This window comes from Perca flavescens, chromosome 10 (assembly GCF_004354835.1).
Source record: "Perca flavescens isolate YP-PL-M2 chromosome 10, PFLA_1.0, whole genome shotgun sequence".
Lineage (NCBI taxonomy): Eukaryota > Metazoa > Chordata > Actinopteri > Perciformes > Percidae > Perca > Perca flavescens.
Genome location: NC_041340.1, coordinates 35,505,088 through 35,649,266, shown reverse-complemented (window position 1 = coordinate 35,649,266; position 144,179 = coordinate 35,505,088). Strand labels below are relative to the sequence as shown.

At 41.7% G+C, this 144,179-nt stretch overlaps 7 protein-coding genes and 1 long non-coding RNA gene across 11 annotated transcripts; 2 read left to right on the top strand and 6 right to left on the bottom strand.

The window, feature by feature from the left end:
* Positions 1–38,221: 38,221 nt before the first annotated feature.
* LOC114563024 (transmembrane protein 182) lies at positions 38,222–43,949 on the bottom strand. The gene is made up of 5 exons (XM_028589782.1): positions 43,623–43,949; positions 41,467–41,590; positions 40,865–40,963; positions 39,413–39,550; positions 38,222–38,850 (listed from the first exon to the last, which is right to left on the bottom strand). Exons 1-5 carry the CDS (start codon positions 43,788–43,790, stop codon positions 38,630–38,632), a joined length of 750 nt encoding a protein of 249 aa, XP_028445583.1. The 5' UTR covers positions 43,791–43,949; the 3' UTR covers positions 38,222–38,629.
* Positions 43,950–44,382: 433 nt separating this feature from the next.
* LOC114562766 (sodium/hydrogen exchanger 2) lies at positions 44,383–55,059 on the bottom strand. Of its 3 annotated transcripts, XM_028589359.1 has the most exons (15): positions 54,807–55,059; positions 54,169–54,391; positions 53,154–53,394; positions 52,442–52,692; positions 51,458–51,675; positions 49,441–49,637; positions 49,256–49,345; positions 48,285–48,355; positions 47,916–48,050; positions 47,054–47,150; positions 46,847–46,967; positions 46,555–46,566; positions 46,096–46,158; positions 44,832–44,849; positions 44,383–44,698 (listed from the first exon to the last, which is right to left on the bottom strand). In XM_028589359.1, the coding sequence occupies exons 1-15, from the start codon at positions 55,057–55,059 to the stop codon at positions 44,505–44,507; spliced, it is 2,184 nt and encodes a 727-aa protein (XP_028445160.1). In that variant the 3' UTR covers positions 44,383–44,504. The 3 variants fall into 3 exon arrangements, with proteins under 3 accessions (XP_028445160.1, XP_028445161.1, XP_028445162.1); XM_028589360.1 differs by lacking the exons at positions 46,555–46,566; positions 54,169–54,391; positions 54,807–55,059 and having other exon boundaries at positions 46,096–46,159; positions 46,854–46,967; positions 53,154–53,402; XM_028589361.1 differs by lacking the exons at positions 46,555–46,566; positions 54,169–54,391; positions 54,807–55,059 and having other exon boundaries at positions 46,096–46,159; positions 46,854–46,964; positions 53,154–53,402.
* Positions 55,060–60,465: 5,406 nt separating this feature from the next.
* LOC114563401 (uncharacterized) lies at positions 60,466–61,551 on the bottom strand. The gene is made up of 2 exons (XR_003693607.1): positions 61,024–61,551; positions 60,466–60,943 (listed from the first exon to the last, which is right to left on the bottom strand). It is a non-coding gene; the product is annotated as an uncharacterized LOC114563401 (long non-coding RNA).
* An 8,614-nt stretch (positions 61,552–70,165) lies between these two features.
* si:dkey-237j10.2 (uncharacterized) lies at positions 70,166–72,118 on the bottom strand. Its single transcript, XM_028589916.1, has 2 exons — positions 71,841–72,118; positions 70,166–71,602 (listed from the first exon to the last, which is right to left on the bottom strand). Exons 1-2 carry the CDS (start codon positions 72,007–72,009, stop codon positions 70,923–70,925), a joined length of 849 nt encoding a protein of 282 aa, XP_028445717.1. The 5' UTR covers positions 72,010–72,118; the 3' UTR covers positions 70,166–70,922.
* A 2,314-nt stretch (positions 72,119–74,432) lies between these two features.
* sh3bgrl (SH3 domain binding glutamate-rich protein like) lies at positions 74,433–87,989 on the bottom strand. Its single transcript, XM_028588936.1, has 4 exons — positions 87,719–87,989; positions 80,307–80,492; positions 75,727–75,807; positions 74,433–75,333 (listed from the first exon to the last, which is right to left on the bottom strand). Exons 1-4 carry the CDS (start codon positions 87,761–87,763, stop codon positions 75,298–75,300), a joined length of 348 nt encoding a protein of 115 aa, XP_028444737.1. The 5' UTR covers positions 87,764–87,989; the 3' UTR covers positions 74,433–75,297.
* Positions 87,990–88,668: 679 nt separating this feature from the next.
* On the top strand, positions 88,669–92,353 carry LOC114562522 (non-histone chromosomal protein HMG-14A). Its single transcript, XM_028588938.1, has 6 exons — positions 88,669–89,026; positions 89,986–90,021; positions 90,194–90,223; positions 91,063–91,110; positions 91,253–91,372; positions 91,465–92,353. The coding sequence occupies exons 1-6, from the start codon at positions 89,012–89,014 to the stop codon at positions 91,510–91,512; spliced, it is 297 nt and encodes a 98-aa protein (XP_028444739.1). The 5' UTR covers positions 88,669–89,011; the 3' UTR covers positions 91,513–92,353.
* A 20,851-nt stretch (positions 92,354–113,204) lies between these two features.
* tent5d (terminal nucleotidyltransferase 5D) lies at positions 113,205–122,209 on the bottom strand. Of its 2 annotated transcripts, none has more exons than XM_028589843.1 (3): positions 122,150–122,209; positions 117,818–118,132; positions 113,205–117,425 (listed from the first exon to the last, which is right to left on the bottom strand). In XM_028589843.1, the coding sequence occupies exons 2-3, from the start codon at positions 118,121–118,123 to the stop codon at positions 114,087–114,089; spliced, it is 3,645 nt and encodes a 1,214-aa protein (XP_028445644.1). In that variant the 5' UTR covers positions 118,124–118,132; positions 122,150–122,209; the 3' UTR covers positions 113,205–114,086. The 2 variants fall into 2 exon arrangements, with proteins under 2 accessions (XP_028445644.1, XP_028445643.1); XM_028589842.1 differs by lacking the exon at positions 122,150–122,209 and adding an exon at positions 120,733–121,095.
* A 5,073-nt stretch (positions 122,210–127,282) lies between these two features.
* On the top strand, positions 127,283–132,887 carry LOC114562644 (charged multivesicular body protein 1b). The gene is made up of 8 exons (XM_028589192.1): positions 127,283–127,482; positions 127,821–127,918; positions 128,381–128,527; positions 129,765–129,833; positions 129,923–130,030; positions 130,131–130,174; positions 131,149–131,221; positions 132,135–132,887. Exons 1-8 carry the CDS (start codon positions 127,467–127,469, stop codon positions 132,180–132,182), a joined length of 603 nt encoding a protein of 200 aa, XP_028444993.1. The 5' UTR covers positions 127,283–127,466; the 3' UTR covers positions 132,183–132,887.
* Positions 132,888–144,179: the final 11,292 nt, after the last annotated feature.

Sequence of the window (144,179 nt, the reverse complement as noted above, 5' to 3'; positions counted from 1 at the left end):
TCCTCATATGTAGACTGGCGTGAAATAATCTTCAAAAATCTGAAAAGCATAGTGATAACATATAACATTGACGGGTTAGTTAGGTGAGTCACTTTTACATAAAAGTCATGAATGCGATTTTACTAGGTTGGATCTAGTAAACTAATAATCTATTTCTTGCTCCATGCCTCTTGATAAATGTATTACCTACCATCTGATATACACTGATGTATTGCACAAGCTGTGGGGCTCTTGCCATGATGATCCTTTTATGTCTGAATAAAGCCAAAACGAACATTTACGTAATGGACACCTACGTCTAAATGACTTTAATAGATACATAAAGCCAGCAATGTTACATATTCCATGTGTTTAAGCTCTGTCTGATGTCTGACTGCTTCTGTTTGTTTGTCCTGTCACACTTCTTTTTAGTGATGTCACAACATCCCCAGCTCTCAGAAATGACTTTGTTGATTACAAGATTTTCAGAAGTGATGTAAATGATGGTCGAAACTACAGAAGCAAGAGCCGAGCTATTGTGATTTTCCCTTTACAAACAGAACGCTGCACATTCATGGTAACTTGGTGAGTACAATGTTATCATTATACCAGACAGGAATGATACATGAAACCAGCAATTCCTATTAAAAATCCAGACACACGCACACGCACGCACACACATGCACACGCACACGCACGCACGCACACACACACAAAGAAGTGACACTACTACTACCTCAACTACTACTACTACTATCACCAGTTCAGTTTGCCAAAAGTACTAAATCTTGCTCTCTTTCTCGCTCCTCTCTCTCTCTCCCTCTCTCTCTCCTCTCTCTCTCTCTCTCTCTCTCTCTCCCTCTCTCTCATCTCTCTTTCTCTTTCCCTCTGAAAGAAGGTCTTATTGTGGCAATGTCAGCTGTCTCAAGGGCATCCAGAACAAAGAAGCTTTTCACCCTTCTGCATATCCTCCTCTCATCCTTCACTCTCTCACCTCTCACTCTCATTTCTCCCATTCCGACTTCCTTATTATGCAAACCTCTCATTTGTTTGGACCCTTTTTTTTCTCCCTTCCTTTTCTCACTTTTGTTTTGACATTCACATGTGAGTGGGATAGTTGCTGGTGAGCACACTTTGCAGGTTGAAGTAAATGAGATGAAGATGGTGACACTACTGGTGGATAAAAAGATAAAAAAGATGAATTCCTTGGCAAGTTCCTTGATTTAGACACAGCATATTTGAGATTACTTTGCTGCTGCTGGTGTGTGTGTGTGTGTGTGTGTGTGTGTGTGTGTGTGATAAATGTCCTGTATGTATCTGTGCCTGGCAGAGTATGGAGGCAGGAGGAGAGGGATGTATGAAGGCAGCAGCAGCTGGTGGAGATATACACAATGTCAAGAGAGCTCAGAGAGACAGAGAGAGAGGACAACAGAGGATGCCTCCTCGGCCGACTGTGTGGAAGGGGGACAGTGGAGCATAACAAACAGGATCCACCTTTCTGCTTGGCTAATTTTCCCCATTAAAACAGCCCAGCAGGAGCCTCAGTAGTCCACCAGCTGGAACAGAGGTTATTTTAGTGCCTGTCTTTCAGCAGCAGGGTGTGTTTGTATGTGTGTGTGTGTGTGTGTGTGTGTGTGTGTGTGTGTGTGTGTGTGTGTGTGTGTGTGTGTGTGTGTGTGTGTGTGTGGTGTGTGCGCGTGTGTGGTGTGTGCGTTGTGTGTGTGTGTCGCTTGCATCTATTTTGGTGTCGTGTGTGAGTCTGAGGTTTGGGGAGGCATAAAGATCTTCCATAGGAGCGGATTCAATTCACTGATATTAATTTCCTTCTCTCCAGTCATGCATAAACAAAGAAAATCTCCATGGCTGTCTACGGTATGTGTTTCGCCCTGCTGCGCGGCGCTATAATGTGCTCGGAGCTGATATTGATGTATGTGCCCATATTTGCCCAGTCATCTCTTTATGTGGCAAGCCCTCCTCTCCTCTGTCTCAGTCAGATCCTAAACTAATCCCCAACCCTGCTACTCTGACAAGAAAATCCCCTATTTTAATGCATGCACACACACAGTCCGTCTTCCTCCCTCACCCCGGGCCACACACCCCCAATCTCACACACATACACACACACACACACACACACACACACACACACACATTTTTTTTTATCCCTCTGTGTACCTGTACACAGCATCTCCCTAGTCGTTTTACCTTTTAGAAAAGCATGCCTTGTGTTCAATTTACTTCTTTGTGATATTTGTTGTGGTAATATCTTCACAGTGTGGTGGCGTTTCTGGAAATATATACTGTAATGAAATTTCTTTTTTGTTCACACAAGGCAGAGTTTGGCAGTGCAGTGTCATTATGCCAGACGCTGTCAGGAAATGTTAACCCAAATCTGCTACAGTCCATTTACTGTAAGAAAACATAATCAGACATTTGTGATTTAAAAAATGGGAAGACATGTTGTGTTATTGAAACATAGCATCAATAATGCACACTTGGGCATAATGGCCATAGATGATAGCTCATTCACATTGTAGTCTCGGAGTTGGAACACATTTTGTAACAGTGAAATAGATTTTGGAGGCAAACTACTCCAATAAAATGAACTGAATAACTAACGAGGATCTTCAAGCTAACGAGGTTTGTGATTAATTATGTTTGTATGTCACATTAAGTTGTAGGAAAGTTTAAAGACGTTGGGGCGAACTACATGACAGATAAAGATCGTTCACTTTAATTCTCTTTTTATGTTGCCATATTTTTGCCGTATTTTGCCCCAAAATAATTCCTATAGTACATAATACCTAAACAGAGGCAAATATGGCATTCTGCATATGTATGGGGATCAGTAGGCTTAGGCTATACCAAAATGTGTTCTTTCAACTTTAATCATCGTAAGGAGTTTGCAACTTTAGGATTCATAGGAAATAAATAATATTTGTTTTCAATGTGTTATTATTGATATCAAATCAAGTAAATACATTGATTTATAATTTCGTAGATTTAAATGTATCTCAGTCACACAACATATTGAATGAATTCCACTAAAGTCAAAGCTGACATGACAGTTAGGCTACTGCTACTTTGCTAAGCGACATACCTTTAGCAGGACATTAGCTCAAAGCAGGACATTATTTTATTTTTTTATCTGGATCATGATTGGATTCAGCTCCTGCACCATTCATTAGCTAGCCTGGATGCCAGCCGAACTTAGCCCCGCCCACAACTTTAGAGGTCAGGAAGTTTGGTCTGGACTTGAGCCGTTGTGGAGCAACTATGCTCGAATCAGAGCTGTTTGGACCAATCAAATTGTCAGGACGGGCTTTATACGATGATGGACAGATGATCAACAGTAACGTAATCAACCACGTCACCAAAGAGCCCTTGGGTTGAATTCATTTATAACAAAGATGGCCGCCGGCGGAGAATTGAGATGTGTAGATTCCGCCATCACGTCTGTTATAGAAGATCTCGACATCCATTTTAAAAGAGAAACAGAGAACCGCGATCACATCGCCACACCCGACCGCACAACACGGAAACTGCCGCCTCTGCCTTTGCTCTGTCGAAGCCTGCCTTTGACTTGCAGCTTCTGGGACGTCTGTCTCCGTTGATGTGATTGGTTGTAGGTCTATCCAATGAGTGCAGAGGCATTTTCTTTCTTGGTTCAGTTGAAACACGCCCCATAATCAGAGCCCCAATGGAGCAGTATCAGACTCCTATTCTGACTAGAATCTGAGTATGACGACGTCAGGCTATTCATTAGCTAACGTGGAATAACAATATGAAAGGATAGGTTCTTCAAAATTTATATTTTTCATTTATAGGTAAGGGAAAAAAAATAAATGAGAAAATTGAGTTTTAGCTTTTGCTAGTCCAGTCACTATGGTTTGGCTTTTAGCTCTGATTGTAGTTACTGCAAATGTCCATAATGTTTTGGTGGAAATTATATATTTCTATAGCGTAACAATTATTTAGAATGTAAAACAGATGCAAAAAAGTTAGATTCAGTTCTTAACTAAAAAACAGTGTGACCATGAACTGAATCTAATACAACTGGGTGCGGCCATGGAACAGTTTATGTGGTGTGGCCTAGAAGAGGGTATTCTCAACCCGCTGAGTTTTTCCTCAAAAAATAAATATGTACAGAGGCGGAAAAAGCTGGACTGACGGTTTAATTCATGCCCTTGTTGGCCTGTCAGGAGGTTTGCCAACTCCAGCCCATTTGTAAGCTATTTCACACTGTTGTTTAAAGGCTATAAACATTTTATTTGTAATTTCTGTGTTTTATAGCATATTAACACTGACGATAAAACAATACTATTAAGCTGTAACCCTACTATATACCACACCAGATTATTTATGTTTGGTTAGAGTAAAGTCAGTCCGTCCAGATGACCAATTAGTGCGTAGTACACATGTAGAAATGTGACTATTACGGCTTGTAGATGAGACAAATATATACCACACAAATATAACTTTCCGCACGCATCCTGTGAGCGAAACAAATGACAAAGGATGGATTTCATCTGCTTTACATTCAGCATCTGAAAGGACTCTCTGCATTTACCAGCCAGGAGAGATGAGGTGCGGTTGACCTTGGCATGTGTGCGAACACATGCACACAAACGCAACACATACACACACACCATGGAGGGGGGGGGCGGGACTGACAAATGGCAGTGCAGCAGCTCAGTTAGATGGTAAATGTGTGTTTAAACAACGCAGAGTGACGCTTACACACGCAACACTTAGTGGCCAGTCTGTGATAAAAGATTGATTTGGTTCACTCTCTCACTCTCACTCTTTGAAACACACACACACACACACACACACACACACACACACACACACACACACACACACACACAGTGGAATATGAGTGATGTGATTCAGGACACCTCTCGGCAGCCACTCTGCTTTCCATCCTAACGCCTGAGCAGAATACTAATCACTGGATCACATTACAGAGAGAGAGAGAGAGAGAGAGAGAGAGAGAGAGAGAGAGAGAGAGAGAGAGAGAGAGAGAGAAAGATGGTTGTAGCTATAGAAGGAGAAGAAGCAGCATGGAATAGCATGGATTATATCAGATAATAATAATAAAGGTGGGCTTCGCCAGCCATGGTGTTTTTACTTCTTCCTGTGAGCAGCATGCAAATACTGTGGGTTAGTGATAAAAAATTAATGTCCCAGGCAGGTGAGAGTCAAACTAAACAGAGTTGGAGACAGATGGGATCAGAGAGAAGAAAAGAAGTTATGTCCATCTGTATGAAGGTCATCTACAAGCTGCTATAGAAAATGTTACTCCTAATAGCTGCAGTTAAAATATATAATCAATAACTTCACTGTCTTTATTTTCATTTACTTAACAACCTTTTAGAGATAAATATTGTACACCTTAGTCCACTGCATTTATTTAGCACCAATAGATACTAGTTACTTAAAAGATTAATATTTTACAAAACATATAAACGACCTATAACATGCAATGTTATAGATTGAAATAAATATGTAAAATAATTTCAAATTACCTACACCTACACCAGCTACAATGCATCAGTAATATTAATCCAAAATCACAATAGATGGTAATATAATACTGACATGCCATTCTGCTGCATAACAGGAGCTTTTACTTTACCATGTGTAATGGGAAGAGGGTCACTTGTGTTGATGAACCCACAGAGAATTATCACCCAAATCTGCAGTCTCCTACAGTTTCAGTCTCTTTCAGCTCAATGGTTTCCATTTTCGGCCCATAACTTTTCTGTTTTGGTTCACTCTCATGGCTCTCACCAGCAGCCACAGGCAGCAATATCAACTTTAGGAAAATGTTGTTTTTAGAGCTTATTGCCATGCCCCCAAGTGGCCTTAAAATTTGAATTAATGCTTCTTTAAATACATTTCGCTGATTAGAATGATGTACTTTTGCTTAAGTAACATTTTGTATGCAGGACTATTGTTAATGGTGTATTTTTGCCCTGTGGTATTGTTACTTTTACTCAAGAAAAGGATCTAAATATTTTTTTCCTCCACAAAAAAGCGAAGAAAAAACCTCTATCCACCTGTATGCTGTAGGACTCACCCTCAAGAGGCAGCCAGTAATAGAGACAGTTAGTCCCATCAACTGAAGTTATTGGAAATAATTGTTGGAGTCATTCTTCATGAGCAATGACTCATAATATATATAATAATAATTTTAGACTAATCTGGATCATCAAATGCCAGTTTAGGCAGTGCTGTGTCCGATGTTCTCAGTGCTGCACTCGCCTGCATGGCACAACATGCCTGATATAAACGCTCACCCATTCTCCTTCTCCTCACCCTCCCTCCTCCCCTCCCCTCCCTTTCCCCAACCCCATGCTGAAGCAATTATGTCCAGTGTGTGAGTCTTCTACAGGCAGTGTGAGGGTGATTGATGATGCTGTCAGCACAGGGAACATGTTTTAACGTCAGAATAATCTCCCTGCTAATATATTACATCCACTGGATAGGGTTCAATCATTACTAATAGCGCTGCTAAGTTGGTGAGAGGGGAGCTAGTGTTGAGAGCACGTGCCTTTGTGTGTGTGTGTGTATATGTGTATCTCATTAATCAGTGCACAAGTAGAGGCAGGGAAATCTAGTAAGTCCAACCAATAAACAAGTGTGCCAGTGCAAGGTGGAATAAGCAGCCAGCAAGAAGTGTTTACTTCTTACATAATTACTCACACATATCCTATAGTCAATGAATCGACTGAGACGCTGTTATTGTGAATGTGAGAGTCTTACCAACACTTGATATAATATCAAAAAGAATGGAGCACAATGCATCCAACGCTTCAAAAAGAGGCAGCCTTGTGGTGTCTAATCCACGCTGTCTAATCTCTCAAATTGCTGTGACGTTTGATGAAGGGGATCGAGCTGGTGTGAGGAGAGAAACGGGCCTGTCAGAGAGGTGTGTGTGTGTGTGTGTGTGTGTGTGTGTGTGTGTGTGTGTGTTTTTTGCTGATGTGTACAGTACAGATCCAGCTGTGCCCTCCGCGTCAGAACAAATCCTTCTTTAAATACAAGCTGGGTTGTTTACAGCAGTTCTCTGCCTCCAGACACCATCCTCTCGCTGCCTACACTGCCTCTGTTCATTTGACACTGCCTCCTCTCTTATCTGCTTTACATACCGCTGATCAGATGCACCATCCCCCCACTTTCTATAGCTGGGGTAGAATATGCATGTTGTCACATGTTGCATGCACACATGTACACATGCATACAGGCTATACATCTGGAAACATGGGAGAAAGAAGAAGAAAGACTGTGTGTGTGCAGGAGAGAGTCTGTTGGGATTGGTGTTATATTCTGCTGGTGTCAGCTGGCTCGTGGCCTACAGATTAATGTGTGCGTATGTATGTGTGCACACGCATATGTGCGTGGTGCAAACAAAGGCACCCTCACAAACACCCGTAAACAGATTAGCTCGTCTGCTGAGAAACAAAGGGTTAAGAGAGAATGCAGATTTCACAGGGAAGGGGAGGGAGCCGAGGCTGTGCGTCTAGTTTTGGGGTGTGTGTGTGTGTTGCATGTGTGTGGGGTGAGCGGGGCCAGCGCGGCGGTGGAGCGTCGTGATCCCTCTCCCTAATACTGTGTGGAGAATCTCCTCGCTGGGCTCAGCTGCCAATTCTCTCCACTGTAACAGTTCCATTCTCCTCCTCAGCCGGTGAAACAATACTGCCATGCCTTTCTGTGCATCTCCACACAAAGAGCCCAGCGCTGAGACAGACGCTCAGAGTGAACTGAGACACAGCACGGGGACAATAGACTGAGGATGGTTTTGTTCGGCATTGTTTTGTGTGTTTGTGGAGACAAACAATAAAGAAAAGTTCCAAGGGACGAGCAACTTTTTCCTCATTGTTGAGACTTTAAGAGGATGCACAGTTTACAGAAGTGGGGATTTGCTTCTTTGGGGAATCTGTCGGTGAAATTCATGTGTCTCAGCCTTAGCTCAAAGGACATTTAGATAACTCCACTAAAAGTCAGACAAGGAGAGAAACTTTTTTCCCAGCACCTTTTTGCATGAAATATAACCCTGGTCTGATCTAATGACAGCAGGGCCTGCATCATCTGCTGTTAAAAAGCAACAAAAAAAGGTGCATGCATGTGTACACACACACACACACACACACACACACACACAGACACACACATCTCTCACTATTCTAGACACACACACACACACACACACACACACACACACACACACAAACACACTGTGGACAGTACACTGGCATACAGGAAGTTCCCCCTCTACTGGTGGCGGCGATGCTGAGACGTATTGCCCCAGAGGACCACCTCCCTGGGACCTTGAGCCGATCACGACAGCCGAAACAAGCTCTTTATCTACAGGGGCTTATTAAGCTAATTGAATTAGCATGTTGTGGTTTCTGAACCCAAATACGATTAGCCTGTTATTACTGTGTTATCAGGGTCCCTTGTTACTGTAACAGCAGGTTGCTTTTGGCTGCTTCATTGGCTGTTTTTCCCTCTCTGTCTCTCTCTGCCTGCATAACACTGGCCCTTTTCACGTATTCACATATCAGCACCTTATCTGTTAGCTACCTGGCACAATTACCAATTACTAGCAACTAGGTGAGCACATAGTGGAGCATTTAGCAGCTAAAGAGCCAGATGTTTCCTTCAGGAGATGGTTGAGACCAAAAACAGAGCTAAAAGGAAAGTGAACATTGGACTTACATTCATCAGGTGGACAGAAACACAACTCCAAATGAATGCTGCTAATGTCGCTCTGTGTTGGCTGGATGTGTAAAAAGCAACAGTTTGCTAAAAGGCTCGCCATGACAACTTCATAATTTGTTAATATGTTGTTTACAGTTTGTTGTGCTGCCTCCAAGTGGGTAAAAATCAATTAATGCAGGTTTCAGGGAAAAGTGAACAGATAAAAACATTTTTTAAAATGTCAGCTTAAACTAAAGGCGTGTTGTAGATGAATTTGATGATTTCTTTCTCTTCTTTTTACTTCCTAATCTAGCAGTTTGTTTCAATATCAGTTTCTATAATGGTGGATATCTAGTTTTGGAATTACAATATTTCATCATTATGTAACATTAATGTCAAAGGTGTTTATCATTGTATTGCATTTCCATTTGGATGATTTGATAACAATATAACTTCAAACAGAAAATGGCCTCATTGGGCACCCGGATGGCTCGGTTGTTGGAGCAGGCGGCCATGTGTAGGGGTTTGCTCCTCGACGCGGCGGGCCCAAGTTTGGCTCCGACCTGCGGCCCTTTGCTGCATGTCATTCCCCCCCTCTCTCTCCCCCCCCTGTCTTTGGCTGTCCTCTCAAAAATAAAGGCTGAAAATGCCCAAAAAATAATCTTTAAAAAAGAAAAGAAAATGGCCTTATTGAGATTTAAGTGTCCTGGCCAACAAAACAAACATAACATATAACAATGATAATAAAAAATTAAGAACTGAAATATATAAAATCGATAAATAAAAGCCTTGTATGTTGTAGTGTAGCAAAGCAACGATTTTGAAAAAAAAAAAAGAAAACCTCCAGTGTTTAGTCTCAATGAACCTGTGTGAACACAGCGCTCCTTGTGCACCGAAGCTCCTATTGCCAGCTGGGCAGAGAGTCATAGAGGCCGGCTTCAGTGAGGGAGTGGGAGGTGGGCTGACTGGGTGGAAGGAGGTGCAGGGGTGAGGGGGCTGAGAGACCAGGTTGGGGAGTCAGCTGGTGTCTCAGAGCCTGTGATTAATACACTGGGGCTGCTCTGCACCACCTCCACACCACACTGTCCTCACCTCCAATTACCATGCTAATGAACCTGCACATGTGTGACTGTGTGTGTGTGTGGGACACACCTGAGGGCACTGTCTCACTGTGCAGCATAAACAGAAACAGGCTGGCATTCAGAGGAATGGCTGCTGCTCTCTGCTAATTGAGACTGTGTGTGTGTGTGTGTGTGTGTGTGTGTGTGTGTGTGTGTGTGTGTGTGTGTGTGTGTGTGTGTTATGGGCTGACCCCAGTCTTACTCACTGATGTTATGGTAACCGGTTGAATAGGAATGTTTTCTCTGTCTAGTTATACCTGTCATGGTGACCTTTGTTCTCTGTGATTGCTGCGAGGTGGACATGAGCAGTCACAGCTCGTTCTCCATGGGTAACGTGATTTACAGGTCCACCGTGAAACAGGAGGCACATGCAAACATTTGGAGGCTGCATAGACACATACGCATGAACACTATATCAAAATGTTGAGTAATGAGGAGAATTCTTACCACATCTTACTACGACTATATAAAATAAAAATAAAAAAATCTAGTAACTTTCTGGAGTCTCTACTGTGATATACAGTCCGGCACAACACTGCAATGTGTCATTTTTAAATTAGCATGGGTAAATGTTGTGTAATGGTGTAATTTTTACACTTTCTTTACACAGTGGCGAATGAGGCAGGCAGACGGACTGGGGTGCACTAGCTGGCTAACTTAGCATTAGATTAGTCAACCCATCCAGCTAACGTTACGTGACAAATTTAATTGTAGGTTAGCCTAGCGCTGTTAACCGTGGTCAAAACAATCATTAAAAATACATTTATGGGTGTGTTGAACTTTATTGTAACCTCATAATGTTACCGTACGGTTTAGCTACCAAGCATTAGCATGAGCCACTTCAACGTAGCACATTGTAGTAAGCTGGATCGATATTAAAATATCATATCAATAAATTAGGTCTCTGCAGTATTACTGTGTTGAAAAGTGGCATGTAATTAATAAATAAATGATGCTGTGTTGCAGAAATAATCATGTAATACTGTTACTGAGTATAATTCTGTGACATTTTATGATTTAAAATAACTGACGTATCATCTGGTGTTTCTAGGCGTTTCGCACTAGACGGGTCAAAGGTCATATGATGCCATTGACAGATGACCAAATGGCACGCCTCATGTCATTAATTAAAATTACAGATTTCTCAGGGTTTAAACATTGTTGTAAACACTTGGGAAAATGTACAAAACTAAAATATATATTAACATAGGTCGTTTTTAGACATAAAAACATTACTATTCAAAATAGTACATAATATCTTTAAGTGATTAACTGTTCATGACAAATTACATGACATGAAAAAATTATACCATTGCTGAGAACACAGAGCTTTTTCTCTCTTTTTTCAAAAAAAAGTTGGGTAGAAATAATCTTCAACATGTAATCGTCATACTTAACTAGGTTCTCCAGTCAGTGCCCTTGATCTAGGCACTGGCTCAGATCTGGAGTTGGTCCCCGGGCGCTGTCATTGGCTGCCCACTGCTCCCTTGAGGGATGGGTTAAATGCAGAGAATGAATTTCGCTACATGTACGTGTATGTGACAAATAAAGTACCTTTACCTTTACCTTTACCTTAAAGTGAAAAGAAAACAAATAGAATGGGGGAGGCAGGACATGCAGAAGCATAACTTTTTCCTCTTTGTTTTGTTTTTTACCGGTAACAAAGGGCTTTATGAGAAATGTGGTCTCTTTATTTAGGCAAACACAAGTGCTTGTGTTGGACAAAAACTGTGTGATGTGACTTTCTTGTGCTTTTGTTAGTGGTGCTGAACCAAAACCATAATTTCACAGTCCAGCATCCAAAATGCAAAAGGTAGCAACCACACATTTCATCAGCTCAAAATACATACGTCTCCATGTCACCAGTGTATTCTGGCGGTGCTAAAAAACAACACACAACAACCAATCCTTCGTCCTTTTGGACACTGGAATAAGAATCAGTTCACATGCTTTATGGTCAGTGACCCTTCAGTGTGTCTGACATGACCTTGCTTACAAAAAATGTACATCAAATAGAGCCATTTACATACATCAAAATTCCTCATGAACAACAATATATTTCTATTTCAGCCTTCTGGGTGCACATGTACATGTACAGTGCCTTGCGAAAGTATTCGGCCCCCTTGAACTTTTGCCACATTTCAGGCTTCAAACAAAGATATAAAACTGTAATTTTTTGTGAAGAATCAACAAGTGGGACACAATCATGAAGTGGAACGAAATTTATTGGATATTTTAAAACCTTTTTAACAAATAAAAAACTGAAAAATTGGGCGTGCTAAATTATTCAGCCCCCTTAAGTTAATATTTATTAGCGCCACCTTTTGCTGCGATTACAGCTGTAAGTCGCTTGGGGTATGTCTCTATCAGTTTTGCACATCGAGAGACATTTTTGCCCATTCCTCCTCGCAAAACAGCTCAAGCTCAGTGAGGTTGGATGGAGAGCGTTTGTGAACAGCAGTTTTCAGTTCTTTCCACAGATTCTCGATTGGATTCAGGTCTGGACTTTGACTTGGCCATTCTAACACCTGGATATGTTTATTTGTGAACCATTCCATTGTAGATTTTGCTTTATGTTTTGGATCATTGTCTTGTTGGAAGACAAATCTCCGTCCCAGTCTCAGGTCTTTTGCAGACTCCATCAGGTTTTCTTCCAGAATGGTCCTGTATTTGGCTCTATCCATCTTCCCATCAATTTTAACCATCTTCCCTGTCCCTGCTGAAGAAAAGCAGGCCCAAACCATGATGCTGCCACCACCATGTTTGACAGTGGGGATGGTGTGTTCAGGGTGATGAGCTGTGTTGCTTTTACGCCAAACATAACGTTTTGCATTGTTGCCAAAAAGTTTGATTTTGGTTTCATGTGACCAGAGCACTTTCTTCCACGTTTGGTGTCTCTCCCAGGTGGCTTGTGGCAAACTTTAAACAACACTTTTTATGGATATCTTTAAGAAATGGCTTTCTTCTTGCCACTCTTCCATGAAGGCCAGATTTGTGCAGTATATGACTGATTGTTGTCCTATGGACAGAGTCTCCCACCTCAACTGTAGATCTCTGCAGTTCATCCAGAGTGATCATGGGCATCTTGGCTGCATCTCTGATCAGTCTTCTCCTTGTATGAGCTGAAAGTTTAGAGGGACGGCCAGGTTTTTGTAGATTTGCAGTGGTCTGATACTCCTTTCATTTCAAGATTATCGCTTGCACAGTGCTCCTTGGGATGTATAAAGCTTGGGAAATCTTTTTGTATCCAAATCCGGCTTTAAACTTCTCCGCAACAGTATCTCGGACCTGCCTGGTGTGTTCCTTGTTCTTCATGATGCTCTCTGCGCCTTAAACGGACATCTGAGACTATCACAGAGCAGGTGCATTTATACGGAGACTTGATTACACACAGGTGGATTCTATTTATCATCATTAGTCATTTAGGGCAACATTGGGTCATTCAGAGATCCTCACTGAACTTATGGAGAGAGTTTGCTGCACTGAAAGTAAAGGGGCTGAATAATGTCGCACAGCCAATTTTTCAGTTGTTTGTTAAAAAAGTTTGAAATATCCAATAGATTTTGTTCCACTTCCTAATTGTGTCCCACTTGTAGTTGATTCTTCACAAAAAAATTACAGTTTTATATCTTTATGTTTGAGGCCTGAAATGTGGCAAAAGGTCGAAAAGTTCAAGGGGGCCGAATACTTTCGCAAGGCACTGTATGTACAGGAATGTGCATTTAAGTGCCTGAGTGTGTTTGCCCCTGTGTGTGTACAGACAGGCAGGGAAACAGTGAGCAGCAGTGCTACAATAACCTTTGCAATAATCAGTTCTGTGTGCTGGGCCTCTTTAATTAACCTTGTAGGAAATTAATCCCAGTGTTAAATGGACAAGAAAAAGATGTTTGATTACCACCGTGAGCCTACTGGGACTTCTCCCTCTGTCTAATTACCCAGGAAGAGAGAACAAGAGAAAAAAGTCACAAGAATGAGAAAGGGAGAAACAGATAGGGAGAGAGAGGCGAGAGGGGAGAGCGAAGCGCCTCGAATCCTGTGGTGTCATTAACGTTTGTGTGAATGTCACTTAGTCCCTGGAGCACTGATAAGGCTTCACCAAGAAGAGAGAAGAGAGAGAAAAAGAGGACAGGGAAGGGAAGGACACTGAGAAAAAAAAAGAAGGGACCATTTTGTTACACTGAGTGGGACAAAATACCTTACATCATTTCTGAGTAGTTACTGGGGATTAAGTAAGAAACTAGGCGAGGCAGGAGCAAAGTAGTTCCTGAATAAAGGCCTCAGTATGCTTCAAACTCACTGGGAACTGTTGCCCACAATCAGACGTGGGGTGAAACGCTTAGCCATCATGGCGTCCTCCTGGCTGGAAGAATTCAGTATCTTCTGTGTTTTATTTGTAGCACAATGATCTTACACAAAGAAATAACGCACCCTTTTCTCTCCTCCAAGGCATTCATTGCGTCAGTTGTAGCCTACACATGAAAAGTGTTAAAAATTACAATAATAAGACGTTTATTTGATATAACACCTTTTACAGACAAAGTCACAAAATGCTTCACATGATAAAAAGTGTGTGTGATAAATGAAAAGAGAAGCTTGAGAGAGAGGACGTTCAAATTCTATCAATTGCCACACCTCTGCAATCACTGGGCAAACTGTCAGAAAATCTGTTTTCTAAAGTTACAATAAAAGGCAGAAGCTGACGCGGACTTTGTAGCAGCAACTCTGAGTCAAGGACTATGTATTATAAGTCACTTGAGAAAAAAAACAAACAGCAGTAATAATAACAGTTAGTGCATGAAAACATACTCTGGTGTAAGTTAGTTCCTTTGTGGCAACCCTGTCTATTAAAAAAAAAAAAAAAAAAAGTTCCCATACAACAAAACTGCATTCTCAGTTACGTTTTGAGGGAAACTTATTCACCAGAGACCGGAGCACGTTGTGAAACTGTCACAGTAACGTTGTGATTTGAAACAAAGCTACTTAGTAAGGTTTAGGAAAAGATCATGGTTTGGGTTCAAATAAGGATGCTTATTAGTAAATTAAGTTACAAAAAAAGTTAGTTAAAAAAAAGTAAATGTTGACTTTTGATTTTACACGGCACACACACAAACGTCTACTGGGTGAAAGTCCCATGTTGCAAAAAAACCTATTGATAGCTAAAAAACAAATGTAATTTCCTTAACTTAGAGCAGTTTAGATGTGTTGGAACGTGGTTTTTAGGAGACGGGGCTCTTTGTGGAGCTTCAGAGCTATGAAGATGTGATAGTGTGAGACACAGAAGTCATGTTTTGGAGAATACAGATCTACAGCATCAGAAGTGGAGCATCCTCCGTAGGTGGTTTGATTAGTTCTTACGTGTAATACATTTTGACATGTTTTGCAGTGACTTTGGGTTGCCGTTGCAAATCATTGTAACTGCAGTGAATCCAAGTAACACTAACTGTTGTCCTACAATGTACACAATTCTCAGAGCCACCTTTCAAGGTTATAGTGGTGAATATTTGACACCAAATAGAGATACAGTACGATGGAACTTTTAAAAAAAAAAATGTCCACTCAGTTATTTACTCTTGACAACTCATTGTGATACCGTGATCATTATTTTATCCCTTGTGTTGTCTTTGGGTCAAATTTGACCCGTTTTCTATATGTCTATATCAGAAATATGGGTTTCTTTTTAACTGCCTAATTTCAATTACCCAAAAATAACATGGATTGTTCCATACAATGCGCTTCGCAAGTACAACAAAAATCTATACTTTCATTGAATTTTGTTAAATTTTTTTAGCATTTTAATTTTTCGAAACAGTATCTCGACTGAACTTTGCCAGTCTGATTATCTTCCTTTAATATTAGTTGAAATAATTCATAATTTCTGCTTTTTTTAACTGAAAAATAAGGTATACTTTCCTATAAATGAGATTTATTGACCATGAATTCCAAAAATAAGTGTAAATCTAGTAAGTTTGTGTTAGTGGTGTTTATACAGTACATGGGAGTGAAAAGAGTTACGTCAAAAAAGTGCTAAAAACATTGAAAAAAAGTGCCAAAAGAGACAAAAACATTACAAAAAGTGATTGAGGAGGACAATGCATGATCAAATGGAAGACAACACAAGGGTTAAGTGGTTACCAAAAAAATGCATTAAAAAGGAGGGTGGGGTGAATGAAAGTGATTGATACACTTGTCATTTTATCCAGATAAGAGCCAGATAAGATTTCAGTGATTTTCTTATATGCTTCTTGGATAAATTTACATGTAACGTTTTAGATCTGCCCAAAACCTATACAGTGACTACCTGTAAATGGCATCTAATACACAGAGGTCTAACCGCTGTTCCACTGATGATCGCACATGCAATATAAAGCAAGTTTTATGACAAAAGTTTTTAATCTCACATACACCCTTCTACTAATCTACATCCATCCATCTACTTTCCTTACCGCTACTTCATCTACCCCTCTTTGTTTCCAAAGGCCTGTTGGAGCAGGTGCTTCCCTTCTCTCCTCCCTAATGTCTCCAGATCTTTGCACTGACCTCAGCTATCCATGACTCATCCCGCAGCGTGTTGGCTCCATGTGTCAGTGTATGTGTGTGTGTTGGCTGTGCTCATCGGTGTGTGTCGACTTCCCGGATCCCTGCAGGTGTCTGTATCAATAATCCCGAGGGCAGAGTGAAGAGAACCAGCGCAGGCTATGTTCGCTGTTTCCAGCCTTGGCTGTTTAGTCTGTCCACTGATATAGGTCTGTCTGAATGTTATGTCACAGTTTGGCAAAGTGGTCTCTCTCTCTCCTTTCATATAGAGACACATTGTGATGAGTTCTAGAAAAAACTAATCATTGGCCATATGTTCCTTCTCCATTTATTAGTTACAAATAAATGCATTGAAATAGAAAACTTCAATTACTCATCAGTTTTTTTCTGAAAAAGTAATTGCATTACTTTACTAATAGAGAGCCAAAGTCACACCCTTATACTTCCGGTCCATGGAACCTATCGTTTGAAAAAATATGAACGGGGAAAGACAATTTTTTTTTGACCCCGGTGAATTGAGCCATGAATTACGCATATGATGTTCATCAGTTTAATAGATAATTTCACAAGTCAAGAAAGTCTCAGTTTATTGTTAAACTGTTGAAGTATAAGATGAAGATGAAAATACATAACAGACTTCACACTTCAAAGTCGAATGGATGACATCTTACTCAAATGAGCAGAGGATCTTGCTTGTTCTTTTGCTTCTCTGCTGAAAACACTTCACTGGATAAAACACATCAGTTAAGATAACGTTACATGTGTTGTGGAACAGAGCTAAGCTAGCTAGCTAGCAAGCAAGTTGAGCATCAAGCTAGGTGAGGTAGATTGTGAGAGACTGGAGATGTAGTCCACTGAGCGGTTTCACACTAAACTAAGTGGCACTAACAAACCTACGGCTAACTGAGACTTTCTTCGCTTAAAATTCATATTTATTCCGAATTAAGGTCCCACGAGGTCCACCGGAAGGGGAGGGAGTTTTTTCTCTATAATCACCCATAATTGCTCACATTACTGATATTACTTAGCCTAGCTAAATTAAAGGTGTCTTCCAGCAGCACCGAAGCCTACCCACCCATTGTTGAGTCTTCAGTATTTAACCCATGCAGCAATAGAAAAACAAGACACTGTGGTTTAACAAGCAGCCGGACTACTTTTTGGAGGTATTTACCGGTCTTCAGCAGCTAACGTTAGCAAAGCTCTGGTGACTACATGTCACGTTCCAGGAGTCCCGTTCTCACACCCTCTAACTCTGAACAAAGCCAGGTGGTTCCCAATGCAGCCTCAGGGGTTAGCTAGCCAGCTAGGAAGCCAGAACATGTAGAAAGATCACTTTTGAGTTACCAGAAAACATATGTCTCGCCTTTTGGGCAGAGATTAGCCACCACACTCTACACCAGTTGTGGAATGTAACTAAGTGCATTTACTCAAGTACTGTACCCAAGTCTTTTCATGCCACTTTCTACTGCTGCTATTTCAGAGAGAAATATTGTACTTTTTACTCCACTACATTCATCTGTTACAGCTTTAGTTACTAGTTACTTTACTTTTTTACTTGCACACAAAACCTGTAGTTTATAAAATATGTTTTATTATAAATTAGACTACCCAACAATATAATGGCCTACAAGTCCAGCTGAAATGATTAGACGTAGTTTAGACCTTAGTTGACTGACAGAACTGTTTGGATCGTTTCCAGTCTCTAAAATGTGAGGATTTTTCTGCATTAAGTATTTTTACTTTTAATACATGAGTACATTTTCCTGATGATACCAGTTAAAGTGTGGTATTAGTATTTTTACTTGAGTAAAGGATCTGAATACTTCTTCCACCACTGCTCTACACATTGCACCAAGCTAACGTCCTGGATCAGTCCACGGACAGAGACAAAGTTTATATTCAAATCCATCTACATCCTGGTAAGACAGCAAAGTGTGGTGTTATAAGACTTCAAATTACTGAATTTTCAACTTTGCATCCCATAACACTTAGAACTGGTAAAAGTAATCACAATAATACTTTAGAGGAGGTACACCGTAGTTGACATGCATTCCTTTGAAATGCACAGTAACTACACATCGAGGCTAACCATAGGCTAACGCTGCTGTGAAGCTACCACATGGGGAACGTTGCTGTTTGTAGTTTACCCTACAAGTTTCTAATTATCTAATTTAAAAAGGTGTATGTCATCTCTCTCAAGTCTTGGTAAACTAAGTCTGTGAGTAAAAATATAAAAATAAAAAATAAAAAAAAGTGTATTTAAAATCAAATGAAAACACAGACCATGAGATGATCTGATTTTTGACAGCCGGTCTGTTTTTCAGATCTGCATTTCTATGAGACTATATGAATATTGTTATTGTCAGTGGAGCGTCCACTCACTTCATTGTCTACAGCTCACCTTGGCTTCTCCTCTTAACGATCTCGTTAGTGTTACCTCATCAGCGGGGTCAAACACTGGAAACACACATTACAACACAGCCAAAAGATCATGTTACACTATTTGAATAAATACAAGGCAATTTGTCACTGTCATGTCAGAGTTGCCCCTTTCTCTGTCTCTGGCTCTCTCATGCCTCCCTACCCCCTCTCCTCCTCCACGCCCTGCCTCCTCTGCCCCACCACAGCAGCAGGAAGCAGTAATGGTGATTGTATTAACCCCTCGTAGAGAGCGCGGACCTTCGCTTCTGTTCAGCTGGAGGTAATAGTCCAGGAACACACACACACACAAAAAGAATCAGGCAAAGTTGAAGATTTTGGAAGACTTTCGGGGCTTGTGCAATTAAAAGATGAAAGGGGATGGAGAAGCATTTCATAAGGTGGTTTTCTCCCCAGAGCCAAGGCAAGCCAGAACTCCCTCATCATTCAAACTAACTACTATTGCCATTTTCATGCCATTGCTCCTCAGGGTTACAACATGCACTAAATGTCACACACTTCAAGGCTGTGTTTCACTGTTAAATGGTAAGAGACAATCATGCCACTTAAACTGAGTGGTCAGGACTCTGGGAAAAAGTCTGGCCTGCCAATAATACCATTTGAAGAAGTTAGCAACATCACTCAAAAAAACAGGGAAAGTAAGCTAATGTTGTGTAACTAACATTACTTACAGGGCTTTTACCAGACAATATGCTGTATACAAGTTGTGGAATTTCAAGGAGTCCTCCAAATTAAACGACAAAGTATGTAATTTGTTGCTCCTACTTGCAGGGCGACATCATTTGTCAGCGTCTTCTGAAGGTGTTACAAATCATGTTTCAAAAGTATAACTAGTTTGGTTAGGTTGAGTCAAACAAAGGTTAGAAAAAGAGCATAGTTTGGGTTAAAATTAGGTTAGGGGGCCTTTGCGGTCATAGTTACAGTAATAACCACGTGCTTTTGGTTGGCGAATAACCATGGTCATGATGAAAAGAAACCGTCTAACAGGTCAAGTTGTATTAACACAGAGCGGTAAGTTGATGCAGTAGACAAATCAAGTTTACATTAGTTGTCATTACTATAAATCATTAGTAAACATAAATTACTACATAAATGTTGTCTAAAATAAACATTAAGTTAAAGCTTTAGTGCGTAACCTTTTTTTATATTAATGAGCGTCTGTTACATTCAAGCTGTTGCCAAATGAGTTGCTACAAAGACTATCAGCTCCACACAACTGTGTCTTTCAGTATGGCCATGTTCAGAGGATTGTGTCGTCCGGCAACTTTCGCGCACCCGGGTCTCGGTCATGGTGCAACAATAAATGTAGATAAACACGACACTAAATCAACCATACAAAACTAAAACCCAGATAACATACAGTAAATGCACACCCAAAATATCAACAGAACATTATTAAGGGGCTCATATTATGCTCATTTTTCTAATTGTATTTAGAGGTTATATCAGGTTTACATAGTTTAATTTTCAAAAAACACCATATTTTTGTTGTAGCTCCTCTTTTCACCCTGTGTGATCTCATCTTTGTTGGGAGTCGCACATGCTCAGTACCTAGGTAAGGACTACTAGCCAGTCAGAATCAGAGTATGAGGGCGTGCCCTGAAATTAGCTAGGTAAGGACTACTAGCCAGTCAGAAGCAGAGTATGAGGGCGTGCTATATGCTAGCAGCTAGGCGAGCATTATAACGTGTGTTCCAAAGTGACCACGTTTGTCTCTGAAGTAAAGGCTGGACTACAACAGAGCTGTTTGGAGCAGTTAGTGAACAGTGTTTTCTGTTGGAGATGGTAAGTCCCTTTGGGGGAGACTTTGGGCTTTTTCCCTTTGTAAACCTATAACGTGCACAAAAAAAGAATAACATAAAAAGGTAAGGGATATATATATATATATATATATATATATATATATATATATATACACACACACACACACACACACATGAGCCTTTGCATCACTTCAGCGCAGAACAGTTCAAATGACCCACCCGGGCCCCTCCCCTCCAGAAACTTAACATCCTTAGTTATCTCTGCTTACTGTAATATGACCTGTGCACTGCATAATTAAGCTGATTACAAACAGCTAATGTAATTTAGTAATGAATATGGTTTTTAACAAAACATGAATGAATAAGTAATGACCACTAAAAAGGTTAATTATAAATCTGGGTTTACAGTGTGACGCGGTCGTTTTCTTTAGAGGGCACTATCTCTCATGGATGTCAACCACTTCACCTCCATGAAGAAGAGGAAGAAGATCTTCTGGTTTGTTACAATTATTACACCCATGTTTTGTGTATAAGCTCCTCTGTATAATACGTAATTGGCTTTAATAATTAGCTAGATAAGGAATACCGTGGGCTTATGTAGGCTGTTTTTGTATGACACAGATAAGAGCGTTGTGTAAGTCATGTAATGATACATTGATGCTGAACTCAACATTTAATTATTATCTGTAAATAAATATTGAGAGTGGTTAGTTCACTCCACTACTGATCTGTACTTTGTATATGATTATAGGCATTGCAGTACAAAATTATTTCCCATAGAAACTAGAAGTGTTCTCTACATGGACACTACATGGACAAAACTATTTGTAACAAATGACAATCATGTTGTAACTGACCGAATCCAGTGCTCAAAGTGGGCCGGTACACAGCACTTGTGCATTTTACTCTTAAACGTACCTGCACTTTTTCTTGCGTGCCGCTACTTCTACTACGTGAATTACCTCCGCTCTTGACAAATCACGTAAAGGCAAGCAGTCGGCCCATGCTATCAGAAGTTCGCTTCTCCACGGACGCTAGTTCGAAAAAGCGGTCTGATGCCTGAGGCCTGACTGTAACAGATTTTTCACTGCTGAAAACCTAGAAACCAATAAGTAGTATGTCGAGTTTGTAAGTCGTTATGTTAGCCTAGCTTTAGAAAGGTCCTAAAAGAAGGCGTGTGCCAGAGCTAGACACATCAACAGAGGGCCAAGTCCAACCAGAAACATCAGGTACGATTCATGAGCTTCAAACTAACGTTGGCATTGATGTGAGAGGAACAGCTAGTGTTAATGAGGAGCCTGCAGCTACCAACCTTAACGTTACCTTAGTCAATAACACCGATGCCAACAGTAACGTGAGTAATGAAACACATGGATGGCCTAACGGTTGGTCAAGGGACCAAATGATGTATTTTTGCTCCACGAGCAGCTGGCTCGTTTTTAAAAGATAAACTGGGCTGCAAAACATGTATGCAAACAGCATCCCGTCACTTCTGGCCAGACAATAAGTTTACGTTGTTAATAAATAACAATAAATTGTTGTACCAGCAATATCTCCAAGTTTTGTTTTTCACTGTAGAAATCTCAAACATAATGATTTGCCAATGCAAGAGAGTAACGGCACCTTTTTTTCCTAAAACAGTCTGCTCTGATTGGCCAGCATCTCTGGGTCTTACGTGTTACGTGTAGCAGGGAGGAGTAGGCAATGGCGGACCCAAAGTGCAGAGAGAGCAGGCAGGCAAGCAGGCAGGCAAACGTTGAAGTGGAGGATTTAATGAAAACAAAAAGCGGCAGTACAAAGACTGGAAAACTCACAAAAAATAAACTGACGGGAAAAACATAGGCAGGAGCATACTGACGCAGGCACAAACACAAGGCACAGGGAGGAAACACAAGGGCATGGCTACAAAACGATCTGACACAAGACAAGGGGAACACAGAGGCTAAATACATGAGGTGATGGGTAAATCAGAAACAGGTGAGACAACAGGTGAAGCACATCAGGGCGGGGCAGGACAATCAACAAAGGCGGGAAACAGAAAGCAAAGCTAGACATGACAAGACAGAAGACCAGACTATCAAAATAAAACAGGAAGCAGGACAAACAGACAAAACATGACGTAACCTAAATACAGACACTTGACACAACACTAGGCAACACCAGGGATAACAGAGACGACAGGAACACAATGCAGAATAACAAAAACGGGAAACAAACACACAAAATACAACACGGTCAAAACAGGGTAAACAGAAATATACAAAACAGGATAAAGACATACAAGGGAAAAAATATACAAACAGGCAACAGAAATGTCCATAACCACAACATTACGCATCTGCGTTCTATGCATCTCTGCACCGTCATTGCAGCCGGGTAATGACTGGAACAGCACTTTTACCTACATATAGTATAGTTCTGACATCATAACCCTATGGAAGTCCTGAGGGCTCGTTTAAAGGCACAGTTTATGAATTGTGACTGTGCATTTTTCTTTTGTGCATTTTGATATTTTCACAGTATTTGTATAACACCTCAACATTCTTTATAATAAAAAAAAATACTAACTAACTTTCTACAATATGGGACCTTTAAAGAAACACAAACTAGCCAGAGCGTTATTTTGCCAAATCCTGAAATAGATAGGCGGTGTAGCCAGCCCATACTCCATCACTGACACAGCGCTGTGGAGATAGGTCTGGCAATGCGTTACTAGCTCAACTGTGATACACAGTATGTTATTGCCTGGTTAAAAGCTTACATTATACAGCAAAAGGTTTAATCAATTGCAAATAGTTGGCTGCTGATCCGTTAACCTTATAAACCTTCTTGCAAAGTTTCATACTGAACTAAACGTAACAGCTTTAACCAGCAGAATCAGCGCTGAAGATCACAACAGTATAAACTACTTACTGGTGTACCTATTGAAGTGCATTTGAGCAGTGATGTGACCGCTTAGCTAGCTAACAGTCATTGTCTATGAATCTTTGAATTGAATTGAAAGAAATGCTTTGAATCAGCACAGAGATTCAGAATGTACACCTAGAATCAGTGTTCTAAAATCACCAGTATTCATTTTACAACACCAACATGTCCCACTCCCCCGCAATGTTTTCTTACAGGACTGAACACTGTACACTACACCACTGTCGAAAAGTGTCAGAGGTAATATGACTGGCCCCTCTTTTTTCATTGCCATGTTGACAGAAGATTAGTGTATCACCAGTGACTCCATGTCCACGCCATATCTTGCCAACACATCACCAACATTAAGCCCGACACCTTCACACAGAGACCTATAGTCCGGAAAAATGAAAAAGAAAATGGGCAACATATAAACATTAAAAACGTTACAGTACAATAGAAGACATATCCTGTTGAAACAGTGTAAATCACTTGAGTTTCTGTCTGGAACAAACCCTCTTAAAGGAAATACTTTAATGAAAGAATTTCTCGGAAGATGTGTGTGGGGCGGAAGTTACGCGGGGCACCTCCGAGTGTACGGGGGTTAGCACAACAACTCAGGCCTCCTGCACTCTTTCATCTGGCTGTTTCAACATCCCTTCATCCCCTCCACCCTTTCCCCTCCACTCTCTTAAACAAATCCTCTTCTTTATGATAACCTAATACACACACACACACACACACACACACACGTTTGTGCCACTATCTTTGTGGGGACCCGTCATTGACATAATGCATTCCCTAGCCCCTTACCCTAACCTTAACCATCACAACTAAATGCCTATCCTTAACCCTTACCCTCACCCTAACCATAACCTAATTCTATCCCTAATCCTAAAACCAAGTCTTAACCCTCAAACATCCCTTTAAACTTGTGGAGTCCAGCATTTTGGCCCCATAAAGCTGTTGGGACCCCACAAGTATACTGGACTCCCGGTTTTTGGACCCCACGAATATACAAGAACACACACACACACACACACACACACACACACACACACACAGCCCCGGGCAGAGCTGTGACCTATCCAGACTTTGACCCTGTGTGGGTGAAACAGTCAAAGTCCTCGTGGACCCAGATGTCCTCTTGGCTTTTAAAAGCGCACAGTCTCTCCTTTACTTTCTTTTCTCCTCTTCCCTTCCTCACTCGCTCTCCCTTCCCTGCAGCCCCTCTGGAGACTCAGTGATAACCAGGGTAGACGGGAGGAGGAAGGGAGCGGAGGAAAGCGGGACGGAGGGAGGGGGTGGTGTCGAGAGGGAGTTGTGATGTCCCGACTCAGGGATATTTAATCCTCTCTGTGAGGGGCGAGCGTCTCTCTCCCTCTGTTTGGCTTTGGGAGATCAAAGAGGCAGTTCAGATCCTGGCGAGATCGCTCGCTCTCTCCTTCTGAGTGGACCAGAGACACACACTCACCCACACTCACCCCCACACACACACACACACACACACACACACACACACACACACACACACACACACACACACACACACACACACACACACACACACACACACGCTTAAGTACTTGGGGTGACTGGCGAGGACATCGGAGGTGGTGGTGGTGGTGGTGGTAATGAGGCAGTGATTGATGGGACTTTATGCTTCTTTACTTCACTGTCTTAAACCACAAGTATATGAGTACGCTCCAAGTAAAATCAAATCTGTGTGCAGAAGAAAAATGGCTGGTTAAGACAGAGAAGAAGACCCACATTTGACTTCTATCAGCAATATCATGTGATTTCCTTTTGGGTTGAATTTTAGCTTCATCTCCATAGAGTTAAACTAATTTAAAGTTTATGCTCCCACTGTGACTCACTCTTTTGACATGGACACAATCAAACAAACACCCTTGGAGCTGCAAGAAGTATCGTGCCATTTGCATCCATCTGCAGTATAAGAACAGACCAAATGCAATTTGTTTCGGAGTATACTGTTGGCTTCAGGCCATGACCGTAACGCTAATGTGGATACATTTGAAAAAGCATCCTTTTTTTCTGCTCTGGCACTCCACACTGAGTTGATATTTCATCCAGCGGAAGCAAATAGTTTTTATTGCTCTCCAAAATTAAAACATTAAAACATTCTGGTCTCACATTGGAAAAGTTGAGTTGTTTTATTGACTGTTGTCATGTGGTTTACACCGGCTGCATAAATTCACTTTGTGTCACGTTACTTGCGCGAGTTTGATTACTCGAGTTGATATATTTGAACTCAAATTCACACTTTACAATAAGGTTCCTTTATGACCGTTTGTTAGTAACTCATTAGTAAATGGTGATGTTTTACACTTTAGCTTTTTGCAGTTATCAGTGTTTGTTACTCAAAAATAAATGGTCATAAAAAATGAGATGCTAAGAAACATCAAGCTGAATCAACAGAACCGATACCAAGGATGCTGGCTGATGGAGAAGACAAAGTAAGCTAAGTAACCAATCTGAAACTTAGCAGTACAGATATATGTGGGCTTACTATTTGGCAAGCAACAGGTGACTGTTGCCCTTTTTAATCTAATGAGTTATAACATCTTATTAATGACTTATAAAGGGTTCACAACCTAATCAATAAACTAATTACAAACCCTTACTAAAGCCTACCTTTATAAGGTAGCCTTATTGTAAAGTGGTCCAGAGAGTTTTTTAACCACTCAGAGCCACCGTACATGCAAAATTCATCATCCAAAATAGCATCTGATGAGCTGATTCCCTTTGTCTCTCAGACACAAAAAACTTTACGACAAACAAAGTAAAGAATACAGAAATAGGAATTTTAAGTTAGACTGTGGCAGGTCATTACAGAACAGCTTGGAATTGGGGCTGGTACTGATCGCAAAATGAAGGATGTACGAAATATTAGTGCTCTATAGGCAGCTAAACGATAGCTTCTTGCTATTGTCATTCATTCAATAGCCATGCTTGGGACTAGCACTATCCACTGCACCCACGTAATTAACTCAAGAAGTGAAAGGACCAAAAAATAGTCCTCACTGCTCGACGACTCAGTTCTTTCTCATGTTGCAAATTTTCGCAACAAATTGAACAATAAAAACCATTGGACTCAGACGAAAAATATGGACTTGGTGTGGCCTTTCAAAGGCCTTTAGTCTTGTTGAAACATGAAAGCGTGGTCAAGGCAGAACTTCTTCAGTTGACCTGGTTGTAAATGGTCTGAGGGTTCCCTGTAATGTAACATTCATCTTACATGAAATAGGGTAGAACATTGTTTTTTTTATTAATTCTAATGTCAGAAAGAATTACACTCCCATGGGAGGACAACCAAGGTATGGTTAGGTTAATGCAACTAAAACACTTGGTTATGCTTAGCAATTCCATATGGATGAAGGGATGCAAATCTGATCAGTTTAATCTGTAAGGTATATGTGGTGGTCCATAACATCAGGTGTTATCCCTGGTAAATCCTACAGATTGAGAATTAAACATGTAAAACAACTCTGTAAATGTACTCATCAGAGGCGGAGCGCTTTATTGTTGGATGCAGTAATGTGGTTTTCTCATCCAATGCCTAAAATGAGTTTCACACCCATTGCAGTCTTGCCAAGTGTTAATACTTAAAAGACATTCTCTGAGTCATGAAGTGAGTACATTTCAGCGCTTTCTGTTTCATCACCCTGGAGGAGTTTGTTAACAGTGGGAGCTATAAACCGTATAGCGGGTGATAACAAAAGTGATGATTCCAATGTTTCTTTTTCTATTTGTATTTTAATTTTATACCAATCTCCTGAAACACACAAACACACACACACACACACACACACACACACACACACACACACACACACACACACACACACACACACACACACACACACACACACACACACACATACACACACACAAACCCACGGCTCCCCCGCCACTCGGCTTCTGAGGTTTGCAGGTCTCTGATAGGAAGCCTCTGAAATGGAAAAGAGATAAGAGTAAATAAACAAACAAATACAATAAAACCGAATTTGTGCTGGTTCAGTGCACACAGAGGGAGAGGGGGGGGAGGGGAATGGAGGGAGCTCGCTCTGCAAGGCCCGACGACGAACCCCGCAAAGATGCATTCTCAATAAAGCAAAGCAAGGTAAATACCTAAGTGAATTCATGCAACTTCCATTTATTCAGTGGAATCTGTTGAGACTGTTCACTGATAGAGAGAAACGGCATTTGGCTGTCGAACAATGGAGCTATCAGTTACTGCCTCAGTGTTCCCTCGATATCATCTCCGTCCATTTTACACAACTGAATTGCTCCCAAAAAAAGCATTTGATTTCCATCACAATAATGTTATATGGTGGTGTCAGCTAATTCTCAATGGCATAACAAGCTTTCTTTCTCTCCTTGTCAATACCTTAGCAGAGGAGCCGTGCTAAACCAAATATTCTGCACAGCCAGCCTGCTTTTAAAGCAGTGCCACGAGCTTTGATGTGCGCCCACACCAACACGCCACTCCAACAGCCTTTCTTCTCAGATGTTGCTTAATTACACTATCATAGTCTGTTAATTACCTTATCAGTGCTGCATAATCCCATGGTCAGTGTCTGAACGCCATGTATCAAAGCAGAGCAAATCTCTTTCATCTGTTTTTTTTGGTCCTGATTAGTGAATTCAGTGGCTCCAAACTGAAATGTAAAGAACGACAAGTTGCGGCAGTTTTAGGCAGCGTTTCATGTCGAAGCTATTTCTTCATGAGCAACTTCCCGCTGTGTACTTAAGTGCATCATCTTTGACTACAGCGCAGGTTGCACAGTCTTTGGTTTTGGTCTCCACTGTAAAAAACCTGGCGACCTCACGGTGAAACACAAGACTGAGCTGTGTGCAGTCACTGCAAAAAATAAGTTACCTTACCATAACAGCACGAATGGTCGTTTACATTTTTTTGTGCGTATGGTTTAAACAAAGATACAAGGTGCTAATTACTGAGCTTTAGCCCCGTTGGTACATAAAAAAAAAAAAATGTTTTATTTAAGGCAACTACAGGATGGAGGCTTAGCAATAAGGTAACTTGTTTTTGAGGCTATGTACAAATCGTAACTATAATATAACAATGGTGAAACAAAGAAAACTTTTGTTGTAGCCACCAATGTAAATTCATTTAGAAAACCGCTTCTCGCAATGGATTTCATAAATATAGACATATAGACATATTGGCAGGGATGCACTGAATCCAGGATTCGGCTTCTGATTCGGCTGAATATGGGGCTTTTTGATGGAGTTCGGTTTCTGCCGAACCTTAGAATTTTTTTCCACCGAATCGAAATTTACGCTTGCACTACGCGCGCTACGCTGGTCGAGGTAATGACGGCGCCGTTGATTACGGGAAGTTGTTTACGTAGGTGGATCGTTCAATGCAGTAGGCTGTGAGAAAGTGGAAATGGAACTCGTGAGCAGAAAAAGTGTTCTTTGGCAGTACTTTCAGTCAAAAAAAGGCCATTCAAGTCCAGCTACATGTTCAATCTGCAATGCCGATTTGTCTGGTGGTGGCGAGAACCCTAAACTATACACAACATGGCTGCTGTTACAACATTTGGTATGAAACATCCGAAAGAATACGAGTTGAGCATGAAGGAATCTACAGACAGCAGCCAAAATGCAGCAACTCACTGTCAAGTCACTGTTTACTTCACTCATGTGTTTACTGTGGTAATGGACTGAGGATGGGAGGAGGATTCGGTATTCAGTTTCGGATTCGGCAGAATCTTAACCAGTGGATTCGTTATTCGGCTGAATCCCTGGTTCGGTGCAACCCCTGATTCGGTGCATCCCTACATATTGTGTACCTGTCTAGGAGGAAGATGACCAGTTCAGGATCACTTTTAAATCCTTTCAAATCCAATTCTCTCCATCTGTTGAATGACTGTTGGTTGACTCGTGTTTTCACCGGTGTTCTATCACTGTCCCTTTTAGCTTTGTTTTGTTCTACAGTCAATTCTTTTCTTTTTCTCTTTGCTGATCCTGTCCCAGTATCAGCCATAATCACAAAATGTAACACCAAAATAAATTTCTCTAAAAAGAAATCTCCACGTCCTTTCAACTAGCTTACGTGTTACTTACTAAGAAACTTTGTCTGGAAAAATGTAAACATAGGCTCTTGTGGTGCCGTAAATCATTTTATCTGAATTGGACCAGAGAGGCAGAATAGTTCTTGTTTGCATAAATGTAGATCATATTGAGGCATCAGTATTAAATTGAGACTGTTTAATAACCAGTTAAAAACTCTGTGTAGCTGCTTTAACTTGGCTCTGCTTCTAGCTTTTATGCTAACATGGCTAACTCTTCCTTACTCTAGCTCTTTTCTTGACACACAGATATGAGACTTATCAATCTTTGCATCTTGAAAAGAAAACATATTTCCCAAAATATGTAACTTAAACTGTCACAGACATGCTGCTTGTTTCCCTGTGGATTAGTGAAGTAGCAAAACTAAACAGTGTGACTGTGATATTTGGGAGCAAAAGACAAAGAGCAGACCAGAATGTATTTTTTCTTCTTACAAAATCATAATCTCTTATATGTCAGTTTGGAATCATGTGGTGACAGTAAACACGTCCTGACTGGCATCTGCATGTTTACCTTGAGTGCATCTGATGTGTTTCATACATGTCGATTTTATCTCCACACAACTTTGTTCGGATGCTGAGGCGATAATTAAGAAATAATTGGAGGGGCTAGAGAAATGTTTCTCAAGCGTGGAAGATGCATGCCTAAATTTTAATTCCACTCAGAATATGTAAACGTATGCACAGATGTTAATGTAGACTCCACGTTGGGCTCATGTGTTGTGCACCTCAGTGCTTTCCCAGCGTGCATGTGTTCTTCCCCTCAGCTCTGCCAGCAGCCTACTAGATCCTTCAACTTGGAGAAATTCTCCATTTTGCAGCTAACTCTGCAGCTTTTTGATGGATGCGTCTTGCCGACTTTTATCTCTTGGTGCGTCTGCAAACTAATTAATATTTTTTTTCTTTCTCTCACTCTCTCTTTCTCTCTCCCCTTCAGGCAAATATTTGTTTCCTCAGAAGTGAGCGTGGGCAAACCTTCCTCACAGCTCCATATGCTGCCAGCTGCCAATCAAGTGGGCTGGAACCCTGAAACTAATCGCAACCCCCTCCTCTCTCTCCTCTGTCTCCTCTTCCTCTCCTTCAGCAGAAATGAAAGAAGTTGGGGGGAGGATTGGTGTGTATGTGTGTGTATGTGTGTGTATAGGGGGATGTTAAAGGAAAATAAAGACATACAGTAGAGAAGAAAAAAGGGACGGTTGAGACACAAGCCCAAAGCAATGTCTCCTCTGTTGTGTCTGTCCATAGAGCTCCTCCTGCCTGTCTCCATAGTTAAGCTCTTTGTTTTGATTTTACTTGATTGTATTTCTTAATTTGTTGTCTAAATGAATTGTACTGTACTGTATCTGTACTGGATTTGGTTTGTTTGCCAGACAGCTCCAAGAGTAAACAGGGTGTGTAAACAGTGATTTGTGTGTGTGTGTGTGTGTGTGTGTGTGTGTGTGTGTGTGTGTGTGTGTGTGTGTGTGTGTTTGTGTGTGTGTGTGTGTGTGTGTGTGTGTGTGCAGGTAAATTAACAAAAATGATGCATGTTGTGTTGATGTTATGCCAGTCACACTGCTGTATTACTGGAAACAGCTCTTTCACGGCAGCTGACCTCTGAACCCCAACACACACACACCCACACCCACACACACACACACACACACACACACACACACACACACACACACACACACACACACACACAGATGCACTCTGTGATGGTTTGGATGCTGACCCTAACTTAGCTGATCAAGGCTAGCTTTACATAATGTCTGCAATGTGCCAGATTTCGACTGGGCTGAAACATTAAATTGTCAAGTGGTGGCCCTACACTGCACTCTGTTGCATGATAGTTGGTGTGAATATATAACACTAGGGTGGACAAATAGTTGCAGAAATAGTTGGGGACAATATGCTACTACAGTAACACCCGGACTCGAACCACACTCAGCGTCTTGCCCTCAGGTTCATCAAGACCACCCAACAAAACACCTTTGAGAGTTTTCCATCAGTAGCATGTAACTTGTAAGGTTTACTGCTTGTTCATATTTGTCTTATAGATTTGTCCTCACAAACGGCAACAGAGATAGGTGTGACATGACATGACATAGTCAACCAGTGAGAGTATCTCTGTGGTCCACATCACATGGAGCCAGGCTGATACTCCTTTTTTATTTATTATTTATTTTACCAGGAAAAGACTCATTGAGATAAAGAAATCTATTTTTCAAGAGTGCCCTGGCCAAGACAACCACACATACTTACAAACGCAAAATACACAAAAACACTAAAAACATAAAACAGCTGAATCAGTAAATCCCTCATAGTCAACCACAATCCTCATCACATCAGGCAAAACATCTACAGCCAGATGTGGCTGTCTCCAAGTCAATCAACACCCTCTTAAAGGGGCGCTAGGCAGTTTGGGCCATTTCTTCGTTGTGTTCTCTCTTTTTGCTGGCAGGTTTCTCTATAAAGCTCCCCCTACAGGTTTCTCTATAGAGCCCCCCCTACAAGTTTCTCTATAGAGCCCCCCCTACAGGTTTCTCTATAGAGCTCCCCCTACATGTTTCTCTATAAAGCTCCCCCTACATGTTTCTCTATAAAGCTCCCCCTACAGGTTTCTCTATAGAGCCCCCCCTACAGGTTTCTCTATAGAGCCCCCCCTACAAGTTTCTCTATAGAGCCCCCCCTACAGGTTTCTCTATAGAGCCCCCCCTACATGTTTCTCTATAAAGCTCCCCCTACAGGTTTCTCTATAGAGCCCCCCCTACAGGTTTCTCTATAGAGCCCCCCTTACAGGTTTCTCTATAGAGCTCCCCCCCATGTGTTTCTCTATAGAGCTCCCCCCCTACATGTTTCTCTATAGAGCTCCCCCTACAGGTTTCTCTATAGAGCTCCCCCTACATGTTTCTCTATAGAGCTCCCCCTACAGGTTTCTCTATAGAGCCCCCCCTACATGTTTCTCTATAGAGCTCCCCCTACAGGTTTCTCTATAGAGCCCCCCCTACAGGTTTCTCTATAGAGCTCCCCCTACAGGTTTCTCTATAGAGCCCCCCTACAGCTTCAGAATAGATATTTGGCAGCTCCTCCCTCGGTCAGTCTGCCGTTTCTTCTTCCTCTGTTCCTGCAACAATGCTTTCCTAGCTTTCTGCTTCTTTTTCGCCGGCTCAGCCATGGTGATAGTGTGAAAAACTCCATCGCTACCTTGTTAGCCGGTTCCTGAATGGGCGGATGTGTGCAGTGCCATGAAGCAATTCGTTACATGGCGAGACCTGATATCACGCAAAACTTCCTGACGCTGAGGCCGGCGGCTCACCGGCCGAAAGTTGCAAGGGTTTTTTTTTCCGCTCACAGGCTCTAGGGGGGAGCGAGACGACCACCATTCAACCCGAAAAAAGTCATATAACCATTCCAACGACTCCGAAGCTGTTCAGTTAGGGTAAATTAAGCGAAAAAAAGACTTGCATAGTTCCCCTTTTAAAAGCGACCAATGAGACCAGCTCATTAAGTTTCATGGATTTCTGTAACTTGTTCCAGGTAGAGGGAGCAGCATACTTACAGTAAACACCTCTTTCCCCAGTTCAACAGACAGAAGGAAAAGATCCTGGGAACAAAGATTGTAAGTCCCGATACTATTTTCACTGATATAGTTCAGAAGGAGGATGGAAGTAGACCTAAATTAACCTTGTAAATGAAGATATGCCAGTGTTGAAGTCTCTGTGTTGATAGAGAAGACCATCCAACACGTTCACACAGTTCACACTGGTGAGTACCATTACTCCTAAAGGGGTCCGTTCGCTTCCAACAAACTAGACCATACAATGTGTCTTCCAATACTGTCCAAAGGCAAACGTGTTTTGAAGTGTTTCTTGTGTAAGTGTATAAGTGTTTGGAATGGCCACACTGGAGCAAACGGTGAGAAGCCTTCATAGCCTCACTGGGGCTACATCCCAGCTCTCTGATCTCTCGCCAATAACTGTCTTTTAGATGCAACATGATGATTCGTACACATGGGGATAATGGCGCACACTTTCTGACAGTCTCGGATCGTTGTACTTGTTGGTACACGCCAGAAAGCGTAAACCAGAAAGTATAAACAAAGGTAAAAGCAAAACTATGCTGTTTTGTATTACTCTGGTTTTAAACAAATAGCAGCAGTGCTTCCTCTCAGTGTGGGGAGTGCCAATAAATTCAAAAAAAGAGCAGCACTTCGCCAGCCCTCATCTTTACCTCCAGTATTTTTCTTTCCTGAAGACTATACAAAACAGTACGTTCTACCTTTACTGTTTTTAGTAGCAGAAACAACATCTGGTGAATGTGCTTATATTCAGTAGTCTGAACAAAGTGGGCGACACACAGGGATGTTTGTACCTTCTCTCAGAAGACAGAGTGTATATGACATAATGTCCTTCACTAATAAGAGACTTTTGTATCATGCCTTGCTATGCAGTAGAGCCTGCCTGTTGTATACATAGCAGCCATTGAGACACACACACACACACACACACACACACACACACACACACACACACACAAACAAACACACACACACACACACACACACACACACACACACCTCGTTACTGTTTCCCTCCTGCTATCATCAGACGTGTGTGTAAGTGATCCTGTCTTTGTGAGGTTAATTGAAGGCAGGAGCTCTGACTGTCTGAGACATAATCTGTCTGTGTGTGTGTGTGTGTGTGTGTGTGTGTGTGTGTGTGTGTGTGTGTGTGTGTGTGTGTGTGTGTGTGTGTGTGTATGTTTGGGGTGTTTGAAGGGAGGGATATCTTTAACAATATTAAGACTACACTAGTTATTGATACAAAAATGTAAAAAAGAAACACACATAAACTCTTCTTTCTCTCTCCACCTGCTCCTTCTCTACCTAAACCACCCCCCCAGTAGAGATTAGCAGTGGGTATGTGTGTGTGTGTGTGTGTGTGTGTGTGTGTGTGTGTGTGTGTGTGTGTGTGTGTGTGTGTGTGTGTGTGTGTGTTCGGGGGGTTGTGGGGCTGTTTCTGGGGATTTGGGGTGTACAAAAGAAACAAAAAAAGTAAGGGTGACGCCATAAGGCTTGCTATTCTCTCATATCAGCTCTTATTATCAGTCATTTTTTTGACAGGAGAAAAACCTTTATCTGGGAGAAACTGTCCGTCTGGCCGTCTCATGAGCACACACACACACACACACACACACACACAATGCTCAGGGCCTAGAAGACTGGGGCTCACACAAACACACACACACACACACACACACACTGTACACACACACAGAGCAGGTAATCGGCTCACTAGTAGAGTTAGGGGGTTAGAGAAAGGAAGGAAAGAGCTCTCACCAAGTGTATCCCCCTCTTTGACTGGATTAGAGTCCACCAGTATTCAGTCCAGGTGCTCTGAAGGACAGAGGGGTGAGGGGTCCACGCAGGGTTAATTTCCCCTACCTAGTGTGAGACCACATCCTGCTGTTTGCTGTCTGACACCATCACATACATGGGACCTTTAGCAAATACTGAAAATTAGCAGCGAATAATGCTGCCATGCCTGGAAATACAGATCTATGCATTATACATCCACACACACACAGAGCACACACTCATTAGGCCTAATCAACAAAACGTATGCTCTTTGGGTTCCTTGGGTCTGTTGGGGTTAATTTGCAAACCATTTATGACTTTATTATCATGTCATGTCTTTAGTCACGTGATGCTCACTATGCCATATGCATAATATTATAACGCCATGATTGCTTACACTTCAAGTGCAAGATTATTTCTTCCTTAAATTAAGTGATAGTGTGTTTCCATTGTTGTGTATGACAGGGGAGGAGACATAAGAGCTAATTAACTATGATTAGGAAGAGCTACAGTCACTGAAAAAGCCAGGAGTTCTCGCTCAATACTCGGCTCAGTAATTGCTTCCTTTCCTTTCCTTTCCTTCACTTTCTTTCCCTTTTCTACTCACTGCTCACATTTTCCCCCTTCTGTCCAACCATGCATGGGAGATGTTCCTTTTGAAGAGGAGAGCTAGAGAGCCCTCTGCTGGCTGATTGTGGTAATTCTGCCACAGGTATGAATGATAAGTAAAGTGGACCAGTTACAGTAACAACTGTCCATCAGATGAATGTTTGAGAAGTACAATTTGCATGGATTAAAAGCCATAAAAAAGTAATTTGTCATCATCAACCCATATTCCACATTTTAGGGGGTTGTGGTTTGACTGAGCAAAGTTACCCCTAATGTAGTCCTTATCTTTGACGTTCCACTTCCGGGATTGTCCTGGTGCCACAGGAAACGCCGATTTTCGTTTCCTTCCACTTTCTTTGTGTTGACATTTGTTATCACTATGGTTAACTGCTCCTCAGATCTCTGCAGGGTAAATCTTCTCTTGGACGACGATTTTACAGCGGCTCCGTGCGGAGTTTAGCGGCGCCAATGAACATTGTGATTGGTTTAAAGAAATGCCAATAAACCAGAGCAGGTTTTTCTCCCATCCCGGAATGCTGTGTGGACTAGCGAGACCCTCCTTCGCAGCGCTGTGGAGGACGGTCTGGCAAAGCGAGACTACCCATAATGCAATAAGGCATGCCTTTTGGGACAGACTGGGGCCGGGACTGTGACCTCCTAATGGCCACATTCAAAATAAGACCGTTAGAAACAGATACACTCTCTTCAATCTTTGTGATTAAAATGAGAATCAAACCTATATTTAGAACATTGTTAGACTTTGAATATGCTCTGCAGCCACAGTAACAGTCCACAGCAGACAGAGGTGAACCTGACGCTTTATGACTTCTCAACAATGAGAGGATGAATGTTCAAAGCTGTCTGTTTTTGGTCCAAAGAAAGATATATCAACAACTGTTTTCCAGATTTCTGATTAATGAGCAGTGAATAGTCAAGGATTAAGGTTACTCCTGACCTTTCCACCCACAGTTCAATATTTTCAGGTAAAAAAAAAAAATGTTGTTGTGTTATTTGTGTTATGATATTTGTTAAAGGTCCCTTTCTCTGCTCATTTTTAGATTCATACTTGTCTTTTGTGTTTCTGCTAATGTTTATAAAACACATTACTTTGCTCATTCTGTTTGTCTGAATATACCTGTACTCACCCTCTGTCTGAAACGCTCCGTTTTAGCGCCTGTCTCTAAGCCCCCTCCCTAAAAAGCCTAGTCTGCCGGGGAATGACTGCAACGGCACTGTAGTGGCACTTTCTACCTATATATATATATATATATATATATATATATATATATATATATATATATATATATATATATGACAGCTGGTTTAAAGGCACAGTTTCTGAATACGGGCTGTCTACATTTCTTGTTTTAATACGCTCACAGTATTTTTAAAGCACCTTTTTCAAAATCAAAAAAGACTCCCTGTTGACTGAAAAAAATTGTTATTTCAGAATTGCGAGCTTGGTGCTTTATTGTGTGTAGAGATGGCCCGATACCACTTTTTTGCTTCCCGATACCGATTCCAATACCTGAACTTGCGTATCGGCCGATACCGAGTTCCGATCCGATATCAGTGTGTCATAAATTTTATTATGTTTTAACAACTGTATACTACTATCCCTGTATGGATGTGATATGATTTCTATCTCTGTTGTCTGTCTGGCTCAGGTGAAACTCTTTGTGAAACATGAACACACACAAACAATGAATGCCCCAGAACTTTCTTTTATTCTCCAGTTTGACAGTCAGTTATAACGGAAAAAGAACATAAATAAACTACTTTAATGTAGATTTTCTTTAGGGCTTTATTACGAGGTATCGGATCAGTGCATAAACTCCAGTACTTCCCGATACCGATACCAGCGTTTTAGGCAGTATTGGATATCGGTATCGGAACATCTCTAATTGTGTGTGTTTGTGTGTGTGTGTGTGTGTGTGTGTGTGTAAACGTGTGTTTTTATGTGTATGATCAGTGAGGTCTTTGAAGCAAACATGCCACCCTCCGCCACTCCTGCTCCTCAGTAGGGCAGATAGAAGATGATATGTGTGATTGAGAGTCCACCCGCTGCCCATTCTGACCAATGAAAAAGCAGGATGATCTAATAGCAGTTATGATACAATCACAAGTATGTGCTTCCCATTTGGATAACACTGAGGAAAATAAGGAATGGCCATAAGGGTGTGAGTCATTCTGTCTGTATGTGTGATGGATGTGTGTCAGTGGATGGGCAGGGGTTTCTGAATTTCTGAATTGAAAGTTTCTGCATGTAGGATAGGACAGAGACACATAACAGTATGAGGCAGAACAGAGAAAGCGTAAGGATTTCAGTGAGGGAGTGAAATATGATTGGGGTGAAGGAGGCAGGTGGCTGGCCTGCTGTACACCAACCAAACCCACAAACAGCTGTTCATTTCTTAAAGCTCCCTTGTGCCCCCCTACAAGCATCAATTCTCTCTTTATCCCCCCCCCTATATGCATCCATCTCCTGCTCCACCCCCACCCTCTATCCAAATCCAGCCATTCTCCCTCCCACCTCACTCCGTTCCAGCTAACCTACTTTGATCGTGTGCCTAAATCAGGACAGGGGACACAGCTACTTCACCCGTACATTTCTCACATTCTGCTCTATGGACTCATCATTTTCAGCATTAATAAAATAAAAAGAACATCAATCAGTAGAATGACAGTAGGATGCAACTCAGATGAAGAAACTATTTTTCTGTAGTGATTTTTATTGGTTAGAGCAAAGAAAGTCATAGAAAACTGAAAATCATTACATACATACATTGTACAGGTTTTTATACACCATATGGTTTTTATTTGTTGTGTTTTAAAAACCTGATGCTTTTATGACTGGTCTGTTCTATTTTGCTGTTTTGTGAAGCACTTTGTAACGTGGATTTGGAAAAAGAGCTCTATGATTAAAGCTTATTATTTATTATTATAAAATCAGTGTTTCTGACTGCACGCTTCGTGACATCCAAAGAGTGGTGCTGTAATATTGATCATGTCTTTTAGCCAGTATTTACATCCCACAAGTGTGCTGCTGCTTCCCAGTGCAGGACATAAAAAGGCCAGTCCTTTCTCCTCCTTACAGGCCAGATGGCGAGCTCACTTGCTGGCCCGCAGGGCACGGCCCACCAGCATGAAGACCATCCCTGAGATCAGCTCCAGAGGCACGCCGGCAGCCGCCACCATGAACGACAGGCCGTAGAGCACAGAAACCTGCGCGTGGGGACACGCCTCTCCTCTCTCCTGCAGGACGTAGCGCTTCACCTCCGTCACCTCCATCCACAGTACATAGAGCAGCAGCGTGAACAGGAACAAGCAGGCTGGGGAGAGGGAGAAAGAGTATGAGGGAGACACAGGTACAGAGGCTATCAGCCGTGGTGGAATGTAACTAGGTACTGTACTTAAGTAGACATTTGAGGTACTTGTACTTTACGTGAGTCTTACTTTACTTTTGATGCTACTTTCTGCTTTTACTACACTACATTACTCTGACAGCTTTGGTTTCTTTGAATGTGAGGATTTTTTTGCATTGAACTTTTACTTTTAATACTTTAAGTACATTTTCCTGATGATACTTACATACTTACATACTTAAGTAACATCTGAGTAAGCATAACAACAGAGTCAATTTTACAGTGTGGTATTAGTACTTTTACTCTAAGTAAAGGATCTGAATACTTCCTCCACAGTCAGTGCTGTGAGTAACGCCAGAGGAATGCAGCTCCATCTCATCTCTACTGTTACCACGGTTGCAGTGTTTGACCCTGCTGTTGTTATAGCGACAGTACTTCAGAGGGACATCTGCTGCTCTGTGTGTTGCTGGGTGTGTGACAGGTATGAACAGCTGACATGAGCTCCACACGTGCACAGACGATATTTTACCAGCAGCGATGAGGAAAGCCCCGCCCAGCTTGTAGAGTTTGTGGCTGATGAAGGGGACGCCGCAGACCAGGAGGAGTCCTCCGGTTAGAGCTGCGACCAGGCCAAGGATTATCAACACGGTCCAGAAACCCCGAAACACTGCAGGAAATACACCCAGGCCGCCATCAGAACAGCTACTTATCCACGTATATAGCATGGCGAGTGAGTGTTAGTGTTAGTTTATGCAAATGTGGGCAACTTGAGGGGAGTGACCTTCTGCAATTAAAAAAATTGTTTGACATTGTGTAATATGCTTAAGAGTTAGATAGGAAGATTGATTTACTACCTCTATGATAAAACTAGAGTCAGTGGTAAACAGCAAGTGTGGCTCTTAAAGTAAAGAGAACCCATCAGAGGATCTTAAGCTTGCTAATTAACTCATTATGTCTAATTTGTTTAATACATACAAAAATAAAGGTGTAAAAGCAAAAATTTGTGGTTTCCAGGGAGTTATATGCCAGACTATTTCTTGGCTGGGTGCAGTGACTTACAAATTAAATAAACAAGATGTTAATGACTGAGCTTTAGAGGTGCTGATAGGCAGGTTTTTGTAACCTTTGGACTGAGCAAGGCTAGCGGTTTCCCCTCGCTTGCAGTCTTTATGCTAAGCTAAGCTAACCACCTCCTGGCTAACAGACAAACATTAGAGTCAATCTTGACATCTAACTTTCAACAAGAAAAGTGAATAGGTGTATTTTCCTAAATGTCTAACTATTCTTATAAGGAATACACTTTGCAGGTGTTTTATGGGTAGATTTGAGTATTTTTTGAATAATTTGAAGAAGAAATATGAACACCATCTCTACACTTATTGTATTGTTTTTCTCCAATCATTTATATGCTCCTTCAGTTGAAGCCATGACCCTTCAGCTTCTCAATGTTGGTGATTTGGGATTTTTAATTTTACTGTTATTCTCAATGTAAATGTCCAAATGTAAATTGTGAATTTGTGTTTATGTGTCACTGTGTGAGGAACTAATTGTAAAATAATACATGCATGTGTGCCTTTTGGTGTGTGTGTGTGTGTGTGTGTGTGTGTGTGTGTGTGTGTATATATATATATATATATATATATATATATATATATATATATATATATATATATATATATATATACAGATCAGAACAGCTTTAATCTTTACAAAAAGATATGACCTCATTTGGTATTTTATGATTGTGGTAGAGGTAGCGCTGTCAAACAAGTTAGTCCCAACAGAGTGTTTAATTGGATTGAGATGAGGTGACCAGAGGGATGCCATAGTATCACAGTATCACTCATACTCATCAAACCTTTCAGTGAGCCCTCTTGTGTCCTGTATGGAAGAATCTGCATCTTCACTTTCCTTTAGTTGCACAGTCTTCCTTTTTTGTTAGATAGTCACCTGTCTGTAAGTATGTGAGTGGGTGCGTTACCTGCTGTAGCATCATAACTTGGATGTGGCACCGGTCCAAGTGCAACAGGCAGAGGGAAGAGGTAACCATGGATACAGACCTTGTATTCTGGCTGGTTTGCTAGATGAAAACAAAAAAGTAAAAATAATTTTAAGGCTAAAAAAAACAACTACAGAGTATAAATTAAAAACTATATAATATATAATGATGTGGTTCTAAAAAAAACACACACACCCAAAAACACCTCCATCTCTGAAATAAATGCAAATGTAAACACATTCTTCTTGCTCTCCTCCTGTATATTTTCTGTCAAATATCGAAATTATAGACATTTTTTCTTTCCTGCACTTGTTAGCATGTCAAGCAAATCACACTGCTTAGCAAGAGACATGCAACCACACTGGACAAACCCCAACAAAAACTTTGTTTCGGGGGGCCTGGGTAGCTCAGTTGGTAGAGCGGGTGCCCATATACATATGTAGAGGTTTTCTCCTCAACGCAGTGGGCACTGGTTCAAATCTGACCTGTGGCCCTTTGCTGCATGTTGTTAGCCCTCTCTCTCCCCTTTAATTTTTTCAGCTGTCCTGTCAATAAAGGCCTAAAAATGCCACAAGTGTACATACTGAAGAGAGTGGCCAGGACTGCATGTGCTGTGGGCTCCACCTGAAACACACATCGCCAGAAGAAGCCCTCGTGGTGTAAAGTGAGAGATGGAGGAGAAGCAGTGACAGCTTCCACTAACTGGATCTAAATGATAAAAAAAGAGACACACTGACATCAGCACACCAACAGAGAGATGGACACTGAAATGTCTGGAGATGGATGAAGCGTAATGCCTGTCAGCGTTGTCAACACGTCTCTGTTAGCCGCTCTGCGTGATTCTGTACTTCAATGGTGCCGCGGCATCAAACGTGGTTCTGATTATGGCCTGCCAGTGTGAGGTTTTCAAGGGGAACTTATGAAACACGCATGACTGGTACTCTCCATTTGCTTGTCAGAAACATGATTGATGGTGCCGAATAACACACAGCGACTAATCATCCTCTTTTATTGAAAATGAAAGACTTTGTTGTGATGTGGCGTTTTGGGAGGAGTTCACCGGAGGGATTAGCTTTCATAAATATATCCCTTACTTTGCATTTTGTGAACTTTCTTACGAATGTAGAATGTAAGAATAAACTGGGAAATTAAAGGGGCACTCCACTGAGTTTACACAAAGATCAGATGTGGAGCACTACGCTTGATGCTTAAAGACACAAATCATCGTACACTGTCATGGTATGACAATACAGTTTTTCATACAAAAACAAGACGCATGCAACAAAAAACAAAGAGGAAAACTGTTCAGGATCTCCAGAATGTGTAGAGGAGACACAGAAGCCGATCATTTTTTTGGGGTTATTTTTAATTTTATAAAGTGATTTAAGGAGCAAATCTATTTCTAAACTTAAATACCTGGAAGGAAGGCTGTCCCGTTTTGCCATTTCTGTTCATGAATAAAAAATTTAGCAAGCAAAACAAACAAGTTCACTACATATGTTCACACCAAAGTGTTATTATCAGGATTATCATAATAAAAAAGAAAATCTTTTACGCTAAGAGAGTAAGGTGGATCAAAAAGGTGACTATTTAAGTCACTGAGAAATGTTTTAGTTTTCTCACATTCAAAAAATAGGTTTCATCCACATCACCACAGAAGGAACAAGCACTACTTATGTCTGCATATTTGGCTACAGTAACATTCAAGGGGTATATTTTATGAAGAATTTTTAATTGAACCTCCTTCACTTTATTTGTAATGCAGTATTTACTAGGTAACAACCAAGCTCTTTTCCAGTTAATATCAGGAATTGGCTCTGGAGGAGCTTTGTCAAGAGAAAAGAACTCAGATGATGTCATCAAACTGGTGACAGTCCCACCAGCCTCAGCTGCACTTTGTGTTTAGTGCTATTAGCAAATTACAAATTCTTTGTAGCGTCCATGTTGTTTCCACATTACAACTTAATGACTTCAAGCTCGTGAACACACCGAAGTCAGATTAACGACTTCCCAACTCGACTATCCGAGAAGCCCTTGAATTCAGCAGTGGAGGGTCTGAAAAAACGATGCTATTGGAAGCATTATGGGAGGTGTAGGATCTAGTGTTTTTGGAGCTTGTCAAGTCAAACAAAATCTCAGGATGTCTTGAAACTCAGCTACATTGATTTGATTCATTCTCTTTTAAATCTGTTTCTCTTTTACATCCCCCCCAAACTTTACAAGACTAAACTATTTCGGTACCTCTTTAAATATCCTATAGTGGCATAGCGTGCACACAGCATCTGATCAGATTCCACATTGGCCTCGCCTCTCACATGAAATGATGTTGTGACTATTATTTATACTATACAGTTTAGTTGGAGGTCACCGACCAATTCTGACAGCCAGCAGTAAAGTTTATTGTATCTGTGCTAGTGAATATGTGCACACATTAGGGCTGCACAATGAATCGCAATTTTATTGATATCGCAATATGGACCACTACAATATCCAAAACGTATCCTAAAGACTAAAGAAAACATATTTCTTTGGTACAGATTCTTGGCAAAAAAAATCACACTATAATCATTTAAATTTTTTCAATTTTAACATATTTCAATGAAAATGAGAATAACAATACAAAAATGATCATTCTCTCCATTATCGTGAATCACATCGCAATCGCAATATCAGTTAAAATCATCGTAATTAGATATTTTTCTCAGATCGTGCAGCCCTCGCACACATGTATCTGTCCTACCTCAGTCCCGTTGGCATCTTTAGTCAGTGTTGTTTTAGTCGGCCATGTATATGGTCCACAGTTGTCACTGGCCACCAGCCAGTAGTCTGTACTGAAGGCAAGGAAGAAACACAGAGTTCCTAATACCCCAAATATCCCCCCAGCCAAGGACGCAGCTCCCACCCTCATAACTCCAGCCTAAAACCTCCTTCACACGGTGCTCTTACTCCTCAGCTTTCTGTCTTCAGGTCAGTTCGTCCTCAGCTGTCTGGTGTCCACTCTGCAAACCCCTCTGCCCAGCCCCGGTCCTAATGAAAACAGTCGGGCCCTCCCAGCCACTCCCTGGCATGCTGGGAACTGTGGTGAAAAGAAGCTCCAGTAACTGAGGAGGTCAGGCGGGGGGACAGGAGTTATTTTAGGAAGCAGTAAGCCTGTCCTCGTCAAATTACCGATGGGTGTGCTGTGCATTTGTAAAGGAACCAAGGAGAGGCAGGATTGGTTGGAGTGTGTGCTTGTAATGTGGACAGCGAGTATCACCCTTTATGACTGCAAGCTATTTCTAAGGTAGGTGTTACACTTGGAGCGCCACTTTGAAAATGAATTAGACTAGAGATGCAAATGGCCCTCAAACCTCCAGCGAGAGTTGGAACACGGAGCTAAGGAAAGCTTTATTGTAGCTGGCAGACACTCAAAATGATAAAACCAGGAGGTGAGTTATTAATCCATTTAAAAAGTTTTAATTGGAAGATATCCATACAATTGCAATTCATCAGCCCTGAAACCCACAACTCTATGGCTAAATAAATATGAGGTACTTATCACTTTATGGAGCCATTTTGAAATGACTGAATTCACTGGTTTACATTTCTTCTCCTCGCCCTCTGTCTTTCTCACAGTCTGCCTTCATTGCTGCTTCTCGCTCTCCAAAACAAAGCTGAGTTGTTTCTTTGGGGTTCTTCCATCAGGCGCTTGATGGTGTGGAGAGATCTGCTCCTTTCTGACAGCTGAAGATTTGGGATCCACTAGCCCTCTGGTCTGAGATGTAGCTGCCGGGACAGATGAGTCCTGGAGGACAGGCCTCGGGCTCATGGAGCATACTGCCAAGAGAAGAGAGGCTGCTGTGAGCTCAAGGCCCGCCAAGTCAGAATAGTCACACTATAGTTGTCAGGGTCAAAGGTCAGGAGGTGGAGAGAGACGAGAGACAATCTCATGACGTGTCTATATACTTACCCTGTGTTTTTGTAGTGACTATTGAGTGCTCGAGAGAAGCAGAGGAGTGAAAAGACAAGTGTAGATATTAGAGTGGTTCCGATACCGATAACAGTTTCAGAAATGCCGCCGATACTGCCTAAAATGCTGGTATTGGTATCGGCGAATATGCAGGTTTATGCACCAATCCAAAACAATCTACTTTAATAGTAGTTTATTTATGTTCTGTTTCCGTTATGACTGACTAATACAAGAAATGTTCGGTATATGTCATTGATTCTATCTATGTGTGTTTTTGTAACTTCTCTGTATGTTGTATTTGTTCATGTTTTACAAAGGCTTTAACCTGAGCCAGGTCATACAACATACTGTATATACAGGGTTGGTAGTATACAACTGTTAAAAAATAATATACATGTTTTTTTTTACTCAGTGCTAAAAAGACTATCCAATCTGTCCTCAGTATTGGCTGATATACAAGTTCAGGTATCAGAATCGGTATCGGGAGGGAACAAATCAGCCTGGTCTCAACGAATTCCGTGAAATGATCACAAATTGTTAACAGGTCATTACGTGGTGGTGGCACGGAATGTGTGAAAATTCTGTGTGGCCACCACATGGAAAACAATACCAATGTAAAGTCAATGAGAAGATGACGTAGCATTATGAGCGACTACGGTAGCGTGTAGTATGTAAGGCCGAAATTCCGTGTAGGAAGGTTGGTTGGGGGGGGTGGATGGGTCAAACACAGGACTTTCACCCAGGAGACCGGGGGTTCGTGTCCCGCTTGTTTCCTAAAGTCGCTTTCTTCTTTTCCTAAACCCAAGCGTCCCGTTCTTCTCGCGTGTCACGGAACCGTAAGCCCACCCATGACCTTTTCTTTAACTTAAGGGGCCGTGTTTATTTAACGGAATTCTTCCGTGGGCCCATCACGGACTTTTCGGCAATCCGCGTTCATTTCACAGAATTCTTCCGTGGGCCCATCACGGAATGTTTTGCTATTCCATGAATATGCCACAGATTTTGAGTTATGGGGCCGTGTTCATTTCACGGAATTCTGTGAAATCAGGTTGGAACAAATAGTATGGGAACATCTCTAGTAGATATAATAATACTTTTTGTCATCCATACACCAGTAGTTGTCCTTTCCAACACTAGGGTCTTGGTACACAGACACACAAAGAAACATGACATACATACAGTACATTATATCTTGAAGATGCATATTTTGTCCAATATGTGTGTTTTTGTATATTTATATGTATTGAACTGTCTTTCACTGTACCTGTGTGAGACCTGCTGAGTCCTGCTCTCCCTCTGCGTGAGCCACTGAACTCTCCATCCTCCCCCTGTCACAATGGAAGTATACAGTAAAACAAACAGGTTTGAACTAAATCAGTGTGATGAATAACTCAGTCAAGCTTATTGATCATTTTAAGTAAAGTGGTATATTCTTGACGCAAATCATGATGTATATCTCACCTTATTTCCAAATAGTGACACTTTTTCACATTTTAACACAAATAATTGTCACCCTGACAGTGTGTTCATGAAAAGTAGGAGCAAACAGTAATTGGTTGGTTTTGAAAGATAACTTAAGACATTTGCTTTTTTGCTTTTTTTTATTCAGCGGTGATCCAGAATGAAAATCTGCGGAATATAGCAGACTGTTTATCTGCTTGGGGTGGAGATGTGTGGAGAGTTTTATTTTCATTTTTTTAATTTGTTGAATATCTGAGGAAAATCTGAGGGCAATCTGCGGAATTCTGTGTCCGCAGATTCTGTGTGGCCCTGCTTATGAGACATTTTTGAGGATAAAATCATGTTTGTTTTTCATTTGCCTGATGAATTTCAGATAGCCTTTCGAATCTTAAAACGGTACCAGTATGTAGCATTTTGGAAGGATTATTTCACTTAATTTGTTTAACGTTTTACTTGCTTCAATACAACACGCTCTCACGGCTGTTCGTGAATTTGTCACGTTATTTTTAATCAATGCGACTCAGAGGAAATGAGACTGAAAGACTTGTGTTAACATGGTACCTGTGTATTAAACGTGTATCTTTCTCCCAGACTCCGGTGTCTGTGAAGAGGCTTCCTTGTTCTGTCCATGGTGGCGTCCTGGTGCAGGGTGTGTCTGCTGTAGGCTGGTGTCTGCTGGAGGGACAACACAAACAGTAGATGAATAGTACATACCAACTGTATAGTGCAACAGAGGTACACAAACCCAGGCTGTGAATTACCTTGTTGTTGAAGTTCTGAAGGTTTCTGGAGAGAATACGCCTGATGCTGTCCATCTCCTCGGGTAAGAGGGGACGGCTGTGGGAGCGGGGGTCCACTCTAAAAGTGAAGTCCATTAACGTTTTCAATTAGGACATGTAACAGGGTCATATTTGCATTTGCCTTTATCTCATTTATAATTACAAAAAATCTATTCTGGTTCCTTATTAAAAATGTATCTGGTGTAATGTATGCAGGCTATGTGTTAGAGTTCAGAGCCCCTACTTTATTTCTTCTTCAACCGGTTACACACAGATAACCATGGTGGTCATGAAACTTTCCCTAGTTTTAAAGTGCTCATATTATGCTTTTTGGCTTTTTCCCTTTCCTTTATTGTGTTATATATATTTTTTTTGCATGTTATAGGTTTACAAAGTGAAAAAGCCCAAAGTCCACCCCAAAGGGACTTACCATCTCCAACAGAAAACACTGTTCACAAACGTGCGTCACTTTGTAACACATGTTATAATGCTAGCCTAGCTGCTAGCATGGCACGCCCTCATACTCTGCTTCTGACTGGCCAGTAGTCCTTACCTAGGTACTGAGCATGTGCGACTCCCAACAAAGATGGAACAGAAGTGAGATGTCTCACTCTGTAGCTAAAACAGAGAGCTCAACACAGCAATGTGCAGCATTGTGCAGTACAACAAAAATATGGTGGTTTTTTTGACCACATAAACCACATAAACCTATTCTGATATAACCAATTATGAACCTGAAAATGAGCACTTTAAGGACCCTATGGGGCTACTTCTATGAAGTCCTGGAGATCCCTGAGCCCGACTATGAGAGATGCTGAAATGAAGTAAAAAAATAAATTCTCACAGTGGTGGCGCCTCCTCGTCTCCCCTCTGGTCCCTTCTCTCCAGCTCCTGGTAAACTCTGAGGATGCTGGAGGGAGCCTGGTGATCCTCACGGATCAGGAAACGACGAAGGTACTTCTTGTTAAACTGCTCAAACCTCTCACACACACACACACACACACACACACACACACACACACACACACACACACACACACACATGAAATACATTTCAGTGACCAGCTGGCTGGAAAATGATCTGGACCTTTCGCATGCAGTGTTTGCTGCCACCTACTGGTCATTTCAGGTCCTATTCTTATGGGCATGCAAAAACATTTAGGGGAAACACAATCAGAAAAGGCAAAGTAAATGTAAAACAAGAGAAACTAACTTGTCTTTCCAGTAGTGCTGCCCCCAGTAGCCAACCACATCCTCTATCCCTGCCAGCAGATGATCAATGAGCTGAGAGGAGACATGATGTGAATATATCATTCACAGATTTCTTTTGCCTCTACATATCATTTCCCATGGGATATTTTGAAGTCACTATTATGTTCATTAGACTGATGAAAGGGAGTAAGCAGAAGAGACCGTGTTCACACACAGAGGCCATGACACCAGCGCAACATGAAAGATGCATTTCTATAATAAAAAACGGAATCAACTAGAAAACTGAAGCTCATCGCTGTGGCATCTTTACTTAGATACTGTACGGTGATCCAAAACAGCAAGAAAAGTGTATATATATATATATATATATATTAACACTCAATGAATCCTTCTTCTTAGATTATCTGATTTGATACATACATTGTGTTACTACGGAGCCCCTAAGGGGATATGAGTAAAAAAAAAAAAAATGTAGTTTATTTCCATGTGCTCATGTGAAAGCACATGAAAGTTTCACATGCGAACATGAAAGTTTCGTGTGAGCACATGAAACTAAACTTTTTTTTTTTTTTTTTCATGTCCCCTTAGGGGCTCCATAGTGTTACAGCATGACTCCAAAAGCAAGGACATTTAAAATACAGTGAAGGTATTAAGCTAAGAAGTATGCATTTTTAAATAAAATTATAACCAATAATTTCATTTTGGTTTGTTAAAATATTTTACCTTGTTCTACTGACAAAATGTCATACATATACAGTCTGATACTGTATATTTTAAATAAATAATGAAATTATTACTATAAAAACAACTAAATGAATGATGTATGAAGACATGACTTATTGTGGTGTCTACATTCCTCACTCGATTGGATAAGTTGATAATTACACTTGGAATACACCATTTTAATAATGCATATACAGTATACACTGTCTTCCTTACAGACTATTTTGCGGCCCGGACCCCGCTTCTCACCCTGCTGTGGATCTCCTCGCTGACCGTAGGCAGAGCTCTCTTCTTCCTCTTCACATCCAGCAGCTCTACCAGAGGCTTAATAGTCATCCCCTGGAAACCAGACAAAACCAAACTCAACAGATATCCAAACAAGTACTCCATGAAGCCAAAAAGAAAAGAAGAAGCAAGTGACATTATTCTCCCACCTGTACAAAGACAGTGAAGAGGATGACGACGATGGTCGTTGTGATGAAGAGTCTCTTCTTTGGGAAGTCGTCGATCAGGAAGACGAGGGAGAAGCAGATGGCCCCTCTAAGGCCTCCGTAGGCAATGATGAACTGATCTCGAAAGGTGACAGTGTTCCTCCGGAGCTTGTTCACCACAGCAGTCAGCAGGAGAACACCTTCAGGGGAAGCCACATGCGTTGATTTCTCTATTCTGACCACTATCTAATAAGCTCCATGGCCCAGAGCATCTTTGTACATACATATACAGTATATATAAAGAGAGTATTTATTAGGATAGACCCTTTGAGCCTAATCACCTCATTTTCGCGGGGGTCCTTAAGACAACATTCACACATAAACACAGCACTCCCACGCCTAACTACTCCAACACCAACTGACTCCCCCTCATAAAATACTACACAATAAATTTGCATACATCCCAATTGTGCTGCTATGCACAGTATATGCACAAAAAGGTGCCAACACATTAAGGAGGAGAAAAGAAGAAACAGAACATACATCTATAATACATACATACATAATACATAAATCTGACATAAGAAAAAGAAAAGAAAAAGAAAATCAACAAGAATCATGTGTCATGTCAAATTAGAAGCAAGAGCAGGTTGATTGATTTAAAGACAGATGCCTTAATGTGCTCATATTATGCTTTTTGGCTTTTTTCCCTTTCCTTTATTGTGTTATATATCTTTTTTGTGCACGTTATAGGTTTACAAAGTGAAAAAGCCCAAAGTCCCCCCCAAAGGGACTTACCATCTCCAACAGAAAACACTGTTCACCAACTGCTCCAAACAGCTCTATTGTAGTCCAGCCTTTACTTCAGAGACAAACGTGGTCACTTTGGAACACATGTTATAATGCTCACCTAGCTGCTAGCATGGCACACCCTCATACTCTGCTTCTGACTGGCTAGTAGTCCTTACCTAGGTACTGTCAGGGCACGCCCTCATACTTTGCTTCTGACTAGCTAGTAGTCCTTACCTAGGTACTGTCAGGGCACGCCTTCATACTCTGCTTCTGACTGGCTAGTAGTCCTTACCTAGGTACTGTCAGGGCACGCCCTCATACTCTGCTTCTGACTGGCTAGTAGTCCTTACCTAGGTACTGTCAGGGCACGCCCTCATACTCTGCTTCTGACTGGCTAGCAGTCCTTACCTAGGTACTGCGCATGTGCGACTCCCAACAAAGATGGAACAGAAGTGAGATGTCTCACTCTGTAGCTAAAACAGAGAGCTCAACACACAGGGTGAAAAGAGGAGCTGCAGCAATGTGCAGTACAACAAAAATATGGTGTTTTTGAAAATTAAACCATGTAAACCTATCCTGATATAACCTCTAAATACAATTATGAACCTGAAAATGAGCATAATATGGGCACTTTAAAGAAACCAAATGAAGTAATGGATCAAAGTTTGCCGGGCAAGGTGTTCCAATCAGATGTGGTTTTAAATTTAAAGGCACGTCGCCCAATTTCTTTGGAGATTCTGGGTTTGAAGAAAAAGGGGTACTCAGTATGTCTCAGACTATATGCTGATCTATATGGGATTAAATGTTATAAATAAGGAGGATTGTGAAAGAAAATAGATTTAAAAATAAACTGCTGCTTCGAAAGCAGTATTCTGCTACTACTATTATTTCTATTTTATTGTTACTATAATTGCCACATTGCCCATCATGCCAACTCCTATAATTATTATGAAATCCTATTTCTGTATCTGTGTCTCTGTTTCCCAACTGGCAGCGGCAGATGGCCACCTACCAAGAGTCTGGTTCTATCCAAGGTTTCTGCCTTCTAAAAGGAAGTTTTTCCTCGCCACTGTTGCACTAAATGTTGGGTCTCTGTAAATTATGGAGTGTGGTCTAGACCTACTCTATCTGTAAAGTGTCCTGACATAACTTTTGTTATGCTTTGAGACTATAACTAAAATTGAAGTGATATAAAAAGTGAAAGTGCAGGAAAGATTTTCAAAAATACCTGTGGCCCTCCAGATGAGGCAGAGCAGCAGTGTGGAGCAGACAAAGGGCCAGCTCCACATATGGACATCCTGTATTGTGGACACGCCCAGGAAGACGAAGATGAGGGTTTCACTCACGCTGCTCCACATCTTCAGGAAGTACTGGATGCTGGTCTTGCTGCGCTCTGACACATTAGCCTCCACATACTGCTTCATGGTCACGGCGCAGGTCACTATGCTGTACAGAGGGGACGAAATATAATCAGATGTTACCACGCTAAACATTTACATATGATGTTTTAATTCAACTGTCACCCAAAATCTCTGAATGTCTTTTACGACATGTAGCAGCCTTTCGTGATGTGTTTCTTGCGCCTGTTGATATTACGATGACGATAAAAAAACATAACATGATTTATTCTGGTCTGAAAAGGGTTTTATGTTGAAATGTTAACTTTATGTTAGTACCCTTGTATTTACTCTACATTTATCTGTTTTTTGTTGAATTGTACATTTTATACTTATATTTGTTTTGTGTCAGCACTAGGAAAGCGTTTAGTTAAAATGTAGTCTCGCATTGCCAGACCTTCCTCCACAGCGCTGCGGAGGAGGGTCTGGTGAGTCCACACAGCATTGCGGGATGGGAGAAAAACATGCTCTGATTTATTTCTTTAAACCAATCACAATCGTCTTGGGCGGGGCTAAGCGCCAGACGGAGCCACGGTGCATCTGCTAAAGTACTTGTGTACGTTCAAAAGTAGTTTTAATCGTGCAACAGAAAACTCAGATTGGACAGATAGTCTAGCTGTAAATCTGTCTGGATTTACCCTGCAGAGATCTGAGGAGCAGTTAACCATAGTCCTCACAAATCCACCGGAGTGGATTTGAACACAAAGAAAGCGGAAGGTAACAGACATCCGAAAAAGGACATCCGAAAAGATGGACATCCAAAAGATGGACATCCGGCGGATTTTGAGTTTGAGTTGATGCTCGACAGCACTCACGCCATGATGCCAGAGAGGTGAAGCATCTCTGAGGTCAGGTAGGACAGGTAGGAGTAGAGGAAGACAAAGAGCGGGGCGATGACCTGGGCTCTGGAGGTGAACCGGGAGGTGAGGGCCGCCACCAGGCCAAAGAAGAGGCCTATGAACAGGCCGCCGAGGCCCACCACCAAAACCCTGCACCCCCCCAGCAACACATCCAGCCCCGACACTGATGGCAGACGGAGGAAGGACTCAAACAGCTTGTAGAGCACCTGAGAGAACGGGAAATGTATTAAATAATAATAATTCATTACATTTATATAGATCTTTATCATAGACACTCAAAGTGCTTTGGGGGGACGGCTACTCTCTACCACAGCAATGTGTAGCACCCACCTGGGTGATGAATGGCAGCCTAACGGCGCCAGACGCTCAACACACTTCAGCTTGGTAGAGAGGGAAGGGAACATGTTTTTAGTGGTGGGGGAAACCGGAGCACCCAGAGAAAACCCACTCAGACATGGGGAGAACATGCAAACTCCACACAGAAAGGCCCGGGACCACCAGGGTTCGAACCCAGAACCTTCTTGCTGTGAGGCCACAGTGCTAACCATAGGGGCACCGTGCTGCTGGTGGCCCAACCCATGTGTGTGTGTGTGGCCCATCACAGAACCCGGTAGCCCAACACAGAAGAAGATATCTTATTGTTATTTTCACCACCTCTCCCCCTCACCACGGTCACGGCGTCGTTGAGCAGCGACTCTCCAAACACCAAGATGTGAAGCTGGTCGTTGACATGCATTTCCTGGAAGACGGAGAGCACGGCCACGGGGTCGACGGCAGCGATCAGAGAGCCAAACAGCAGGCAGTGGAGCAGAGAGATGTCTCCCAGAGAGCTCGGGGCCAGCAGACACACACCGTACAGAGACAGGCCAATGCCCAGCATGTTCCAGAGGGTTCCCAGCACCGCATACCTGCACATGTATACACAATCAGCAGCTTTACAGGAAACAGGAATAAAACTGCTTGACAAGTTTGCTCAAGATAACGTCAAAGAAACAACACTGATGAGAGAGCGGTGAGACTGAACCAAAACAGTAACGTTCTGGGCAATAAAAACTAAAACAATGATATGAAAGATGCAAAAATGCTCCAGAGCTGAGAGGAACAGCTGAGTATGGTGATCATTCTCTGTAGGGTGTTCTCTATGAGCCACCTCTTTAAAACATGTTAAATGCTAACATTAGAATGCTAACACGTTCACAATGACAATGTTACCATGCTGATGTTTAGCAAGCATAAAGTTAGCCATGTTCTTAGTCAAAAAGTACAGCTGAGCCTGATGGGAAGGCCTCTAGTTTTTCAAAGATCTTTGAAAGATCTGTCTATCTCGTGCAGTGGCACTAGATAGTCAGGGGATCACTAAAGTATTTAGGAATTTTCCTCTGGGATATTTGTACGTCTGACAAACAGTGCCATCCCTTGAGCCAAGTTGCTAGCATGGCTAAAAGAAATACTGATAGCATTGTTAGCAGCTTTAAACAGATAAATCATATTGTATCTGCTTGTTTCATTGACGCTATATAAATTGGTTGGAAAATGTGAGTGCATTTTACACAAATGTCATTTCCTTGTAATGGCATATTTAAAAAAGAAACTCTAATAATGTGAAGATATAAGAGAACATGTATCCAACGGCTTTTTCACACAGACCCACACACAGATCAAAATGAAAACATTGTACCAACCAGAGGATGGTCCCGAGGTTTTCAAAGAACAGCTTCCCTGGCAGGAAGTATCCTGCGTCCAACACGATGGGCGGGAGCAGGAAGAGGAAGAAAGCATCCGCGCTGAGAGTCGGGGGAGCAGAGTGGCGAACGCCATAGATCACCCCTCCAACCAGGAGGCCCACCATGATCAGGAGACAGCTCTCTGGGACCACTGCTGGGACTCGACCTGACCAGTGGAAACCTGGAGGATAGAGACAGAAGATACAAGGGCTTCATGCTAATGCTAATAATTCCACCATCCATGTTGTGACTTTTTTGAGCTGAATTTCTGTCACTCTGACTGAAAGCACAAAAGTGGAGCTATACACCAACAGCAGATTAGAGAAGTTTTATTTCTTGTGTGCCTTCTTTATATTTTAAGAATTATTATAATACATTTATAGATGATTTAGATGAACCACTTGGGTAACGTTACTCATACAGTAGTTGATAAAGTAATATAATAAAATAATAATAAATACCGTAACATAACAAACCCTGAAGCAATTTCAGTTAACTTCAGATTTGAACCCTCTAACAACATCTAACCACTTCCACTAGGATGTTATCTAACGTTGGCTTTTTCATGTATGAGCAGAAGACCAGCTGAAGCTTACCCAGCTTGGCCAGTGAGGCCAGCATGATCCACAGCACGATCTCAAAGGGAGCCTGCACATGGTTATAGTCCACGCTGAAAACCCTCAGAGCCATGGGCAGATCCAGAGACAGGCTGCCATCGCTGCTGTTGGAGCCCAGTGAGGGGGGCAAGTTGTGGGGCTGCGGGAGCTCAGCTGGGGGAGTCAGGGCCAAACATGCAGGCCAAAACAGGCAGGCAGAGAGCAGCAGTGAGAGAGTCCACCGGGCAGCCATCCTGCAGCCATGCTGGGACAACAGGAGAGAGGGACAGGGAGAGAATAGGACAGGGGTTATGGAGATAAAGGGAGGGCGAGCAGCATGCACACACACAGACACAGACACACACACAGACACAGACACACACACACAAACACACACACACACCCACACAAAACAACAACTCCACAACTCATGCAGCAACTAATGTGCACAGGAATCCCTGAGCTAGCAATGATATCCAACCAGCAGTACAGAGCTCAACACACACACACACACACACACACACATACAATTACTTGCTAATGTGGGGACACCATTTTCTGACTGGTTTAGGAGGACCATACTACCATCAACACATTACAAATAACACCCACATAAGTAAGTAAAATGTATTTATATAGCGCTTTTTACAGATAAAAGTCACAAAGTGCTTTAGATACAGTCCACAATTAAAATCACAAAGTAATGCTTAAAAACAATGAAATGGGGACAGGTCAACCAAAGGCCTGTTTAAAAAAGTAGGTCTTCAACTGATTTTTAAAAGAGTCCACTGAGACAGCAGAGCGTATTGGAGGAGGCAGAGCGTTCCAAAGTCTTGGTGCTACCAACTCCAAAACTCAATCACCACGGGTCCTAAGCCGGGTGAGAAAAACAATTAATAAATTGAACATATTATACCTTAGAGCAGGGATCTTCAACAGGGGGTCCGTGACCCCAAGGGGGTCCTCAGAGTCAATGCAGGGGGGCCTCCAAATTCTGGTTACATTTTTTTAAGTTTATTTCAAAAATTTGAAAAGTCCTAAAAATGAATCTGACATATTACTAGCAAATATAAATGCCCACTGATGATAGGCTTACTGGCCTATAGGTAATATAGTCAATGAGGCCATCTACAAATAGTTAATCCTAATGATTCACTGTGCCACATGTATGTTTAACATTAAAACAAGATTTAAAAAATCATTCCAACAACTACTTTGATAGCTTAGTATTCTATGGAATAAAAGTTATAAAGGTTTTGAGCCCAGTTTAATACGCAACATTTTATACAACATATGTAGTAGGGGGTCCGTGCTCCGTCTCTCTTCCAGTTAAAGGGTCTTTGGCTTAAAAACATTGAAAACCCCTGTCTTAGAGGGCGGGCAAATCAAAATCAATATTTCAGATACAATCATCTTACCTGAACCATGTAAAATTAGATCTTCAGTTGGGATGATGTACACAACGATACACTCAAGTCTGAAACCTACTGTAGTGGACTTGAGAGAGCCTTTCATGATTTCCTTTTTTTATTTAGCATGAGAGGCTCTCATTAGGTCTGCTAATAACAGTTATCAATTAATCTATTGATTATTTTCTTTTGCATGTAACTGATGTCTTTAGTCCCTGAAATGATAATGCTCCTCACAAGTTCCCAAAGTCCAATATCATGTATTCCAATTGCCTATTAAGAGAAAAAATTACTTATCTTCATAAATGACTAAATTAAGATAAAATGTACTTTATTGATACCACACAGGGACATTGAAGACAAAGACAAACACAAATACAATCATCATAAATGGCTCAAATCTGTGTGCGCTTGTCATATATTATTAGAGTCATATTACACAGAACATTTCACGTTTTATTTTCATATGACTTAAATAAGTATAAATGAAAAAGTTCTATGTCAATGTTATTATGTACCAGTGAACAGGGGATTCCTGTCAGTATAGGCTACAATACAATTGTTGACCTTTTTTCAGTTATGTGCATCAACAAACACATTGCTGTCCTTTATGAGTAGATTGTATTCAAGTATTTTAAAAGTGATTGAAAATTGAGATATAGGCCAATTGCATATTTAAAAAAGAAAAAGTTGTCTTACTCTCAAAGACCATGCGAACCCCCGTGAAGCTTTGGCAACCCCTAATGGGGGTCGAGACCTCCAGGTTCGGAACCAATGTCTTCGATACTTACTACACAAAGAAAAAAGAGTGGAGAAACCTCAGGAAGAGCAACAGAGGAGGGGGTTCACTTCCAGGACAGACAGACATAAAATATGTGTTGTATATATCGAAATAGCAAATATTTTATACATCTTAAATGTAATAAGTGAGAGGTTGAGGCAATATATCAAAGTGTTTGAATGGAAGACTGTGGATCTGAGGAGACATAGAGCAACTTCCAGGTGCCACCAAGAATCTGGACCACTGAGCCTCTTCTGTACCACAGAGACAGACCTGCAGGTGGACAGACTGCACATACAGTTCAATTCACTTTATTTGTCATTTAACTGAGTACTTGCATATTCAGAAGAAACGAAAAGTTGTTTCTCATCAGTCGCAGTGCAAATTAAAGGGGTGATAGAATTATTATATAGGGTATTTTACACTGTTCCTTAAGGTCTCCTAATGGGGTATGTAACATTGGTTGGGCTGAAAATTGCCTGAATGCTATTTTATTAGGCCCTTAACTACCCTGTGAATATAGCTCTATTCGGAACAAGAGCTTTTCTTCCAAATATGGTATGCTCATGAATATTCAGAATGAGCTGCGCGCTGATTGGTTTGAGCAAACTACATAGAAACACATGGAAGACTCGACAGCAGGTCTCATATTTCAGACACTGCAAAGTTATACATTGTTTGTTGGGCTATTTCGTTATTAAATTCACTTCTGAGACTTTTTTAAGCGAGAAATCAACTATATAAAGCTCAAATATGGGCCGTTTTACGAAAATTGATGGCCAATTTCAAATTTGGTAAGACTGTGTGTCGGATTTCAACGCCGGTGCTGCCTGTGTTGCTGCCTCCCCGCCCGGCCTGCCTTCCTTCACAGACCCCGGCCTGCTATGAGGTACTTGGAGCTCCGTCACGACTGGCAGCCCATAGCACTCCATATCGGCGCAAAGTCACCGTCTTTTGGGCTAATGGACAACCAAATGCCGCTGCCCTGACAGAGCTTCAGGGCCTGTAACTCCCCGCTTCCTGCTAGCTAAATGGCCCGTGTGTGAGAGTGAGAGCGCGGTCAGCGAGCTTTTTGCACCAGCAATCTCTTACCACATGTTACACACATGTCACGCCACTTATACAACATCTACCTAAATGTCTTATAAAGCTAACAACGGTGTCCGATTTCAAATTAATGAATATTTGTGAAGACTAGGTGTTTCGTTAGCTGCGGCTGACCCTTCAATCCTAGCTAGCTATGTGTAGCTAGCTACAAATCACGGATAGTTAGCTTCATTTTTGGCGTCATTTGAGTATATTTACAGTTTGAATTTCGTCACGCCACGTATACAACATCTACCTAAGGGTCTTATAAAGCTAACAACGGTGTCCGATTTCAAGTTAATGAATATTTGTGAAGACTAGCTAGGTGTTTCGTTAGCTGCGGCTGTCCCTTCAATCCTAGCTAGCTATGTGTAGCTACAAATCCCGGATAGTTAGCTTCATTTTTGGCGTAATTCGAGTATATTTACAGTTTGAATTTTGTCACGTGTTAGGTTGTAAAAAGTTAAAACCATGCTTATGTTTTATGTTTTAAATAATAAATTGTATGCTGCAGTCAGGTTATGAAAATAGGAATGGAATCTAGAATGACTAGCCTACTAAAGGTAAAAACAGCTGGTTATTTCTCTCCCCCTCTCTTCCTGTTTCTTGCAGATAGATTAGGTTAAAACCAACTATTAACATATGAAGAGAAACGTCTCTTTGAGTCTCCAACCTCCTGGTGCCAAGTCTGGGTTAGAACAAAGGAAATGCAAACTCTGTAAACTTGAATATAATCAGCACTACCAAGATAAATGAACTTTGTCTGTGACCTGGAGTTAATCTAATCAGAGGTTAGTCCTTAACCTGAGAGACATCTGACCAATAGGGGAAGATTTCATTTTGAGGAACCACCCAGGTGTAGGGGAATATATGAATGATCCGGAGAACGTCTCAGGACTGTTTTTATGTGACTCCACAAGGAGAATCATAGATTCAGTCCGCTGTCAGCTGCATTTGTTTTGTCATGTCACGGTACTGTGGACCTGGAACCCGACAAGGGAACAAGGTTCTGCAGTCCGCTGGTCTCAGTGTATTGTTTTGTCGTTTTCATGCAGTTTCATTAAACCTTTTGCTTAACTTTCAATTTGACCCCAGCCTCTCCTTTCTCCTCAGGAATCGAAGAACACGTCTTTTAGAGATATTAACAATTGGTGAGCCCTGACGTGATTTTTGGAGGACGAAAGGAAAAAGGCAAATTGAAAGACTGGATCATGGTGACTTGCTGAATTTTCACATGGGCCCAGACAACTGAGAGGTGAGCAGAAAACCTGTTGTAATCAAAACACTGCAGAGCTTATATAGTAAATGTTTTAGATGTGAAAATTCAGCAGCATCAACTGGTAAGTCTATTAAAATCTGTAAAAGTAATTGATAAAAGTAATGCCCAATTAAGAACTACGTTGAGAGCAATAAGTCAAAAATAATTGTATGTGATTTGTGTGTGATTTATGTGGTGATGGGAAGCTTAAATGGCCTGTGAAATCCATGGTATTATTAGGCTAATGCACACAAAATAAGCCCATAGAAGTCGGCCGAGGTGAAGCCTTTGAAAGTGTTGGTACCGTGTGCATAGCCTATAGATGTCCGTACAGTCGGCCGGGGTGGAGCCCCTGAAAAAAATATTAAAATGTCCGTGAAGTCGGGCGGAGTATTAGAGTTTGAAAAGAATAAGTACAAGTTCGTAAACAGCTGGTCGAATTAGACTCTGAAAAATTTTAAATAAAAGACCGCGAGGGCGGCAACAGTGTAAGTCTCTGTAAGGCACGGAGGAAAGATTAAGACTTTTTCAAAGCCAGTTTAATAACTGTGAGGTATAGGACCTGGTAAAGCTGACGTTGAGTGACGACAGGCGTAAAGCGCCATGGGAAGACATCTCAGCGGTGGGGTTTGTGGACGTGTTGAGGTTACAGACGCAGTATGGTTGTGGATGTTCGTTTGTGTTGAGTTTTGCATTGGAAATTCCATTTCCTGAGTGGTGTAAAGAACAGCGACTCCATCTGGTTGGTAAATCATTACAACAGAGCGTCTACTAAAACCAGCTAGGGGTCAGACTATGGAAAAATACAGTAGCTAAACTAGAGAAATTAAATTTCTTTAGAGATTGCATTGTGAATGCTTTATGATTGAAAGGCTAACTAGATGGCTGTTTTGATTTTTGTGGAAAAGGGTGGATCAGTGAGAATGGATGAAATAGTGGAAATGGATTAATCGGTATGAATGTCTTTGGAAGAGTTGGGGCGCCGACCCTGAACGTATTAAAGATGTGGAAATGTTTTAAAGTTTCAGTGGAGTTTCTCAGTGAATGCATGAATGAGAAGCAGTTGAAAATGGGAGCAAAATGTCTGCTCAGAGTTTTTGTGAATTAATGTTTGTTGCTCCAATGTTTCAGGTAGTTGAGATAAGGCAAGGCAATTTTATTTATATAGCACATTTCAGCACAAGGCAACTCGATGTAATTTTATTCACAGGTGAAAGCAGCCTCCAGATTCCTGCTGATAAAGTCATTCAGCCTGATGACGTCATCTGTTCAAGGGGTCCAGGTCCAGGTGGAGAGAATCATACAAGGTGCGGTTGGGCATCAGCGCTGCAGTGGAGACTCATCACAAGGAACCATGTTCACACTCCAACAACAGTCCAGCAGAGTGTCAAGGGGAGTCCGAGTTCAGACGCCGACGGAGAAAACCAACAATGCTGACTTCTAGCCTACAGACCAGATCATTCCTGCAATGGTTTCCTGACAGAGCAGGGAGACTGGAGTCCCTGCTGAAGCACCGGGAAAGCTAAGGATGGCTTTTTCCCTACAGGCAGCACACCCAGTGCACCCAAATCTTGATGTTTCAGAAACAGGAGCTGTCCTGTTTCTGAAAAGGAGGGAGAAACGTTTCTGTGACATCAAGAAATACTTAGAACATTCAAATTTTTTCAAAGTAAAGATAGTTACCTTTATGGATCAGGTGGCTGCTCTAAAAGGTCTCTGAGAGACTCAAGTCTTTTCTGCTGATGATTCTGCTTCATTACGTCTTCATGGGATGTAACTCACATACATCACTAGCACAGCAAGAAGGACACCAACGCCAACAAGGGGAGTGAGGAGAATTGAGCCAGCGGTAAAAGAGACCCTGGGCTCCCCTCTGATCTGTCACCAAAGGGATTGTTGACTCCAGAGTTTTGGGCCAATTCTCCAGACAGCCCACTTAAGGCTGCTAGGGCCTTGGTAACAATGCCATCTGGTCCTGTGTTGTCCGGAATCATACCCATGTATGTAATACTCTTGTCTCCGTGGGTGTTCCCAGGCGCACGCCCTTCTTCATCACTAAACGTGTTTCCAAACAGAAGGCACAAACACAGCAGCTCTAGCACAAACTTCATATTGTTGATTTAGTAACTGTATTCGCTGGTAAAGGGCCAGAATTTTCAGCCAATTCTTCGGACAGAAAGGATGAGGGCATTTTTATTTACAGCAGCTGCAGCTGAGCTGGCGCGCAAATGTGACGTCAAGAGTGCGCCACAGCCTGCTAGGGTTTTTGTGCATGAGAATGAACCAGCAGCAATCCGAGATTTTGTCCCAATTTTCATATTGGACAACAAGGAACTTTCAAAATCTTGATTTCAGACTTTTTTCCCCAGTGTGCATCTTTCACTAATGGACAATGATTAAGAATGTTTTTCTGTGCTTGCTCCATCTGAACTGACAGCATATATTGAAGTATGTGTTTATCAGTTTTTAGCTCTTTTGTGATTAGGATCACAAAGATCAAACCTAATGCATTCTTTCCTTGAGCCAGATAAGATATTTTTTTGCCATTGAATAGATTTCAACCCATTCGATTGTATTACAGATTTGAGACTACTTATTACTTGTGCAGTATTTGAAGTGCAGTGTGGAAAGTTGAATTTATGTTTTCCCTTCCATTGTTTTTACCTGGTCAACAGCTTTAATATCTTCTGATTTAATTAAGTGTATCTGTTTTTGTTTCAAATGGAATGCTAGTCACTAATCACGGAGTAAAACCAGCTAAACATATTTTGTTAAGAGAAATAACCTTGTTGATACAAGATGAGGAGTCAGAGGACATGAATTTCTTTTATAGATTATGATTTAGTTCTTACAACTTTGCTAATGTATACATTTGTCATATTTTTATTTAAATGACTGTTTTCAATAACATTTATAATGATATTCACACCTTTTTAAGGTGTGAAGGGGTGGACTGTTAGGTTGTAAAAAGTTGAAACTATGCTTAGGTTTTAAATAATAAATTGTATGCTGCAGTCAGGTTATGAAAATAGGAATGGAATCTAAAATGACTAGCCTACTAAAGGTAAAAACAGCTAGTTATTTCTCTCCCCCTCTCTTCCCGTTTCTTGCAGATAGATTAGGTTAAAACCAACTATTAACATATGAAGAGAAACGTCTCTTTGAGTCTCCAACCTCCTGGTGCCAAGTCTGGGTTAGAACAAAGGAAATGCAAACTCTGTAAACTTGAATATAATCAGCACTACCAAGATAAATGAACTTTGTCTGTGATCTGGAGTTAATCTAATCAGAGGTGTGTCCTTAACCTGAGAGACATCTGACCAATAGGGGAAGATTTCATTTTGAGGAACCACCCAGGTGTAGGGGAATATATGAATGATCCGGAGAATGAATGAATGAATGAATGAATATATATATGAATATATATATATAAAAATTTAGCATTCGTCACAAATAAGAAAGAAAAAGGAAACCTAATCAGGGGCTGAGGCCTACTGGTGGGGAGGGCAGGTGAAAGGGTTCACCCAGACACAGTGAAATCACCAAATCCAAGAAAACACAGCACACAAGAAGGAAGACCACCACCAACCACGTCACCAGCACCACCACCAGCCTGCAGCCACTGGAAAGGACAAACAAAAAGGAGGTTACAACAAAATTAATCTCAAAAATGTACAACAAAACAGGAAATAATTCACAAAATCAGGTTAACCAAAACAATAAAATAAACAAAAACAATAATACAAACTAAAGGATTAACTCCTCAGTCAGTTGGTTAAAATTAAAGGAATAAAGAAGTTAAAAGTGTGGTGTTGGCAATTCACCATGCGCACCAAAAGCCAGCAACAACAGTGCCAAGCAGTAGCGACACGCTGTATAGTTCACTGCAAAAACAAAGCTGTGCAGTTAGCAGCCGAGGCACAGCAGCAGACAAGGCTCTGTAGGCAAAGCTGTACATTCAGCGGCAGAGAGTAGACTGTAGTTAGCAGCAGAGAAAGCTGTACCATTAGCAGCATTTAGCAGTGGAGACAAAACAGCAGCGGCCCCAATCAGCTGGTGGTGGAGTCACATCAATCACCACCTGTATACTTCGGCCAGCTGATGAGCATTCCCTGTCAATGAACATAAAATTAGCATGGCTAAGCTACATTAATAAAGGTTTTTGGGGGCTAGATTTAAGGTAGCATACCTGTTTTCATAGTCAAACCTGCACAGCGAGAGGGAGGGAGAGAAAGACCCACACGACAGCAGACATCTACCTGTGACCACACTAGTATTAGCTACAGGATAGTACTCGGTTTAACACAGAGAGAGAGATTGAACACTTAACCACCGCTCGAGAAAACCAGGAACTAAAAACGGAGCACGCCACACGGAGCACTCGGTCGCTGCTTTGCAGTGAAAACACGCAGGCTTTAAGCATGAGGACATAATGATAAATAGGCCGAACCAAAGCAATAGCCGCAGCAGTAGCGCGGAGCATTACCTGCACAGACAGATATCTGACCCAGAAATGATGCAGCAGTGGGAGCGTGAGAAGGAAGGCCGCACTTATATACTGCCGCCCTAGTGGTCAGCAGTTGCAATTAACTGCAACAAGACAACCTTATTTCTACACTGCTACATTCTGTTTTCAAGTTAATAAATATTTGTGAATTTCAGAGGAATTCTAAGAGGAGGCTAGCTAACTCTCATTGATAGAGCTACATCCAGCCGCAGGCTCTATCAATGAGACACGCAGACAAGCGGCATTTATTTCCCCAATCATTTGTTTAAATAACTCAACACATTATAATTACACACATTATAAGATTAACTGAAACCTGTGGTAAGAGATTGCTGGTGTAACAAGCTCGCTGACCGCGCTCTCACTCACATACACCGGGCATTTAGCTAGCAGGAAGAGGGGAGCTGCAGGCCCTGGAGCTCTGTCAGAGCAGTGACGTTTGGTAGTCGTCCATTAGCCCAAAAACGGTGACTTTGCGCGGGTATGGAGTGCCGTGGGCTGCCAGCCTAACGGAGCTCAATCGAGCTCACAGCAGGCCGGGGTCTGTGAAGGAAGGCAGGTCGGGCGGCGAGGCAGCACTGGCGCTGAACTCCAACACACAGTTGGACAAAATTTGCAATTAGCCATCCATTTTTGTAAAGCGGCCCATATTTGAGCTTTATATATACTATACATACTATACAAAGTTTCAGAAGTGAATTTTGTAATCTGCGTGACCTAGATTCAGAAGACTATCTGATCTCAGGTCAGTTGTGTAGCCTATGTAAATGTTGGGTGTGACTGTTCTCTTAATACACCCATGGGCGTGACAAAGTTACAGGTCTTGGGAGGTTGACGTCAACTTCCTGCTTTGTTGAGATTTGTCCGTTTTCAGCGGCAGTTTCAAAATATGAGATTTTCATAGTAAAGGGGTGTCAATGGGATTTTGAGCTTCTATGTCCTATTTACCCACCCAACTGTCGTTATTCAACTATGACAAGGTAAAATCGGTTTTGCATTCTATCAACCCTTTAATAAAACAGAAATAAATACTTATAAGTTAAAAAACGATATATAATAAAAGAGTTTAAAAACAAACAATTCAGACAGCATAATCAGTCCATAAAATAGGAACATTTCTAAATACATACACACAAGTTGTGTTGCTGTTGTGGAGCTGATAACGTGTGAAGAACAGTAATGTGCTGCTTAACAAATCAGTTTCTTCAAATTTAGAGTGATACAACCACCACATATCGAACCCTCACGTTACAAGCGTCTTGTCATCCTTCTGCGTCCACGGGGCCAGGCAGGTGGGGACAGTGTCAGTGAACAGTTAGATTACTGTGAGAAGAACTCTTTCACTCTGAAATAAAGACAAGTTTTGTAACGTTGTTGAGAGAATGTATCTACTGGTTTACCCAGCTTCACTGCTGAGTAGGGCAGAGTAAGCTAATGACACCACGTATCTAGACACAACACGGTCTCACGGCAGTTCGTGAAGCAGTCACGTTATTTTTAATCTATTGATTCGTGTACACGGACACGATTATGTCGTTTATTTTGTGTTGCTGAGAACGTAATGTATTTGTGCTGGTCAGCACGTAATGGGAAGCACCTATAAGGAGGTTAGGTTTCGGGGTTTTGGCAAAGAAGAACGGGGAAACGACATGCCACATGCCGGGACACGAGCCGCGGTCTCCGGGGTGAAAGTCCTGTGTTGTTTGATCCATCCACCACCCCACCCAACCTCCCTATGCTGATTTTTGGCATTTCATACTACAATGCAATCACAGAGGGCTTGTAGCATGTGGACGCGCCGACAGTTTTGTTGTCATTACTTAGAATTCCTCATGAGGGAGACAGAAACGACGCACTATAGCTTTAAGTAAATTTTCCTGATGATAATTAAATACTTTTACTTAAGTAACATTTTGAATGCAGGACTTTTACTTGTAACAGAAGTTTTTTTACAGTGTGGTATTAGAACTTTTACTTAAGTAAAGGATCTGAATACTTCTTCCACCACTGATAGACACTGACTGTGACTCACCTTATGAATCTCTTCTCCCACTTGCTTATTCTTTCCCTGGGCTGCTCTGGTGAAGAGGCGGGAACTCTTGGGCCATGTTTAGCCACCCACCTCTCATTGCGTTCCTTTTCCTTGTGTTTCAGCACCTCTTTTGTGGTATCTTTTTACTTCCCACTGAGCATCCAGGTGTTTATTTTACACTCTGCCTCTGCTTGTCTGCCTTTTTCTCTGCTCTGTCTCAGCTCGGGTCATTGGTCGAGCCATGTAGGAAGCTACGCCAGCAAAGAAGAGGCCAGAGGAGAAGATGTGTATAATAGAACACCAAGTGTTTATTGATTTACAAAATTATGAACTAAATTAGATCATGGAAGCCATTTTTAAATGGGAAGAATATATTTCGAAGCCAAATTCCTGTCTTGGTACATGCATTAGCAGGCATGGCTTCCCTATACCAGTATGGTGGCTGCGATGACGCCCACATCACGGCCAACATAAGGAACCAGCATCAGAATAAGGCTGTATAATTACCATAGCTAACAAAGTAAGAGCTTCCTTGTACTGTTCATCTTACACACAAAAACAATGTGGTTAACACAAAACATATGTTGCACATGCAAGCTTGAGTGACTCTTTCCCTTTTCCAAAATTTCAAACAGATGGCATGTGAAAATATTCATTTTTCCTCTGTTTGAAAATCTGTTGCTGCTTTTGGAAAGTTTGTCTAAAATCTGTTTTATAGCCTAATCATCAGGAATTATGAAGGAACCAATAACAAGCTAAGTATTACGCAGTGTTCCGGAGCACCTCAGTGCTTTCAGAAAACCTTGTGAAATAGGAACCAACTCGGGATGCCACAGTGGGAAAAGTCCATCCTCTGGCATTACTTGCTTTGTCTTTGTTATCCAATGGAGAGGTTAACCACTTACCTAATCGGGAGATTTTTCTTAGACAATCTTTTCTAATACAGCTTTTTGGCAGACATTTTGACATCTCAGGATAATCACAGATGTAATTAAAAATAAGAATAACAATTGCAGGAAGGTCTTACTGGGACTCTTATTGAAACAAAGCAATGGTAACCACTGTGCTCACCCCCATATGACAAATATGAAAAAGAACATTTTGCTGCAATGCTTTGAACCTGAGTAAATATTGTCATTCATAAGGTTATATTCTGTCTGCTGTGTAACTGTAATTGTTCCTCTGTATTTACAGTGAAAACGTCTACAACTCTAGAACATGTATAGACAGTAATATATTTTAGCGTGTGTTGATTATAAGTCCACACAACTCTTCTAAAAATTTGGATTTGAAGCTGTGCAGCCTCTAGAATAGATAGCTTTGACTGAGGTGGAAGTGCTTTCTGATTTCCTTCAGCCCAGTTGTTCGGTCTGAACACTTAAAAAAGTTCACCCTGAATAGGGCATTGTCTCCACTTCTGGGGCCCTCTGCGAAGCTCACATAATGTTAGCTCGTCTATCTGCGGAACCTCAATTGGACCCTTTATATTCAGTTCACTTTCTGTTTTAATTTGCAATAGCCAGAACAGCTCTTAGTTAAATTGTATCCCTTTTTCTGATGTTAAGTCTCATTTTGTGCCTTTTCCTCAACAGTAATACAATAACAGTAACTTTTTAGTAAGTTTTGTTACCCAATTTGTTTTTGTGTGTCTTGTGTAAGTACTTTTGTTGGTTTTCATTCAAACATTTTGTTTTTAAATTACATTTGAAATATTTGTAAGTCTGTAAATTACTTTTTTTGGTGCAGTTCCCGGCCTGTTTGGAACGGGTCGATTGCCCTCTTTTCACAGCAGACATTTTGACTTGTCATAGTAAGAAAAGCACAGGTGTTACTAATAAAATGAGCAATGGCTCTGTTTCAGTGTCCCAGTGAGCCATGACAGTGTTACAGTGAGCCAGCCTTCACGGATGGAGCCACGGTGCCTCTGCAAAATAGCTTCCGGAAGGAATTTGTTTTGGTGGAACATGTGTATGTTTAAAGTTTGTTTTAGTCGTTCAACAGAAAACTCAGATTGGACAGATAGTCTAGCTAGCTATCTGGATTTACCCTGCAGAGATCTGAGGAGCAGTTAACCATAGTCCTCATAAATCCACCGGAGTTTAGAACGCCAACACAAAGGAAAAGGAAGGTGACGGACATCGGCTGAAAAGACATGCATCCGGCGGAATTTCCTGCGGCACCAGAGCAATCCCGGAAGTGAAACGTCGTGGATGTAGACTAGGGTGGGACAACTTCCACCTTTGCCATTCCTATGACTGTAATACATGGACTCCCCACATAGATCTACACAACTTCAACCTGTGCAGAGGTCTAATCAGCGGGCCTTAAATAGGAATGATGTCCTGTGTAAATATAACATTACTTACAGTAGCAAATAATTGACTCAAGTAGTCTGTACCTGCACACACAGTCCTGAGAAAAAGGTCTAAACAAGTGAAAACACCTACGGGGGTGTGTTTGTGTAGGCCCTTTAGGTACAATGGTATCTAAGTGATGTAGGGTAACTTCCTTAAAGGTCCCATGGCATGTTTTTTAACATCAGTATGCATTCCCCCAGCCTGCCTATGGTCCCCAAGTGGCTAGAAATGGTTATAGGTGTAAACCGAGCCCTGGGTACCCTGCTCTGCCTTATGATGTCATAAGGGGAAAGGTTACCTCCCCTTTCTCTGCTTTGCCCGCCCAGATAATTTGGCCCACCCATGAGAGAGAGACATCATGGCTTTCAAACGAGCAAAGTGGCAGTTGGCCCCTTCAGATACAGTATTAGAGGACCACTAAGGTCTATATAAAAGAGACTTCAGATACAGTATTAGGGGACCACTAAGGTCTATATAAAAGAGACTTCAGATACAGTATTAGGGGACCACTAAGGTCTATATAAAAGAGACTTCAGATACAGTATTAGGGGACCACTAAGGTCTATATAAAAGAGACTTCAGATACAGTATTAGGGGACCACTAAGGTCTATATAAAAGAGACTTCAGATACAGTATTAGGGGACCACTAAGATCTATATGAAAACATTTAAAGAGCACCATGTCATGGGACCTTTAAACTGTAAAAAAATGGTTGTTGTATAATCATATTACTGAAGCACTTTAAAGTTCAAAGTTTTCACCCTACTACTCAGCTATTATTGACGACTCCATTGAGTGCACTTGTCTTTTTAATGTTCAGAAGCAGCTTTTCAGCATGAAAAGTACAAGATTATAGTTTTCCCGTAGCTCCAAGGGGGTTTCAACTTGGATTTATACATCTCCCATGGATAAAATCTTATTTTCCTCTTCCTTTGTTTGTAATTTATTTTAAGATACATAAATTAGTTGAAAACAACCTGGAAATTAAAATATCAATTCCCTACTCTCTAGATAGGGGCTGTATGTATGTATGTATGTATAAACCTGATTAGACAAAACCTGTCGACTCAAATCTGTTAATTAGAGAACATCTTTTTGCACAGATCAGTGAAGCAGCCTCCACAGTGTGTTAGCGCACGTCGATGGATCACCATTACCTTCATTGTAATGACAGAGGAAGCCCAGCTGTTAGGATTTGTGCGACACGGGTTACAAATCAACCTTAAGCAGGTAAATGCGCCATAAATCTTCAGGCTACTGCTTTGTCAGTTCATGCTGGAGCTCACTGTGAGCTGCAGGTGCTGTTGGGACATCTGATGAGCCCATACGCGTGGTGGATAGTTGGAGCCTGCCAAGTTGTAATGCACAGCTCCTCACTAAGGCACACCATCACGCATCCTTGGATATTTTAGCAGGAATTCATTCATTCAAGATGTCCTGACTGTTGGACCCTGGGACAGGTTTCATACAGACACACCAATGGATGTGAGGTATGAAGTTGTCAAAACTCCACACAAAAAGGCTGGGTACTAACTGCTGGCAATCATATTGCCTCACATTAAAGGGAAACAAAAGCCCTGACACAGAATCAACTTTGCGCTATTCTTCATGTACTTGAGAGTAAAGTACACATGGATGACTGTCGTCCTAATTTTGGAAATCAGAGCATTAAAGACTGAATTTTGAACATCAAGTTGTTTGAAATCAAGTTGAATTGAATTTAAAATGTGACTGTCCTGGTAGGCTTGTACAAGTTCTAATGTCTGCTGTTAAATAAACCTTGCCAGAGGAGTCGTCTCTGATCTCTCAGACCTGAACCCGTCTACGTCCAGGTTTATCTGTGATGGGCCACAGGAAGGCCTTCATTCATTACGTTTTACACAGAAGCCTGAGTAATAAAGTACTCGTGCTCTCTGCACACCATAACGTAGAACATTGTGTGAGTTTTAATATAATACAGCAGAAACACCTCAAAAGACAACAACAAAACAAACTATACATCTTTAAAACAAATTACACTCTTGACTGTCTGATGCTGTCATGTTATTGTGTTACATTGTCCCTGTTTGTCTGATTTGGGGGCATTGATTGAAAAAAGAATTATCCACTTCATGTCCTTTAGTTAATAATCTTTAAGTAAATGACAATTTATCATACACATTAAAGTCAACCCACCTTAACCATTTAATATAATTAATGTATGTCTAAACATTATTGAGAGACTTATATACAACATATCACTTAAAAAACAAACGAGTTGATTGGAATCTTATTTTACTTCATTTAGACTAGATGGATTCATTCACAGGTTACATCTCTATTTACAAGGCAACTTCAATGTGCAGTATAAATTCATAATTTTAAACTGGATTACACTTTGTTTCAAAATGACTCAGGTGAATACAAGATGGTGTAGCTCCTAAAACTAACAGCAGATGGCACATGAGAGCATGTACATTTGAGGCTTCATTTCAGCAAGCAAGTAAACAAAGACATGTTGTAAATATAGGTATAAAAAAATAAAAGCACGATTTAACGAATTGCACTTGTTTTCACGTCTCAGTTGCATGTGGGTATGTGTAAACTTGGAGGTTAAGAAGTGCAGAAGCAACTACAAAAAAAGCCTTTAGCTGAGCATCACATAATAGAACGTAATACTTTTGCAGGGAGTGCGCATGATTACATTCATTGCAGATGGGTACTTTCAGCCTCTGAAATCCTCAGCACAGGGGAGCTGAAGTTGGACGAGCAGGGAACTAAGTTCTGGGTGCTCAGATAACTAATCTTCTTTCCGCTTTCCCCTTCTGATCCCTGTTCCAGACCGGCCTCCAGTGAGTCCGGCCCCAGCCCGTGTGGCAGAGGCACCAGGCCGTGCAGGAGGCTGTTTCCCAGGTGGGAGTTACATCGAGCCAAGTTGTCAGTCAGATGCTGCATGTACACCTCTTCCAGCTGTTTCTCCAGCAGCCCATTCAGCACAGAGTTAGACATAGGCTCCAAGCCTGATCCGGGTAGATCCAAGCTGTTGTTCACACTGGCCCCGATAACCAGATAACCCTGGTCTGGTATCGATAAGACAGGCTCGCCTCGTGGCCCCTGTTGGGTTGCCCATTCTGGGTGACGCCAGGCATCCGTGGCAAGAGGCTGAGTGTGAAAACCTTGCTGGGGGATGGTGGCTCTCAGTGGGTTGTGTGAGATGCGGCCTGAGTCGGCCACCTGCAGGTCTGGGTACTGGTCCAGGAGGCTACAGCTGTCTAGGAAAACTGTAGGGTCAGGTGGACACCCAGGGATCAAGAGGCCTACAGGACCTTGAGGCACCACCTTTAGTCCCTGGAATTGGGTGGTGTCTAGTTCTTCCTGGTTTGGACCTGATTACAGAAAGTAAACGGGTGATTTGGATGTTTTCAATTTAATTTGGTTTGGTTTGACATTTTTGCTATTTGGCACAAAAGCATTAGTGAGATTATATCTGAGAAAGGAAGAAAATCTTAGTAAAAGAGAAGCAAGTGAACTAGGCCGTGTAAAGTTAACGCTACGAAACCAGTACACATGGTTATAAACTGATCACATACAGGATATGGTTTGTATGATAATAAGGCTGCTTACCTGCTTCAGCTGAATCTGTCTGTAGATCTGTAGAGATGGACTCGGAGAGAATACCGCTGAACTGATCTGTACCAGGAGTGTGTGTCTGCGATCTCTTAATCTTGGAAGCAGTGGCAAACTTTCTCTCCTCCCTGTAACGCAGCACTCTGAGAAAACCTTCAGCCAACATGGCACAGAATGACCGTCCTCCTCCTCTTCTTTTCTCTCTTTGCACTCGTCTTTGCTTCCTATGATTGCCAGTCTTAAGTGCAAATGGCAGTGTTATTGCGAATGCAAATGTAAAGTTCTACTAGCTTGTTTCACTTCTGCAACTGAGAACTGGCCCCTCCACCCCTCGCCACACACTTCCTTTATTAATATGTAACTGAAAATCACAGTTTAGAGAAAAGAGAACAGTACATTTATACACAAGCTGAGAAAACCTCCTAAACTGAGGAGCAGAAGTAACACAGAACATCTAAAAAATACTCCATCATGAGTAAAAGTCCTGCATTAAAGATCCTACTTAAGTAAAAGTACAGAAGTATAATCGAAGTCCTTTAAAGTGTCAAAAGTAATGCCCCTTTGACTGATATATTATGACATATTACATTATTATATTATTTATACTGATGCACCAGTTTATACGTAGCATTTTGTAGTTGTAAGCTGTTTAAGTTGGAGCTACTTTATGTACAGTAAGTAAGTAGCTCCCATTTAACCAGCTTACAACTACAAAATGCTACGTACAAACTGGTGTACAGTAAGGTAATGTAGTTGTTCCCAACCCAGGGGTCAGGCCCTCTCTGAAGGATCAAAAGAGAAATCTGAATGGTCGTGATATGATATGAGTTTGTGGAAGATTTCACCCATCTGGGCAGTCTCATCAGTAAGGACAGCGGGGCATCTAAAGACATTAAAGCAAGGCTGGGAAAGGCTCAAGGGGCCTTCTCCCAACAATACAACCTTAAAACGAAGATGCTCCTATATAACTGCAATGTAAAGACTGTTCTGCTGTACGGTTCAGAGAGCTGGCGAGTTGTCAAAACAGACATGAGGAGAATGGAAGTGTTCCATAATGGATGCCTCTGATGAATATGCCAGATCTTTTGGCCTAATAAGATTTCCAACAATGAAAACGGGAAGCCGGAGCATCACCAAGGAGATTACGCACAGACGCCTGAGATGGCTGGGACATGTGTTGAGGATGACTGCATCATAAAAAGTCGCCTTAAGATGGACACCACCTGGCAAAAGAAAACCTGTATAGACACAATAGCTGGAACAGATGAACGTGTCATGGGGAGAGGCCCAACATGCTTCCAGGGACCCAATGCAATGGAGAGTGCTCATTGAAGCCTTATGTCCCATAGGGGATGAAGAGGAGTAAGTAAGTAAGTCATGATATGATTATTGGGCTAGGGATAGAAGTAAAAGAAGACACACCTTTGCTTTTGTGTTAGACACTGGATGGTTTAAATGAAACCAGCTGAGAAAGAGGAAATCAGTCTTTGTTGGAACAACTCATAGACCTCTGACATCACACGACAAGAAGCCTCCACCAGACACGGCTCTTTATAGAAATTCATACTCAAAAAAACTGGGAACCACTAGGGTGTAAATCACACGTTTTATCACCATACAATATTAGATCAATTCTTTGGACAATGTTTTAATATTTACTGATATCACAAAGTCTGCCGGTAGTACTGTAAGTCTACGATACGATTTCGATTTGATTTAATTCAGGGGCCTGGGACCGATCCCAGATGATACATAAGGCTTTTTAACACTATCAGTTACATTTGCATACAAAGCAACTAAAATATGATTTGAAAATGTCATTACTAAGTTATTCCAGACATTCAAATTAAAAACAAACAATACAAAGCGGCAATTTCAAAATAAAAGCTCATCTTAAAGATGACAATTTGTATCAATAATATTGGATCATTGAGGATTGAATCGATATATTGATCGAGATCGATGTATCATAACACCCCTAGGAACCACTGGTTGAATCTTCAATAAGTTGGAGCACAAAACCTGTGGTATAGGTGCTGGATTCAAAGGGAGCTGTGAAAGTGTACGCCTTGTACTGTAATTTTATTCTTTAATATCTTAGAAATGTATCATGTTTTAATCTCAAAAGTACGTAGTTACTACAGCTGTAACATAACATATGTAGTGAAGTAAAAAGTACAATATTTGCCTCTGAAACATGGTAGAGTAGAAAAAACAAATGACATAATGTGGAAATACTCAAGAAAAGTACAAAGACCGGAACACACAGAGAAGGACTTTGAGTGGGTGGGTTAAATTCTGTGGAATATCTGCCGAATGTTGCATATCAGTAACTCAATAACCTCTGATGACGTCTTCAAAACAAATCCTACATACTTTTCCACAACGCTTATACGTTTAAGACAATGAGATCACCCAGTCCAAATGTCTGCTTATCACAGCACACAAAGTCAATCTAATGAGTCATGTTCTGTAAACTTAAAATCATTTATCAGACATAAAAAGAACACTTTGTTATAAGAAGGCAGAATTCATTTCACGTTTGTTTGACTTTTTGAAATGTATTTCATGACAACCACCAAGGAGTACTGAGAATCAGGCTTGCAGTTTTATTTGCAGTTTTATTTTTATTTTTGATGTAAGACGGGGATTACCAACATTACATTGTGAAACAGGATGCTTATAGCGAAACCAAACAGCGATCCAACTGCCCTATAAACAAAAACAGCAAATAAAAAAAAATACTCAATTTTACATCCCTCTATGTTTGCAGACTTCTAATTTTGGCATGTGTTATCATTTTAAACATGTATCATCTCGTAGAAAAAAGTTTGTCAAACTATTAACACAGCATTAAGACAATATATAAGAACATGGAGAACAGGATTGTAATGGATTACTTTTAGAGAAGGTGCTGCAGGTTTGGCCATGACGTGATTGGCAGGAGCACAACATGTTTGCAGGATTCTAATAAACCTGTCGAGTGAAATGAGTTTCTGTTGGCCAAACGACGAATCTGTGTTACAATTTTTCAAAGTGCTTACATTTTGTTGGGTCTGATGATGTGTTCTCAATTAAAAAAAAAAAGGAAGCTACACGTTCACGCTAATGGTTGATTGACATGTCATTAAGCCAATAGGCTTAGCAGGCTGAGGTTAATGGGAGGAGGCAGAGCGGTTTGTAGATACCCATAATGCTCTGCTTTAGCACCTCCTTTCACTACAGCTGACAAGGCACAGCTGAACATAGAATAATAGAAAAAAAACATACTCAAAACAATCCACATATTTAATAGCCAAGTGAAATGTTGCTTCTTTTTATATATATATATATATATATATATATATATATATATATATATATATATATATATATCCTGTCTTAGTTCCAGGTCCGTCCGGGTCCAGATCTGGATAGATAGATCTAGGTCTCAGGTAGAAACGGTGTTAAGATGCTACTGCTGTGCTTTCTTCGCTAGAGCCTCGGCTTCCTGCAGAGAGACAGAGGGGGAGAAAGGAGGAAGAGAGGGAGAGTGTGTTAAATTAAAATGGAGGATATTGTTTTATATTTTCCTGCCACAGCACAGAGGAAAACCCCTCTGTTTCTATGGTAACTGGCACACCTCCCTGCAGTTCCTGTTGTAGCACAGAGGAGGCGCCAGTCTGCAGGAGGGAGAGGAAGAGGAGGAGAGGCCTGCTGGTGTGTGAGGATAACATGAACAGATGTATTATTATGTAAATGGTGTGTTTTCTGTACGGAAATCACACTGTGAGGAGAAATATATTCTTAGGCACATAAACCGGTGTTACAGGAAATATGGCCGTAGGAATGCAGTTCAAAGAAAGGACACATGTCAGTGTGTTTTTGTTGTTTGTGTGCTTACCTTCGAGCCCGGGGGAGCAGTCAAACCCAGAAATGCATACACTGCGTTGTCCTCTCTGGCATCGAAGAAGGCCTCATAGTTCTGAGAGAGAGAGAGAGAGAGAGAGAGAGAGAGAGAGAGAGAGAGAGAGAGAGAGAGAGAGAGAGAGAGAGGGGAGAGAGAGAGAGAGGAAGACACAGAGAGAACTTGAGATGCAGATCAATGGGAGGATCAACTCCAAACCTGAGGAATGATGATGTGAAACAGGCTTTGGATCAGCGCCTGAGGGCGACTGAGAAAGAGGAAGACACAGAGAGACCTTTAGATGCACATAGGGCTGCTCGATTATGGAGAAGAAAAAATCATAGACACGATTATTTTGGTCAATACTGAAATCACGATTATTTAACACGATTACTTATTGTCTTTTGAAAAGATGTTGCAATTATTGAACTTAAAAAACAGTAAAACAGTTAAAACACATCCACAGTGAAAATTTCCCTTAAAGTGCTCATATTATGCTCTTTGGCTTTTTCCCTTTCCTTTATTGTGTTATATCTTTTTTGTGCATGTTATAGGTGTATAAAGTGAAAAATCCCAAAGTCCCCCCCAAAGGGACTTACCATCTCCAACAGAAAACACTGTTCACCAACTGCTCCAATCAGCTCTATTGTAGTCCAGCCTTTACTTCAGAGACAAACGTGGTCACTTTGGAACACATGTTATAATGCTCACCTAGCTGCTAGCATGGCACACCCTCATACTCTGCTTCTGACTGGCTAGTAGTCCTTACCTAGGTACTGTCAGGGCACACCCTCATACTCTACTTCTGACTGGCTAGTAGTCCTTACCTAGGTACTGTCAGGGCACGCCCTCATACTCTGCTTCTGACTGGCTAGTAGTCCTTACCTAGCTACTGTCAGGGCACGCCCTCATACTCTGCTTCTGACTGGCTAGTAGTCCTTACCTAGGTACTGTCAGGGCACGCCCTCATACTCTGCTTCTGACTGGCTAGTAGTCCTTACCTAGGTACTGTCAGGACACACCCTCATACTCTGCTTCTGACTGGCTAGTAGTCCTTACCTAAGTACTGTCAGGGCACGCCCTCATACTCTGCTTCTGACTGGCTAGTAGTCCTTACCTAGGTACTGTCAGGGCACGCCCTCATACTCTGCTTCTGACTGGCTAGTAGTCCTTACCTAGGTACTCTCAGGACACACCCTCATACTCTGCTTCTGACTGGCTAGTAGTCCTTACCTAGGTACTGTCAGGATACACCCTCATACTCTGCTTCTGACTGGCTAGTAGTCCTTACCTAGCTAACCTAACTACTACTGTAACAGTGACTCCCAACAAAGATGGAACAGAAGTGAGATGTCTCACTCTGTAGCTAAAACAGAGAGCTCAACACACAGGGTGAAAAGAGGAGCTGCAGCAATGTGCAGTACAACAAAAATAAGGTGTTTTTTGAAAATTAAACCACATAAACCTATCCTGATATAACCTGTAAATACAATTATGAACCCTGAAAATTAGCATAATATGAGCACTTTAATACTTTTGTCGTTTGAACATTTATTTTTAAATTCAGTAATAGAGTTTATTTGCAAAACGTAATGTGAAAAATAATCATTTTTTTCCGATTAATCTTAAAAAACAATCAATGAATTGCACAGGCCTAGACGCAGATCGATGGGAGGATCAACTCCAAACCTGAGGAATGATGATGTGAAACTGGCTTTGGATCAGCGCCCGAGGGCGACAGTCATGGTCGGGGTTGTGTTATTTGTCCAAGGAAAGGCCTCGGTAGTTGATCCGATAGGACTCGATTGTCTTTGAGAATGTAACCCACAGCAAACAAGCACACACATTCACTCACTCATTGACTGTTCAGTCGCCTGCAGTCTCTCTCATTACAGATCCCTCACTTCTTCTCATTCCTTTGTTTTCACTCCTTTTGCTCCCACACACACATACCGCTACGCACACAAACAGATTTTTATAACAGGGGCCGTACAGCTGCAAGTGTACTGGGAAATGCTGTCCTCTTTGTCTGTGACATTCAATACAGCCTGTCCCGCATCTGCAACTTCACGTTCACTGCACAGCAAGACTAAAGGCTTTAGGCCGTGTGTCCATCTAATGGGAGTACACAGGGGCGATTCCCCCTAATGAGAATGCGACACGGATACAGTGCCTTGCCTTTAAATCAACTGTTCAGTTCTGTGAATTTTATCTCCACATGTGATGTTTAAAGGAGTTTGACATTTTGAGGAATACACTTATTCCCCTTTTACCAAGAGTGAGATGAGAATATAATTTATATCTGTTAAATATGAAGCCTTATCAAGGTGACAGTTAACTAAAGTTTGTGAATTACCCAGCAGGAAACAGCTAGCCTGGTTCTGTCCACAGGTAAAGCAATCTGCCTATCAGCACCTCTAACCCTCACTAATTAATACTTTATATCATGTATGGTATGTTGTTCAACAACCAAAGTGAAAAAAAAAACGTTGCTGAAGTTTCAGTTTATCGAGGGGTTATGTGCATATATCTTTTGTCGATTTTTTTAATTCTGAGTTTTTACAGATTTTGTGGGCTTTAGGCAGATTTTGTTACCTTTGAACAGAGCCAGGCTAGCTGTTTCCCTCCGTTTCCAGTCATTAGGCTAAGCTAAGCTCACCAGCATTTGGCTCCAGCTTCATATTTAAAAGGTGCTCTAAGCGATGTCACGCGTTTTTTAGGCTACATTTTTTGTCACATACAGCAAACATTTCCTCACTGGTTGAGCCATCACTGCAGCAGCGTTAGCACATAGGCTACTTCCACAATGGGATGACTCAACCAGCTCCTTCTTGTCAGTTATTGGCTGGAACACTGTTTGTTATGTTTGGTGGTGCAGGTTGGCATTTTTTTGTTGGCGTCTGTGGAGCCTGGGCTGTCTACAGAGACCATGTTTTTTTACAGTGTGTTCAGGGGACAGGCAGCTAGCGGATAGTGAGGAGAGGTTTGCTGTATGTGACAAAAAATGTTGTAGCCTATAAAACGCGTGACATCCCTTAGAGCACCTTTAACGGACAGATATTAAGAGTGGTACTGATCTTCAAATCTAATTCTTGGCTCCTCATAACTCCCTTATGCCATAGTTGAACTATTCATTTAATTGCTGTTTTGAAGCCTTCTGCCATGATAAATGTATGGTAGATCAATTCTAAATCTTTAATTTGATTTAATATTATTGCAAATATAAGGAAGACATTTTATGTCCACTTGGGGCAGCAGAACAAGCTAACGTCGACATATTATCGCCTTTTGGCCTTTTTTTTTTACTAACTCTAGCAAATACAAAGCAACATATTCTGATTCTGTCACCTGTTGAATGTAAATCCAGTATTCATTCTCCTTTTAGTTCTGTTTGAGTCTCCATAAACTAAGGATATATCTGACTCTTAACGGAACACAGCGACCTATTGGGACTTTATCTTATTCACCGTATCCCCCAGAGTTAGATAAGTCCATACATACCCTTCTCATCTCTGTGCGTGTCCTAACTCTGTCTGACGCACCCACCGCTAGCCTAGCTTAGCACAGAGAGGTAACTGGCTCCATCTAGCCTACTGCTCCCAATAAGAAGACAAAATAACGCCAACATTTTCCTATTTACATGTTGTGATTTGTATAGTCACGGCGTGTACAAATAACAAGGTCACATGAGACACAGCTGTCTTCTAACCGTATACACACTGGGAACTATATTCTCAGAAGGCGAAGCACTGCTACTTCTGCTACTTGGGCGGAGTGATTTGCTCGCAGCACCTGAGAAGCCCCGTGGTGAGGAGCAGAGAGTAACAACGGTGCTTTTCAGGTGTTGCACTAATCACTCCGCCCAAGTAGCAGAAGTAGCAGTGCTTCGCCTTTCTGAGAATATAGTTCCCAGTTTGTATACGGTTAGAAGATGGCTGTGTCTCATGTGACCTTGTTAACATGTAAATAGGAACATTTTGGCGTTATTTTGTCTTCTTATTGGGAGCAGTAGTCTAGATGGAGCCGGTTACCTCCAGGATCTGTGCTAAGCTAGGCTAGCGGTGGGTGCGTCAGACAGAGTTAGGACACGCACAGAGATGAGAAGGGTATGTATGGACTTATCTAACTCTGGGGGATACGGTGAATAAGATAAAGTCCCAATAAGTCGCCGTGTTCCTTTAAGCTGCTAAATTCTCCACTCTGTTCACAAAGTCTAGCTAGTCACACACTCTAGTGCCAGGCAGGGAGTGTACAGTGGGTTTATCTAAGTTGTTTTGGCGAAAACAACACTGATAAAGTAAAGCTGAAGGCCATAAAACCAAAACAACGAGCTGGGTGATAATTCTCGGTGGGGTGACATCTTTCACATCACACATAGTAATTTCATTTACTGTTAATATAACAGTAAATATATAGTACAGCTTTAAACATATTCAGTCTAAAAACATCAGAATCAGCATTCAGAACCCCACCATACATGATTTGTGTGTACTGAGGAGATGAGTATGTGACCTATCAGAGTAGTACTGTAATCATGCGCCAATAATTCAGAGCATCTGTGTGCATGTGTGCCTCACCCCGCAATATTTGCTTTCGTTGAATATCTGTGGGGGGAGAGGGTTCCCCGTGGCCGGCCTGGACTCCTCTGGAACATTCTCTCTCATCCACTTCCTGTTGTCCTCGTTGGCTGCGATGTCACGCTCCTCATATTCAATCTTATTGGCCGCCAGGAAGCCCATCACATCCTGCTGCTGCTTTTTAATCTGCGTGCGGGGGGACATGAGGGAGGGTAGCAGAGGGGAAGTTGTCAGTTAGACGTGTGTTTAAATTTCAGCCATATGAGGAAACATAAGGGCCTCGGTTCACCATACTGTCATCAGTCTGCTGCAAAAATAAGGACACTTCTTCTCTGCTGTGAGAAATTACACTAAGGAGATGGCCGGCTGCTCTGTTACTAAGAAACCACTCGTTTGCTGACAAGTGAAGAAGTGATATAAGACTATTGAAGAGGGTGAACTTGGGCAAGGCCAAGCAGGGACGGATTGTGTTTTATCTGCATGAAAAAGGCCAGATAGTGAGGAGGATGGAAACTCCCGTCATCATTCTCACTTCATTGTTTAAAAACGGAACCATAGTTGCATATTTTTAATTTGATAAATCGTCAAAGCCTATCATTTTTACAAAATAAAAGAGAGGAAATTGCCCACAAAGAAAGAAAAGGCTGTGCTGTTGCACCATATTTAACACTTGTCTGGTTTGTGACACTTTTAAAACAGTCCATCCTGCTCAATGCAAAACCACAAGCTTGTTATCTCTGACAGGATGCAAATAACCAACACTACGACCCAACAGGAAGTACGCAATGTATCAAGAATGACACGGTGACACCCTATGGGCCCTCATCTCATTCAAAATGTACTATCAGGCGTGTCCTTTAAGTTGCTCTGCCACAGAGTAACTCAAATACAGTCACACACAGCAAAGTACTTAAGAAGCTACAGAACAGACAGAAACGTGTGCTCGTCTGGATGTGTTGTTCCTGCTTCTGCCTCTATCTATATGGATGTGTGTGTGTGTGATTTAGTATATGAAATTGTGGTCCAATGAGGTCGCAGTGGGTGTGTGTGTAAGAGGGAGGATGGCCCTACAAGGCCAGACGGAAACAGGAGCTCCTCTGGGACTCGAGAGGAGGTAACTGGTCAAACACGAGCCAAATAAGGCCTGCTGCGAGGAGACGCACACACATACAGCCTCAGCTGCGCGCACACACACACACACACACACACACACACACACACACACACACACACACACACACACACACACACACACACACACACACACACACAAACACACAACAAAACACAACAAGGTTGTGTGGACGATAATTATTTTATTGTCTTCCTGCGAGTCCAGGCACCTACATGAGGGCTCCTCCCAGCTTTATGGCATGCAGAAGAGACAGGTGGATTATTTATTATGCAGCCATCTGCTGAAACAACAGTGAGCTATGGAAATGAGGGACCTGACAATGCTGGCAGATTAGCCGTGGTGCAGTTTGAAATCATTTAATGGCAGTCGCACTCCAGAGACCAAAGTCCTAAAACCAGCTCTTTGCCCACCTGCCCTGGAAACAGGCAACGGAGTGGAACGCCATGAGCTCAGACTCGCTTTAACTCCCTGTCTGTAAACACAGACAATCCTCCCTCTGATGGAAGAATCTGCACAGTCTGCTCTTTCTCCATTTTTGACTTACATAGTAAACATTCAGCTGGTACCCGTACCCAAAACGGCAATAACTTTATCCTAAATTGCTAAAATGACAAGTTGAGCACAATGATCCACTTTCTCCTTTCTTTTGGTGCACTCTGGCCATTACCCAAGAAGCCTGCATTGTACTGTTGCCAAGCAAAATTAATTTGTAGGCCACACTGGCCTCATGCCATCTGCCCCTACCTCTAATTGCACAGTGAGAGTTCCTAGTTCTGCACCCTTTAGCCCTTTGTATTGCTCGCTGGGGTCTTTAGTGGAGCTCCTGGTGGTATTAGTATAAAAGAAAACAGGCTGCCTCTGCCTTTGGGTGTGGTAATAAACAACCACTCTTCTCCTGTTGCCCTATATTACTCATTATCTCTGGAACGCTAGAAATGAGTCCTCAGTCCTTCTAGTAGATAGTGAGAGAGATGAGCCAGCAGGGCCTTTAGGCCTCGGGTCTTGATGTCCTTAATCCAGGCTTTCTCTTACAATACCTAAATAGTTTGCCTTGGTATGCAAATTTAAACTGACATTGAGTATAACAAAATGCAAAAGTAGGAGAGACGTTGTCTCTGTTGTTTGTTTTGTCCACACATGGATCAGGCAGTAACTCTTCTGTGTTTTTAGCCCTGTGGCTCTGTGGATGGCAGTAGCCTACTGGTCCATCAGTCCACCACTTTGGTCCAGACTGAAATATCTTTCAACGACTAGATGGTTTTGTCATTTAGAACAGACATGCATGGTCCACAGGTGATGAATGCTACTGAGTTTTGGTGTTTCCCTGGCATTTCCTCTAGCATCATCATGAGGTTGACATTTTTGTTTCTTTAGTGAAATATCTAAAACATATATATATATATATTGGATGGGGGATACCATAAGATTGTGTACAGACATTCATTTTCCCCAAAGGAGGAATCTTTGTGATCCCCTGACTGTTTCTATAATGTCACCAGTAGGTCAAAGAGTTGACTTATCCTGTGAAATAGCTCAACATCTACCGTCCAAGATGGACTTGTGTTAACGTTGGTGAACCCCAGACTACTCTAGCGCCGTCATCAGATCAAATTTGAATGTGTCCAATACTTTGGTTTATGACATTCCCATCAGCCTCGGCTGAACTTTGGGTTGAGAGCTAATAATTAGCAAATGTTAGCATGCTAAAATGCAGAGCTGATCAATCCCTGAAAACAAGTCAGAACTGAGGCATCAACAGCTGCCAGACAAAGCCAGGCCAGGGATTGACTGGATGCACAACACGGGCTGGGATCAATACAGTGAACGCTGATTCAATCAGTTATGTCGACTCGAGGCTGGGGTCAATTCATGTGCAATTTACTCATGTAACGGAAAAGACATTGGCAATTTTGTCAAACATTCTGTATAGACTAAATTACCAGTCCAATGGATCGGGAGTCCAACATTTGAATGCAGGAAAATCCAGTCTGGACTAAAGCAAACATGGAATCCACCCCAGCTCTGTTGTGTTTGTTTGGGATAAAGGTTTTGTCTTGATTAGATCAAGTCTGATTTGTTAAACAAATGCTCGTTGGAATTTTAACAGCAACAGTAGCCTCCACCCAATCTTGAGCTCATTCAGCATTACAACATTGTTACAAAAAGAGCCTTACACTGCTGCTCTGGCTGGGTTCCCTCGCTGCTGCTGCTGCCTGAAGGTGAAACAACAGCAAAAGGCCAGAAAATAACCTTTCATAACAAACTGACTGACTGACTGACGGTCCAACTCAAGCCTGACCTACAGGCCCTAATGTCAAACCTACAGTGGAAGAAGAGCAGTAAATCTGATGCAGAGAACAGAAGACTTGGACATGAACAACGCTGTACACACCGGAAATACATTCCCAAGTTGTTACTGATTCTTAGTACATTTATAGTGGCAATGAGGAAATTGTACAATAGCGTGGCTGCAGTGCATAAAGGGAAATGGGGCAGTAAATGTGATGTTTTTTTGGGCTCTTACCACAGACGTTTTCCATTTTCAGTTAGTGCTCCACAGTCTAGATGGACTGCTACAGGTGTGTATTTACATGTGTACATTTTAAAGAAAAGCCTAGTTTGTTATTCAGATTTGGCCTAGAAACAGGTGGTACTTTTCACTCAAATATACTGCATGTACAAATATGAGAATGTATTTTTTTGTTTCTTGTTTTGTCACAGCTGAGATTAACATCAGGACATGGGTATGTCGCAGGATGACCTAATCTTTACAAAGCCATTGACGGTAACACAAGAAGTCTCTCTGGAGATTTCACAGCGAGTCACAACACCATTCTTCAGGTGACTCAAACATTCTGCTTCTCATTTCTAAGTGGAACTACGATGATGTCAGCGCACATTCGGTTTGCAGGGACGCCACTCTCTACAAGGAGCAAGCACAGGCCAGGGGTCAGGGGAGAACTAAGCTTTGCTCATATCCAATGACCAGGGTCGGACCGGTGTTTAACCCTTCTTTTGTCAATTCAAACTAAGCCAGTCAACATGGGTTGATCCCTCGTTATGACAATTCAGAAATGACCTGGGTAGGCCTTGTCGATAAATGTCGATACCGGTACCGATACCAATACTGTGATTTAGATACCAGTTCATAAATGATACTTTTTTCAATACCAATTTTATAAACATCATAAATATACATATATATATAAATTTTCTGTGTGTAACGTAGAGTTTTTCCTTAGTAGAAGCATGCTGCATGCTTATTGGCTCACTGACTCTGATGGGATTTACGCCTTAGGGATTGGAATTGGTTATTGAGTGATGAGGCATTTTCCGATACTCGAAACTTTAGAGGCAATTCGGTCGGTGCCTAAAAAGTATTGAAATCCTTAGCCGGCCCTAGACCTGGGTCACAACCTGGGAGCCATGCATACCAGTTATCTCATGTGCTAGAAATGGGCGGGGCGGTTTACACATCACATTCAGTGAACAGGTAACGTTGTCACATACTCCGGTCCAACTGTACACCAGCAGAACTAGTGTTTTGTACTTGAATACCTCATTGTACAGGTGCTCTCTCTGCAGCTCAAACTCAGGCGCACGGAGAGGAGAGACAGTGGAACAAACTGCGAATAGTAGAAATAAAACATGTTTTCTGATTGTTCCACAGCGATTATGTTCTAAAGCACTAAAATATAACCTTCAAACACTCAACAAATGGAAACATATGCTCTTATAATTTAATTCTCCTCTGCATTTCGTTCATTGCAGGTGCAGCAGCACACAAGGCAGTAGCATCCTCTCGATTTATGACCTTTTTAAAATGAGGGGAGAACGTAAAGTTAGGCTTTGCTGTCGGCTTCCCGACTTACTTTAAAAAATACAAAGGAAGAGAGCGATAAGTGCAAGCCAGTGGGCACAATGAAGTGCCGTCTACAGATGTGTGTCTCGGGCGAGCGAGAGAATGAATAAATGTTTTATGTGTGCGTCTAACCTATGACAACTGTGTGCCCCCATTTCCAACCAATGAAATCATTTTCCCAGCCCGATTCCACACAATGATTAAATGCAAACTGTTTGTGGTATTTTGCTAAATAGCCTAATATTATAAAAGGCATTAATGTTATATTGTTCCTCAAACTACAGCAGCAAAACCTTACAAAGATAACATTTATTCCAGGACTATCATATTGGACTGCAGTAAGTACACACGTATGTGGAAGCCAATGGACGGACACGCACGCACGCACGCACGCACGCACGCACGCACGCACGCACGCACGCACGCACGCACATCTATCTATCTATCTTTAAAAAGTATACCTGTGTCTGAATACTGCTGACTGTTGCTTGTCAAGCGCTGAATCTGATACATCCCTCTGGCTAAGTTTACAACGTCTCTCTCGCTGACCTGCAATAGTTTCCTCAGTGGAGCAAAAGCTTTAAATGTAGTTTTTTTTTCTTTTTTAATACTCCTACTTGTCTCTCTTGTTTTGGCTGTGGCTCATATGCTGAACTAGATTAGAGTGATTCATGTAGCAGTAGACACTGCTGGATAGTGGAATGCAATCACTATTGTTTTGTAGTCACTGATGCAATCGAACTGCAAGCTGAGGGTTTCAACCACAATTTGTCCCTTTTTAGTTAGTCAGAATGTTTTTAATGGAACTGATTTGTATTCCATTACGCAGAGAGATATTCTAACATGAAAGCTGTATAAATCAGACATGGACTAATTCCGAAAAACTCTGTAATGTGACAGCATATCCGATATCTAAATAAATCCAAACAAATGAGTTAACATAGCAGAGCGTACCAAGATAAAACATACAGACATCATGGAACGTCAGTAACTCTGTTGTTTTTCTTCCAAAAGAAGATGTAAAACGGAGATGATAATAGGAGTAGAAATGTGTCTGTGCAGCATTTAAGAGAACATAAGCTTGCCCACTTGTTCTAGTGGAGTCTACTTAAGACAGATCAATGAGAGCTAATGCATGTTTCCCAGACAGGCTGTAGCACAGTGATGGCATTGCTGGCTTTAAATTCGGACCGCTCTGGCTTTACAGGAAGCTCCCGTCCTTTAAGACTGCTGCTGAGCTTTTGCAAATGTCATTTACTTTAAGGGCAATAAAGTTCCAACTGTCCAACTAAAAAGAGGCTCTGTGCTTGATCTCATCCTCTGTGTGTGAGCTGTAAAGACAAGTTGCTCAATTAGAGTAAATCATCCGAAAGGTGACCTAAACCACATGATGTGACAAGGGACTTTAATTAAAGGCTGGTATATCTGTGCCATTTCCATCACAACCCTTTCAATTGTGCACTATGAAACATTTTAGTAACAACGTTGTAACAAGCACAACGCGGTTGATAGTACTATTCCACAACTTGCAGTAGCTGTAAACAAACTATATTTGATTACAAGAATAGCACGTTATAGCCAGAATTCCAGCCTTAGTGCACTTTAAAAGGTAGTAAATGGCATTGTGGCTACAAATCAAGACCTCCAACAAGTCCTAAACAGAGCATGAGTGTTTCTGGGCTGCAGCTGCATGTCTAAAAAGGGGCCCTGGAGAATTGCATCACCATCATTTATCTCAACCCTGGACGAAACTAGCAAGAATGAAGCTGATGGTTCTCTGCATGGGCTGCAGGACATTGAAGGCGAGAGAGAGAGAGAGAGAGAGAGAGAGAGAGAGAGAGAGAGAGAGAGAGAGAGAGAGAGAGAGACTCTGTCCCCCTTATCAAACACACAGACTGTGAAGAACCCTATCCTGACATCAGGTGATACAACAGGACCTTTTAAGTACATAAATGGATTTTGAATGCATTCCTTTCCTGTTTGTCAGCCTGGTTTCAGCTGCACAAATACTGAACTGTGAATTCAGGAAAGCCTGTGACAAACCACAGCTGAGAGACAAGCAAGCCCTACCTCAAACTTCCTCTATGTCTCCTACTCTGAGAGAGAGAGAGAGAGAGAGAGAGAGAGAGAGAGAGAGAGAGAGAGAGAGAGAGAGAGAGAGAGAGAGAGAGCGAGAGGGGAAAAGACAATTGACAGACTCCATCTGTGTCCAACTCTTGGGGAGAGGCAGAGCAGCATGTTCGCTGATGAGTCAGACCACTCCAGACTGGGAGGATGACAGCCGGATGGGCATCAGTTAGTGAGTTCAATAAAAGTTCGGCTGCCTTTTGTATTGTCAAACAAGCGCTGGAGGCTGCAGATCAATCTAAAGCTAAAACATCATATAACCCATGCTAATAATCTTTTATCTCTTACCGAAGTGGATCCGGAGGACGAAGCTATGTACACTTTGATCACCATGGTTCAATCCCTGGTGCTGCTGACACAAGTCCGGTAAGCAGCGGTTGGTTGCTCCTTGCAGACACTTTGCAGGCGGATTGCTCGGCAGCGGGACTAAAAAAACACAACTAACTTCCCCGGCTCAAATGCTGCGTGTCTGTCGGAGGCAGCGCAGACGATCTGCGCAAATGCTCCGGTTCCCCCAGCACTGGATGGCGCTTTGCATTCCTCCTCCGCCTCTACTCGGCCTCCCCGCCCCTTCTAGTCTCTCTCTCTCTCTCTCTCTCTCTCTCTCTCTCTCTCTCTCTCTCTCTCTGTAGAGCGAGAACACACACTCGGACGGAGACGCGGAGGGGGCAATGGGCCCATCATGATGGCAAGGCAACAACAGGGTTATATTTTGTCTGATCATTTCAGCATCGACCCCATTGTCTGCAAGCCAGGTATTGGCTATTTATGCACCGTCTCAAGTGTTCTAATCAATTCGGTTATGGTAGGTCCCAAAGTGAATGTTAGCTAGGTGAAATAAATAACAAAAATCTGCTGTGATTTCGAACACTTTTGGGTAACAGCACAGCTTCTTTAAGCGCCGTGTTGTGCGGCCGATCATTACACGGGCTTTGTGGGCCCCCTGCAGGCGTCTGGGGCAGACGACGCAAGGCTTTCCCTCTGAAACGAATTTAGGAAAGCCGACTGACAAAAAAAAAAAAAAAAAAAAAATGTTTCGGAGAGGAGTGGGCGCCATATTGGACTCAAACACGAAGTGAATTTATGGTGACATTTCTCCTCGCTGGCCGCTGCAGATGTGAGCCCTGGTTTTTAAACAAGCCAGCGAGGATGCATGGCTTTACACTTGGGCATGTTGCCTGCCGCCGGGGCCTATTTAACGGTGCACACAGGCTCGCCGACCGGCCCTTTCTCACTGTAACTGAACACACTTGCACGAAGGCAACATGTCCTCGAACGCAATCCTTTCATTCGCGCAGGCTTCCTCCCATCTCTCCCTGCAAGAAGCCATTCGCCTCAGAACATCACCGGCTCCAAAATTCCAAGTGTTCTGCAGCCCTGAATGGCGTCACCTGATTGGCTGAGAGCCTATCAATCATGCCTTTAGCCGCACCCCTCCCCCCATTCAACCACTCGCCTCTCCGTTCCAGTGTGTTTACTACACTGCCGAGCAAAAGCGAGACACTCGTCTTCACATGCACTGAACCCACTAAAAAGAACAGTTTTTAGTTGTATTCGTAAGAAAACCTCCAAGAGATCAACATGCCCAAGAGAAAGGTACGTATTCTCAAAATAACTGACATACTTTGAGGGGGATATCCGCTATTAATGCATTGCAAACGATTGTGAAGACATCCCTCTGAGACATTACTTAATTATAACGTAATGTATAGCCGGTATTTTTCGCTGGTAATTTTTGCCTATTTTCTAGATATAATGTACATTTTTTATGCGTTAGAATGAATATTTTCCCGCTCGGATACGGCCTTTAAAACGCGTTTTCTTGCCAGAGCCGCTGTCCTTTAGGGAGTCAGAAGTCTCTTTCGGTCTCCATGCAGTTAAAGCACAAGCAGCAGCCATGCTTTGCAGCTCTTGTCCACCTTCGTCGCCGACCTACCGAGAACAAACGCTTCACTTATCGCGAATTCACCACCAAACCGGCGAAAAGTGGCACTAGAAAATGCTTTAGTGCCTTTACTTTGCATTTTGGCCGCAAAAACAGACACTCGCCGTCGCGTTTCGATAAAATTTAATATTTTCTCTCTTTGTTCATAGTCCCAAATGGTTGCGATGGCGTGGCTCTGCCGCCAGGTGGCGCTCGGGCGCCTGTAGCTGGTCCCTCCCCCTTTGCAAAGACTCCCGCGCCAGCTTTCAAATCTGAGCTTCATGCATTCAATGAGAGAAAGAGATGGGGGAGTGAAAGGGAAAAGCGGGGCCTGAGCCCTCAAAATATGGCTCCAGTGGCCCACATGGCTGAGCTCTCACAGCCTATTACTGAAATCATGCATTACCCCAACATTGCTGGGCTGTAATCCTTTAAAATGACCTGTATTTGACATAAAATGTAGTTTTCTCTTGAAACCAAAAAGTTTTTTCAACAGGTCTATAATTATTCGTAATATGCACCTGAAGTGTTTAGCAAGTGTTTCTTGTTACTATAAACACTGATTAAACTCTTAATAATGCTATTTTGTTTTATTTTACAAATTTAAAGTGTTTATATTTGTGTTTTTCAGACAGCGGTAACAGAAGGAGGAGACAAGGATGGTGGGGTAAGAGTAACACCTTATACATGGGGTTACAATTGAATTTTCATCAGTATGTGGGCCATGTGAGGGCATTATCAGGAAGAAAGTCCCAGTATTTCATTCAAATGTGTGTTTTTCTGAATACAGTCCCAATCAAATGAAAAGTCCCTCGATAACAGTCTTTGTTTTGTTTCAGCCCCAGAGGAGATCAGCTCGGTTATCAGCGGTAAGAAGACACGCATACCAACTCAACAAACTTATTTACATGAACAAATGTAGTTAAACGTGTTACTCAATGTTAGAATGCTTAAAAGTAGTTACACACATTATAACTAATTAGAAAAACCAATGTTTTGCCTTTTTTAGAGAAGCAAAAACACTTTTGCTTTTTTTATAAAATACTTCAATTTGATTCTTAGCAATACCAAACTTAAAAACATGTTGTTTTTTTGCATTATTAAGCTTTAGAATGAGTTAAGATTATTTCAGTAGTGAATGAGGGAGTAATAAAGTTTTCCAAAGTACCTTCAAGCTATTAGACATCAAGGAAGAAGCCAAGGCACTCGTCTTTTACGAAAAATATATATAAAAAGCCTTTAATGCATCTGGCACATTCTAAATAGAATAAGATAAAAACCATTTCAACGCGTTTGGCGTACCTTCAAGCTAATATATAATGCCTTATTAAACAAATAAAGTGTGATTTGGAAAGGGTTTTGCTAGTAAAAAGGGCCGGACTGGTAAAATACATACTAAAAACCAATAGTGGGCATAATAGAGTGCCTTAGAATGATTACTTTTAGTATTTTGTCTAAATTTCTTAATAAACCCAGTTAGAAGCAGTCAAATTATTGTTATAAACTCTCAAGACAGTGTCTGTATTCAGATAAGTTACTTGTAGGGAACATTAAGAGTTAAGATTCATCGTCACCCATTTAAAAAGTGTCTTTATGGGAGCCAAAGTCTTTTAATACCTTCAGAAAAAGAATGAAAAATGGCGAATCAGCAAAGAAAGCAGCGATGTATGTGTAGCGGTTTCTTGATCTCTTTCCCTTTCCGTCACAGAAACCAGCCCCACCCAAGCCGGAACCAAAGGTCAAGAAGGCAGCAAAGGTAAGAGATGCTAGCCCTGATACTGAATGAACCAGACTGTGTGTGTGTGTGTGTGTGTGTGTGTGTGTGTGTGTGTGTGTGTGTGTGTGTGTGTGTGTGTGTGTGTGTGGCCTGCTAACAGCATGTCTTCTGGCCACTGCAGAAAGAAAAGGCTGTGAACGATAAGAAGGAGGACAAGAAGACCAAGAAGGCAAAGGAGAACGCAGAAGCGGAGGCAAACGAGGAAAACCACTCTGAGAACGGCGAGGCCAAGACCAACGAGGTGGGTAGACTGCAATGACGTTTGTCATTTCAGACGTATCAACTTAAACCGGCTCAAAGTTTTGATCTCGCCCCATGTGCTCTGTCCCACAGGTGGAGGAAGCCCCTGAGGAGGCCAAGGAGGAGGCCAAGTCCGAGTAGCACCACTGCCCTAGCTTCCTCCTCCTCTTCAGTCCCTGTCCCTCCCCAACCCCCCAGCCAGCCAGCCCCCCAAGTCTCTCACATGGTTTCCCTCCAAGGCGTATTGTTAACAGAGGAATATTTTTATCAATGATTTTATAAGTATCCGTACAGATTTTTAGCACAAAAAGCAAAGCTGATTATGGAGCGCCTTGCAGATTTGCAGTGGTCATATCAAGTGTCTGCAAGCAAGATGAACACACTAAAATCTTTTTTAAATGGCATTTCATGATTATTGAAGGCTTGTTTGGTGTAGAAAGTGTGTCCCTGCCGGATTGGCTATGTTGTGTATTCCTGTGTTTTTGCCCTCTGTCCACCTCCTCCTCCTCCTCCTCCTCCTCCTCTCTTCTTCCTCCACAGATTAGACCTTCCTCCCCCTACAGTTCAGCCTTTATCCATGTTTTATTAACGGTTCAGCCATGTTAATGTGGGTGATTCTTTTAGACCTAAATGTGCAGTGAGTTCCCTTTTTGCTTCTGTCTCGGTTTTTTTTTTTTTTTTTTTTTTTTTTGAAATCGTGTTTAAAAAAAAAAAAAAAAAAAAGCGTGTTGTCCATAAGAAAGAGGAAGACGAACATGTGAAACATTCCGGGAACAGCGATTGCCTCCAACCTGTCTCCTAGACGACCCTGCGTGTGAAACAGCTCCTGCTCCATCCACGCTGTCATGTCAGCTTTTCTAAACGCTCTGGTTTTTTTAAACGATTGAATTTGGAAACCTTCTCTGACAAAAGCAGGTGTCTGGTCCCTCTCTTATGTTCTGAAATTCTCTTAATAAAAACAAGTCCTGGGAATTTTCCTCGATATCGTGTGTCTCGCGTTTGTTTCTTTAAGAGCCGTAGAATGATTAAAGTTGGGAGCTTCCACGTGAACACTAATAGGCAACAACAAAAAATTAAAAAACGAGTTTGTTACCTTTTTATAAACATGCATCTACAACTAAAGTCAGCTTCAGTAATGACACAGGGTGCCTTTTTCTCCAGTGGTCGTTTGTTTTAAGTAAATGTGACAATGTATCATCATAAAATAAAACTCCAAAGCTATATTGTAGCCTTTAAACCTGTAACCTAGTTCTAATCCAGTCCATTAAGCCCATGTGAGAGCTTTTCAGTGATTATCTGTGTGGGGACATGTAAAATCAGACCGGGTACGTTCATTTTCAAACATGCAAGACATAAAACAGGATTCAGACAGCCACAGTGAACTCACACTAAATGAAACGCCTGTAATGTAATTTCACTGTATAAATCCAACCTGTCCTTTGAGGCTTCTGCTGCAAGTTATCGATGCCTAACGGAGGCACTTGCTTTAATTAAACGCTGGAAGTTTGTTGATCCTCCAACCCCACCTTAGGTGGGTGTTAGCAGAGGATTTACGCCAACAGGATTTATCCCACAGGTCTGTTGCTACAGATCTACAGGGAGGTCAGGTCAGCAAAAGGTCAGCAGCAGTTGGGACACTATTCCCCAATAAAGAGGGTGTGTCTTACTAGGAGACATTTGCGTCTCCATTCTTAGTCCGTTAAAGAATGATTCACCCTTGTTGTGAATCATTGAAATATTCCAGTAAAGTATTTACTCAACAACAGAATAAAAGCCCCAGCTGACGCCTGTACTTTTTTTATTCCCCCTGACTTGTAGCCATCACAAGTCAGATTGCAGAGGCCTAACACCCACTGAAGGAGCAGACAGGATCTATCCACCCTGCATCTTTATTCTGCCTTTAGGCATCACACATTCAGATTTCACTCTACATGAACTCAAGCATGAGTGCTGTGACCCACATTTACCCCAACCCGCACAGAAAATATCACCGCTTTATTCAGCAGCATCGCATAAAGAGAGCTCCATATTTAGTTCATGCATACTGAGCTGCATGCACCAGTTGATATAAGAAGCCTGGCAGCAGCAGGAATAAGAACATGCATGTAGTCTTTTAAGCAAACACAGTATGAATGGGTTTTCTGAGCTTTAATTGTGTGTGTGTGTGTGTGTGTGTGTGTGTGTGTGTGTGTGTGTGTGTGTGTGTGTGTGTGTGTGTGTGTGTAGGCCTACTTGCTTCCAGCATTGACAGTGTGTGAATGTGGATATGAATGCATGTTCGCTGTGTTCTTTGAAGCCCAAACCTCACTTGATGCTCGTTATGATATGCAGGGCAACATTTGTGTGATTATATGGAGCAAACGATTTGCATTGCCCTCTTTAACTGGCCGCAGCAGGCCTTATGTCTTAAAGACTTGCGCTTGTGAGAGTTCTTATAACTATAATTCACTACCGGCATTTTCCACACCAAACTACGCTATGTTGGATTCCTTCCGCTATTCAGTGTAGCAGTTGCAGCACCTCTGACCTGCATTGTCATGGCCGAGCAACGGGCTCCATTTTGTCGATATTTCTGTTGGGCGCAGAGCGTTCTTGCGTCGTGCCGCCGCTAGATGGCAGACTTGCCTTAACTTTTACTCCTGCAAACACAGAGGAGCTTTGCTCACGGCAGCCTGGGCGAGCTTTGATTATCCTTCCATTTTATTAACTGATAACCTACATTGAAACGTGTTATTATTTATTTCCCCCTGAGGCGTATTACTAGGAATCAATTAATAATAAGAGACAGATCATAGCATTCAACATGAAAAGACACTTCAAAAGTGGATCCTTCCAGGCTTTCAAAAACAAAACAAAATCCCATTTCCTCTTTTCATTCACATGCCCCCTCATACTTTCTTTTAATCCTCTGTCAGCATGCATCTGTTTGATTTAACCTGGATTCAACCAGACGGTTCAATTAAGAGCAAATTCTCATCATCATGAATTCAACATCCTGTGATGTGAGGTGAAAACTAAAGGTAATGTAGGTGGTTATGGATCACAGAAAGTTTCTGATATCAGATACGGTGGTCTGTCTTTTTTTTTTCTTTTTTGCCACACCGCCTTCTTTCATCTGTGCAGCCCTTATTCCTCCTCCTATTGATCCGTCCATCCATCATGTCTCCTGTGATCAGCCCCTCTTACTCGTTAACGCCTTTGATGCCGAGATGCTGACATACAGTCCTCTCCCCGAAGCATTATGACACCAAAGAGCTAATTACTCCAGTATTATTTCATCTTTTGTCTGTGCATGTTTGCTGCCTGAACTGAATGTTTGTCTGCCTGCCTAACTGTCTGTCTGACCATCTGCCAGTCTGTCTGCTTGTCTGCACTTCATTGTAATCACAAGGGAGTTGTGCCCCAACCCCAGTGTGCACTCTCATTCTGTCCTCTCTAACTCTATGATGGGTTATGATATGTTGACTAAAATAGCCCCTTTCCCTTTTTTTTTTTAAACATGCGCATACCCTATTCTGTCATCCCACGCATTCCCAGGCAGCCTCCTCCCCACGCTCATCCACTGTCCACATCCCTCTGGTCACGGTCTCGCACACAGGGTGGAGTGAATTAGTGTGTGAGCGACCGTGCGTTTAGCACACACCCTCCCATGTGCGTTGGTGGTGTAAAGAAGTCTACGAAGAGGAGGGGGGGGGGGGGGGATGAGAATGACCTTTTACGAGGAAGTGATTTAAATGATGTCCATGTCGTCACCAGGGATACCAGTGTGTGAATGTGGATGAGCATTTGTTGTGTAAACAACATCACACTTTGGCACATGATTAGCTACACACACACACACACACACACACACACAGAGCAATAGCAAATAACACACACGCACAAGTTGCCAACAGGTAGGCCTATATGCTTTGACATATAGGCCTACCTCTCTGAGAGGATGCTGCTGCTGTTGTTTGTGTTCGACTGTCTTGTTTATCTGCGAGGCAGGCTGCACCCTACGGGGGTGGGATGTAGCCTACAAGAGCGAGTGAATGGGAAGAGGCAGGGTGAAAAGGAGGGGGGGAGAGAAAAAAAAAAGACAGGGAGGTGAGGAAGAAGAGGAAAGTAGGGGAGGGGAGTGGTGGTGGTGGGGGGTAGAAAGGGAGAAGAGCTGGATGCAGATGGGAATCTATTCTCTCTGTGCACGCAGACAAGATGGAAATGAGTGGGCGTCTGTGACGTCAATCAGCATAGACACACACACACACACACACACACACACACACACACACACACACACACACAGTGAGACACTCCCCTCCTCCTCCAGTCCCATGCTAATACATGCTTCACTGCCACAGCAGCAGTGCCACAGATCACAGGCACCATCAGCACACACAACAAGAAGACATGTAAAGTCATAATTTGTTTTTTTATAAATTAAATATTGGATAATTGTACTCCTCTGGCCTTCAACAGAGGCTATCTGAGAAGTTTGGAGAGAAAAGATCTCTTTTTCTGCTAACAACTCATAGATGTGACAAAGAGCCCCAACAGGGAACTATAGTCACAAGCCTCACAGGTTAGGAACCATTGGGTTGATCTTCACCAGTGTGTTGTATTTAGCATACCATTTACCATTTACCATTTACCATTTGTTCCACCAACTCCAACCAAGCAGCAACCTCCGGTGCTGAAAAATGAAGCCAGCGCGTATAGTGTAAATGCCAAAAACTGCAGTTCATCGAGTGGCCACTCGAGGCTGGCTCCAAAAGGGAGTAAATCCCCATACACCCACATGTTAAACTGCCCAACTTTACGGCGGGATTAAACATATTTATAGCCTGATAAACACAAAACGTCTTTATTGCTAAGTTCATCCTTCATGACAATTGTTTCTACAATTCTTTTATAACTCACCTGTTTAAATTATATTAATGCTTAAAGTTGTGCATAATTAAGGGTGTGCCACTTTGAGTGGGCTGCTGTCAAAAGAGAGGGCCAGCATGGACTGTAGGTTTCATCCCGCCTGCCTCAGCTCCATCCACGCTCCTCCTCTTTGCCCATTTTTGGATAGGCAACATGTAGTCAGGCTCGTCAACGGTTCATTTACAGGATAGTTCCGACGCTGCCGTAAGTTCCGCCGAATGTCCCACACCTTACGCTTTCTTTACGTTAAACTCAGGTCGCATCGATGAACATCAACCGGAACCTCTGAGCTAGCAAGTTAACGTTACACGCTGAAAATGGCAAATTGTGAACAAAATTTGGATTGTGCAACAAGGCAAGCCTGCTCGGTTATTTCGGGGAATGATTGTTAAGATTTACAAAAGAATATGTTTAAGGCCTTTTCTGTCTAACTGGGACTTTTTTGGACCTAATGGCGTGGATTTGCTATGGACATAATACACACGCCGATATACTGGTAAGAGTGAATTACGTATGTATCCATCTAATTTATATAGCTCACATAACTGTATTGTTTGAACAGTTCACTTCATTTAATATTGTATGAGGCGTTTTCTTTTGCGGGTTTCCAATGTTCCACCAAAAGAAGTCCCTTCTCGAGACTATTCTGCAGCGCCACCGTTGCTGCGTCCGGAGCTTAGCGCCGCCCAAGACCGTTGTGATTTGTTTAAAGAAATGCAAACAACACCTGACCATTTTTTCTCCTATCCAGGAGTGTGTGTGTTGGTGTGTGGAGGTGCCAGATCTTCCTCCGCAGTGCTGCGGAGATAGGTCTGGCAATGTGAGACTGGGCGATATCAGGAGCATCGGGAGCCGCCCACTTTCGCCTTCATTTTGGCTCTTGAGAAACCCATGGGTCGTCACGGAGATTAGGTCCACATTTTATACAGTCTATGACACCAAACCTCCAGTTGCTGAGAAAAATCTGATGACATCACTATGACATCATCAGGGAAATTTCTTTTGCTAGCTCCTCTAGAGCTACATTATACATGGGTCTTTACAGGCTCAGTAGTTAAACATGTCCAAAAAAACATGGAATGCCCATTTAAGTAAGCTTTATTAATGCAGAATACAGTATATATTGTGGTAGGGTAAAGGTAAGGTTAGGTAAAATAATTAGTAAACTTCTAAACTTTTGTGCCCCTCACTCTGTTGCAAATCTGTCTTTCTGTCCGCCTGATTGATCACTTGTTATGTAACTTGTGTCTTTGTCACCTGGCTAACATTAGGATCCATTATGCTGCATTTAGTTTGCATAAGTGAGGTCCCAGTGAACCATAAGTCCCTGAAGGGATTTGATACCAAAGAGACAAGCAGACAGGCGGCACAGACACCATTCAGGAAACATGCACTATTTTCTACATCAATGCCCAATTTGGATTGATATAAGAGGAGTTAAAGTAATGCTGGCACGATTTGAGCCTGAACATAGCACAGATGCGTTGTGAGTGGAATAACAAAGCTATATGATCGACAGGTTAAATTCCTCAAGGTTTACTGATTCAGGCTCCGTGTGTATTTGGCAAGTTTGCCTTTAAGAAATTATCCATCCATGTCACTACGTCGTGACGACACAGACTTCTATCTAGAGAAATAAAAAAACTATTTTTGAAACACTCCGCACTGCCTTGAAAATCTTGCTGTTAGGGATGATTTAGCGAATAAAGTAAGAGTGCATCTATTTCAAAGTAAGGCGTGTGTGTATATTTCTGATGAGGAGGGATTGGTGGGTGGTATTAGAACTAAATATGCAGCAGTCACTTGCCTTGCCAATTGTTCTATTCATTTGAGTAAAATGGTTTTCCTGGCTGTTTTTCATCAGGGGTTTTATCCTCTTGTACCCTCAGCTGGGAGAGGACTGAGTCATAGCAGTCAAGGAAGCAGGTGGGTGGGAGGCACACAGTGGGTAGGGGGGAGATGAGTAAATTAGAGGACGTGGGTGGTACAGGTTAAGGAGGGTGAATGAATGAGGTTGTAGTGAATGAAAAAAAAGGATGAATGGTGAATACTATAAATCCATTTATTACCTGGTGTTCACCAGTCACACAAAGAGAAATCCTGTCTGCAATGGAGCATAAAACCCCTTACAAATGATTATGGCTTGCTTCTTCATTTATTTTTCTTTTATTTAACCTTTATTTAACCAGGTAGGCCGTTGAGAACAGGTTCTCATTTGCAACAGCGACCTTACCAAGAAAAGCATAAGCGTGCAGGACACCATACAGTTTCACATTTAATACAATACAGGAATACAGAATACAATAGGCTACATAAAGTGCAGATTAGGTAGGCATTACAAAGCCAGTGCAAAGTGAGATGTGAGTAGGTCGATGGATATGCGAAAGTGATATGGTAATAACACAATATACATGAATAAACAGTCTATAACAGTACTGAGAGTCAAAAAAAAAAAAAAAAATGATCTAGTTAGTGATGTTGATCAGTTATAACGCAATATATATGAAATGGCAGTTTATATAAATGCTGAAATGTAGTGAAGAGTCAATATACATTTAGTGCAATTGGTGTGGTTAGTGATGTAGGTCAGTAATAACACAGTAAACCGGAACAGACTATACGGTCACGGTATACGGTTACAGTCTATGTAAATGCTGAATGTAGTGAAGAGTCAATATATACAGTTAGTGAAAATAGTGGTCTAGGTACTGATGTAGATCAGAAATAACACGATATACATGAATAGACAGTCTATATAAATGCTGAGATGTAGTAAAGTGTCAATAGTTGGTGCAAAGTGTAGTTTAGATAGTGATGTAGATCAGTAATAACACAGTATACATGAATAGACAGACTATATAAATGCTGAAATGTAGTAAAGAGTCAATATACAGTTAGTGCAGATTGTGTGCCAAAGGAGGTGTGGGCACCCCTGTAGAGACATCCATAGGTTCAGACAACAGGCCCTCAGATTTAACACGCTGTACCCTATCAGAAAAATAGTTATTGAACCACGCGAGGCAGTCATGAGAGAACCCAATGTTGTTGAGTCCGTTGATAAGAATACGATGGTTAACAGAGTCAAAGGCCTTGGACAGATCAATGTAGATGGCTGCACAATAATGCTTTTTGTCAATGGCAGCTGTGATGTCGTTTATGACCCTGAGGCTGTGGAACAGCCATGACCGGATGGAAAGCATGACTGGCTTCAGCAAAATGCTTATTGAAGTTCTCTATTATCATAAACTTGTTGGTGGTGATATTATTACCTAATTTCAGAGCCGTGGGCAGCTGGGAGGAGGTGTTCTTGTTCTCCATCGTTTTTACAGTGTCCCAGAACTTTTTTGAATTGGCACTGCAAGAAGCAAATTTCAGTTTGAAGTAGCGAGCCTTAGCTACTCGGACTACCTGAGTGTACCGGTTCATAAATGGTGTCCAGGGCACTGCATGGGGCTGAGGGGGGTCTGTAACAAGCAGCAACGGTAATAGCCTTATTTCTAGAGAGTTGGATTTTTAAAAGTAGAAGCTCAAATTGTTTGGGTACGGACCTTGATAGGATGACAGAGCTCTGTAAGCTCTCTCTACAATACATTGCAACTCCTCCCTCTTTGGCAGTTCTATCTTGACAGAAAATGTTATAATTAGGGATTGCTATTTCGGCGTTATTGGCGGATTTATAAGTGCGGGTTATAACAGGTTCAGCAGTGTCTATCTTGGCAATGGTATTCAATAAACATTGCTCTTATGTACATTAGACTTTAAAGGTCCAATGTTGAATTTCTCCCGTCTAGCGTTGAGATCATATATCACAATCAACTCTCTCACAACACGCAGTTCAAGGTACGTATTACAGCTAAACTGTAAAAAAAAAACACGTAAAAAAACGGTAAAAAGTCTGGCAGCAAAGTTGGCAAACACTTACCGTCAAATTACAGTAAAAAACCTTACATTATTTTACAGGAAAATTCTTTTTTTGAATACAGAAATGTCCTGTAAATATTTTACGTATTTTTACAGTCTAACTATTGTAGAATTAAAACTAATTCTTGTTATAAAACATTTCTAGAATGTTAAACAAATGTATAAATCTTTATCAAAACTAAAAAATATTGCAAAAATATCTTAAAATTACATAATTTAAATGAAAACTGCTGTTTTCATACGGTTTTCTTTGGTAAATTCACAAGCTTATCCAATCCATCCACAAGAACTCCCTGTTAAAGTACAGATTTCTGGATGTAAAACACACAAAAATTATGTAAAATGACTTTCAAATACCCTCCTTTAGGCGTATATTTTATGATTATCCAATCTATTTACGGTAAATTCCTGTTTAATACTGTTTTTTTACTGTACAAAAAAGAGAAGATAATGGGATAATACCTTCCAGAAACATTGTAATAATAGTCAGTACTTTATATAAACAATATTTGAGAGTATTTACAAGCAACTTTCCAATATATCTACATACTTTTACCATTGATTTATGTTGTTTACTTTAAATAAACATTCATTTATAGTTATAAAAGGCAACTCTCCAATATATTTACATACTTTTACCATTAATTTATGTTGTTTACTTTAAATAAACATTCATTTATAGTTATAGAAGGGAACTCTCCAATATATTTACATACTTTTACCATTAATGCATGCTGTTTACTTTAAATAAACATTCATTTATAGTTATAAAAGGCAACTCTCCAATATATTTACATACCTTTACCATTAATATATGAGGTTTACTTTATATAAACATTATTTTTTTAGTTATAAAAAGCAAATATCCAATATTTACACATAGTTTTACCATTATTGTATGGGTGTTCACTTTATATAAACATTATTTGACAGTAATAACAAGCAACTATCCAATATATCTACAGACTGTACCTCATTATTGTATGAGGTTTTACTTTATATAAACTGTTCTTTATAGTAATTACATGCAACTATCCAATATATATATATATATATATATATATATATATATATATATATATATATATATATATATATATATATATACATACTTTTACTATTAATATATGAGGTTTCTTTATATTACATTGTTTTATAGTAATTTAAAAGCAACTATCTGGTATAGCTACACTTATATCAACTTTTCCTCATTGAAGTAGGGGGTTTACTTTATATAAACATTTTTTGAAAGTAATAACAAGCAACTCTCCATTATATGCACATACATGTTTATTTTATATAAACTTTGACAGTAATAACAAGCAACACCAATATATCTACAGACTTTTGTTATAAGTGCATGGGATTTACTTCATAAACATTATTTGACAGTTTGACATTACTATTACTATCAAATATATGTTCACAATTTCCTCATTAGTAAATGGGGTTTGGATTGTACAAAACCAAAAGGGCTATGTAAAAGTGCATTTGCATCAACTACTTTTACACGCAATAAATATATACATTTTTCTGCTGACATTTTACAGCATTGTCCAATCCATTCACTACAGATCTCTATTTGAGATGTATGAGATTTTAAGATGTATCATAACCAGGAAGTATCATAAAATGACCATTTACTGCTTGTTTTACAGATAAATGCACTATTTAAACAGTGCTATCCTTAAAGTTCACATATGGATAAACTTATGGGAGCAAAAACTGTCTGGTACATTACATTATAGCAAAAGGGGAACTATGGGCACTTTGGGAATTCATACATGTGTGTTCAAAATGTCAGTAAACATTAAAAAACTCGTAAATTAAAAATTAAAAAATTAAAAAAATTGTGATGTCATCTGATATAATGTCAGGAGCTTTTTCAAAAACAATGAATTGAGAAAGATTTTAAAGATGACAATGAGAACATCCAGGGGGATGTTCGGAGGTAACGGGTAGATTTTCTGTTTCAGAAATGAAACGCTAACATAGAATAAACCTCATTTGGTTTTTTTTTTATTCTACAAAATTAGTTTTACATTCATTGTCTATGAAGCAGCTTAGTAACTTGATGACATCATAGTTTGAGTCTTACATTTCTGGTTTGTGGCTTTGTGGGAGAGTAGCTCTTAATCAAAAATATCAGAGGTGAGATTAAAGGCTGTGGCACACCAGGGACGTTTTTTCCATGCGATTATTTCGCATGTGAATATATTTTTTCGAACTGTTCTTTTTGTCACAAGTAGTGTTCGCTTATGAGGATCACAAAACAACAACACAGAGGCTGCTGTCTGAACTACAGACTGTACGTCAGCTAACTTTATTACTCCTTTCAACCTTTACAAAGGCAGCACATTCTTTCCGTTTTTAACTTTCACAATAAGCCCGAGACATATACTACACTGTTTTGCAGAGGGAATTCAATTGAGTATTAACTGTATACTCAATTAGAGTTGGAGGAAACTCAATAAATAGCTTACATTTGCTTAGTGTTACAGCTTTTCCTGGGACGTACCCAAAGCTAACCTCCGTCCCTCCACTCAGCAGTCTGGAAACCAGACAGGACACCTTTTGGTGATTGTGAGGAGCTGCTACATTTATTTGTTCTCAAACTGCAGAATCTAGCTGCTGTACAATCACTTCATATCTTCACCACTGATCGTTAACTCTCCTCTGCTCCGACTGCTCTCTCTTTCTTGTGCGCTCACATCACATCTTTCGTCAATTTCTTTCTCTCTTCAGCATCTGTCCGACTGATATGGTGGATGAACTGGCGCAAATATCCAAAACTTTTATTGAAAACTGTGGCAAATTTGCACCGCTGTCGGTGTGAATAGTTTTGATGTGAAATATTCATAGCCGATTATTTTGCATATTGGCGTCGCTTATTCGTCACGCCCCTGGTGTGTAACTGTCTTAAGTCACACATGTGTAAGTCACAAGTCTTAACCTTCACCGTCTTGAACAAGTCCCAAGTCACATTGTTTAGACCCAAGTAAGGCTGTACCAACAAAAAGGGGTGTAACCTCTTGGTTGTTGTTTTTTTGTTTCTGTTTACAAGCACAGACCAGGTAAAGCAGCCGTTAACAATGCAGGGGCCCGTTTCAGAAAGGAGGTTTAACAAACTCTGAGTCTATCCCTGATATCTGAGTTGATTTACCCTGAGATGGGAAACTCTGAGTTTAAAAAAAAAAAAAGTAATGTAACACAAAAAATGTGCTGGGATGTAGGGCATGTCAACGATGGGAGACGTTAGTGATACAAGGATGGCTAAGGTTAGGTAGGCTACATAACTGATAGACTGGGAAGAAAAATGATAGCGCTCAAATAGGAATTTATCTAAAAATTAAAATGTCAGGGTTTCAATATCATCTCCAGACGTATGTTTAACTCCCTGCAAAGTAATACAGCTTCTTCATCAACGGGATCATCGACAAAAGGAAATGCCATGTTCGAGAAAAAAAAACGTTTCATAGTCTGCCTAACGTGGTTAATAAACCAACCCTGTTTTTTCATTCATGCAGGTAACAAACTGTGCTAAAATGCGCTTGATTAAGACTGATAAATGAATGATGAAATAAAAGAGCACTGTGTCAGAGGGAGGAGACTGAAAGGAGAAAACCTGCTCCCGACTAGGCTAGGTTCACAGAGTCCGAGGTTAAGTTACCTCTCTTTCTGAAACGGAAAACCCAGAATTACCCTCATCTCAGGGTTAGCAAACTCAGAGTTTTCACTAAACTTGCTTTCTGAAATGGACCCCACATGTCATTCGGTACCTCCTTGTATGTGGGTTTGTGAACTCCTTTGCTGCCTCCTTCTTAGCCTCTGCTGGGCTCCCTCTTGCTGCATCTTGCCTAAACAGGGATTAAAGAATTAGGGTGAGATTTAAAAATGACTGTAATAGTACTATACATTTTTTCAGATTTATTTGTGGATGTTTCCCAGCACTGACCACCAGCTATTTATTTATTTAGATTTACAGCAAAAATTAAACTTAAAATACATATTTCATTACAGACTAAGTGCCATTGTCTGGAGGGAGAAACACTTATAAAAAGAGCAGGTAGCCTACAGTATATCTTATTTCTCAGTTTGTTCAATTCCCTGTCCATTTATTTTTATGTGGAAAGCGAGAATGTAAAGACAGAATGATAATGTTAATTTGGACACACTGAATCATGAGTGAAAATCGATCACATTCACATTAAGATGTTGTGGTCCAGAAAGCAGTCTCCGTTTAATGTCATATTGTAACTTGTTACACTTGTAAATCTTAAATGAAGCAGGGGTAAATTGTTAATTACAATGTGTGGTTCACTGTTCATAAAGTAGAACCAACGTGAAGTTAGTCAGCTAAGATAGATAGCATATTGAAAACTGAGGCATAACCTGGTAACGTTAAACGGCGGTTTTCCGGTTATAAACAGTGATGTTAACTACCTAGCGTTAGGAGCAACGGAGCGTTATAACGTTTCCTCAATTACTAGTTAGTACCCACTAATCAAGCTGACCTGCTAAACGGTCTACTACTAACCTTACGTTACTTAGCAAGTTAACGTTAGCTACTAAGTTAACTGCCACCTGTCTTTGTAAGGTCCGTGTTTGCACGAGGAAATAGGAACTTAAGTTAAACATGGAACGTTGACGTTACTAAATTAACGTTAGCGTTAGTCAACTGACAAATATAATGTAGCTAGCTAGTTAACTGTTATATATTTAGCTAGCTAGCTAACATTATGATTGATGCATGGTTCACATTCAAGGCCCTAAAGACCCTAACCCTAAAATTACATAAGGAGAGTCTTATGTAGGCACATAAACGGCAAATGCTAACGTTATCCCTGCTGATATTTTAAAATTGTGAAACGTATGCAAGTGTTATCTTAACTCGTGTCCAGTTGATATCTTGTGAGGAAACTGCATGTAAATAAAAAGAAAAGTATTACTTTACCTTAAGTGAAAGCTGAATGTGAATCACCGTGGAAAAGTCCTGACTCCTGCAATACGTTATTATCATAGACAGTATATAATGGACCAATAGACCCCGTTGCTCTGGACAGAGGCCAGTGAAGGCTATTAGAAGCACTTTTCCGGTGATGGCCAGCTTTACTGCGCAGCCTCCAAATGAGAGAATGTGACGTGACCAACGTGTCTGAAAGTTGGAAGTCTTCTGGTAGCTGTGCCAAGAGAAATCTCAATAATTCCCAATCTTACAGAGACGAGAGTGTAGGTGGATGTAAGGAGATAACATGGGCACAGGCTAATTATTGCTAACTAACATGCTAGTTAACATTAGTAATTAAACCTAAACAGCTCATGTAAGTCGAAACTGCCTGCGAGCTTCTCCTGTACTTGGGAATATTGATTTATCACTCCTTATAAAAGTGTAGCATAGCTGTGGCACAGGCAATCCATTTGTTACAAATGAAACACACATTACCCAATATGTGCATCAATGCCTGTGTAACCATTGCAATTCAATGGAAATTGTAGTGTAATTTCAGAGGCAGGGGTGGTCAGATCACCAAGGTCTTGGTGAGGCATTTAAAGGAGAATTCCGGCCAATTTTTACGTTAATCTTGATCGCTATAGCTACGCGAGTACTTTCGATAGAAAAAACCCCGACCCGAATCAGTGCAGGTAACACTGAGAAGCTGCAGCTACGTACTACAAGCGTCCCCTGAGCTAAAACGGCAGTGCTCGGGGCAAGTTTTAGAGTGCCTTTGTGCCTCTTAACAGACACAAAATGCAATTAATATGTCTGTGCCACAAGAACAGGGCCCTTACGTGTCAACAAGATGCGTTTTCAACTCAGACATTATTTAAATTCACCTACCCTGGTCCCTGTCTCGATCCTGCCAGTAGCTAGCTTGCCCTGCTAGCTGATAGCCGTTAGCTGCTAGCTGCCGTTTGGTGAGTGTATTCAGACAGGCTTCTGTGATAATCATCCCAAAAACAATCCACGGAGCGGTGGTGGTGTGGCTATGTCCTCCAGAGGACAGGTCATGTCATGTCTTGAAGTGTATTCCCCCATAAAAAAAACAATAGTGCGGTAGTAGCTGTTAGCTGCTAGCTGCCCTCCGGTGAGTGTGTACAGCCAGATAGCTGTTAGCCGTTAGCTGCTAGCTGCTGTCCGGAGAGTGTATTCAGCCAGGCATCTGTGCTAATCATCCCAATAAAAATCCACGGAGCGCCCGGTGGGTTGGTGGATATCCTGCATAGGACAGATCATGCCTTTGCAGCGAAAGGTTTAGATTATTTCCCCCTCAAAATAGGTAATTGAGCACTGTAGTGGTTATGACCATATCAGTGACTATGTAACTACATGGAAACGGGATAAACGATGTCTGTGGCTTGCATCGCGCGGTCTCCTGGGAATTCAGTTGTAGCAGAAAAAGGTAAACAGTAATTTGCAGATTGGAGCGTAGTGTGTGTGAAGAGTGAAAAGCGGAGTTGTTTATAACGGAAGAAGCTTGGAGTATGACGAATATAGCAGATATGCAACACACGGAAGAGCCTTTTGCGTTTGATGGTCATCCTTATTTATTCGAACCAGAGTATACAGACGAAGAACTAGCCTCAAGAGTTGGAAAGAACGAGACTGACAGACAGAGGGGAAACAGGCAGATGAACTTGCTGCTCCAAGCACAAGCTAAAGCTAGCCTTCAGTAACTGGGGGACATAGCCACACCACCGGGCGCTCTGTGGATTTTTATTGGGATGATTATCACAGATGCCTGGCTGAATACACTCACCGGACGGCAGCTAGCAGCTAACGGCTAACACCTATCTGGCTGTACACACTCACCGGAGGGCAGCTAGCAGCTAACAGCTACTACAGCACTATTGTTTTTTTTAGGGGGGAATACACTTCAAGACGTGAGATGACCTGTCCTCTGGAGGACATAGCCACATCACCACCGCTCCGTGGATTGTTATTGGGATGATTATCACAGAAGCCTGTCTGAATACACTCACCAAACAGCAGCTAACGGCTATCAGCTAGCAGGGCAAGCTAGCTACTGGCAGGATCGAGACAGGGACCAGGGTAGGTGAATTTAAACAATGTCTGAGTTGAAAACGCATCTTGTTGACACGTAAGGGCCCTGTTCATGTGGCACAGACATATTAATTGCATATTGTGTCTGTTAAGAGGCACAAAGGCACTCTAAAACTTGCCCCGAGCACTGCCGTTTTAGCTCAGGGGACGCTTGTAGTACGTAGCTGCAGCTTCTCCGTGTTACCTGCACTGATTTGGGTCGGGGTTTTTTCTATCGAAAGTACTCGCGTAGCTATAGCGATCAAGATTAACGTAAAAATTGGCCGGAATTCTCCTTTAAGGTACTGCACATGCATGAATATTCATTCTATCTGACATAAGAGGGAAGCTCATGCTCTGAGCTGTTTGTATGACATAGACAGGAACAAACATCAAAAGCCAGAGTGGACACAGCATAAGACATCCCCACAGACATCAGTAAGCAGCAATGGAAAAAGATGTTGGGCCATGAATCTGAAATAGGCCCATGGCCTCCACGGAAGTGAAATGAGGCAAGAACATCAGATGCCCCCTAAAATATTAGGATGGTGAAGATGTAGGCTTACCCAGGCTGAAGGCTGCCTGGCTCTCTGTGTATTGTACTGTCATCCTGTAGGCCTATAGGGTTGTGGGCCTATGTAATGTGAACTGTGGCTGCATGATTCTTTTGTCAACTAATTCGCCAGACCAAAACATGATTATATAGTGATGAGCATATCGCCGACTTGGACTAAAATAGACATCATGTACATCCAAGGCTTGTAGTTTAGGTTGACTCTTGTCTCTTATGCATTCCCATAACTGATATATTTAGGTGAAAGAATGTTTATTTTTACAAAGACAGATCTAAATACAGCATCTTTGTCCGCATTGGCCCCAGTAGTGATTTGGTACAGTACAGCTTTTTAAGCTTGTGTGCTGCCAAGTTGTTTTAGTGTTTGTATTACCATAAATATGCTTGCAAAATATTACAGTAGTGTAGTTTCTAATATAATTACATTGGTCCAACTATAATTGAGAACAATTGCTTGTAGGTTTTTGCTGTGGAGTTGTTGAGGCCATGCAGTGAGGGTTCATGTCAGCCTCATTCAATGCATTAAACGGGTATGGCTGGTCCTACCTGTTTCAGTACCTCTGTTAACCCCTCTTCAAATAACTGCAAAGCTTAATACAAGTCCTACTCTATGGCTAGAATTTAATAGACTTGCATTAAGAGATACTGGACATGATGATGTTTGACAGCGATTAAAACACTAACACACAGTATGTATGAGACCACATTGCATAAGCTAAAATGGACCCTACATTATACCAATATTTACCCTCTGAAGAGTCTCTGATGCATATATTGGATAGTTAATTGTAAATATATATATATATATACACAGTAAATTAATGGGATAAGTCTGTAGATATATTGAATAGTTGCTTTTAATCACTATAAAGTATTGTTTGTTTAAAGTAAACCTAATATATTAATGATTAAAGTACAGTATATTAGATAGTTTCTTTTTAACACTATACAATATTGTTTATAAAGTAAACCCTTATACATTTACGGGGAAAAGCCTGTAGACATATTGAAGAGTTGATTGTAATTGCTGATAAATAATTTATATAAAGTAATGACTATAAAATAATGGTTCTGCAAGTTATTATCACATATGGTTTTTTGTACAGTAGAAAACCAGAATTAAACAGGAATTTACTGTAAATTGGTTGGATAATCATGTAAAATAAATGCCTAAAGCTTTTAAGATACTATTAATGGGCTGTCAAATATGGTACTTTTACATTAATTTGACATGATTTTTGTGTGTTTTAAATCCAAAAATCTGTACTTTAACAGGGAGTTCTTGTGGATGGATTGGATAATCTTGTGAATTTACCAAAGAAAACCGTATGAAAACAGCAGTTTTCATTTAAATTATGTAATTTTAAGGTATTTTGCTATAGTGCTTGCTTACAGTGTAAGTGTCATTTCACGGTAAGTGTTTGGCAACTTTTGCTGCCAGACGTTTTACCGTTTTTTAACGATTGTTTTTTAACGTTTTTTTACATTAAATTTAAGGTTTAACTGTAAAAAAACAGAAAGATGCCTCAATTTTACACACCGTAAAATTATGGTTTTTTTTGTCTTTTTACATAAAATTCAATGTAATTTAACTTTCAAGACCATAAAACAATGGAATTATCCTGTTAAACAACTATATTATCTCATTATATCAATTTAAAGGCATTTTATGGCATTAACACTTAATGTGGAAAAAACAGAAAAAATCCGTAAAATTACACAATGAATTCCAGTGAAATAACTTTTTTTTTTTTTACAGTGTACAGTAGCCTTCACGCTTCAAAAATCCAGTGTCTTGCTCTTTTCAATATCCTTTTTCTTTTTCTGGGCGAAGAAGAAGACTCCTGTTCCTGAAATTTGGATTTTGAATACGTGTGGTCCTCCATGTTTCCTTTTTCAAACTTGCCGGGCCGGGAAGCTACGACACCAATTAGCAGCATTAGCAGCATTTGTGAGTTTGTTATGTGACAGCAAAAAATCGAAAAGCGGAGCAGTATATCCTGCATGTCTCTTACCGGCTAACGTATTTCAAGATGGCGCATGAATATGGAGCTATGAACAACTAAACACATTACACACTGGACCTTTAAAGGCTGGTAATGGACGGAAAGTTACAGAGGAATTAATTTGGACAACAAGTTGAAGGGAGATTGGCCGCCAGCCACAATTCTCTCCTCTCACACTTTCGATAGAGGATCGTGTTTCGTGCTTCAGGATTCTGCTAACTCAAACCTGCTTTTGTTTTCATTTCATGTTTTCATTTTTTTTTGTTTGTTAAGCCTGTCGGAAATGATTGTGACAAGATAGTCAAATCAAATGTGTTGGTCAGAGCATGTGAGAGACAGAGAGAAGGACAGCTGTGTGGGTGATGTTCTCTTTTTGTCTCCGTGAGACTGAAATTGTTTGTTGAGGGTGGACGGGTGAGCAGGCCATTAGGAAAATTGATGTGCATACAGCTGTGTAAACGCACACGCTCATGCATGTGTGCGCATGCTTGTACTCTCATACTGCTGCCATCACTGCAGCCACCTCACTGTGATTCCCCTGTGACTGAAGGCCTGACAACCTCCCACACGCTCCCCACACCCCCCTTCTCCTCTCGCCTAGCCCCCCTCACTCTCTGTCCTTTGCATTTCGGTCTCCACCTCAACTCAGTTTTCCCATCCATCCATCTCTCTCTCTCTCTCTCTCTCTCTCTCTCTCTCTCCCTCTCTCCACTTTCTTTCATTTCATCCACCTCTATTCGTATTTTTTTGGTGCTTGTTTTGCTCTCTCACCCCCTCATTCGCTGTGTGGGTCTTCCCTGTCTATCGTCATGCTATCTGTGTCCACCTTGCTGCCTGTCTCTGTCTCTATGGAAACCCCAAGTTGACAAGAGTGGCTCAGAGGTCTGTGAGACGCTGATACAGACCCTATTAGATCACGCTCTCTTTTTCTCCCAGAGAGCCACATGCTTCCAATCATGCGCACACAGGTGCAAGTCTTTAGTGTGCGTAAAAAGATGATGTGTGTGCCACTACCTGCTATCACACGAGTCCCCCCCCCCCTCGGTGGAAAGAGACGCCCTCATCTCCCATTGTGCCTATGACTTATCAGTGGTGTGAAGTAGGAGGAAAGGATGGAGACAATGTGGGAGTAAGGAGGGAGCACTATTGTTTCATTATACTAGGTCTCTTCAATTACTCAGTGGACCACTTGATGCTGCCTCTGCACGTACATTCCCATCTGAAGCACACAAGCACAAACACACACAAGACACGCACATGTATACGCACACTCTCTGGCTCCCTCCTCCCCTGTCTCCCCTTTCACTCTCACACCTCAAACTCTTATCCTCCTCACATTCACACGTTGTTGAAGCTGCTGTGTTGCGTAGACCGTGCGTCATTCGGGTCCAAACACATCTGAAGGACAGGTGATTTATGATAAGAGGCCTCAAACAGACACATTTTCACAGCTTTGGGTCGCTCTCCTGGACACCATCATGATTTGACGGTCACACTTAAGTGGATCATTGCAGAGCGCAATCATGGGTAGGATACGTAAGCTGTACGGCATGTCGTTTAGGGGGGAAAGTGGAAATGAGAATGGAGCAAATAGAAACAAAGAAAGTCTCTTTTGAGAAAGAATTCTGAAGGTTTGTTGAGTTTCCCCTTTATTTTATCAAAATGTACATGAATGAACTACAACAAAGGACTACATTAAAGACATCAAAACGGGCAGCAGAAACCGGGGTCAACAATTGAACACACAGACCCAACCCAGCCCAAGGCCCACCCAATTACACCCCCAGTGCAGTGAGCCAATGATGTCTCACATTTAGGCACTTGATTTCCCTACCGAACCATCTTTGGTCATAGTTGCTGTAGCACAGCTTTGAACTTAGATTCAAACAGGTTTGAGGTGGATTTGGAACTAGTTTCGTGTTGATTCTGACCTGAATTAGAGGATGCTGATTCATGCTGAGAGGAGTCACACAAGTTTAAAATGTAATTCCTTCGGTTCCTTCTATGTTTAGAGATGACCCAAAGATGGTTATAACCTGACCACCTCCACAGAGTAAACTTTAGCATTAAACAAATCAACACTACAGTACTTCACATGATTACAGAAAGGACTCTACGAGGGAAAGGAATCAAGCACATCTTAGCACAATTTACCTGAAAACAATGCAGTGTATCTGCATACAATATACTGTGATCAATACGCTGTACAGTCTACTGCAAAGGCATTGTTGTTGGCATTTTTCTGTAGGATTTAACCAGTCTGTTTAGCACTGAGTATTATATTCTGCAAAAATAGATCAGTTTTTTTCGATTGCTAAACGACAGTGGGCACAACTGGAGTCACATGTGCAAAACTCTAACTCCAGTCTGCACAGCAGCAGTTCATGTGGACCAAACTCTAGTTCGTTTTTCATTGCTTGAACACAGTTTTCAAAACTCTACACACTTATCCCATGACTTTAACCACAACGTGCACAACACTTTAGATTTACAGTACTTTGTTGTAAGAACTGTTAACCACACATTCAAAACAGAATAGATTTCAGTCTGGTGCCTATCAAACACTGCTGATTGCAATTTTAGCTGAAAGCCTAAGTAGGTGTCTTATTTTAGACTAGTTACTGAACATATATGGTATTTATACAGAGAAAGTTTAGAAAGCCTTTTTTTGTATACATACACCAAAGAAGAATGAAACAATTATACAACAGGTAAAAGAGCAAAGATACCAATATGTCCAGGTAAGAGGTCTGAGGTTATGTACACAGCTATAAAAAAAAGTGAAAAACACTATATCTTTACAATAGTAAAACTGTGTTCTTACTGTTTTTCAGAAAGTAATGGCGGTGAAAGCAATAGAAACACCACATTCATTTTTATTTTGAGATGATGCAGACATCCAATGTGATGAAGAAAACTTGCCACATGATGCTGGAGAGAGGCAGGATTAGTCACACTATTCTTTGGTACTGTTACGTATGTACCTTTAGTTTTTTTTCCCCAGTAATTCCATAAATTATTAGAGACAAAATACTTTATTGAAGAAAACTGCTGATTTTCATTCCTTCTTTTTTACATTATGTAAAAATTGGTATGCTATACAATCTATATTTTTTCCTTAAATAAACTATTGAGTAGTGTCAAGTCACTCAAATTGTTCAAACTGTAAAGAAGAAAAAGTTTGTAATTTGTGTATTGGTGTTTGATGCTAGTGTTTTTACCCTCAGTGTGTTCTGAGTGACAGTGTGTGTTATCTCAGTGAGGACTGTTCATAGTGTTTGGCTGCACTGAGTCTGTTTTGCAGCTGATGTGAACTGTTTAGTTCAGGTGACTGTTGGTAGTGCAGACTGTAGTTTGAGTTTTGCACATGTGACTCCAGTTGTGCCCACTGTCGTTTAGCAATCGGAAAAAAAATGTAAATTAAAAGCCTTTGCTTTGACTTCAGGATGTTATCTATATATCATCTAGTCATGCATTGTCCAACTCTGTGTGCATACAGTAGGTTTGTTTGCGTAAGTATGTGTGTGTTTTTGTGTGTAAGTGTTGTACATGCATGTGTGTGTACTGACATAAGTACTGCACACACTAGTAGACCTGTCCCTCAGTATTTTTTTTTCTTCAGAATACACCCCTTCAGTAAAGGATTAACAAAGTTACATTAAACTGTTTAAGAAGCATAGTAGTCACACAGTATTTGGCAGTGAGAGAACAGTCCTAATTTATCCATGCACAATATCAATATCAACCACAGGCAAGGTCCACATTCTGAACAAACCCATTAAGAACGACACAGTAAGAACATGAAAAGATTACAAGAATTCAAGACCCTGGAAGTGTGAGTTTTGTGTGTGTGTGTGTGTGTGTGGGAGTGTGTCCGTACGTGTGTGTGTGTGTGTGTGTGTGTGTGGGAGTGTGTCCGTGCATGTGTGTGAATGTCAACAGCACAGTTGGTGTCCCAGGGAGACCAAAGGGCTATGACTCATGCAGTGCATAAAGCATTTTCTGGAATTGTAACAATATCGGAAGAATTATTATTTTCCCACAAAGCCCAGATAATTACATATAATCATATTAGAACCTTACAGAGTACTCAGGGAGTTTACTGTAAAAACCCACTCAATCCCACCCCCATAGGTCTATTATAGACCAAACAGTTTATCCCTGGATTATATTTCCATTCTCCAGCTCTTTCCTCGTGGAAACCACCTTCCCCTTGCTCGATTGTGTGTTTTGTGTAATCACGTGTGTTTGTGTGTGTGTTTTAGACTAGTCCAGTCTGTGTGTGCAGGTGCAAGGGGTACGGTTGGTAAAGCAGAGTTGATCCCCCTTGGGGTATGTAGTAGCTGCAGTAGCTGGGTTCTGCTAAATAGGGGGCACTGTGATCAGCCATGTACGGAGCGGGCTGGTAGAAGCACGTTACATGGTCTGTGTTGGGGATAATGTTCTGCTCTCCGAGAACCTTCAGTGCCAGCACTGTGATCATGTTCAGCGTCTGACGCCTCTCATGGCCCATCAGACACACTGTGCTGTCGTCGACCACGCGACGCAGTGTCATCAGGTACTGGTACTTGCTTCTCTCCTCGCCGATAAAGTGGTTCTTCAAGTAGGACAGGATCTTCCTCTGTTGCTCCTGCACGTCAGGGAAGTCGATAAAAAAGCGCGAGCACATGTAGCGCTCCAGTGTCTTTATCTGAGTCTCGCTGGCCGGTCGGTAGTCTCTGACCAACAGGTTGCTATATTTTAGCAAGCCGCCACCTCGGATCTCCTCAGGGTTCCTGGTAGCGATTAGGCGGTAGCGCAGGTGGTCCATGGCCGCCTCAAAGTCACCATACATGCTCTCTGCCAGGACCTCGACAGCAGGGACCGAGCAAGATGTCTGAGGAGCACTGCTCTGTTCAGGCACGACTGCGGGTACCTTAGGGGCCTCTTTTCTCTCCGGCACAGGGCTCGGTGCCTCGTCGGCTTTTGGAGGGCCCGATTCCCCTGGGCCTTCACACTGAGAGAGAGGCAGCACATGTGAGCTGGAGCTCGGGATAGTGATTGGAAAAGAGACAGGCTCTGCAACCCGAGGCAACGATGAGATATAATCTTTTTCCTTTATATCCTCCAACTGTAGGGGAGGAATTCCTGGCTGGGGAGAGGACTCTTTAATCTGTTCCTCGCTGTCTGTGTTCGCTATCAGAGGCTCCATGTCTGAAGATACCTGAGGTACAAGGTCCTCTGACTCCACCGGTGGAGTGAGGCAGAGGAGGGGAGGGCTGAGGCAGAGGGAAGGGGGGCTAAGACAGAGTGGAGGAGGGCTGGGGCTAAGCATTGGAGGGGTGAGGTAAGGAGGTGAGCTGAGGCAGGATGAGGTAGGGCTTAAACTCAGGGGTGGAGAGCTGAAGCTTGTGGCAGGGCTGACGGTGTTCAGTGGCAGAGATGCGAGGCAGTGAGAGGGAGGGGTGAGACATGGGGGAGGGCTGAGGCTGGGGGGCGAGGGAGTGAAGCAGGGAGGGGAAAGACTGAGTACAGGAGGGGTGAGACAGCAAACGGGAGGGGTGACACATTGGGAAGAGGAGGGAGAACTAAGTGTGGTCTCTTGTTGGCAGCCATTTGGCTGACTCAAGTCCATTTTTTTGGTTTGTGGCTCTCTGATTTCATCTTCATCACTGAGCTCAACTTCTGAGGTATGTACAGGATCTGGGGTGTTTGAGCGGGATGTATCAGTGTGTGAAACTAACGTGTCCACTGAGTCAAGAGGCTCTGATTGTTTGGGTGCACAGGCGGTTTCACTAGGGGAGGGCTGGCTTTGTTCATCATGTGTAGATGGGGTCTCTTTCACGCTCTGAATACTTGTCTCACATGATCTCTCTGTGATTAGCTGAGGCGGTGGGGGCTCTTGAGGTAAAGCAGACATGGGATCCACAGCAGAGGTGAAGATTATATCAGGGGCTGGATCAGGGGCTAAGGTAAGGTCTAGGTTGGAAGCTAGGTTACTGGAAGGGGTTGGTTCAGGCCCAGGGTTTGTTTCAGTAGAAAAACTGGTTGGTTCTGAACTGGGAGCTGTTGGCTCTGGATCAAAGGCTACCTCAGGTTCAGGTTCAGATTCAGGTTCAGGTTCAGGGCTAGGGCAGGGGTTTGGAACCAGACAGGGCTCTATGACAAGTTCGCTTTCAGAGACTGGACTGGAGTACGGATTGGGGGTTACCTTCCTACACATCCTGCGAGGGGGTTTGGGAGAAGAGTGTTTAAGCACCACCATGTGAGAAAGTCTCTCTGAGGCCTTACAAGAGGGAGAAGAGGAGGTCTTTTTGTCAGAAACAAGGCTGGCTGGTGCAGGTAAATTATCCTGAGTATCTGGAGGGCTGACGGCATCAATTGTGTTAGGTGTTTTATCTGATTTATCTGTGTGTAGTGTGCTGTGGATCTCCGGTGTATCATGTGTGCCAGCAGGCTCTGTGTTGTAAAGTGTGAGGGATATGGAAGATGTGGAGCAGGAGCAATCAATACTCTGTGTGTCTTCTACGTTTTTAGCTTCTGATGCTAAAATCTCTTCTGTCATTTCACTTATTTCTGTCTCGTTTGTGCTGGAGTCTGGAGCCGTTGCATGTTGTGTTTTGTCTTTCTCATCGCTTCTCTGATCCTCACTGAAACACTCAGAGAAGTCTTCGCTGTGACGTTCTTCTGCCAGGTTTGAAGACTCTGTCTGGGTTCTGTTTGAGCTCTTCGGCAGCTCGGACTGTCCCGTTTGCTCTGTAAGTTCATTCCGTTCATCAGGGGGGTTTGTGTGGTTGGATTGTTCATTGTGGGCAGAGAGTTCCTTGTGATTTGAATGTGCTGGTTGTTGGCCATCACATGTCTTGGTTTGCTCTGACTGTTCTACCTCTGTCAAACATTTGGACATGTCAGAGAGCTCTGGCTCGTGTCTGAGTTCAACCTGAGCTGGTGGTTCAGCTTTCTCAGAAGTTTGTTTCTTTTCTGACAAAAGGTTTGGAGTGGTCTGGTCCGAGGAGTCTGTCTCATTGAAGGGATCTCTGTGTCCTGACACTTCTTTCAGCTCCACGGGTGTTTTCTCTTTGTTGTGTTTTTCAACTGTGGAGTCTTTTGTCTGGTTTGAATGTTCAGTGTGTTGTGAGAGTTCTGTCTGGGACTCCTTTTCATGCACCTCATCTCTCTGTTGTGTCTGACTGATATGTGACCCCTCTTTGCAGGATGAGTCTCTATCAGAGGTCTTCTCTGTTTCCGGAGCAGTGGCCTGTTGGAGCAAAGAGGGAGAGTCTTTATTCTGATGGGCTGCAGGCTGGTCCATTAGATCAACGGTATTGTTCTTATGGGGAGACTCCTGCTGCATGTAGGACTCCAGGAGACGATCCAGGATGATCTGGAAGGAATCAACGCTGAACTCAAACTGCCGCCTCAGCACGCTCACAAATTTGAGCTCCAGGTTTTTGCCACTGTTGTTTGAGAGCGAGATGAGGCTCCAGCGGTCGTGCTCAGTGAAGACCTTAACCATTTTCTGGACGTAGGCCTCCTTCATTGTGGCGCTGCTGATCCGCTCCCTGTTGACCCCAGCTGGTAGGCAGTCCAGCAAGCAGCCCAGCACTGACTCCTTGATCACCTGCGAAGACAAAAGGTCAACAACATGACAGCTGCAACTAACGACAATGCAATCCAAACGCAATTTTGCTTTTTAACATTTAACTGAATTTGTGATGCTCTTGTGGTTTAGTTTTCTGCATAATGCAGTTACAATTATTAAAGCCAGTAATATTGATCCACACTAATGGTAAAATGTTCCACGATTAAATTAGGGTGTGGATTGCAATAACATCATAATCAATACAGCACCATACAAAATCAATATTGCAACACCATAGAGATAGTAGAGATCCAGTGTCATCCTCAAGGATATTACAGCAGAATAAAAGCAGGTTAATGCAGGGGATTGAATCCTAATGCTTATTATTATTACATACTTATTACATTAACCTGCCAGTACAGTAATCATACCTGGAACTCCTCCTGACTGGGCAACTCCACTCCAAAGATAATGTCCAGGTCCTTGTAGCTGGTTCCGTTGTCTCGGACGAGGACGTGGCTGGCCGTGGAGCCGTTCAGGCGAACATCTCTGACTGTGATTCCCAGCTTCTGCAGCCGGGCCCGCACAGCTATGATGATGTCTCGGGGACGCAACTCCAACGTGGGGAAGTTCCCGCGTCCGTGGATTGGAACCACCTCTGACAAAACCTGATGGAGAACCTCCACCTGCTCAGTGTTGAGGCTGTGGAACCGCTGACTGGATTTAGTTTCAGACATGCTGCTGCCCTGAAATGAGGGAAGGAGGACAACAGTGAGAGTTTATTACAACTCCCATACAAATTGTGTTATCTGTTTAACTCTCTCGCTCTCTCTGCTTCACACACACACACACACACACACACACACACACACACACACACCCCTGCCAGTCTGCTGTCTGCAAGTCACAGCTTGGCTGACAGCTTTTCCACAATGCTAATGTAACTGCTGTATTGACAGGCTGACACATGGAGCAATCCACATACTAGATGTGCTTTGAATAATTTTTTTCCACTGCTTAACCAGATCACCACAAATTAAGAGAAAGTGTTTGACTGGAATCACAGAATCAGAAACATATTGCGTTGTTCACTACCCGAGACTTATATCACACCAATTAGTCCCTTTATTTGCACTCCATCTCAGATAGATACAATATCTGGATCAGTTAAAAACATTACACTGTATAACAATAAAAACTATGTTTAATATAGCCTATACTATACTAAATTATTGTATAAGATAATCATAACAATAACAATAAGTATTTAAATACCAAGTTAATGATAAATCTTTGTTTATTGATTGTTTCCACCAGAGGAGCAAGGGTTAAGCCGAATGAGTCACCACCAGCAGACTGCATTAATCACACCAACGTCACTAATTAAAGACACACATCTGTTGTTTTTGTGTCAGTGTGTGCAGCACGATGATTTGTGTGCCTTACAAACAATGACTGACACACATTCGCGTGAGTGCACACAAGCTTTCACATAACACCTTCGTAAAGTGGAACGCGAATTGGAACAAAGTGGGATTTAATATCAGCCAATTATGTCTGTTTGGCTTCCACATGTGTAATCCTCCTGGCAGTTACGCACACAGCCTCTGCATCCATACTCCCATCAATCAATCTCTACAAACTAGACACCGTTTTCAATAGACCAAACAACATTTGCCTAACCAAGTCAGTCAGAATAGTCTGTTATGTGATTGAGTGTGTGTTTGCGGGTGCATGTAAAAGTGCTTTAGGGAGTGAGTGTTGAGTTTGAGTGCGCATCTGTGGTTCATAGCAGCCCATTATGATCTTTTGTTGGCTTTAATCAATAGCCGTCAGTCAGTGCTGCAGCTGAATGCTGATTGCTGTGATTTGTCGATACCAGCAGGGCAAACATTGGGGTAGTAATGAGCAGTAATGGGATGCTTTCTGGTAGCAGCTTGTCAGACATCAGAGAGCTATACTCTGTAATAACCACAAACAATGTATTATAGAGAGTGTTTATAAATATTCGAATCCATGTTGCACACATTTCAGCAAAGATTAAATAACAGCACTTTACTCCATAGTATCGGTTACGCTTAAAAAGAACCGAGTATGTACCAGAAGACAAAGAAGTTGAGTCTGAAAGCCCAAAGCTCCTAAAAAATCTGTTGTGGATGAGACAGTTCTCTGTGCCACACTTTAACGAGATGGACTTGTAATCACACATCCAGAGGCAATAAATATAGTCCCAGGTGTTGACACTGGTCATATATACAATGAAACAATGTGTTGAGGAGGCAGAGAGACACTGCAGGACTGTTTTCCAGCTAGCCCCTGTATCTTCCCCCCTCCCCTTTCACACTCTTCTGCAAACTTGCAGCCTGAGTGACTCATCCAGGCGTATCGGCTCAGCTCGCACATAATCTCTGGCCATTGAAAACCCAACACACACGGAGGGTCTCTCACAGGCACCGGACAAAATCGAAAACAAACACAAAGATGCTCTGTAAACTTATAGGTTGCCGTCTCTGGTATACAATCTATGAAGCACTATAGATGAAAACAAACAACTCTGTCCTGTGTATGAACTAACTAAGGACAGCCAGAATAGCTCTGTGTCCCTGAATTGTTTTACAATTATACAGTGATATTGTATGTAGGCTATATAAATTTCCTTTTTTTCCACATCCATTCACTTAAACCGTTATGATCTCATTAACTACGGTAAATACTGAAATAGAAGTTAACAACTCAGTATTTGTCGTGTTACACTACAAAATGTAATCACAATGTCTGCTGACCAGAAATATGTATGCATAGGATCTTTGAAGTTATACTGCTAAACTAATACTTCTGTAAACAATAACGGGAGTTGTTTCCCTATTAAATATCCACCAACTCGAGTCTTATTTGTATCTTGTATTTTTGTATATTATGTGCCTATATATATTGCTGTCTCAATTGTACAGTATGTGTCTATATTACTATTTGTCTACTGAATGTTTACTACTACATGTCTATTTGTTGAACGAATAGAGAGTTAACACCTACTGAAGTCAAATTCCTTGTGTATGTACAGTAAGTATACTTGGCCAATAAAACGGATTCTGATTTTGATTCTGATCTATCTAGTTTTGTACATTCTGGTTCACAGTCCACCTGCTTGTCTTTGCTTTAATCACCTCATCACTCCTGAGATACAAGGTGAGGCCAGTTAACCGCAATTAAGTGCCTGGCAGGATAAAGGGCAGATGTACTCCTGCATTAGGACCAGGATTAAAAACACATTAAATACCGGCATGGAAGCTCCGTGCAGCCACACAAAAGTCAATTATCCAACTTCACAGAGCTGGGGGGTTCTTACCTGTTGCTGTGGCATTTGAGGGAGCGACTGGCTCCTGGCTTGGCAGTAGAACGAAACCTGGACCTGGTCCACCGAGCTTCAGTAGCGGAGAGTCTGTGTCTCTTGTACGTGGGGTCGTTTTGCTTTTGAAGTGCCTACCACCCACTCCGGTTAGGCTTGGTGCTGATGCGGCTCTGTCTCTTTTAAGGCATATGAGGATAAAATCTGTGCGCGAGTTTATCCGGGCGCTGTCCAGGAGCTCGCGTGGTGCTGAAATGAAGACTGAAATGACTCCTTGCGCTCTTGTTTTCTCCTCCGGCCGCCCGGAGCGTAACGCAGTTTCCATAGCGACCTGCCGTCATTCAGTTATGACTCGGGTGTGTGTGTGTGTGTGTGTGTGTGTGTGTGTGTGTGTGTGTGTGTGTGTGTGTGTGTGTGTGTGTGTGTGTGTGTGTGTGTGTGTGTGTGTACAGAAGTACAAAAACGACTGGGAAGTTGTGTGGCGCGTGGGGCGTTGCAAGTGTAATCTAATTTGAATATGTGTGCCAGCTCCATGTGTATTACAAATACAAGTTTAAAATAGGTCCACGAGATAAATTTAGAACCGAGATGAAACTTTTAAATGTAAATGTAAATGGACTGTATTTATATTGCGCTTTTCTAATCTTAACGACTACTCAAAGCGCTTTTACATAGTAGGCTACAGGAACCATTCACACACATCCATAGCCTACACTGTGGCCGAGGCTGCCGTACAAGGTGCCACCTGCTCGGTCAGATAAACTCAAGCTTGACTGTAGCCGTACAGGCTGAATGGAGTTCGCGCTTTGTTGCGTGTCTAAAATGGACAGTGTCACCTCAAAAGTTAGGACGTGGCTGTGCTGGGGTTGAGGCCAGGACTATATGTTTGTTTCATGCAGCTAACTGAAAGGGAGAAAACCTTTGGAGAACGTTTCTAAAACACTTCTCAGTCACTTCTTCACTCTCCATTACGCACGCATCATTGTTCAGTGCTGTGTCCATACAGAGTATCAGCAGCACATACAGTATGAGTCATCCATGCTGCATCCCACCCCCCCCCCCCTCCGACCTAGCCGTTAATCCCCCCCAGCCCCCTTCCGGTGCACGCACACACCGAACCTTTTTCTCTCTGGACAACCGATTATATATTTTCCCCTCATGCTGCATTTTCTTGCTGTCTGTTCCATCTCTTTAACAACAACTAGCCTAAATCCCTTAAAGTAGCATACTCACACATAGACAGTATGTAGCTACTCACACAGAATACCATTCTCTCCATGCAGAACTCTACAAAAACGGTTAGCCTGCCCTACTTGTTACACAGTGAGTGCTTTTGGTAGAAAAAGGTCAATTTATCCATCACAAAAAAAACACACACACACACAAATGACGTCACTAGACGTGTACTACAACCTACCGATACCGGGTACAAACTATTTTTAGCCTGGGTGGAACTTGTCTTCTTTGGACACGCATGCCCGTCCACCTCTCAAACGGTCGTGACGTAGGAGGCGCGAGCTCGCTATGCAAAATCGTGACCGTGTGACGACGGTGAAAGCGATTGGATTCAAAGATGAGCATGAATCAAGATGGTTTCCGTGTCGTGGTCTCAGCCACAATGTCTATGGGTTTAGCCGTCGGTCTTGCAAATCGATGCAATTGTCCAGCAGTACGGACGACAGATCATATCACACATGGACCCATGTGTCTAATATTACGCTATTTATTTATAATTAGGCTAGAAGTATAACTCAAAACAGGTCAAATCAGAAGAAAAATCGCAAACTGCTTCAACGCCACTGTGCTGCGCATGCGTCACATGACACGGCCGTTTCTTAAACGGTTTACAAAGTAAGCTCTTACTTGAATAAATTACCAAACTCTTCCGAAGGAAAACTATGTGGGTCCGTGTACGTTTTGATATTTTGTCTTTTCGTTTGAACCACAAAACAAAATAAGGAGAAACCAGCTGTTTTTCGTTTGTCGTTTCAAACCAAAAACAAAGAAACGGTAAAAAAGAGCCGTTCTCCGTTTTTGGTTTCTGAATCCAAAAACGAAAAACGACTAAACCAAATTCAAATGACGGTCCGATTTTGGTTTTTTGAAATTCCTTTTTTTTATTTCTCCGTTTGAATATCTACATTAAAAGAAAGACAGGCTGGCCACGTGACCCGGAAGTAATAGTAAATAAAGCCTATAAAAATAAAATCCAAGCTTTTAGAACGGTCATAATATGCAGCACTAACGTTATACCACGTTAGAAGAAAAAAATCAATGAATAAATAGGCTTATATAACCTGGACCGAAAGAAATATGTTAGCAACAGTAGTTTATTACAGTGATTTAATATCGTGCCTATCCACGTACACATCACCAGTCACGTTTAATGAGCGCATGCAGTAATAACCTAAGAACTTATTGTGTGTGCAGAGTTGTTACTGTTAGCACTATAGGGGAGAGCCGGGACAGTTTAAATACTTTTTAATTAAACGTAATTTACAAAGCGATCATATCATACTGAAAGCTAATATTTTATCACTAGCAACATACTGTCCTCTGTCAAATACAGTTGCATTTTCAGCTTTGAACAAAACCGTTCAGGAATTATTACAGCAGAAGTGGGGCGTGCGTAATGTTTCATTCGTCCCTCCTGGTCGGGACGATTGAAATAGCATAGGGGGACGGATGAAACATACAGTTAAGCCATATAAACTTCCCACAACTTCAATATTTTACTACATATCATGAATGGTCCTCCCAAAAGGTGTTATTTTAGATAGATTGTTGCTGGGCGGTGAGTTTTCCCGTTATCCTAGGCCGTTATCCTAGACTGATGGGCTGTCAAGGGCACTTTATTTGGATGTGCAGTGACCTAACCCACGTAAAAACCTAGTGAAACGACATTTTCCACAATAAAAACATGATATAAATGGGAAAACGTATACTATTCTATAAAAATGGCAGAATTATCCACAGTGCATGATATTTCAAAAAACGCGCTTCATAGCCTACAAGGTGACGGCAATGAGTTGTTAAGATATTCACCAAGACGTATAGCCCAGCAACAATCTAAATAACACCTTTTGGGAGTACCATTCATAATATGTAGTAAAATATTGAAGTTGTGGGAAGTTTATATGGCTAAATTGTATGTTTCATTCGTCCCCCTATGCTATTTCAATCGTCCCGACCAGGAGGGACGAATGAAATATTACGCACGCCCCACTTCTGCTGTAATAATTCCTGAACGGTTTTGTTCAAAGCTGAAAATGCAACTGTATTTGACAGAGGACAGGTGTAGGTTGCTAGTGACAAAATATTTAGCTTTCAGTGCGATATGATCGCTTTATAAATTACGTTTAATTAAAAAGCTACCGGCTGGAGATCCGACTGCAGGTCGAGGTCGGCAGCGAAGCTTTCTGGTGATAATAGTAACGTTGCTCCGCTGGCCGATCCCCACTGATGAGGGTCCGTCTGCGGCTGCAGGACCTGGAGCTCACCGCCAGTGTTTCAGTTTGACTGTTAAAAAGTGTTCAGATAATAAAAAGGTATTTATTTAGAAGCAGGCTAGTTGGTTAGTTGGCTAACGCTATAGCTTGCTATTGCACTAATCTTCCATGCTAGCTCTTAAACCGGACAGAGTTGTCCCTCATCTGGCGATAGAAACCCTGCCTTCCCCGTTCCGTTGGCTCAGAGCTCCACAGCCACAGTCCAGTTACAAATTAGTTTTGCACCAAATGTATCGCAAGAAGTGTTGCAAAAGTCGAGGCGCAGATTTGCCACTTTGTGATGCGAGAGAGAACTGAAGTTGCAGTGAGAGGTTGTAATCACTGAGTTGTGGTTGTGAGGGAAAATGAACCTGAGTAAAAATAAATAAAGTAGCCTACACGAGTAAATGTTGCATTACAAGTTTGCAGCTGTCATTGTGTTCATGTCAGGGCTGGACTGGCCATCTGGCATACCGGGCATTTTCCCGGTGGGCCGACGGTCTTTTGGGCCGAATCGCTGATATAAATAGGCCTTTTTTTATTTTTTGGCCGGGCCGGCCCATAAAGAACTCACACGCCCATTGGTTAATTTTCTTTATTGGCACTGGCCTGACCCAATGAAATCCAGGAACCCCCTTCCCCTCCTGGCCGCAAATTTACGAATCCCACGCCTCCCGGCCCTGAGACGTGAGCTGTAATAGTTATGCTGGACGTTTAGCATTCACGTTATAATGGACAAACGACCACCAAGTGCAAGGGAGGTGCAGAGAAATTAGAGGAGAAAAAGATTAAGAATCTACAGGCGGAGTCCTCAAAAATTTCTGAAGAGAGAGTAGATGACGATGTGGTAAGGACTAGACAAATTAACAGGGACTTTCAGGAAGGGAGGGAGGCTGTGTGTGTGTGTGTGTGTGTGTGTGTGTGTGTGTGTGTGTGTGTGTGTGTGTGTGTGTGTGTGTGTGTGTGTGTGTGTGTGTGTTAGTGGGCGCTCGTGCGTGTGAGTGTCACGTCATAACGATAACAAGCAGTTTGGCTGTAACATTAAAGTTAGTGGCTGTCAGGTAACCTAACTGCTTAAGCTTACATTGAAAATGCTAGCGGTTAGCCTGTTGGGTAGCTGAAAAGTCTGTGTGATCTATAAAATCAGTGTTGATTAGATAATACTTTTATTAATACTTTATTCATCCCACAATGGGGAAATTCACTTATTACAGCAGCAGTGTTTCCACAATAAAAACAAACCAACAAACAACCAAACAAACAAACAACAGACAATGTGCAAAAAACACTGAATGAATGTAAAGTGGCATTATATAAAAAGTATTTAAGTAAAGTGAGGTGGGCAGTGCAAAAAAAATACTGTAATTGTAATTGACGTGATTCACGTCAATTACAATTACAGTAGTAATTATAATTACAAAACAGCAAAAGTAATTAACCATAATATAAATGATATTTAAGTGTGACCATAATATAAATAAAGTAAGTACTTGGAATGGAAAAAATATAAATACAGTTGGAAAAATATAAATACAGATAATAACAAATATATACATAGAGCCATGCTGAGTGGTGGGTGATTGAGACAGGACCCGAAAAAAACTACAACATTATCGGGTGGTGCAGGTGTTGTAGAGTCTGACAGATTGATACAAGCATCAGTGTTCTTGAATGGCTTAATTAGCTTCTCTTGTATTGGTGCTCTTTTCTAGGGCATATACTTCAGCTTTATTGTAGCTTTTGGGAAGGGTTATAGTTATGGTTACAGTATTTAGCAGACACTTGTGTCCACAGCGACAAAATATGAATCTTACAATAGTTAAAATTAACAGTAAACTGTTTTTAAAGTTGCTATGCCAATATTAAGCAAAATAGTAATAATAAAAATAATGACAATACAATATCAAATATCAATAATAAAAAAATTATAAAAATACCATACAAATCATAACTCTAAGAATGAAGGAATTATTTAAGTGTAAGATCAACAGATAAGTCTTGAGTCCCCTCTTGAAGGATTCAAAACGATCACATGAACGCTGAACAATAGGCAACTCATATCATAGAATGCACGCATATTTTAAGAGGACTGTCTGCAGGGAATTTGTCTGACCAATCACGGTGGGTGTGGGCCGCCTGGGCCAAAAATGCCAGGGCCGATTTTTTGTCCCAGTGCAGCCCTGGTTCATGCAAATATCAATCTACACATTTGTGAATATTTTTTCTGCGACTTCAAATTCAGATCACGTGTGTGATATATAAGTGCAAATTTAACATACAAGTTCAGATTTTTTGTTCTGCAAGTTCTCACATTGTATTCTACAAGCTCTCACCTTTTGCACCATATTTACCTTTCTACCCTGCTGGTAGAAAGGGGGAACAGTTTGGTCCATTACAGTGGAAACCACATTAAATATTAATTTAATTATATAATATAGTGCTAACAGTAACAACTCTGCACACACAATACGTTCTAGGTTAACTAAACCAACTGTATTGAACCAAACAATGCATGCGCTCATTAAACGTGACTGGTGATGTGTACGTGGAAGGCACGATATTAAATCACTGTAATAAACTACTGTTGCTAACATATTTCTTTCGGTCCAGGTTATATAAGCCTATTTATTGATTGATTTTTTTTATTCTAACGTTACTCTGGTATAACGTTAGTGCTGCATATTATGACCGTTCTAAAAGCTTGGATTTTATTTTTTTAGGCATTATTTACTATTACTTCCGAGTCACGTGGCCAGCCTGTCTTTCTTTTAATGTATAAATTCAAACGGAGAAATAAAAAAAGGAATTTCAAAAAACCAAACTCGGACCGTTATTTGAATTTGGTTTTGTCGTTTTTCGTTTTTGGATTCAGAAACCAAAAACGGAGAACGGCTCTTTTTTTACCGTTTCTTTGTTTTTGGTTTGAAACGACAAACGAAAAACAGCTGGTTTCTCCTTATTTTGTTTTGTGGTTCAAACGAAAAAACAAACTATCAAAACGTACACGGACCGTTCTACCCATATGGTTCTACCCATTATGTCCATGGTTCTACCTAACTGATTTCAAGCAAATGCGGAAGTACGCATAAGTGAAGCCTCCTGTTTCGCTAGAGTTGCGAAGATACGATAGCTTAAAAAAAAAATAATCAAAACAAACAACTCTTGGAAATAAGTGAGTGGCTGGATGCCACTTTATATCTGTGCATAACCAGTCCAGAGTGTTTGTCTCAGATAGAGACCTTCATCATGTCGAACATGGAGAGTATCCTTTCCTGTGTAGTCTAACATGCATAACGGTAGATACAGTTACCTAGCAGTAGCAGTCAGAGACGTTAGCTAGAGGGGTTTGGTAGCTAACGTTAATCTTGTTATGCAATAGCTTGCAACTTCTGCCCAGTCATTCAGTGATGAAGGAAAAGTGGGCTTGCTTAACTAATTTGATGACTCTTTGATTACGTCTTCAACGTTTGTCTTGCCTGCACTGCCTTGGATTGAATTAGCTCGATGTCTTTATGTGCTTCAGATTATATTCAGTAGTATAACTCCTATGTATTACCATTAACGTTACTAAGATAAACCATCCCTTGACTAGCCGTACAGAACACTTGTTTAACCTCAAGTTTGCTACCAAGGAGCTACAACGCAACTCCAAGAAATGTGACAAAGAGGAAAAGGCTGAGAAGGCTAAAGTGAAGCAGGTTGACTTGTTCAATTGTATATTTGTTATCGGAGACCAACATCCAGGGACAAGCTGGGCTACAGTGCAGCTATACTTAGTGGTGTAGTCGAATGTATTGTAGTGGGTATACTGTACTTATGTGTATGGGCCAGAATGGGGGGGTGAGGTCTGGGTGTCCTCCCCCAGGGACATTTTGAGCGTTAAAGACTTCATTTCCTGCATTTTGATACACTTTTATGCACCAATTCACAGCTGACATACCTTTAATTAGCCTATGCAAAGAAAACACACACGTGACAATTCAAAATTTGTCAAAAATATGATGGAAAGTATGTTATTGTATGTCATTGCACATTTTATATATCATATATGGAAATGGAGGAGCTTTCTTTATACTGCGTATACCTATGCATCACGTAGACTACACCACTGGCTATACTCTTATGTGTGTGTATGCACTTCTCTTTCCTTTGTTTCTCAGGCTATCCAGAAGGGTAATATGGAGACAGCCAAGATCCATGCAGAGAATGCCATCCGTCATAAGCATCAGTCCATTAACTTCTTGAGGATGAGCGCACGTGTGGATGCTGTGTCTTCAAGGGTCCAGACTGCTGTCACTATGAACCAGGTCAGCCTTGCTTTCTGATGTTACGTAAAGCAGGTAAATGATTACCAGTGAAAAACACATACCCATCCATTCATTTTTTAAGATAACCTCTTATTCAGAGTGTTGGCAGATCATTTCAATTAGAGAAAATGAGCATACGTTTGTACTGTTTGCTGTAGTGAAAAATTAACTCTACCACAAATGATAATTCCACCATGTTTCCTACATTTAGCTGTTTGTATTTACATTCACTTACCTGGTCAACATTGTTAACTTCTTTTCTTTTTGATTATTTTTGTGCTCATTTTCTGCCTTTATTGGATTGCAATCATAGAAAGAGATGAATGAAATGGTCAGCATCTTAACCCCTAAGCCACAGGGCCAACCACCCACCCGACATTGTAGCTTCTGAAAACAGCAGACCCAGTAGCCATCCACTTCAACACTGGCAAAGACGTAGAAATCACATGACTTTTACCTGATACCGCTGTAGCAGACATGGATATTCACATTCACCCGATATTTCACTGAGCATGAAGTTTTTAAAGTGTATATTTTGAAAACGGCATCTAATTTCAGAAGGTAAAGAGCTGCAGAGTGTGAAATGATTTCAGGTTACAAAAGTCCAAAGTAGTCCTCCACTCAGTCAAAAGTCCTACACAAAGGAGACAGGCGGAGGGAGAGTGAGCAAAAAAAGGCAAGCAGACATGCAAACAAAAAGCCACCAATTACATAATGTCATTAGGCTATTAGCTAGTTGCTCTTAAGAGAGTGACAGTCTCTTTAAATGGCTTTAATTCCGGTCCATAGATTATAACTTAATAGCGTCTATAGAAATAGAAGCACCCACAGTGTGAGATGGTATAGCTGAAAAACACCTCTTTATGTTGTTGTACAACTGATGCCTGTCTCAAAAACATAAGCACAATATGATAATAGACCCCACTACTATAATTTGATCAACTACTGGTAAATTGGTTTTACAAGATTAAACCTTAATTAGAGTCATTTTTGGAATATTAGGGATGCTTTTCAGATGAGAGATAGTCATGACAAAGTATCTGTTTACAAAGCTAAAAGCGACACCTAGTGGAAATACAAGGGAACAGCACTTCAAGCGTTGACATGTCTACAGCCATCTGCCTCTCTGACTGCACATGCCCTGATCCCGTTTTTGAATCCAAAAACCAGTAAGACGAGTAAAAAGAGAGAAGACTACTGAGGCTTCAACACTTTATTTGATGTGTCTTTTGCCCAGGTATCTAAATCCATGTCTGGAGTGGTCAAGTCCATGGATGCCACACTGAAGAGTATGAACTTAGAGAAGGTAAAAAGTTACCTCATATATACGCAGACAGACACGTACGCATGTTGATTGAGACTTTTGTAATGTTTTTTCTTCTTTTTTCTATACAGATCTCTGCATTGATGGACAAGTTTGAAACCCAATTTGAAACTCTGGACGTGCATACAGCTCAGATGGAAGACACAATGGGCAACACCACCACTCTGACCACACCTCAGGTAATAAGCACTGTCCTCTTACAAGCAGGTAATAAAAGGCGGACTTAACCCCAGTGCGACATATTTGTTAAAATTATTGTTTTTCTTGGCTGGTCCCTAGAATGAAGTGGACACGCTGTTGCATGAGATGGCTGATGAAGCAGGGTGAGTATGGCCCATATCTCCAACATAAATAACAGTAATGACAACAGCTAAAAACACTGATAGAGGAGACACATAATACAGGGAATTAAAACAACAAAACAGGTGGCCAGGATAGCCCACTTGGTAGAGCAGGCGCACATATATAGAGGTTTATGCCTCGACACAGAAGGTACAGGGTTCAAGTCCGACCTGAGATGGTTTTCTTTTTATTTTATTGGTTTATTTGATAGGGACCATGCATATTCCTGAACATTGTTGTATAAAAAACACCATTTAAATATGCCAGAATTAGTAAAAATAACTACTTTTCATATGCAGTCCCTAGGCAGGTGACATAAGACTAACATAGAGACAGCCAGCAGTCATACACAGTCGTACGGGTGATGAAATGTGTGACAGTTAGAAGTGAGAGCATCTCTGGTTTTCTAGGAGCCAGGAGACAGACAGACAGACACACAGACACACAGACACAGTTTTAAGTGAGTTTTAAAGGTGTTGAATGTAGGACCCTCTCTTATTGGGAGGGGCAAGCTATTCCACAGTTTACCTCCCTATTAATGACGATACGTTTTGTCCAGAAGGGGTGGGTCTAAATGGTCTCATACAGTCCCCTTTTACAGAGGCTCGTGCACCACCTCCACTTTCAAATCTTTGGCCAATGAGCCATGAGCGGGGGGCAAGATTATGTAACACTTTATATACCAATCAAGCATACTTGAAATTCTACATGTCATCCTCCTTTCTCCCCCCTTTCATAGAGCTGTCCTATTCATTAAAGGCGTCAATGCCCCCCCAAAAAAATCTTTAAAAAAAGACACTGAATGAATTGTACTAAAAGCTTTATTTAAATGACTTTCCCATAAAAAACATAGGAACGTACCTTATTCACTGTTAACTATAACCCAAAGGAGCTAAGCAGCCACGCAGAAATTATGGTAAAAAGGGTTCTCTTTTCTTATTTCTATATTTTCTAGGTTGGATCTCAACCTGGAGCTTCCTTCAGGCCAGATCTCCTCACTGGCTTCATCTGTGGCATCAACAGAGCAGGTAACACATCCACTCTTATCTTTATGCTATTGCTATATTTGGTGTTTTATTTCCCAGAATAGAATGTATACATTATCTTTATGGTCTTTGGCAGTCTCACATGAATTAGTGTCACCCAAATTTCAAGTTATACTCCAAGAAAAACTCGACTCCTGCACGATTGAAAGTTTTTCGGAACAGTGTCTGTTGCTGGAAGTGTTTGACTTGTTTCCTAAAAATGTTTTGATAAGTTTACCATTATGCTGAGCCGCCATTGGAATCCATTGTTACCAATGTAATTCAAGCCGCTGTTTGTCTCTCATTTTATTTGTTAGGGACCATGTACAATTTCTAACATAAATGTTGCCATTTGATGCATTGTACCAGAGTTAGCCTTAGGCTAATTTACATCTGCAGTCCCCAGGCAGGGCACAGTTTAAATCCAACAGTAAAACCATGACAACATCTAACAAAAAACAACAAGACAGATCACAAATCCTGCATCAATATAATGCACATTGTGACACACACACACACACACACACACACACACACACTGTTCAGCACCATGTTGAAAACATGAAAATAATAAAAATAATAGTAAAAAAGTTTAAAAAAAAAGCAGGATGTTAATGGTTGCAGAGTTGATTGGTTTTTAAATAATGTTTTAATTGAAATTTGAAGCTTCTGATGGAACTACAGGTCTTTATGTTGTCTGGAATAGCATTCTATTGAGTTATGGCTTTAACTGAAATAAACATAACTACACACCTTACACCTCACCCTTTAAGCCTACAACAGGTTAAGTGACACTCTGAGATGTATCGCTTTCAGTGTAATTTCTAAAGCTGCCCCATTGACAAATCTGTTGATTTTTTTTTTCGGACTTAAGGCTCCTGCCCTCTCTGTGTTACCCGTTTTGTGTTGTTATCAGGATGAGCTCTCCCAGAGGCTGTCCAGACTGCGAGACCAGGTGTCATAATGATGTCGAAAATAACAAGACCAGAAAGAGAGAGAAGAGCAGGAGGAGCAAGAAGAGACGGGAAGTCAAAAAAGAAAGTAGAATGCAGAATAAAGCAAAAAAGGTGCCACGTGCCTGAACGTTGTGTGTTGTAGGTTTGTTCTGTCGTGAGAAGTAAAGGAGCTGTCTAACAGCAGAAAAGGATTGATACAGTCCTGACATTAAGTGCATCACATGCAGTTCTTCCATATTAATCTTCATCGGCGCACTCATATTTAAAATGTTTTGTGATTATTCATTAGCCCAGCAATAGGACACTGCTGTGCTGTGCTGGCATGTTCTTTATTTTAAGGTGGTACACCTTAGATATATTTCTGAATGGGAATTTATTGCACAAAAAAAACAATTGTGTACTACTTAATAGCCAATACCTCATTCCAAAGTTGTTATACACTATGTATCAAGTTCAAAGAGCAATATTTATTATTTATTTGTGTATTTATCAACTGCCAGCGTTACTGACTGTTAAGAGCATGCTTGTGATTTTATTTAATTTATATTTTATATATATTGTATGGTAGGGCTTATTGTAAATGGTTGCCTCGAACATGCTTTGAAGAAAGCTGGAATATTGCTGATTTTCTGCATGTAGCGATAACAACTCTAGTGGCTCGCCGTGCACATGTATGCAAAGACAGAGAGTCAATAAAAGAGTTTTCAGCATTTTTTACTTGTCATGTTTTTTTTTTGTCAGTTTATAGCTGTGTTTTGGGCAAAGTATGCATCCCAGCATGCATCTCTGTTTCCATCTTACCCCTCGTCTTTCTCTTCTCCAACAGGGAACAGATGAGAGGTCAGAGGTGTCACCTGTAGAGGAAGCGGCCCTCTGCCGCTCGCATGCCAGTGCCTCATTACACACACACACACACACACACACACACACACATAGTTCACCATCCCAGGGGGGGAGGCGAGACTCAGCTGGGAGCCATTACAGGTGCTGCCCAAACACACACACACACACACACACACACACACACACACACACACACACACACAGATATCTATACATGAACAGCCCCGTAGCTGATGGGAGTCCTCTGGAGTGACACTCAGCCACCTCTGACCCTTTTTGTGTCTTTCCTAATCATCATCAGCGCACACTTAACTACATTCACAATCATCATCAGTGCCCCCCCAGACTTAGACAAGTCTCTATTTGGCCTATTACGCACATACTTCTTCAAGTCCTCTCCAAGTCGTTGGAGTTATCCGCAAAACACTGACCCCGGTGATCCAACAGCTGTCAGTCATTTCTGCCAGGGGTTGGATCACCTACAATTAAAATTCTCTCGGTCCCTCTGCTGTCACAGTCACAAAATCTATTTGGTAAGTTTTGTTTTAAATCTATTTTTAACCTTCAGTGGCCAACTCTTTAAGTATGATAAAAAGCAGAGAGTCTATCATGGCCTATTTTTCTCTCAACATGTGTGCAGGGATGCTTCCCACAGATGTGCTGGAGATGGCTGCTGTACGAGCACTGCTCCGGGGCGCCTGTGTTTGTATATCTGTGTGGGTGTCAGGTGGCTTTCCTCCAGTGCCGTCAACACCTCCGTGTCTTGGTTCCTAGAGGAAGGGTACTTGCTGACAGGCAGGGATCCGGTGGGCCAGTGGTCCTGTCCCTGTGGCCGACCTGTCTGCTTCTGCACAGGGGGGAGTGGGGAGCTCTGCTCAGAGCCACACACACACACACACACGGTGAAAAAAACTCTAATTGCAATAGACTACTACATGATTCACGCACAGGAAATGATACTTCCAGACAGTTGATGATGAAAAACATACATTTTGCCAAACCCCAGATCTTTATCTTGAGAATAAAGTTGAATATCTATATTAAAGGGCTGTTATTGCTGAATAATTCCCAACAGGTTTTAGAAACAACTATGTGATGTGATGCTTAAAGGAAAATAGGGAAGTTTCACCAGGAACACTTGCCATTGTTTATTTTAAATTAATTAATTGAATGGACATGCAAAAATGTGAAATTTGTCTGCAAACAACCACATAATTAAACATACAGTCTATAATAAGAATAAAGTTTCTATTAATAAATGAACAATGAATGACTATTCACTTGCGTTTCGAGCGATTTTTCAAGCAGTTCCTGTTTCTCACATGAGATGATTGGCTGCTTTTATTTGTCGTGTCATTGTAAACTGAATATCTTCGCTGTAATCTAAAAAATGATTGCACATTTATCGATGAAGGAAAGGTAATCGTTAGTTGCGGCCCTGCTTGCGTTTAAATGTAGCAGGTCTTTGTAGAAAATCCAATTTTCCCTGTAAGTGGTACCAAATTACATAGTTATTTCTATGAAACTTCCCAAGAAATGTCTTTTAAAAATGATTGACCTACACAATATACCAGATGTCCTTATGTGTACTTAAATTAAAAAAAAAGAACTTGATGGTGCATATTTACAGTATATATTACCACTTTGTGTTACAGTGTAACATCAGTGGTAAGTGTGTAGACAGTAAAGAGACTGATCATCTGTTTAAGGTGGCGTTAGAGACTTTCATAGAATTAGGTAGCACAGGCTCTTTTCCTCTCCTTGCCTCCTTTCTCCCCCTTAGACTCCGTGAAGGGTCAGGTCAAACACAGGAAGCCGAGCTGATTGGTTCTACTCAGATATCGATGGGTATGTGTGACCAATCGCTGCTGCCCAGGGCTTTCCCCAGTCTCCATCTGCTGCTGCTGCTGCTGCTGATAAGTGTGTGTCTAATCGTTCCAGCCCATGGCTTTCCCCAGTTTCCACTTACCTCTTGACCATTGCTTCCTGTCAGATGTGTTAACGCTGCTTTTAATCAGTTTTACTGTCTCATGCGCACACATAAACACACACACACACACACACACGCCGACACAGCTGGCCCTTTCCATCCCTGCTCTCCAGAGCACGCTTCATTAAGGTTGAACCTATCCCCTGCTCACACCATCACAACCTCTGTCACACACAAACACACACCTGATCCTGCCATCCCTCCACTTGACCCTCTCCTTACCCCATCACCCACCCTGGTATCTCTTACAGTCAAACAAGCCGTGAACATGGACATGTAGCCTTGTCTGTGGCTCTTTATTGAGGCCGTCTGCCAGTCTTTGTGCCTACACTAATGAATGCAGTGTGGTGGAATGTGTGCAACGCTTCATTATTACATTATAGTTCATCACCTTACATTGGCAACTGTTGCCTCAGGCTAAATCAAACAAATAAGAGTTCTCATTTACCCCATGTGCTTCAAAACTGTAAAAACACTTCGGGCCCTATTTTAACGATCTGAAACACAAGTATGAAACGCAAAACGCCAGTAGCTTTGTGGGCGGATCTCGAGCGCTGTTGCTATTAAGCCGGCGGGATAAATGAGTCTTGCGCCCGACGCAAATCTAAAATGGGTTGGTCTGAAGTAGCTAGGTGTGGTTTGGGCGTAACGTGAAAATAACCAATCAGAGCGTCAGCTCACATTCCCTTTAAGAGCAGGCGCGCTTGTTCCATGGCGGGTTGCTATTATGACTGCGGATTTGTCTGGCGCACGCCAGCGGGAGCTGTCCGGGATGCGGCAAAGTAGTAAATGCCCGTCTTGACCGGGTGGCGATGCTGCGGCCTCTCGGGTGTATCTCCTCAAGTCTGGAGAGTATTGCTGCAGCCATGGAGCGTGGGCCTCCAAACGCACCACCTGCACCTGTTGTTCCCCTTCCTCCTCCCCCCCACTCCATCTCCGTCCACCCGCTCCACCAGGAGCACATCGCGCATTCCTCCCGGATCAGATTCCGCCGAAGTGTCAAATCCCACCGTAGTTCAACATCACGTCTCCTTAAGTCCTCTAATATTTCCTCATTTATGTCACCAACACATCCATGATTCATGGAAATGTTGTGTAAAACACAACAAGCCACAAAGAATGCTGCAACCTTTTGAGGACTGTACTGTAAAGTGCCTCCTGATCCGTCCAAACACCTGAAGCGCATTTTCAGTAATATTTTTCTTTGTAATTATGTATGGTTTGCAAAAATGGGAACTGCTGCGTCCGTTTAGATGAGAGAAGTATGCGCGTTGTGCACACGCTACATCATGGCCAAGCATGCGACCCTAAAATAGCATCTGAATAACGCGCTATTGACTTTAGACTAGCGCCACTGACTTTAAACCAGGTTTTTCCTGGTCAGTGGCGGAATTGTTTTCTGAAACTGCAAAATAGCATCAGATAACATTTGCGCCGGAACACGCCTCCTCTTTTCACTGAACCGCCCCCGGGAGCGCAAATACATTCCCTAATTTACCGACGTGCGTCTGTGGAGGGAAAAATCCGCTGTGCGTCGGGTGCAAAATAGGAATGATACATGCGTCGGTGTACAAAGGGAATTGCGCTGAGTGCAAGATAGGGCCCCTCATGTCTTTTCTTCTTTTCGTGGTTTGGCTCTCTGGGGTGCTCTTTTTAGCCAAGCTAGCGGTGCAGCTAAACATTTTTGTCAGACTTGTCACACAATTTGGTTCAGACATTCATGTGTCCAGGATGAACTGTAATAGCTTTGGTTATCCTTTAATGTTTCATCTAGTGACATTATATTAGGTCAACATTTTAATTTATTCAGTACTTTGGGTTATGACTAAATACCCACAAAACTAATGATATTTCCATCAGCCTTTTTGTGTTTGGTGCAGATTAGCAAATGTCAGCATGCTAACACCATAGAATTAGAATTAGAGTAGAACAGACATTCCCATTCAAATCAACATAGCACAGGGTTGTCAAACTCAATTTCACTAAGGGCCACACTGGAAAATAGAGAATCGCACCAGACATGTATAGTTTATTGACATGCTTTTATTTCATCGAAAAAGTAAAATATCTTTGACTCAATTATTGCATGTATCATCTCACTTAGCCTACAGTTTGGTCCACATAAAGCCCTGAAAAAGTGAGCAAAAAAGTTCCAAAGCCATCCTAGAATTTAGCAAATCGAGCAAAACAATGATTACATTTTGTAAGTAGGCTACCACCCAGATGACTCACAACTACCTCTTTCACAGCCTAAATATGCAAACTCTCTGCTTCTGGGGGAATTTCTGAGTCTCAAAGTCGGCAAATTTGCCAAATTCTGCTTTGAGTGTGGCGTAATTGCAAGTTGAAAAACAGGTTCCCATGTTTTTGGTTTGGCGCACAACTAGGTGGGCCAAAATTGATTGTGAACCTAAATTGATATGCGGGCCGGATCAGAATGTGCGAGGGGCTGGATTTGGCCCGCGCGCCTTGAGTTTGACACATGCGACGTAGCAGGATAGTTGGAGCGACGGCCATTTCATGTGTACCATTGCCTTTGCAAAGAAATGAGACCGGTCTGGCAGGCTTACTTCCACAAAAACTTTCTTACAAACCGACTTGTGGCAAGTTGCGGACTCACTGAGGTGAGGTTTTGCGACAAACGAGCAGTAGGCTACAAGGCATGGAGAGGGATCTTTTGTGCACGCCTGTTGCCTTGCTGCTAGAGAGAAAATGAGGAGTGCTGGATTAAATTGCCTTAGCAAGAGACAGACAAAAGTAAAATGCCTGCTAAGTGTGTTCAATGACTGTTCTAGTTCAGATTGCTAGCATTGTTGTTATGAGCATGTTAGCATGTAGGGACTTCCCATCTCCAACAGAAAACACTGTTCACCAACTGCTCCAAACAGCTCTGTTGTAGTCCAGCCTTTACTTCAGAGACAAACGTGGTCACTTTGGAACACACGTTATAATGCTCACCTAGCTGCTAGCGTGGCACGCCCTCATACTCTGCTTCTGACTGGCTAGTAGTCCTTACCTAGGTACTGTCAGGGCACGCCCTCATACTCTACTTCTGACTGGCTAGTAGTCCTTACCTAGCTACTGAGCATGTGCGACTCCCAACAAAGATGGAAGAGAAGTGAGATGTCTCACTCTGTAGCTAAACAGAGAACTCAACACACAGGGTGAAAAAGAGGAGCTGCAGCAATGTGCAGTACAACAAAATATGTTAACATATATATTTTTATTAAACCTATTCTGATATAACCTCTAAATACAATTATGAATCTGAAAATGAGCATAATATGAGCACTTTAACATGTGATATCTTGTTTTAGTTTCCTTGAAAAAGAGTACACACAACTCAGATGACAACAAATAGGCCTAGGTAAATCATTCATGGTTGTATTTACTCTTTTGTTGTTACCTACAAACTTTCACCTAGCTATTTCAGATGAACATGCTGTAACTACAGTGCGTCTCACTTGGTTGTTGATTGTGGGCAGTGAAGCTGAAGGGATAATAAGGTGTTACTCTGTAGTTGTTGACAAGATGACCTCTCCTGATAATGAGAGAAACAGGAAGAGAGGAGGTCTATTAATAGGATTTATACCTCTGGAATTACATTATTATTATTATACCAGTGGATATGACAGAGTGATGTGTGTGTGTGTGTGTGTGTGTGTGTGTGTGAAATGATCTGTTAGGAGTGTGTGTGTGTGGTGCATATGGTAAAACAATCTGCAGGTCTGCTGTTAGTCACACTCCCGCGTCTCAAATTGAATTAGCGCTGACAGCGCACAGCGCCAGCCGCGTGTATGTGTGTGTGTACTGGGGGCACTAGCTGTTGGCAAGCTATCTTTATGTGTGTGTGTGTGTGTGTGTGTGTGTGTGTGTGTGTGTGTGTGTGTGTGTGTGTGTGTGTGTGTGTGTGTGTGTGTGTGTGTGTGTGTGTGTGAGTGAGTGAAACAGAAGAGAAAGAGGGCCTTCCCCCTGAAATCAATTAAGGGAGTATAGTTCTGTAGTTGTGGGGGTGAGGGGGGCACATCCTGTAGAGGGCAGCCCAGACAGACAGCACCATCTGGGGCAGCAGGCAGGTCGACCCTGGGTTGAGACATGAAAGAAGCAGGGCAGGGATAAGAGGAGAGGAGAGTACAGGCCAGCGTTAAATCACTCTTTTCTCTCCACCCCGTACCCTCACCCCAGCCCCTTATCTGCCATCCGATACATCAGCCACGGAGCATCATTCTCACTCAATCACTCTCCATCATTTTCCTTATTTTCCCCTCTCTCTGTATCTGTCCCAGGAGGGATAACCTGTCATACACAGGAAGCAAAAAGAGGTAAGAACAATCTGTCCCTCTGTCAGAGATAGGGGCAAAGAGAAAAAGAATATCTCACATCTCTTGTTCCAAAAGAGTTGATTTATAGGTCCATATTTAATTAAAAACAATGCCAGAGAGTGCCACACACACACGCACACACACACACACACACACACACACACACAAATGCACCTGTAGAATCCCCCTCCGGTCCATCAGACTGGAAAGGATTAGCACACACACTCTCTCTTTTAGGGGGGAGGGATGGCCCACGTGTGATGGACAGCCGGGGTCAGAGTGTGCGCTGTGTTTGTTGGTCATGAGCTGAGTGCTGACAGCCCTCTTCCAGCCACCCTGCACTCACACACACAGGTCCATTGATGACAATTAACAATCATCTGAACAGAAAAGGTTAAAGAAACTGAATTACATTAAGAGGCTGTGGTAAGACGTGATGATTCTTGTGACTGTGGCTGTTATAAAGTTAAACTTATGGTGGGTTTAGCATACATAAATGCAGCAGTTAATATGCTCAAGTTAATATGGCAGTGATGGAAGAAGTAACCAGACCCATTAGTCAAGTAATAGTAGCAATACCACAATCTAAAATACTCCATTTCGAGCAAGAGTGTATCAGTATTATCAGCAAAAAGTTACCCATAAAAACTAAAACTATGCAGGCAATATGGCCTGTCATTGTAATATTTGTTTAAATCACATCATCAGATTATTACTACGGATGTATCGACATGTAAATAGTAGTTTAATCTTGTAGATGCTTGAAGTGAAGCTAATTTTAAATATGTTATCTACCAAACACTGTTATTTGTATTTACTGTATAATAATGCATCAGGTTGTATATAGTCATTATATGTTTTAAAATCTTAATCTGCAAATAACCAGGTAACTATAGCTGCATTTATGGGATTTAAGGAAAACTGAATAGGTGTTCCTTTATGGATCAAAACAATTCTTCTTCTTCTTAAGTTAAATGCACTATTTAAAAACCCGTTGGGATATCTAAGGATTTAAAACTTTTTCATTGTCCTAAACTGATGTTTACAGAATCTACTTATGATCCAGAATTCCCCTTGTCGGTGTTATATTATTATAATATTGGATAATTATTATTGATGCATGAACATCTAACTATGCAGTACTTTTATCTTGTAGTATCTTATTTTAAATGCTTTATAAACGTTTGGTTGGTTTAATCTTAAACCAGTGCATTTTATCTTACAAACCAATCATATGTTTTGTAAGTAAAACCTAAATGTTACTATAGCTGTGAAATAAATGGAGTAAAAAGTGCAATATTTCCCTCTAAAATATAGTGAAGTATAAAGTATCAAAGCATTTAAAAAAAACCTTCATAGTACAAGTACAGCAGTGCTTTGTTTTGAATCTGTTACCCAAATCAGAGATGGGCCCGAAATGAATGCACATGGAGCCCCGTCGAGTGTACACTTCACAGAAACGAGTAAGGAAAGGTGAAATTAGAGAGGTGAGGTGTGAGAGAAACAAGAGCTGTTTGGGTCATTAACACTTTCTCTGATGAATGGCACGAGTGTGAGGCCCAGATGGAGCGCTGCGAGGAAACCCCCAAAACACACATGCAAACACACAAAACATGCAGGCCAGGTGCCAGGCCACATGTTAAAGCAGTTTGTCCTCCACTCATCTAACCTCTGCTCCTGTAAGACAGGGGCCTGTCAGGGAGCACATGCCTATGCAGTGCCCCAGTGACCCCTGTCTGCACACACTGCTGGCCATACTGCGAGCCAGTATACATGCAAATCCACGGAGGCTCCTGGTTCTGTCCGCACTCCTGTGATCTAATGCTGCGAGACTTCTAATCTCAACCGAGGATCTCACAGTCTTGGCTCGTACTAAAAAACTTGCTGATGTTTCCAGCAACAGAGGATGTGTTCGAGATAAAAAGGGAAACAGTGATGGGATGAGAGGAGAGGAATTTCCCCATCCTAGGAGGCAAAGTTTGACTGAGCAGCGTATGCCTGCTTGATAAGCGCAGTAGAAGAGCGCTTAATCACTGTTAAACTGCCCTTGCTTTTCACATTACTCACTCGGTGTAATTCAATTTCAGCCACAGCTGGTTTCACTTTCAACTTTACAGCTGAGCTCAGTCACGTCCCATAATCTGACCTGATAAATAACTAGCTTTTATTGAGTTTGCAGAGAAAATAGAGTCCAGTATAAACCTTCGCAAGAGACTCGCTGAGCCAAAAATGAGGAGCAAGGCTGGAGGGCACCAAGCTGAACGGGCAAACGACACGTGTGTGTTTGTGTGTGTGTGTGTGTGTGTGTGTGTGTGTGTTTGTGTGTGTGTGTGTGTGTGTGTGTGTGACCAGACAAAGGGAGTCTTTTTTTGTCATAAATCCAAATAAACAACATCTGAGTACTTGTGAGCAAGTGTATGGCAACTATTATTAGGAGATAACTGACGTGTGTGTGTGTGTGTGTGTGTGTGTGTGTGTGTGTGTGTGTGTGTGTGTGTGTGTGTGTGTGTGCCGTGTATGTTAATCTAATGAAGGCAGAGTATATTTACACGTTCTGACTCTCTGCCGAGCTTCTCTCCTTTCAGGATGCCATTTCACATGATTGGAAACAAATGACTTCAGGGTCAAATGGCTCTCCCTTTACTGCCTGTCAATCACCGTGGAGCGGTCCAGAGACATCCCTTCTTGTGTTATGAGAAAGTCGAATCCGCACAGTTTCCATGTTATTTCTGCCACCACCTTCAAGAGGATTATGTTGACACATTATCAAGAGCATTTACAGTGTAAGGGGGACGGACAGCTCGGTTAATCATCGACAGGCTGATGAAAAGTTCTCAAACAAAGGTGAAGTTTGATAAGACAAGAAAGACCAGTATGAAAATACACTCATAATATAACAAATGTATCTAAAATTTACAATCTTAATTTTAAAAGACAAAATACAACTCATTTAAAGGAATAGATAGTGAAATACGCTTATTCGCTTTCTCGACGAAAGTTGGGTGAGAAGATTGATACTCTTATACTTGATTTTTGTGTTAAATATACTGCAGTCTATATCCACGACGTTCCACTTACAGGATTGCTAGAGTGCCGTTGAAAATTCCGCCGGATATCACTTTTTTCGGCCGGATGTCCTTCACCTTTTGCTTCCTGTTGCCGTTTTTCCATCACATGGTACCTGCTTGCCTCGCCTCTACTCTACTCGGCTTTTTTGGTTTTCCATTATGTAAAAAAGTCCCTGGTACCTGCTAACAGGTACTTTTTTTAGTATCACCTCAGTCGAGGTTCCAAGCGAGCTGAGGCGATATCAAAAGGTGACGTGAAAACCTGCAGACTACTGATTGGTCGGAGAGAATCGTCACTAATCACTGCATCATCAAACAAACCCGCCATTTTTAAAGAAATGCCAATAAACCAGAGCACGTTTTTCTCTAATCCCAGAATGCTGTGTGGACTCGCCAGACCCTCCTCTGCAGCACTGTGAAGGAAGGTCTGGCAAAGCGAGACTATGTTAAATATGAAGACAGCAGCTGGTTAGCTTAGCCTACCATGACAATTGGAAACAAGGGGGAAACAGTTAGCCTGGTTCTGTCCAACAAAACCACAACCCCCCCAACAGAGCCAGGCTAGTTTCCCCTTCTCCAGTCTTTATGCTATATGCTAAGCTAACTCGCTGCTGGCTGTAGCTTTATATTTAGAAAGTGGTATCGACGTTCCATCCAAATCAGCAAGAAAGCAACAAAAGATATTTCAGGTATGTCAAACTATGTCTTTTACTAAAAAGGCAGTTGTAAGTGCAGGGCCTCATACATTGATACTATTGCTACGTTTCACGTGGCCGGCTATTTTCATAAACGGACATTTCAACCTCTTGGTTTTCAGAAAAGTGTTCGTTTATATGTACCCGTGTTTATATGCAAGAGCACGCCAGACCTTTAGATGGCAGTGTAACGAGAAGCTCAAGCCCACGTTAGCCAATCAGAATCCCGACAATAGCAACAACAGCAACCAATCTTGTCCTCTTTCTCTCTCTCGGCTGCCTAAACCTCTGTTTGTCTCAGTTTACATGCAAACGTGCAATGAAGATTTCAAAAATCTCCACTTTGGCCGGAGTTTTTAGAAATAATCGTTTTCTGTGATAAAAACGGGGTTTTCGTGTAAATGAGAGGCCAAACCGCAGGAAAATATCTGCGTCTTCCCTTCGTGTAAACGGGGCTTATGTCAAACTGTTGCAAAATGTCTGCATGTGCTAATCTTCCAAACTTTATGTTATTCACTGCTTGCAATAATAGTAGTATTTACACACTATTAGTGACAGGTGCTCACGTCCTATTCTATGTAATGTGTCTTTCTGTGTTAACTCTTTTGGAGAGCGGCATGTGCAGAGTTCAGCTCTCCTGGTATGAAAGCAATTAGTCTAATTGAAAGATCAGGAATTGTCCCACACAGCCAAACATGGAAATGACAGACAGTATTGAATAACCAGCGCAGATTATGGTCTGTCTGCAGACAAAGGCCAGGCTGTTTGATAGCAGCACACCTGACCGCTCGCTGAAACACGGGCCATCCCCTCAACTGAGTTCCTCAATTAACTCCTTCCTGCTATTTCCACGTCCAGCGCGCATTAGCTCACTGCCATGCTCGGCCATGACAAGTAAATTGCTGTTTGGTTATGACCGTTTGTCGGGAAACAGGCCATTTCCCCCGCTTTGCCTAAACCGCTGTTCCTCGCTCTGCTCTGAGGGAGGGAGGGATGGTGCAGGGCTTTGAGTCTGACATGAAGGCAGTAATTATCACATCAGCGGCTGAACGGGCGTGCCCCCTTTGGTATGGACAAAAACACACAG

Coding starts and splice junctions, on each gene's coding strand:
- sh3bgrl (XM_028588936.1), bottom strand. CDS start 87,763: ATGGTGATCAAAGTGTACATAGCTTCGTCCTCCGGATCCACTTCG. Junction 75,808..80,306: donor ACGAAAGCAAATATTGCGGG/GTGAGGCACACA, acceptor TCTCTCTCTCAG/AACTATGAGGCCTTCTTCGA. Junction 75,334..75,726: donor CTGCTCCCCCGGGCTCGAAG/GTAAGCACACAA, acceptor GTCTCTCTGCAG/GAAGCCGAGGCTCTAGCGAA.
- LOC114562644 (XM_028589192.1), top strand. Junction 128,528..129,764: donor CTGCTGTCACTATGAACCAG/GTCAGCCTTGCT, acceptor TCTTTTGCCCAG/GTATCTAAATCCATGTCTGG. Junction 129,834..129,922: donor AGAGTATGAACTTAGAGAAG/GTAAAAAGTTAC, acceptor TTTTCTATACAG/ATCTCTGCATTGATGGACAA.
- tent5d (XM_028589842.1), bottom strand. Junction 117,426..117,817: donor CCAGTCAGGAGGAGTTCCAG/GTATGATTACTG, acceptor TTGTCTTCGCAG/GTGATCAAGGAGTCAGTGCT.
- LOC114562766 (XM_028589359.1), bottom strand. CDS start 55,059: ATGGCTGCCCGGTGGACTCTCTCACTGCTGCTCTCTGCCTGCCTGTTT. Junction 51,676..52,441: donor CACCTCTCTGGCATCATGGC/GTGAGTGCTGTC, acceptor CCCTCTGTACAG/CATAGTGACCTGCGCCGTGA. Junction 49,638..51,457: donor CCTCATCTGGAGGGCCACAG/GTATTTTTGAAA, acceptor CTTCCCCTGAAG/GTGTTCTCCTGCTGACTGCT.
- LOC114562522 (XM_028588938.1), top strand. Junction 91,111..91,252: donor AGGTCAAGAAGGCAGCAAAG/GTAAGAGATGCT, acceptor TGGCCACTGCAG/AAAGAAAAGGCTGTGAACGA. Junction 91,373..91,464: donor GCGAGGCCAAGACCAACGAG/GTGGGTAGACTG, acceptor TCTGTCCCACAG/GTGGAGGAAGCCCCTGAGGA.
- LOC114563024 (XM_028589782.1), bottom strand. CDS start 43,790: ATGAGGGTGGGAGCTGCGTCCTTGGCTGGGGGGATATTTGGGGTATTA. Junction 40,964..41,466: donor AGTCCTGGCCACTCTCTTCA/GTATGTACACTT, acceptor GTTTTCATCTAG/CAAACCAGCCAGAATACAAG. Junction 39,551..40,864: donor AAGTTATGATGCTACAGCAG/GTAACGCACCCA, acceptor TATTTCCTGCAG/TGTTTCGGGGTTTCTGGACC.
- si:dkey-237j10.2 (XM_028589916.1), bottom strand. CDS start 72,009: ATGTTGGCTGAAGGTTTTCTCAGAGTGCTGCGTTACAGGGAGGAGAGA. Junction 71,603..71,840: donor GACAGATTCAGCTGAAGCAG/GTAAGCAGCCTT, acceptor TTCTGTAATCAG/GTCCAAACCAGGAAGAACTA.